The sequence below is a fragment of the Cricetulus griseus genome, chromosome 7 (genome assembly GCF_003668045.3).
Source record: "Cricetulus griseus strain 17A/GY chromosome 7, alternate assembly CriGri-PICRH-1.0, whole genome shotgun sequence".
Lineage (NCBI taxonomy): Eukaryota > Metazoa > Chordata > Mammalia > Rodentia > Cricetidae > Cricetulus > Cricetulus griseus.
The window spans coordinates 12,095,901-12,240,079 of record NC_048600.1 but is presented as its reverse complement, the minus strand read 5'-3'; the positions used below and the strand labels follow the sequence as shown (position 1 = coordinate 12,240,079).

Below are 144,179 nucleotides of genomic sequence, written 5' to 3'. Positions count from 1 at the left end.
CTGTGGCCAGAGAGAAATGAGGGACGCTGACCCAGTGTATCTCTGCCTCAGAAGCAAAGAAGAAAGTGAATAGGAAATAGAAGTGTCCATGATTCTCACAAGGAGCACACTGAAAGTCCAGCCACCCCACAGAGAAGCATGTCCCTGCATGTTCTTGTTCCCACATGCCCTTAAGAGGCCCCCAAATATCAATTGAGTGTCAGACCCAAAGGAACAAACATGAGGAAGTATCTGTCTCAGGTTAAAATAATGGTCTTTGGAGCAGAAACAAAAAAATAAAATAAAATAAAATAAAGAACGACCCAGCTTGAAGGCTGGGTATAGTAGCCTACAATTGTACTCTCAGTACCAGGGAGCCCTAGGCAGAAAGATCTTACATTCAAGACTAATCTGCAATTCATCGAAAGACTGTATCTCAAAACAGATACAAATAAAATAAAATTTGCTTTTACCACCCATTCTCAGGAAGGTTTCTAAACTTTCTGTAGATTTAAAGACAGTGTGATGGTACAAGCCTGAAACCCTAGCACTGGTGTGGTAGAGACAGGAGGGTCCTTGAGGCTCACTGACTATCAACTCTAGCCTCCTCAGCAAGTTCCTGGACAAAAAGAGCCTCTCTCTCAAGATAAAAGTGCATAATTCCAGATGAACAACACCTAAGGTTGTTCTCACACAGGTACACATGAACACCCACACACAAATACACAGACACACACAGCATACATATACCACACAGAGACATATGTACAACACACATACACACACAACATACACGCATACACAATACATACACAACACACACACACACACACACACACACACACACACACACACACACACTGCAGTCTATTTTCAGAAATAGTCTGAAAATAATCTTAGAATAGAAAAGACATAGATCTTGGGAATTCACTTTTCTGCAAAGAACAAGTCCTTCCTTCTGCATCTTTAAAGACAGGACAGGTGACAGGCCGATGTCAGAAGTGCCTGGAGGCAGTGGTGTATGGGAAGTTTCTCAGGAAACAGAACTTGAGGGAACAGCTCCTCAGTGAGCCACCCACCCCCAGCTTGGATGTCCTGATGACTGGGGCCCAGCTCAAGTCTGGCTGGCCCCAGGGAACAGCAGGCCTTCTCTATCAAGACTTCTTCCACTCTCCTCCAAGCTCTCTCCCCAGGTGGTACCATCCAAAGTAAACAGGCAGACAGGCCTGTGCATCATTGCCAAGGCCATTAACACCCACAGCTGCTTTGGTGTCCTGGGTGTTTGGCAGCCCAGCCCTTGACCAAGCTGACTACATAAAGTTCAGCAATCCCCTGCCCCACAACCAAAGGCTCAGAGGGCTCTTTCTGTATCTGCTATGACTTGTGATTAGAGGGACTTCCCAGCTGGCCAACTGCCTCAGTCAATCAGCAGGAACTGTTACCACTATTAAGAGACATTCAGATGCAAGAGCTGGTACTCTTCACTCCTGCCCCCTCTCTAACCCAAGACTGGGGGATATTTTTTGGGCAGGTGCCTGTTGTGAATGCAGGCCTGAGAGGCAAGTGGGATCAGCATGGGATGCTGGGGTTGTGGAGTCCAGGGCCTTCTCGGCATGGTAGCAAGCACTGAGGTACCCAGGGAAACACTGGAGGGCTTGCTTATTTCCTTTGGACTTGAAGGACAGATGACAGACAGCTCCTGCAGGCAGTGAGGCAATGGTGAGCTTCATGGGCAGGGCATCAAATTTCATGTCATCTGGATCCCTAGTCTCATTCTGTGGAGCCATGGATGCCACATATAGCATCTCAGTTCTGGGAAATCTAGGAAAGATCTTCCCACACTAGCCTTTTCCCAGGGACTGCATGCTAGAACAAAAGTGGGAAGGTATGGACATTAGGCTTTATGTTGGTGTCATTTAGCACAGGTATGTGTGTTTGTTTGTTTGTTTGTTTGTTTGTTTGAGACAGGGTTTCTCTGTGTACCCCTGGCTGTTCTGGAACTCTCTCTGTAGCCCAGGGTGGCCTTGAATTCAGAGATCTGCCTGCTTCTGCCTCTCGATTGCTGGGATTAATGGTGTGTATGCCACCACCACCCAACTTAGTGAAGGTTTTGTATTGAGTCTCCATAGTTTGAACTTGGCCGCTGCTGGCTGTGAAAGACAGCCAAATGTTCTGGGATCTACCCTTAGTAGCCAAGCAACCTTGAGCTAGTTACTAATCCTTTGTGAGTTTTAAATTTCTTATTGATAAAACTGGACTAAACACACCTATTGCTGCCATGGTCACAATGATTTAGCCTTGAGCAATTAGTGGGAAACTGTTGAACTTGGACCAGAGAATCTGCCCCCCAGTGATGCTCTTACTCATGACCAAGCTTCATAAAAGCTTCTTTCTCTGCCCCAGTTTTCTTCTGTGTACAGTAGGGGTGAAGAAAGCCTGGTCCGGGGAACTGCCAGGGACCAAGTGCTTTCTGAACTGTTTTTATGGTATCCTAATTGTTCTAGGGGAGGGGAGGAGAACAGATGGAGCTGATGTCAACCTTTCTGGGATGGGCTGTAGAATGCTGTTAAGCTCTCTGGTCCTTCTGCGATAGTGCCAGAGAAGTTCTCTAGTGTCGGGAAAAGGGGCGCCATACCTTCAGGCTCATCAGCACCTTAGTTTTCAGATTTGGCATCCAGGAAAGAAGAAACACACTGGTAAGTCCTCTGTCAAATTTGGTATAAGAGCCAAAGGCCACCCTCCCACCCTTTACTTCCCTCTTGAAGGAGGCTGAGGCATTGCACTGGTTGATCTCCCAGTAACACTGGAGAGAAATGAATGGGGAAGAGACTTAGATCAGAGTCCCCATTTACACTTACTAATCAGGTGACCTTTGACTTGATTTTTTTTTAACCCCCTGAAGGATCCCACTAGTATGAAATAAAATATTTATGAACTTGAATTGCAAGAGGCCTGCTACTTAGTAGGCCCTCAACTACTACTAAGTAGGTGTTCAATGAATGCCATTTAAATCTGAGCCTGGGTATGGGTGCATTAGTGGGCCCTAGGTGGGCAATGTGTATGTCTTGTCTAGACTTAAGGGAGGGTACTGGGTTGGGCTGTTTAAAATACATGACTGATTATCTCAAGCTCCTTGCCATACAAACATCTTCATTTTCTGTGTGCTTGGAGGAATACAAACTAGGAAAGCATGGCTCCAATAAATGTTTCCATCTATGCTACCAGGATATGGGAGTCTAGAGGGCCCTCAGAGTCTGAAGGCAGTAAAGTGTAGAGGTGGGGGAGGGCCCAAAATTGGAGTGTCCATGTGATTTGCAGAGTACCAGGGCTCATGCTGTGGAGACTCATTCACTCCCACTTGTACATGGTGGTCAGCCAGCCCTAGGACATTCTCTGCATTAATGCCTGGTGTAGAAAGAGGGTACCCTGCAGGTATGAAGTGGGGTGTGTCAGCTCACCCCTCCTTCAAACGCCATGGATGTGTCTGTGTGCCCACTGCAAAATGAAATCCATGCTGTCAAGTATCATAGCATATGAGGAAGAGAAAGAGACTTCAAGTGACAACAGGCATCACAACTGACCTGGAACTCTAGCTTACACATCCTGGTCACAGACACCGGGGCTTTTCCAGGCCCCAGAGTTCAGCCCTTTTTCCATCTAACCTGTGACCTCTGAGAAGTAAGGCCAGAATCTTGTCAGACTGTGTGTGCCAATGAATTTCCTCTCTAGAGGTCAGCCTGTTTTGCCAGCTGTTAATAGCCTATTCTCTTGTCAGGTGGACTTTTGACTTGTCTGATGCAAATCAGAGTCATATTTGTTCCTCAGCTGGCTTCTTGGTAATTCCTTGGGATTCCAGAAGGTAGCCAGGATTGCGAACGACCATGAAGATGAATAATGGGATGGCCTTAGAAAGAAGCCATGATTCACCAACTGTGTTCCTTTGTGCTTTGTGGCACTAGGGAGACATTCTCTTTGTCCTTAGCTCTCTGTCCTCAGTCACCATTTGTATTCCTTCCATCTTTTCTAGTCTGTTCTGTGAGTCAATCTTTTCAATTGTTTTCTTGGTCTCTGCTTCATTCCAATTTTCATTTATTTATTTATACATCCAACACTTAACGAATGCCTGCTAAAGCAGCCTTTGGCTAGCTTCTGTGGATGTTGCAGAGATCAAAGTAGACCAGGTGTCCCCTCTCAGGGAGGATCTGTCTATTCTGCAGGGATTTATCACATCAGTCTTTCTCTACTTCTTAGAAAGAATGAGATATTTCAAAAGTGTGGGTTTTCTCCAGAACTATATTGTCGATCCCCTCTTTTTTCCCTAGTGAAGTCCATGTCTTCAGTATCTTGATCCTAATCAGTCCCTGTTCATGGGCAGCTGAAGAAGTTCATATCCTAGCGATGGACAGTGTTTTGTTCACATGGCCTGAGTCTTGTACTGGAGAATAGATACCCGTAGATCTCTATCAGGCCCTTCGTATCATTGTCCCAGGTCACTCACGAGAACCTGGTCTTTCTTATTGAAAAAGTAGGACAGTTTACTTCAGTCTCTGCTCACAAACATCAAAGAGCTTGACCTCACTCTTCTTGCCAAGGCCCAGAACCAACCATAGGCATTGCTTCTAGCTACTCTGTAGCACAGAGGAATTGTGGCTCACTGTACCATCAGCCAGAGGACAAAACAGACCTCTACGCTTTCTGCTAAGATAGTGGTTTTCAGATATTGTCTGTGAACCACATTAAGAAACACACACTTCACAACATGTAGCTGAAACAAATTCCCCAGGCACCATACTTACCAATGTTATATTCAATACCCTCGGATTGTACTATGGTCTATTTTTTAAAATGGGACATTCATTCATCAAATTAAATTCATCACTTATATCCTTTAGTTTGAAAACTACACTTCTAAGGCCAGTGATGTTTTAGTTTTAATCTGTGTGGGCCTTGAGCCTGAAATTTGGTCTAGCACCTCCTAGTGGGGCCTTGGGAAACAACAACTATTTTGCTTTGTCTACAAGATGCCTTCTGAGCGGGGAATGCTGTCTAACCCTGAAGATATGAATACATGGGCTTGTTTCTTTCTCAAAGGGCACACCTGAAGACTTTTGCTAAAGCAGGCAATGGAGTGCATTCCCTCTTTTTTTTTTTTTTTTTTTTTTTTTTTTTTTTTTTTTTTTTTTGAGACAGGGTTTCTCTGTGGCTTTGGAGGCTGTCCTGGAACTAGCTCTTGTAGACCAGGCTGGTCTCGAACTCACAGAGATCCACCTGCCTCTGGCACACACCTTTAATCCCAGCACATTCCCTCTTTTAGGACCTGTCTTCTTCCCATATTTCATAGCAAAAGCAAATCAAGAGAACCAAAGTTTATGAAGAAGTGATGAAGTGGACAGTTGTTTGCCTCTGGCTGTAGAGGATTGCTTTCCTCTTGTTTTCTCATTTGTAACAGACATCATAGATAGCAAGTGTCACTCAGACTAACAGATGCCTCCACAGTGTTGTCAAAAGTGCCCACACAATCTTACTTGCCAGTCTAGGGCTGATGGCTCACACTGGTAATCCTATAACCCAGGAGTCTGAGTAAAGTAGATCATTATGAGTTTGAGGACATTCTGGGATGCATTGCAAATTCTACGCAACATGGAATACAGTGTGAGGCCATGTTTTACTCCAGCCCCATCCCCCCCAAAAAAAAACAGAAGAAAGGAAGGAAAGGGGGAGGAAGGGAGGGAGGGAGAGAAGGAAGGAAGAAAGGAAGTAAATACATTTTGCTTTCCTTACCATCACACAGCTAGTGAGGGTTCCTTTGAGGCATTGTTGGGGCTCCAATATTTCCTTGATCTAAAAGGCAATTCAGACTGTCTTATGCTAAAATGCCTCTCATGTCAAAATGATTAAGTCATATCTCAATTTTCTGAATGTAAAAGAGGTTTTGGGATAGGTTATAGCCAGCAACACAGCAAAGAGGCAGGAGATAGGAGCAGGTGTTTCTGCCCTTGCCCCATCATGCTTCATGCCCTACCTCCTCCTGGCCTAAGCATGAGCAGAAGTTTGTGGATCCTCATTGCATTCAAGGAAGTTTGGCGATGCTCTTCCAGGCTGCTGGTGGCACAGAGTAGATGGTTCTTGCATCCTTAGTTGGGCAGCAGCTGTGAGTCTGAGGTTGCATTTGTGAGCAGTGTAGTGAGGGTGCCGGATGTCCAGGGAGCATCTGTGCTCAAACAGCCCTCGAAGACCTTGGTACTAGGTACAGTTTCTTCGTCCTCTTCTGAGCTTGTCACTTTCTCAGGTCCTAGGATTAGCAGGGCTTGTGTAGCAGTGTCTATACTCCACAACACGGCTCCACACCCATACAAAGTCCGAAGGCTGGGACTAAGCCTGAGGTCCATGGTCACCCATGTTACATTTTTCTGAGCAGATGAGAAGGGAACTTTATAAATGAGGAGCCACCCACCTCATTGTCACTTTAGACTCAACACAGTAAAGTTATATATGAAAAAAATAGCTAAGTTAGGGAGGAGATCGAGAGCTGAGTTGAGTCATGGGGACCAGTTCAGGGCTTCTAGCCAGACCCAAGGAGTAGAGGCCCTTGCCTGTATTTGTGCATATTAAACCAGGCAGTCATCCCTTAGTATTTTGGGGGAAAGGATGAAAGTGTCACCCTCAACAGTTTTTGTCACTCAGGCTTTATGCTCTAGCTCAGTCTGCCTGGCTTGGTCTCGGCCCAGCATCCCCCACTTCACGTGCCCAGTGGAAACTGCTGATGGTGTCAGAGTGAGTCCATGGCTCACCTCAGACTGTTGCTTCTCACGGTTCAACACACAAACAATGAGTGTGTTCTATGCTGCCTGCCACTTCTGGCAATCAGAGTGTTTGGTGGTCAGGTGGGGACAACAGAAACAAATCTCCCCTCAAGATCCAAACTAGAGAGCCCAGGCGCTTCTGAGACCCGGTGATGATATGTTTCAAACTAAGAAAGCTCTGGTTTAGAGCTGGTTTGATGGGTCTACAGCGGCCATGGAATACTTTTGTTCTCTTTTACTCCCTGTAAGCCAGGAAATAACAGCAGATGAGCTCAAATCCAGGGATGTGCCCAAGATAACAGTTTTGGCACACAGTGGAATCTTAGCTCTACACATAGGATGCTGAGGTTTATATTCTCCTCAGCAACTCACTCTCTGTTACCAGCCATCTCTGGACCCCTGACACCATGGAAGGTAGCAGGGGGCCACCATGTGGTCCTGATCTTTGGGTATCTATAACTAAGCATGCTACCCTGTTGTTAAGCTTCTGCCTAAATGTTAATATTTATCATTTACAGCCAGCCACTGCCCCCTTTCAAAGGTGAACACAGTAAAGTTTACGACAGATATACTATCAGATCCCAGAGGAGCATAAAAGCAGGAGGGCGAGTGGTAGCTCAACCATCTGTGGAAAGAAGCCATTTACTCAAAGGCCCCAGACACCTGTGACATTGCAGCATGGAGCTGCCACCAGGTGTTTCCCTCATGGGATTGCTGCTGCTGCTGCTGCTTGTGGGACAAGGTAGGTGTGACATAATTGTAAGAGTCACTGATACTCTGTTCTATTGGTGCAGGAGTGGAATGCTCCCTTCTGTGGAGACAAAGCTCCAAATGGAGAGTTCAAACTCAAGGAGGCTGGTTTGCGTCTTGTGGGTCAGGAGGCAGCTGATGCCTGGAGGACTGAGAGTTAGGGACCCTGAAGGCTGTGTGTGTGTGGACGGGTGTCTTGGGAGAGGTAAGATGAACAGGCGAGTTGCAGACTCTGGTGGGGGGATAAACTGTGAGTGTAGGATCACCAAGCCTTCTGTTACTGTAGGCTGTGGGGCCTTGGGAAAGTTCCATCTACCTGGACCTCATTTTACCCCCATATTTGAAATGAGGTGGTGATGGGTGGAGAAGTGGCTTCTTGGTAGAATGCTTGTTCATCAGTACAAAGCTCTGGGTTCAATCCCCCAAAAATGGAATAAAATGGGTATATAAATATTAAGTCATGGTTATGGCTATCTGTAGCCTTTGCTTTTTTTCTGTTGAGGACAGATGAAGACAAATGAGTGTGATAAATCCTAAAGATGCTCACAGGTTTTAGTTGTATAAAGTGCATAGCGAGCCTTGATTGGACCACATAGGTGATGAGTGGGGCTTTGTATTTCTTCCAATGCCATGATTGCGAACAGGTGTACTCCTGCTGCACCCTCTCTCTGTTCCATCCCCCTTGGTTTAGGAAGGCAGGATCCTCAAAGTTAAAAAGGGTCTTTACCATGACCTTGAGCCCTTTCTTCGTAAGAGGCCTGGGTCTGGAGCAGAAGTCATTTGTCCTGGAGCCACCCAAACAATGGAGGAGGTATAGCTGGGACAGAGGCCATACTGCCTGGGGCCCCAAAGTCTACTTGCTCATCTAGGGTAAGGGGATGGCCTCAGTGGACCGCTGGGGAGACAAGTAGTGTCCACTCAGCCTACCGTACAAGAAGATTGCACTTTTATGGTTTCTGGTGAGACTCATGGACAAGCCTGTCATCTTTATTGATCACTGGGTTCTTTTCCTGTGCCAGGCCAAGTCCTTCCATTTTTCTGTAGTTTTATCTTTCCCTTGGATTATTCGAGCTCCCCATGTGTGCTGGCTGTCTACTGGTTCTTTAGTGGGTGGACATATATGGCAACTGTCTTTTCCCATCCCAAAGCCGGTCATCTTTCTGCACTCTTCATGGAGAGAGGGGAAATTAATTTTGTGGAAGCAGGCGATGAGCACCCAGAGGGGATGGACCTACAGGCTGGTTACTCAGAGTTTGCTGGAAGAAGCCATAATTTGCATTTTATAGAGACTCAGAAGGAGTGGAAAATGTAATGGTGGTGAAGAGGAGGCTTCAGGTTTGCCGTAATTGTGGGCTGCTGGCTGGGGGCATGCTAAGCAGTAAGGCATCTTCAACAATTGCCTTGAGCATATTTGGTTTTCTTTAGTGCAGCGGTTCTCAACCTGTGGATCACAACCCTTTGGCAAACCTCAGTCTCCAAAGATAATTATGTTACGACTAATTCCAGCAACAAAAATTACAGTTATGAAGTAGCAATGAAAATCATTTTATGGTTGGGGGTCACCACAGCATGAGGAACTGTATTAAAGGGTCACAGCTTAGGAAGGTTAAGGATCACGGCTCTACTTGATCCTGAGTTGGAAGCTGTTACAGAACAATAGAGACAGAAAAGGATGAGGTTTGGTGGCAGTAGATTGCTGTCAGAGTCCTAATGTCTTTGTATTTTCTGTCTGGGTGCAGAAGGCAATAATTGTAAGTCTGTTCTACACATTTGTTACTCTGTGTTTCTTGTGTAAGAACACCTACCTGGAGGTCATGAAGACTATCTCACATTTCCTTCTGTATTTGCTGCTCCGTTTAGGTTAATCTTGGTACATCTAGCATTGATTTTTGTTGTGCCTAGTGTATGAGAGGAACCCAGTGTTATGTTTTGTTATTTTTTTCCTTCATGCGGATATCCAGCTGTCTCAGCACCATTTATTGAAAAGTCAATTGTTTCCCATTGCTCCAATGAGCCATTTGTTTCACAGGTCAGGGGACTGTTTCTCTGCCTGTAATGTATCTCCATGGTAAGATCTATAATTTGACAAAATAAGTGCCTACTTCTCCTTCTTTGAAGTGTCTTAGCCTTGAATTCTCCTGTAAATCTATCAGCTTGTCCATTTTCACCTCACAAAGCCTGTTGGAATTTTGATAAAGATTACCTTTGAGTCTATGGATTAAGTTGGGAGAAATAAACACCCTTGTCAGTGGTGATGTGGCACGCCTTTCATCCCAGCACTCAGCGGGTAGAAGAAGGCAGATCTCTTGAGTTTGAGGCCAGCTTGGTCTACAGAGTGAGTTCCAGGACAGCCAGTTCTACACAGAGAAACTCTGTCTTGAAAAACAGCAACAAAAACCCCAAACACCCTTAAAGCATGGAGTTGTGAAAATCATGACTACATATTTAAATTTTTGTTCATAGTTCAGTAAGTTTTCTTGTTGAGGTCTTGCATGTGTTTTGATCAATTTATTCCCAGGTATATGATATTTATGTTGTATGGAAAATGGATTTGCTTTTTATTTTAAAATTGTTTACTGTAGGCATAAAGAAGTAAAATTGGTTTTTACATATTGCATTTTGAGCACACATACATTCTCATATAGCCTATCTGCTTCTTTGTGCTTCTTTGTTGGAATTCTCTTTAATCGTAATCTGGTTGGTCCTGTCATTTCTGTCTTCCTTCCTTCCTTCTGTGTGTTTCTAGGGTCTCTGAAACCTTGTTTACAATTTCTCACAGAAGTGATGGTTAGAGGCACTGTTATTTTACAAGTTCCATTGGGAAGTGTTCCCTTTTCCTTTTTAATTTTGTAAACTGCATTTAAAAAATCTTGCAAATAAACAAGAATACCCCAATCAACTAGACCCAAAGTCTATACAACTCTGTGAACTTCTATACAGTTCCATCAGCAAGTGTGATGCTTGCTATAGGCTTTTTTGTGCGAACATTTTGAATATCTCTAATCTGGACATTGAAAGTCTGAAATGTACCCAAATGAAGGGTGGGATTTTTTAGGGGGGGGGGGGTATAGGATTCCGAAGCAGTGCTTCTGAGACCAGCAACCCAGCAACTGAACTACTTCTGACTCCAGGCATTTTAAGGACAGCTTAACCTGCACTTCCCATGAGACTAAGAAACTTCTATCTTGCTCCTAATTTAAAAAGAAAACAAAACAAAAACCAAAAATCTTAAAAATTATAAGTACATGTTCTCTCTCTCTCTCTCTCTCTCTCTCTCTCTCTCTCTCTCTCTTTCTGTGTGTGTGTGTGTGTGTGTGTGTGTGTGTGTGTGTGTGTGTGGTACATGTCTAGGGGCATGAGCACACATGTGTTGAGGACAAAGGTCTATGTTGGGTGTCTTCCTCAATTGTTTCTCCACCTGAATTTCTGAGACAGTGCCTAGCACTGAAGAAGCTCATCATTTCAGCTGGACTGTCTGACAAATGAACTCCAGGCCCTTCTGTTTTAGCACCCTCCTTCCCCACCTGAGGTTACACATATGTGCTATACACCCAGCTTTTACATGGGTGTTGGGACCTAGACGCAGATCCTCATGATTACATGGAAGGCCCTTTACCAACGGACCCACCTTCCCCATCCACAAATGATGGCCACATTTAAATCATTTTTAAAGTCAGATTTTTTGCTTTCATCTTTTTGGTTTGTTTTTGTATCTTAAGACTTTGTTTCTCTGTGTAGTCCTGGCTGTCCTAAAACTCACTATGTAGACCAGCTGGCCTCAGACTCAGAGGTCTGCCTATCTCTGTCTTCCAAGTGCTGAAATTAAAGCTGTGTACCCTGGCCCCAACTATCTTCACATTTCAAATATCTACAGCTTCTATACCCATGACCCCCCCCCTTTTAAAATGTCTGGTTATTATTATCATGAGTATTGTGTATATGTAGTGAGACAGAGGCAGACAGACACACAGAGACAGAGACACAGAGAAAGAACACATGGGTGTACACTTGCCAGGGTATATGTATGGAGGTCAAAGAACAAACTTTTGAAAACCAGTTGTCTCTCCTCCCATCTTGCATTTGAGGCAAGGTCTCTCCTTCCATTTCTGCAGTGCTGTGTACTCTGGGGTAGCTGGCCTGGGAGCTTCTAGGAAAATCTTCAGTCCCTTCCTCCTGTCTTACCTTTGGAGTGCTAGCATTTTAGATGCATGTCTATATCATCTTTTCATGTGGACTCTGAGGAGTAAACTCCAATGTCAGGCTTGCATGCCTCTTTTTTTCCAGTGGGGACATTGATATTGGTTATTTGAAACTTAATCCATGTCCTTTTCCCTGTCTATTGGCAGTGCTGAGGATTGAACTTGTGTATGCTTAGCATGTACTACTTTACCACTGAGCTGAATTCCCTTTTCTTTGATTTGTCTTATCAGAAATTTGTCCATTTGAATATTTTTGAAGAACTAATTTTTGGCTAAGCAATCTTCTATGTAATAGTTGCATAGCAAATTGTACCACATTTCAGTGACTTAGAGGAGCCCCCACTGTATTTTCTCACAGTTCTGTGGATCTGCAATTTGGGAAACTCTCATCAAGGACATCCCATTTCTATTCTCATGGTACCATCTGAAATTGATCTTCAGGGTCTAAAATGACATGTCTGGGTACTTGACATCCTTGGTACATTTCCACATTGCCTGTATTTCTAATGTGCAGCCTATACTTTACCTAATGACCCAAGACCCTTCCCATAGAACACAAATAAAATTCACCACACACAAACGGTATACATACTAAGCCCAGTTTATTAATTTCATACATTTATCTTGCTTGGTCTTCCTGGTATGTCCCAAAGTTGTGGCATGATTGTTTTCATCTGTTGTAAGAATTCTCAACCTTTGTTCCAAAACCACCATCCTTTTAGATACTACCATTAAGTAATTTATCTTCACACATGTAGTTTTTCCATTCTCTTTCAGTTGCGTCTAATAGCTTGTTAGAGCTATTACTACTGATTTTATTTTCAAATTTAATTCATATTTAGTTCTTCATAAATTGATTTGGCTTAATACATAGTTATATATTATATATTACTATATTATTACATGTTATACACATATCACATTATATATATACATTTATATATTGCATGTATACATTACATATTACATATTATAGAGTACTATATACATATTATACATGCACACTATTACATATACCATTATAAATTATTACACATTATATGTTAGTATATTCATATTATATCTTATATATACATATAAACTTTTTACATATATATTTTTATATATTATTACATATTATCACATGTTATATACTTATTTGTGTTGTATTATATGTGTTGTGTTATGTTATGTATATATATATATAGTATGTTATATATGTTATATACTATACTACATATAGTATAATTAGCTGTATTTTAATTATTACATCAATATAACTTGGCAATTTTGGCTTCCTATAAAAACCTTAGGCATGTGCTGTTTTCCGAAAAAATAGCTGTGTAATTTTATCTGGTAGTTTCAGCATACAAAACTTTACAATATCTTGGCTCTATTTTCTCCATGCTAATTGTCACTCACAGGCACTGTGTGTCTCTATGATTAATTTGGTTATGTTTCCTGTGCCCTGTAACAGCCTCCTTGAACAATCTACCCATGATATTCTTTGGGGCCTAGACTGAAAGTGATCAATTTCAAAGAAAATTTAAATATAAGGGTTCATGCTTATGAACACTGAGACCATTTCCAATTAGGAATCACTTTAACTAAACTCACTGTGTGAGGTTCCCTAGAAAAGGTAAAACCCATGTCAAGCATTTACACACAGCTTCTCCCCGGTCCTAGCAGGGAGTATGTTTCTAGACCCCACTCCTCTGAGGATGCTCGCAACTGAGGAAGCTTAAACTTCAAACTACAAGCCGTGTGTAGATTGATGTGTATAAACACATGGATAAGCTGCAGTGATTTGGATCATAGCTAGGTAGATTTCAATACAAAATGAATTCTAAGTGCTCTGCAAATAGTTGATCCACCTGCACGTGTTCAGTTCAGATACAGCTTGTCAAATGTTTTCAACCCGAAGTGGTTGGGTCCATGGATGCAGGACATACAGCTGCAACTCTAGTTTAAGGTGGTCTGTGTTGTGCATTGTTCCCGCATTGTTCCCATTGTGGAGATGAGAACTCTGTGGCTTAACAAGAGTTAATCAACTAGTAAATAAAGGAACCTGAGCCAGTCCCAAGTCAAAGTCCCTTTGCCACTCATTCATGCAATGCTAGAACCCAGTGGAGAGCAGGACCTAAATAGACTTCTATTTAAACTGGAAAATAATCTCAACAAACCTACACATATAAACACAGATCCCTGTTTAAGAGCTTTAACTTCTAAAACAGAAATAGCATTACCTCAAAACTGCTCTCAGCCCCAGCCGGCTGCCAGGAAGGCACTGTAGATAAGAAAATAAACATTTTGCTAGAGTTTCATTTTCCTCAAATGGTCACAGGTTCCCAGGAGGCTGTCCGAACTGTGAATAAAAACTCATCGCCATGGTGATGCATTCACAATACTGTCAATGCAAAGCCAAGGTAGGAGCTGAGTGAACTGATCAGGGATGTTCACCCCCCCCCCCAGTCAACATGCATCTGCAAGAAGCCAGAGTCCTGCGGGAGTTTGGTTTCCCTTTCCCTTCCACCCTTCTCTAGAAATATGATCATTACAAATAAGAGTGGAAGGGCTGGAGAGATGGCTCAGTGGTTAAGAGCACTGACTGATCTTCCAGAGGACCTGGGTTCAATTCCCAGCACCCACATGGCAGCTCACAACTGTCTGTAACTCCAGTTCCAGGGGACCCAACACCCTCACATGGACATACATGCAGGTAAAACACCAATGAACATAAAATAAAATAAAAAGGAAGAGATTAAGAAAATACAAGTGGAAACAGATCTTAGAGAAATTCTGGTGACCTGACTCCTTCAAATTATTGATGCAAGTGGAAAGGGACTGGCTTGAGTCCCTCATCTGGATGTCAGCAAAGCCATTCCTAAGACCCTGGGGCCAGACACTCCCCTCTGCCTCAGCTGTTGCAGTCCCTGTCCACCCCTGCCATCACACTCATTCCTTCTCTGAACAGCCAGCAAGGGTGTGGGAGTGGCTTTCAGGGCTTTCAGAGTCTACTTTCCTGGGATGTCACCTGCATCTAGAAGATTTTTAGGACTCACTGTCAATCATCATTTTTTTCAAGTTGCAGTTTTTGCTGCTGTCAATTAACTGTCTGAACACCCCTGGGAGAACCCAAATCAGATGGAGCCTGGCTGGGCTGGTGGATACTAAACGATGTGAGGAGCCCCCTGGGGAGAGAGAATGGATTTCACAGGATCACTTGGGGGGAAATTAGGCACCAACACAGGTGCAAAGAGCTATGATAGCTGCAGTAGAGTTCTGAGAACTGAAGGTCGGCTGTGAGCAGGAGAAGTCTTGAGTGGGGTGTGCTACAGAGCTAGCAACTGGGTTGAGATAAACCTAGAAGAACAGACAAGGGCACAAAGGAAGGGAGGCGTACATGTCCACTCTGGGGCAAGGCTCACTGCCCACCTCAAGCAGGCTGGTTGGATTAGAGCCTGGTGTCCTAAGAGGAAGTGAAAGACAAGCACACCGAGTGCTCTACCACAGAGCTAAGTCCCAGCCTGAGCAGGATTGGTGGACTCTGGAAAAGGACAGTGCAGCTCTGGCTACCATTGGCTCTTGATGTGAGATTTTTTTTTTTTTTCCTTTTGTACCTTATCCGGGGAAGAGACCTTCCTGATGGAGAGACCCTAACGCCCCTCCCCCATGCTTCCTTACGATTCCTCTTCTCTTGGAGCTCCCTGATTGTCATCCTTTCCTCACATCCAGCTTTGAGAGACCTCCAGGGCCTTTTTGTTCTGCCTCAGTGCCTGCTCTCCGCCACAAAAAACAAAGTCAAGAAAAAAAAAAAAAAAAAAAAAAAAGATTGGCCAAGGGCAAAACTGCAAGTCAACTACATACATGCCCTGTCCTGTGAGTGGAGCTGCCATCCCTTGGAGCTCAGGGTGTGTGATGTTGGAAGGGGTAGGGGGTAGGCAGAAGATGGAGGGTGGTGTCTTCTTTGGCCATTGGCATTGGACACTGAATATTTAGACAATGTTGGTTTAGGACTTTTCAAGTCATCTCTGATGACTTTGATGGCCCATCAGACTAAGTATCTCCCCAAAGGGACTATATTGTTCATGGTCAGTCATTTCTTTGGCAGCCCTGGTGGCAAACCTAAGCTGGCTGTGAGGGCAGCTGAAAATTGTGGTCTTGTAGGCATAGCCACAGGACACATTTCCATATAGGGACAATTCAGGGACGGTATTGTTAGTGTTCTTGTTGAGGTGACAAAATACCTCCAAGAAGCAATTTATTTGGCCTCAGAGTTTGAGATGGTGCATCTATCATGGGGAGGAGGGCATGGCAGAGTTATAGCATTTGCAGCATGTGGCTTGATCTCCTCACAGTTCCGTGCACGGCGAAGTAGAGAGCTCCCTCTGGGAGCAAGGTAGGCTCTAACTATCCTTCCCACAGGCCACCTACTTCCTCCAACTAGGTCCCCACTTCCAAAGGTTCCCAAACTTCTTTTAACAGTACTACCAGCTGAGGACCCAGTATTCACACACAGCCCTATGGGGCACCATTTCCATCCAAATCGTAACACACACACAACAAACTTCTTATGATGTCCACTCAACAAGTCTGTGACTCAGAGCAAGCACCCCAGACTCACAAAGAACTGAATGCCACACGATACTCCGAGAGTGACTTATTGAGTGTCCTGAGCACGTTAGCTAATCCGTTAGAGCATGGTTTCCTGAGGCAGCAAACAAGGTAATTGGAGTAGCTTTCCCCTTCCACTATCCTAGCATTCAGAGACAAATATTCAAAAGCCAGCCCCATCAGTCTCTCTGGACTTCAATGTCACCTTCTACTGACTGGCATGTGACTGCTCATGTACTGTGCTGACAAAAAGAGGCCTGTGCCTCCCAGCATGCCTGGAATTCTGAGGTGGAAGCTGCAGACAGGTATGACTCATAGTTGTCTGACCCAGTAGGCACAGCTGCTCACAGGCCACCATAGCATCCTGTAAGGCCCGTGTATGAATGAGATCTTGCCAGTCACCCTAAGGAGCTTAGAGTCACCCAAAAGATCTGTGTACAGCCAAGGAGTCCACAAGGGAGACATTGGATGACTTTGACCCACCCTTTTCCAGATCCTGGCAGAGCACAATGCTTAGTGATTGCAGCACAGCTCAAGCCTGCACTTCCTTTACTGGTCTGGTCTCTGAGCCTATTTAAAAAAAAAAAAAAAAAGGCTAGAGCAATGGTTCTCCTTTTTATATATAATTTATTTTATTTGCATTGGTGTTTTGCCTGCATGTATGTCTGTGTGAAGGTGTCAGATCTTGGAGTTACAGTCAGTTTTTAGTTGCCTCGTGGGTGCTGGGAATTGAACTCAGGTCATCTGGAAGAGCAGTCGATGCTCTTAACCACTGAGCTATCTCTCCTGTCTAGAGCAATGGTTCTCAACATGTGAGTCATGACCCCTTTCACAGGGGCCACATATCAGATATCCTGTATTTCAGATATTTACATTATAATTCATAACAGTAGCAAAAATATGGTTATGACATAGCAACAAAATAATTTTATGGCTGGGGTTACCACAGCATGACGAACTATCTATATTAAAGGGTCGCAGCGTCAGGAAGGTTGAGAACCCCTGCTCTAGAGGATGGTAAATCCCGCCTCTAATGTTGCTGTGGGGACCTTACACTTTACAAAGAACCCAAGAATTTAATGCACCCCAAAGCATGACCTCAGTTTACTTCTGTTGCCCTGGGTATTCCTCCCTGCTGCCCAGGGAGGCCCCTTCCTTGCATCCCAGAAGGTGATCATTGTCCATGTGCACAGCAGTTACCCACACAGCACTTTCCTGCTCTTTGATCCCCATGGCAACTGCAGGAGGAAAAAGCAAGGAAGCCAGGCGCATTCCCATTATATAGATGAGGAAGTTCACAGACAGAAAGATTGAGTGCATGACCCGGGTCGCCACATGGGGCTGGTTTTCCTCAAGGAAGGGATGGATTGTGGAAAATTATGCTCCGGATACATTCTAAGTGGACAGACATCAAGGAGATCTGTAAATTAGAGTGTGAGTCCTGCTGTATTTTGGCTAGTAAAACCATCCTACCCACCTGTGGCCACTGCTGGACTGGCTCTAGTTGGTTGTCTAATAGAGTCAGATTCTGAACTTGGAAATACATGAGCACCACCAAGGGCCTTCTGTGATTTCTGACACCTACCATTTCCAGGCCCCATGCAGTCTAAAGAAACCTGGAGGGGCGGGGCCAGTGTGTTACTAGTGGAGGATCAATAGATAGCTGCTGCATTAAAGGGGACCTCTGAGGCAGAAGCCTCTGCCTTGTACCCCCGGCCTGGTGCTACAATGGACCTTTCTGGTTCCCAACCCCAAAGGTTGCAGCTGTAATTTGGATGACTGATCTCTACCATTCCTGTCCCTCAGAGCACACACAGGTGGTTTTCTTTCATTCCCAGCAGGGTGGAAAAATACATGTTTTTTTCCCTGACTGACCTTACCAAGGTGGGAGTTTTTCAGGGAGCCAAGAGCCCTTTATGGATCCGAGAGCCTGGCGATGAAACAACCTTCCAGAAGTGAAGCATTCCCCTGGGATCCCATGACTGGGGGTCAGTGATGTCACAAGTGCCTTGATGCAGGGAACACTGAGAGAATTTTCTTTCCACTTACCTGATAGAAAGCAAAAGATGAGGTCTCTGTCCCTCCAAGATCAATGGGGACAGAACAGAGGGTTGTAACTTTCCACCAGGACTGAGAGGTTGGGACTTACTGTCTCAATTCAAGACACAGCTTCTCTGACAGCCCAGGGCAGTTATACGGGAGACTCTGCCATCAAGTTGAAAGTGGCAGCTCTAGAGTTACATGGATAATCTCAGGCTACAGAGTCTGGAAGAATTTGAAGGATTATCTATGTGAACAGCCAAAACAGCTACCCATTATTGTACCTCTGCCATCTGTCATATACATCTTTTTGTTTGTTTTGTTTTCCGAGACAGGGTTTCTCTCTATTGTTTTGGAGGTTGTCCTGGAACTCACTCTGTAGACCAGGCTGGCCTTGAACTCACAGAAATCTGCCTGCCTCTGCCTCCCGAGTGCTGGGATTAAAGGCATGCACTCCCAACGCCTGGCCATATACATCTTTAAAAGTATATTTATTTAGGGGGCCAGACAGATGGCTCAGTGGATAAGAGTACTGGTTATTTTTCCAGAGGACCTTGTTTTGATTCCTAGCACCCACAAGGTGGTTCCCAACCATGTGTCACTCCAGTTCCAGGGCATCTGATGCCCTCTCCTGGCCCCTGTGGGTTGCAGGCATATGTGTGGTGTACAGGCATACACACAGGCAAAACACCCATACATACAATAAAAATAAACATAAAAACCATTTAAATCTATTTTGTTCCTTGACAATTTCACATATGTACACTATGTATTTTGGTCATTTTCATCCTGTTACCCTCTCTCATTCCCCCTCCTGCGCCCACTAAACCCCGTTTTACCAACAGCCTTCTTTCTGCTCTCATGTCTGTTTTGGTTGTGTGACCCACTGACTTTAAATAGAGTTTTGTTTTGTTTTGTTTTGTTTTTTGATGAGCAGGAATGGGGAGGCTATTTAAAAGAGCATGGGTGGGTATCTTACCAATGTCGACACTACTGAAGAGAATCACTCACCTTCCCAAACAACCATTAACCATTAACCAATGTCTTTTGGGGGAGTGAAGCCTCAAGTGTCCCTACCCCTTTAAAACTTATTACTGCTATACAAGGCAGATATTCCCCTGTCCATCTTATAGATAAGGAAACTGAGGCTTGGGGAGGGTGGCGAGACTCAGGATGTCTCTCTATTTTTATGGAACTGATGAGATAAAAGTCGCTTCTACATTTTGGGGGAGTGTATCTATGTCCAGAAAGTTCAACATTGTTTTTGAAAAAAACTAATTTCTCTACCATATTGCCTCTGTTTCTTTGTCAAAGCTTTGGGCGACTCTGTTTTCCTGGGCCTCTCTGGCCTCCGCTCTGTCTCATGGGTCTTTGTCTATTCTTTTGGTAGTACCACACTGTCTCCATTACTGTACTCTACAGTAAGTTTTGATATTGGGTTGTATTGGTCCTCGGTGTTGTCTTATCTATTTGAGCTGTTTTTCCTCTCCACAGAAACCTTAGAATCAGTTTGCCGTATCCACAGAGATTTCTATGCTTTTATATGGCTCTGAAGACTAAAATGGAGAACAGTATCTTATGACAGGTGAAAATTATATGGGCTATAAACTGTAGCCTCTGCAGATGAAGTTAACATGTGTGCATTATGCTTGTGGCCACTTTCACAACACTGAAATCATGAAGAGAATGGAACGGTCATGCCAGAAAAGAGACTTTAGGGTCTAAGAAGCTAAAATATGGACTATTGGCTGCTATAGAAAACATTTGCTAGACCTAGTCTCAGGCATGTGGTTTATACTCACTTGGTTGCTTCCGAACACTACCCATGTAGCTAAGTGAGCTAGGCTGGGTTGTTTTTTGGTTTGGTTTGGTTTGGTTTTGGGTTTGTTTGTTTTGTTTTGTTTTGTTTTATTTGTTGTTTTGTTTTTAGTCTCTCTGTCACCGGTTCCTGACTATGTCAACTTTACTGTAAGTTGAGTTTTCTGGATCTCACATTACTACATATAAGATGAGATTGTGGCATTTGTCTCATAGAATTGTCACAAGCATTAATGCAGTTATGTTATGTAAGGGCTCTAACAGGGGTATATAGAAACTCTGTGGGAGTGGGAGCTATATGGAGCAGTAGCTACCACTTAGTTTATATTTGCGATCTTGGCCTAGGAAGAACATTACCCAAATGGTCACAACTCCCTGCCCTGCTAACTCATCTCTCCACTACTGTAGTGACTGCGTCTTAAAAATCCATCTGGTCAAGGTTGGCCAGGTTAGCCTGGAATTTGTGACTTCGAAGTCCATCTCCTTCTGTCTCTCTGTGACCCACTCCTTCCTTGCGCTTCAGTCACAGACCCCACGTCCTAGCTTTTTTCCAGCCCTCCATGCTTGTCCGCACCTCACTGATTTCCCATCCTGTGGGCCTTTTCTCTCAGAAAACTGGCTTCTGGGAATTTCCAAAGAGTCAGTGAGATTTGGATGTGGGTCATAGCCATCGCTTGTGGAAACTGGTGTCCGGTCCCTTGGTGGGTAGGAACTGGAAATGTACTGCTTCTCCTTCATGTGACTCTAGATAAATTATTTTGGGGGTCAAAAGGTAAAGCTGCAGATGAAGGCTGGGGAGGGAGATTAGTCAAGCTCCACCTCCTGGGTCAGGGTTGCCTTTCACAGTGTCCCTGTGCACACTTCCCTGGAACTGTGCACACTGTGCAGAAAGCTGGGAGGAGAAAAATCAGAGGAAGCAAAGGATATAAATCCAGGCTCAAGCACTTTTGAGACAGATATCAAGATTATGTTACAACAGGAACATTTTGCAGAGGCTGGCATATTGGCACGTGGCTTTAATCTCGGCATTTAGGAGGCAGAGGCAGGCAGATCTCTATGAGTTGGAGGCCAGCTGGGGCTATATATTCAGAAGTATGCTGGGATGAGGAGTATGACTGTGTCTCCCTGCCTGTGTTGTCTCCTCCCTTCCCTCAATTCAGAAAGACCCCTTAAGAATTAACAGTGGTGCCTAGGTACATAGCACTGTCATGGCTGCCTTGAACTCTGTGATTAGCTCTTAACAGTTATCTCACTACCCTTCAGACAATTCTGGGATGCCTTTTGCTATTCCTGCCTTTTCCTATACCCCCAAACAATGGCAACTATCTGTCCATCATTAAGATCCTAGAAGGTTCTGATCCTTGGCAAGGAAGCGATATGGCAATCTAATAATGTGTCATGCAGGATATAGGGTGACGACTGCCCCTCTCAGACAACACTCCACCTTGATCTGGGGGTTCTACCCTAATGGAATATATTAATGGAATCATGGTGTCCCAAACTATGATGGCTAGAAAAAAGGAATCTGTGCTTTTTCTAAGATAAAGGATATTACTAATGTGGGCACATAGGGCTTGAACGATGGGTATAAAGCATACAAGTTTGGGCAAGAGTTAATTTTAACTTTTAAAAACCATCTCATACACAGATACACATACATAAAATTGAACTATTTCTGCTTGCTTTCTTACTTGTGCATTTCTTTTTATTCATTTTAGGGCCCTCCAAAATTCATAGCGCTTCCATAGAGAACAAACTGACACAGCAGCCCCAGGAAGTGGTAAGGATTTTGCCCCTGGTAGGGGGTGTATGTGTATAGTGGAGTGGGGGGGTGGGGGTGATCTCCCTTCTAGTGGAAAAAAAGTCCAAATTTCTGAGCAGGTTGGTAACACCTCATTAAGGCCCTAACTGAGTTGGTCAAAGGAGCTGCTTCCCCAGGCCATCCAGGATGCCTGGCAGAACATTACCATGGCTCCTGGTATTTGGGGCTCATCATCCTTGCAGACCAAGCGGGTAGTTCCCAGAAGTGTCCTGCAAGCATTATAAATGGGCATGTTATCACTGTGAACCTTGAAGCAGATGTTGTAAGTTATCCAAAGGCATCTGGGTAAGGTCTTCCTGGAAGGTCCACAAGATAAGAGATGAGAGTAAATGCTGTGCGTCTCTTACTGTAATCAGTAATTCGGGAGAAATTAACTTAGGTTTGTGAGATACAATGAGGGCTTCCTGTGCTTGCTGCTTTTCCTGCCAGTGTCCCTCCCCTAGCATTTCTCATGTCCCAAAGAAGCCACTCTGGATTCCTGGCACCAGGACCCTGAGAGGCCCATGCTGCCCTGAAGACTCACATACTGTCACTGTGTCCCTCATCTGCTCTCGGTGATCCATTTGGACTCAGGACACTCCAATCTGGAAGAGGCCCAGGAAGTTCCTGGGTGTTTGCAGCAGCAAATATGCACAATGCCTCAAGTTCTTTCTTGTGTTAAAATAAGAGAGGAACAATATACAATAAGAATAAGAGGCATTGAATTAATTTTTACACATAGTCTCAGTAAACTAGGTCCTTTGATTGTTTCTGCTTTTAAAATTGGAATAAAAAATCCATAACAAACATTAATATTTATACTATGTTTGTACAACATTGGGAACACCACTGTTATGTATCCGTGGCTATCCACCTCCAGAATGCTACATCATCCCAAGAGTTCACTTCCTGTGTTTGTTTGTTTGTTTCCCCAAGAGTTCCTTTTTTTCTCCTTCATCATCTGCTTTCCCTCTCCACCACACTGTTGCAAGCCATACACATGCCACTTGCTAAAATCCTCATCAAGAGACACATGTGCTTTCTCATCAGGGGAACTGGGTGGAAAACGTGCCCATAGGCAAGTGTTGCTTCTGGATTTTGAGCCTACATAGCCAAGGGCAGAAACATTTCTATGCAAAGTGCTTCGCTACATAGAAATTGATATTTTGGGTGTTTGCTTTCAGTTGCAGGCCCTGAAGAATTTTGCATTTCCGTGCAAGCCAAAGAAGTTAGGACTGAGTAAGCCTTCAAAGTCAGGTGTGTGTCCACTGGCTGTGAGCAGAGAGGCTCAGTGGTCAACAGAGGCTCTGCCTCCATTCCTCTTCTACCCCTTGGTCATTCTCCTGCAGCCCCATTTCAGTGATTCTCAACTTGTGGGTGTGACATGTTGGAGAGCGGCATATCAGACATCCTGCATATCAGATGTCTACACTACAATTCATAACAGTAGCAACATTACAGTTCTGAAGTAGCAATGAAGTAATTTTTGGTGTATGGGGGGGGGGTCCACAGCATGAGGAACCGTATTAAAGGGTTCTCAGCATTTGAGAACCATTGCTCTACTTGTGCCTCTGTTATTCCCGTGGAGGAACAGAGACAGCACAACACTTAAAGGATAAAACCAACGTGGGGACAGCCTCTAGTATCTTGACTCCCTTGAGGGGTAAAGTGTCCTGGGAATTGTAGGTTGGAGGCTGTCTCTCATGTGGCTTCCCCATTCCATGTAGTCACAGTGGCCATTCTAGCTGTTCCCCTTATTATGGGCTAGGTTTCTCTAAGACCTGAATGCCATAAAGCAGCTTTACATGTTAAATGGCTGGCTGGGTTTAATGGATGTGTATGCTGAAGTGTGTGTGTGTGTGTGTGTGTGTGTGTGTGTGTGTGTGTGTGTGTGTGTTCTGTTGTAAGGACTTTATTGGTGTTCCCACTTATTTTAAGAAAAATAAACTGACACACATTTTAGAAAATGGGATCTTTTAGAAGTTTATTTATTTGGGTTTTTTGAGACAGCGTTCCTCTTTGTAGCCCTGGCTATCTTGGAACTCGATCTATAGACCAGGCTGGCCTCCAGCTCCCTGAGATCCAACTGCCTCTGCCTCCTGTGTGCTGAGATTAGAGGCATGCACTACCACTGCCTGTCTCAAAGTTTACATTTAAATCCCCCTTAACACAGCCAGGAAGTTTGGCCAGTGGTTTCGAGGGAGATACCACTGTGAGTCAAGGAGATGTGTATCATTTGCATATAATTTGCATCCAGTGTTTCTATGTGGTCACTGAGTTTGAGTGCTATTCTCCAGTAATCGTCTAACTACAGTTAAACAATGGGTACCCAGGTGGCCCTAATTTTAGTCTCTTGGCCCTGTTGCTTATTAATGGTAGCTCAGAAACGCAGGGTGATGAGTTAGTGGGAGGTGAGAGGCAGGCAGAGGGCCAAGTGAGAAGATGCTATGAGAGCCATGGGACATGGCTTGGAGAGGCCCAGTTCAGGTTAATAGTGTGTTCTCCAGAGGGCAGGGAGCCTTGAATATGGGTGGTGGTGGTGGTGGGGTTCCAGTTAGTACAGGATCTTGAATTTGCCGGCAGACCTGGCCTTAGTGGTTATGTTGGGACTTTGGAGTGTGGGTCTACTCTCTGTACCCACATAGGCCATTCTCTGCTGACCTTGTCACACTGTTCTTATCTTCACAGTCCACTCTCTGACACCATCAGACATTAAACTCGTGGCAGCCATTGGCAACCTGGGAACTGTAAGTATTTCATATAGCTTGGCCTCGGGGACCATTTGGTACCAGTGACACCATGAATAAGCTCCTGATGATGTCTTGGCAGAATGTTCTGTTTGAGGCTAGGTGTGGTGGCACAAGGCTGTAATCTGAGCACTTGGGGGATAAAGGCAGAAGAACCAGAAGTTCCAGGTCATCTTCAACTACAAAATAATTTGGAGGCTAGCTGGGCAGTGGTAGCACATGCCTTTAATCCCAGCACTCAGGAGACACAGGCAGGTGGATCTCTGTGAGTTTGAGGCCAGCCTGGTCTCTGTCTCAGATAGCGCTCCATTTGGGAGCGAGCCTTGTATGAGTCAAAGATGTCCTAAACTCTTAGAGGGAGGACCTAATTTAAGAAAAAAAAAATCAAATGAATTGCCACAATCATCTCAGGGAATACCTGAGTTCCTCATTAGTAAGTTAAATCCACTGGTAAGTATTACATTGCTTCAGTTTTCTACAAGTACTTATTTTGATATATATTGCTCATCTCTTTATATTATCTCTTTGTATTTCTCACCTCTGTTCTTGCCATTAGTCACCTTTGGCCCCCTACTTTCCCTTTTGCTTTCTCTTTCATTTCACATATTCATTCATAATTTCGTGTATCTATGTAAGATATGGGAACTACAACAAGAGAAAATGTTTGATATTTGTCTTTCTGAAATTGGCTTAATTCCCATAACATGATTGTCTCCAGTTTCATCCCTTTTTCTTTCAACAATATGACTTGATTCTGTATGACTGAGAAAATTCCACTATGTATATAAACCACATTTTCTTTACCCACTCCTCTGGGTAAAGTTGGATAAGTAGGTTGGTGTAATAATTTGTTATGAATAGTGCTGCAACAGACGATGATGTGTAAGTATTTTGGATGTGTTGACTTGGAATCCTTTGGGAGTGGTGTGGGTGGGTCATACAGAAAACCTATCTTTAGTTTTCAAGATGCCTCCATACTGAATTCCACAGTCAAGGCACAGGGTTGATAAGGCAATTTTTAAGCTTTTGCATTTATAAGAGAAAGGAAATTCCATGTTTGCTCTGAATGTTTTTCTTAAAAAACAAAACATGGAGGGTCTGGAGAGTTGGTTCAGTGCTTAAGACACTTGTTGGACCCAGAAGACCAAGGTTCAATTCCCAGCACCTATGGGGCAGCTCACAACCATCTCTAATTTCAGTCCTAGGAAACTGGACACCCTCTTCTGACCTTCTGACCTTGATGGGCACTTGGGTCCCCCATGTGGTTGCACAGATACACATGCAGCAAAATACTCATAAAATAATTTTAAATATACTGATATTAATCAACATGTGTAATTGTGATAAACATGAATTTATAAATTTTACTATCTTAGCTACTTAAATACTTATTTATGATACTTAATACAATGCAAACATAGGAAGTAGTGACAAGAAAATGACATTCAGCAGAGGCACGGCCCTTGGCCCTTCCTGGCTTCCCTGTGTCCTTCCTCACTATACCCACTGCCCTCTAGTAACACTCCCTTCCCCCTTCTATCTCGTGTGTTCTCATGCTTTCCCACCCCTTTCTGAAAGCCTCTTTCTCCCTCTCTAGTTTTCTTGCTGCTCCCCACACTCTCCTTGGCATAAGGAACCTGCATTCTGCCACAGAAACACGGGCACATCCATGTTGAAGCAGCCCTTCACACAGTGGGGAAATGAATGGATGATGGACATGTGGTACACATACACAGTGGAACCTTACTTGGCCACAAAGAAAAATAAAGATTTGAAATTTGCAGGAAAATGGATGGAATTGAGATAACCCAGGTCCAGCAAGACAAATACTACAGTTCCTTTGTATACGTAGACCCAAGCTTCCATATGAGTCGTTTTATAAGTGTGCAGCTGAGTAGTATAAAGTATATTTTCACTGGATAGCCAGTCTCCAGAACATTCTTCACCTTACAAAACCGAAACTCTTCACACATTAAATAATAATTCATCTTGCATTTTCCCAGCCCCACCCCACATACACACATTTCCACTTTTGGTTTCCATGAGTTTGATTAGAGACTTCACATCCTTGAAATCATGTAGTAGTATCCTTCTTTATATAAACAACTTATTTTGATGAACATAATTTCCTCCTGTGCCAGATGCTTCCTTTTTGAGGGTGACTAATATTCCCTTGTATGCATGGACATACCATGTTTGTTTATCTGTTCATGCATGGACATGAGGCTGAGTCATCTTCTGGCTATTGCCAATCCTGCTAAAAAAAACAAAACTGTGTACAAATAATCTCCCCAAGATCCTACTTTTCATTCTTTTGGAAAGATGCCTTTAAATATGACACTAGATTACAAGATAAGTATACTTTTAATTATTTTTTGAGGAAGTTGAAAGTGATGGTGCATGTTTATAATTCCAATGTAGGGAAACTGTGGCAGGATCAAAGCAGATCTGAGGCCAGCCTGGGTTAGACAGCAAGTTCCATGCCAGGCTGAGATATATAGTGCTATTTTGTCTTTTAAAAAGAATTACTTTTCTGAGGAATTGTTGTACTGGTTTTCATAGAGGCTACTCAATTTACATTCCCACCAGTAATGCACAGAATCCCAGTTCTTTCATATTCTCAACTCATATTTTCTTTTTGTTTGGTTGGTATTTATTTATTTATTTTGGTTTTTCAAGACAGGGTTTCTCTGTGGCTTTGGAGGCTGTCCTGGAACTAGTTCTTGTAGACCAGGCTGGTCTTGAACTCATAGAGATCTGCCTGCCTCTGCCTCCTGAGTGCTGGGACTAAAGGTGTATACTATCACCAAACGGCTTGTTTGGTTGGTTTTTTAGACTTTATTATATGAGATGTGTCTGATGTCAGCTGACCTCTGCTGAGCCTGTGCTGTAGACACTGAAGCAGCTATTCAGGGTTCCTGCAGGTGTGACCCACTCCCTAGGGGGACTCTCTGGTTCCTCTGCTCTGGATAGAGAAGTCTCTGTGGAGTCCTGTTCTAAATCTAAAACTCTCGTGTGTGGGCTTGGACCTTCCAGCTTCACTTTGAGACAGCATTCCCTGCTCATGTATGGTGAGGTTGTCTGTTCTCATTCCCTCCTCTTGTTATTGGGCAAGAGTCAGGACCTACAGAGACGGAATGAAGCTTGGGCCAGAATGACCTCTGACCTCACCAGTCCATAGCCAGGCCCTCTACCTTGGATGAAACTTGAAGGCCCAGCTCCTTGTAGGCCACCCTTTTCTGTCTGTCCTGAGAGCCAGATGTGCCATGTATTAAAATGCAAACATACACACACACACACACACACACACACACACACACACACACACACACACACAGAGAATACTAGTGGCAGACTTTAAAGTCCTTAATGTTAACACTTTTGCTTTGAGTTTCTGAAGTGTCTGAAATGAAGAAATGCTCTCTTACTTGGGAGTCTCTAAAACCTGTTAATTGTTTTAGATTTGTATTTCCTCTCAAACATTTTAAAATAAGATCTGCAAATATTTTCACAATTTATATTCAATAACACCTGTGAAACATGTTCCATACAAGAAAAATCCAGATGTACAGCACAAGAAAAATTCTTTTAAAAGATCTGTTCACATCCTGTGCCTTGGCCTCCTTTAACATGTATGTTCACTTATATGTACATACACAATCCAGTACATTTGAGGCGGTGAATATAGGGACATACATGACATATGAAACCTAAATGGTATCATAACACAGTAGTACATCTGAAAATCTTTTTTTTTCATATTTAACTATCAAAGACATCTCCATGCCAAACAGTGAGAGCTTATGATCTTATTTGGCTTAGGACCTTGAGGTCATAGCATTGGCCAGGCATTCATCTAATGAAATTGAGGAGAAAGAACGCTGGCCATTGTCGTGGTTTCTGGGCCATCTCAACTGAGCTTCTCCACATCCTGGCCTTGTCATTTTCTTTCTTCCTCCCTTCTTCCTTCTCTTGAGCACCTACTCCCCTTCTGCAATTCAAATAATTGCAAAAGAAGCAAATTTGTGGTCCTGAAACGCTGTGTCTTTAATCCAATCAGCTGTCAGCATTGAAATCGGGAGGTTTTCAAATATCTGTGTTTCCTTTGTCTGCAATATGAGATCTGGCAGCCACAGGTTCCCTGCCTCTCAGGCAGCTATATGCTCAAGCTGGCAGACAGCGCCCCCTGTGGTCTGACCCAGTCTGTCCAGCTTGCAGGGCCCAGGAGGTCCACTCCCTTGACTGCCCAACTCATAGCTCTGTTTCACAGCCCCTGACTTGCATAGTCCAGGGATTTTTGTTCAGCTTGTTCCCTCTCCCTGGAAGGTGACCTCCCCAAGTCCCTCTTACTGACAAGTGAGAGACATGACCCCAGGGAGAGGGATTTGTTCTTAGATCGCTTTAAAGACATGACCCAATTCCATGGGCTGGCCAGGTTGAAGCTGGTGGCTGGGACAATGAGGACAACTGTCTACCTGTGGCCACTGTACCCTGTCCTAGGCCCCAGGAATACAGTCAAGTACAAACAGATGGAAACACCTATCTTTAGTGGCTCTTACATTCTAGTCAAAGTGGGAGAGATGAAAAAGTCACCCTTAGATTGTGGAGGACTAAGGAAAATCGGTCTTTTGGCTCTGTGTAGACTATAGTATGAATATAGTGTGACTCATGATGTATTTAAATCTATACTCTGGGGAAAGCTCTCAGCCATTCTGTTGTGAGGGTCTGACAGACAAGCTGAGGGGGAGCAGGGTGTGTCTTCCTCCCCATAAAGTGAGCAAGGTGGACTTGGTCCTCCTGTGAACTTGTAGCTTCCCTGCATCGTTCTGGCTTCCCCTGGCTGACTAGTCACACCTGTGTCTCTTCCAGCCTCCAGCCTCTGGCAAGGTCACCGTGAAGAAAACTCAAAGGTACCCATCCTGGAACACAGCTAGCAGGGATGCCCCACCCGTATTCTCCTCTAACTTCTTGCTCAATTGATGGGGGTGGGACACCAAGGACCAGAGAGTTGAAAGACATTGCTTCAGGCTTAGGGACAGGGGAGCAACCAGAACCAGTTTCCAGCTTTCCAGCACCCTTGCAGAACCTGTGACTCCCCATGGCTCCTCTGGGTGAATGAGAAGTGGGAGAGGCCAGAAAAAGGGAATTCCTGTGTCTGTTACAGGCCTCCTCCCTCTGCTCTTGGGTGACCTTACAGGGTTTGGACCAGAGTCATTTTATACTGGACTCAGTGTTCCCCTCAGCTTTGAGCAGGACTAGAGGGGAAGAGGGTCCCAAGGGAGCTGTTTGCCCATGACTAACCCCAGAGCCAGGGTGAGCTAAAGCTTGTTAGGACTGGTCTATGCCGGCCAAAGAGAGGGCTCCATGGGTGACAAAAGTAGTCTTATCCTTTTGTGTTCGCCTCTTACAGCATCAAGAATGAACCACAACACGTGTGCATGGAAGCCATGACAGGTGAGTCCTGGCTTTCTAGCCAGATTCCAGATTGTCCCCAACCCTGTGACGCAGCAGACATTTTGTTAATAAAGAAGATGTACTTGACTTTATCACCAGTGCCTGCGAAAGGGGGAAGGCATGATAGGATAAGGGAGGCGGGGAATGGAAGGTCACATGTCCTGAATAGAAAGCATGAGAGATGGGATATGAAAGAAGGACTGGGATGACAGACAAAGCCTTAAGGGTTCTGGCTCCTCTAGGACCTCAGAGGTGGATTCATGACACTTACCTGAAAAGACGTCCTGGACCCTTCTTCCTGCCCAAGGGGAAGACCCTAGTCTACCTTTCCATTTATTTGCAAAATAAAACCTCATCCTATATTCAATATTCTCTCTCCCCCCTCTCTCCCTCCCTCCCTCCCCCCCTCCCTCCCACCCTTCCTCCCTCCCTCCCTCCATAAAGACATGTCCTAGGTTCTAGAAAATGAAATGAAGGAAACGAAAAGAAGTAATTGTGATTAACATGTTGACATTTATTTGCATACAAGTGTGCAGCTGAAGCCACTCACTGTGAGCTGAGCTTCTTCATCTGATGCCAGAGGACCTTTGTGATTCTATTAAGTTATCCTAAAATGGCGAGTCCCTTGACGCTACTGAGCTAGACTGGGTAGTGTCCCATGCTTGCTGCTTGTGAGATGAATTGACCATACAGATGTTAGGCTGGGCTGTCATGCTGCTGCAGTGATGGGCAAGGGATAACTGGTCCCCTGTCAGCTGAGCCTGGGCATTGATACAAAGGGTTTGTGATGTATTAGGTTCTTAGGACAGGGATGAGGATCCTGTCCCTCCTTTGTTCATGTCCCAACAAGGAAGGCTGAGGCCACTGTCCTCTTGTCACCTGATTAGCAGGTGAGGTGTTAGGGTTAGAGTGGTAGGAAGGTCTCCTAGGCAGGAGTCAGAGTGCTCACTGATTTGTGGCTGTCACAGCTGTGCCAACACCTAGATATCTTTCCATTCAAAAGCTATGAGAGAAAAGAAGTGGTCGATTTGGGAATGCCTAGGGATACACTTTGGACCCCAGAAACCCCAGTACCTCTCTGCTGATTTGCCTGGTTTCTCATTTGCCTCCATCTCTCCCCCTCCCCCTGCCAAGCCAAATCACCCCTTTGAGGCACACAGTGATTAGGAATCCCAGCTGGGCAGAGGGCAGCAGAGGAAACTGGAAAGGCAGAGCTTGCTCTGAAACCATCAGCATCAGATGTCAAAAGCTGGTGGTACCCTGAGTAGGGAAGGGCAATGCCATGGCTGAAACAACACTGACAGCCATGGCAGGAGTTCCACAGAGAAAGTGGTCCAGGGATATCCAGACCCATTCAGTGTATGAGGCCATTGGTCCAGGCTCAACCCTCTTATCCTCTGGCCCCAGAATTTTAGAGCACTTTAGTGACCTCCAAATCAAGCCATGCCCTGGGCTGTCATGGGAGCATTTTGAAGATGGAAAAACTGAATGTTAGGCAGATAAATAGACTTTTCCAAGGTTGCTTGTTCAGTAAATAGTATGGTCTCTGTAAACCAAGGGCATCTATCCCCTTAGCCTTGCCTTTTGCTCTTCACCCTACCATCATAGAACCCCAAAAGAAAGATTAAATAACAATAGTCTAGAAACCAAAAGACGAGAATGATAGACACAAGTTTTGTGAAAAGTTTTAAAGTCTAATTGGTCACTTTTACTTTGGAAAGCTGTTATTTCCAATGATTTATTACCGTGACTTAGTGTTCATGTGTTTCCATCTGTCTTTAGCATCTATCCTCCCACACGGAATGGAGCGGTTCCCATGTGCACACATGCATGCCATTCTTATCATACTGAACTGAGTTCAAAGCTTTGTATTTCCTACCCATGGCTCTGGGATCCTATAAGCTTGTCACAGCTGAGAAAAACAGACTCATGTGTCTGGGTTAAGGATGCCAATGCCAACTTGCATATGAGTTAGGTAGTCACCTGGGGTCATGAAGCCAAGCAACTAGTCCTCTGACCTTCAGCCCAGTTTTCCTTTCTCAATGCCTGTCATCTGCAGAGCGTGTTCCCCTGTATAGAACTCTCCAACTGGCCCCTGGATCCTGCTTCCAAAGACCCTGAGGCTCTTGGGATCAGGCACAAAGAAAGGAGTGGAGAATGGCATTTCCCTCTGCCACCCACCCTCCCTACTCTGCCCCCTCCTCTCTGAAGAGCAAGACACAACTTAAGTGCTCATGACAACACTATTTTTAGCAGTTTTCTGGCTGTCAGCTTGGCGACATGTTCTCTGTGTGTTCCCTGGAGCTTTCCTACCCTGCTGTCACTCACAGGGAGCAGCCCAGAGCTCTAGTTCTAATCCCAGTAGCTCCTGTCAGCTGGGAGACCTGACACAGCTTGCTTGATGTCTCTATCTCAGTTTCCCCAGGAGTAAATGAGAGAATGCCTGGAGAGCACTCAACCCTGGGCCTGGCCCAGCTAGGCAGATGCTCAATTTAGCTCCCTTCACTTTCCAGGGTCGGCCTGGGGGTGGGGGGTGACCTCCCAACATGGTGTAAAGGCTGTTCCTTTCGATGGGGGCAGCTATTCTGTCTTGTCTCTCTAGGGAACCACAGTTCATCTTTAGATGATCCCTGGCTCTCTCTTTAGCCCTTTCAGATATCATCAGACATTTCAACCCTTCTGTTCTGATGCCCACGTGCTCTCCTGGGAAGAGCGGTGCAGCCCACAATATGGTTGAGTAAGTCACGTTCTTGTTCCTCTCTGGTGTCATGCACTCTTGCTAGCCTTGCGTTTGTAGGGACAGTCAGAGAGGTTTAAAATAGAGGACTTTATTAAATACCTTCCCCCTGCTGATTTCAGTTGGCTTTAAAAGACAGGGCAAGTCTGCTCTCAGAAGCCTGGGTGATTCAGGGGAGCCTCAGGCTCAGAGACTGACAGCTGTGCTGGGGTGTGGGGCTCAGCTTCCTGGCCCTCAGAAATATATTTTATTGGTTGTTCTTTCTATCTCCCTCCACCCCCGCCTCTGCACAGAGACTTGTGGATGCAGGCTAAACAGCTGGTGAGACATTTGAAAGAGAATCCGGTAAGAGGCTTTCTAACTCTGGTGTGGGTGGGCTGTCCAGGTTTGCTGCAAGGCAATGACACAGAGTGGCAATGACACTGGTACCAATTTGCCATGAGCACAACTCAGGTCCTGGCCTCTTAGGAAGTGTCCCTCCACTGTAGTACTCTGAAGGTCACTAGGGAGAAGAGTGAGTAGCTCTATTTAGAATGATTTTCTGTGTGAAACTACAGAGAGTTAGCAGCTGGACTAAATGACCTTTCACATAAGGAGGTGATTGGCTTCTGGAGAAAGGAGGAAAGGAAGGGAGAGAAAAGCTTGAATGTGACCTGTGACCTGGACTTTTTCTGCTTATCACTGTGTGATTCTTTCTGAGTAAGGCATCCAGCCTCCCCTAAACTTGGCTTTCCTATTTAAGAAATGGAGTAGTGAGAGAGCCTGACACGCAGGTTTATAGAGGATCGGATGAGATATTGAATGTGCCTGGCTCAGGTGATGCTCAATAAAAGCCGATAGTTATCATTGTCATTGTAGCAATAATTGCTGCGATGAATAATCACCACAGTGCTGGAGAGATGGCTCAGTCAGCAAAATGCTTGTTGTGCAAGCGTGAGGACCCGTGTTCCATTCCCAGCACCCACGTAATAACTAGGCAGAATGGTATGTGCCTGCAGTCCCAGCACTGGGGAGGGAGGAGACAGGAGGATCCCTGGGTCACACTGACCAGCCAGTCTAGCCAAATTCAAGAGCACTGGGTTCAGCAAGAGACACTGTCTCAGAAACAGAGTGGTTGACAAAGATACCTAACACACACACACACACACACACACACACACACACACACACACACACACACACACACACACACGGACCAAAATACCTGACAAGAAACAACTCAGGGAGGAAGAACTTACTTTGGTTCACGGTTTGTGGGGATGCAATCCACCATGCAGGGAAGGCAGGGCAGTCAGGGCATGAGTCATCTGGTTATAATGTATCCCTCAGTTAGGAGGCAAAGAGATGAATGCATGCCCCTCTGGCTTTCCCTTCCTTCCTCTTTGATTCAGCCTAGGCCCCTAGCCCACAGGATAGGGCTAACCATATTTAGGGTGGCTCTTCCCTTCTCTAGCCTTTCTGAAGCTGCCCTCACAAGCAAGCAGAGAGGTGTGTCTCCTAGGTGATTCTGAATCCTGTCCAAACCAGGGGTGGTGGCTTATAATCTGTATTCCCATCACTCAGGGGGCCAAGGAAGCAAATCTTAGGCAATTTGGGACCAGCCTGCTCTACAGAGTTAGACTTTATCTCAAAAACAAAACAAAAGCCATAAATAAATCAACCCAGTCTCGCTGGCAATGGTTAGCTATCATAATGATAATAAGAATGTAATTGTTCTCCATAATAGCTGGGCGGTACTGGATCCAACCCTGTAATTTTAAACATGAAGAAACTAGAATTCCAAGAAGTCATATGACAAGGCCAAGTTCATGCAGTCTGTTAGAGCTAAACCCTAAAGAGCAGAGCTCCCAGTGTTACCAGTGCTGTCTCAGAAAACAAGTTTGCTTTGTATCTAAGTGATATATGTTCACTAGAGAAAAATCAGAAAACAAGTGAGCAAATGTAATATTAAAGCCACCCTTAGGCCTAATGCCCAATGATAATTACTAACAGTGACTTTGTGTGTATTCCCTTCTACATTTTTCTAATTATGTGTCTCTGTATAAAATGCGGTGTTACTGAATAGATATGCTTTTTGCAATCTACTTTTCTCAGTTTTTCTGATATTAATTAGTTTCTATTATCATTTTAACAGCCACATACTGGTTCACTTACATAAATGTGGCAGAGCTTACACAAGAATATACTTCTTCAGATATTTATGCTGTTTGCTAGTTTTCATTCCTATGAACAATGTATCTTTGTAGCTAGATCTTGTATGGTCCTTCTTTCTTTAAAATACACTTCGGGAGCTGGGCCTGGTGGTACAGGCCTGTAATCATAGCTACTTAGGAGACTGAGGCAGGAGGATTGCAGGTTCAAAGCCCTCCTGGTTACAGAGTGAGTTTAAGGCCAGCCTGGGAAATTTAGTGAAACTCTATGTTAAAATAAAAAGAGGGCATTGTAGCTCAGTGATACTTACTTAGCATACACAAGACACTAGGTTCAATCTGATATTGAAGAAAAAGAAAACTTTTTAACAAGGTAGTCCCTTAGTACAACAAGGTCCAAATTGCCTTCAGAACAGTTATTCCACATTAGTCTACCAAGTATTACTTTTGACAGAGAGAGAGAGAGAGAGAGAGAGAGAGAGAGAGAGAGAGAATGATGAACACCCAAGCCAATGGTAGCTCATGCCTATAATCCTAGCTCTCAAGAGGCAAGAGGATCAGATGTTTGAGGCTAACAGAAACAAACCCATAACAGTGACTTAAGGTAGCTGGTGTGTGAGATTGAGAAACATGGGCAGACAGACTCCTGGCCCAAGCTCTTACCACCATCTCTTTGCTGTGTGTTCCAGCAACTTGACTTTAAGAAGGACTGGAAACTCATCACCGTGTTCTTCAGTAACACAAGCCAGTGTCACCTGTGTCCCTCTACCCAGCAGGTAAGCTGCAGGCTGGGAGGCTGAGGGGCAGCTGGTGTAGAGCAGACAGGCTAACCCTGTCTGAGCACTGTCTACTGAGCTAATGGTGAGGCTCCTAGTTCAAAATCAGGACAGGTGGATAAGTGAGTCAGGTGAGTGAGTAGATGGATGGACAGATGGAAGATGGATGGATGGATGGATTCTCAAGAAAACAGATGAAATAATACGTATTTGCTTTTCTCCCTGCAGTATTTTAGTATGATAACATGTGCAGAACATAAAATTCACCATCTTAGCCATTTCTGTGGGTTGTTCTGAGTTGGGTGGGATTAAATGCTGTCACAAGTGCATGCCCACAGTTGTACATCTATAACTATCACAGGAGCCAGGAATGCTTTTAAATTTTTGTATTTTAAATTTGTAAAAGAAAATTTATTTTATATTTATTGTTCAAAATAATGTGTCTTGTGTATACATTGTGTATATGTATACATGCATATAATGTACTTTCATTATATCCCCACACACCCATTACCCTCTCTCCTCCCCCTCCCCTGCTTGCCAAACAGTTCTTGCTCAAGTGTTTACCTAATTATTCTTTATCAATAAAAACTCAGGAGTCAGATATGGAAGTAAGAACCTGAGTGATCAGAGAAGCAGCTGCAAAGTGACCAGTGACCTCCTATCTCTTTCGTTCCTCCATCCAAAAAGGCCGAGACCCTTTCTAAGCCCCACCCTACCACTCTCTGTCTCTCTATCTGTCTTCAGTCCTCCAAAACCTCTATGGTTAATTTTGGTCAGCTAGTAGCTAGTTCTACTCTCTGATTCAAAGCAAACTTTATTGTCAGAATGTGATTACCCTTCTAGGTTTGTAGGCCCTTTCTTCACCCTGATGTATCCTTTGCTGTGCAGGAGATTTTAGATTTAATGTGATCTTACTAGGGATTTTAATACCCACCAATCTCTCATATGAGGAAAAGAAATTCAGGCTTAAATAAATGGTGTTTAATGATCTTTCTACACCTGAGGAGGATCAACTTCCTAGTTAGTTAAGAACTGTTTTGCCTTTCTTGATCTGCCTTCAGTGAGTGCTTTCTTTAGAGAATACTGTAGGATGCATACATTTGCCTCACCCTAAACCTATCAGTTCCAGCTTGGGTGAGAAGGCTAGTGTTTACCAAAAGCAAGCAACCTGTGGATTTTACTGTTCAAGCTCATTGGCTTTCCTGGGAACAAAATGCAGAGTTCTGTTTGATATTTGCATAGGTGATTATATTGCAGATTGTGACTTCAGTATTTATGGAAGGCCATGTCCAATTAGCTAAAAGTGTAAGTGATGGCGGGGGAACATAGGCTCTGGCATTATAAATGACATACAGACTCTTCTTCAGGAGTCTAAAGTCAAGCTGCCACCAAGCAACCTCTGTCAATTATCATGGCTTGCCTACTGACCCCTCAGCTTAGCTCCCAGGACCTCAGTCAGGCCATGGCTTGGGCATGGTGAAGTATCTTGATATGCCCTTCCCTTTGCACAACTTGCCTTCTTCCAAATGCTGTGTACTTCCGCCAATCCCTGGGACACTGTCAAAGTTTCCTTTCCTTAGTCCTGTAGAACCCTAGGAGAATCGTGGTAAAGAATCCCCCACTCCCGTAGCTAGCTCTCTGAGTTCTGAGTATATCATGTACACATGATGAAACTTTCTGCCCACCTCTGCCAAGTGAAATTTACATGCTCTGTTTGTTCTCTCTGGGGTCGTTGTGCATTTTAACATTAACTCATGAATTATGTATCCCTGCATTGAAATATTCAAGCATGCATTTAGACATGACTGCATTCCTCTACATAGCCACTCATTGCTCTTCAGCCACTCACCCATTATCATACCCATATGTAAATTAACCCTCTTACATGCAGATTCAGACACATGCTGTCATAGCTGCAATGAGTTTGCTCAGGCTGGCACTGATTTATTTTTTATGTGTGAGTGTGCATTCACGGATACTTATACTCATTCACGATTTCTTCTCTGCATGCTAACTTGCAGTCAAGCAAATGTACATGATTTCTTGCCTTTAATGTATTTATCCCTTCAAGCATTATTGAATACATGATGCATTCTAAGTATATGGGTCCCATTTATGTGACTTTTTAAAAATTATATTTTAGTCCCACAAGTAGTACACAAGTCTTTTTTTTTTACTTTTAAAATTCTTTGTTTTTTATTAAAATGTATCCAGTATGCATATTAATGGATTTGGTGTGACATTTCCACATAGGTGTGCACTGTGTGTCTTTCATCAACCACATATTTTCAAGACCCTGTCATGTTGACACCTACAGACTAGACCGAGTCTTGCTGACTGATTCGCTCCACAGTGCGAATTTGCCACCTCTTGTTTCAGTATTGGCTTACTGACAGCCATTTATCTTCTTTGAGTTTTTTAGTATTTTAAACACATAAAAGTGTTTTGCTAAGTTTTGAGGTCACGGTGGTGCTGGTATTAGTGAGTCCTCACAAATTAGTCAGAAATGTTGCAACAAAACTGTAAAATGAAGGAAGAAGGAAATGGAATAGAATGAACTGTAAAGTGTTCTAGTTTATTGCATGAAGTAAGGGGGCTATGGATTCACACACACACTGAGTCATGGTCCAAGTAGTCTGAAAACAAGTGTCTAGAATAGACATTATAGGCATATAATGTCTTCTACTTGGAAGCAGTGACAGTTGGTGAGTCAAGTGACAACCATTCCATGTCTGGGATGACTGGATGAGCCTAGATGCCCCAAATAGCTAGAGACAAAGCCTTGACCCACGGGTTTCTAAAGCAAGATTCACACTTGGGGGAGGCACCATGCTCCTCCACATCCCCTAGGGAGGGTGGATGCCCTGAATGTAAGGCAGATAGGCAGCAGAGACTTTTCTGGACCCACTTCCTAAGGCTCTCAGGGGGAAAGTGATGCTCAGAAGAATCCAGATTGAATGCTTATCACTGGTCATTGCAACAGAAGGGCAGGGCTGGCCTCTGCCAGCCTCCCACCAAAGCAGGGCAGAGGAGACACAGGGATGGACTTATTCCAAGGCTGTGGGTGGCAGGCAGCCCTCCCTGCAACCCCATCTGGTGATTGGCAGCTGTCTCTAGAGTCCCTGTCCTTGTCTCCCCAGGTAATAGCATAGATTCTTGCCCTTTCTTGTCTTGCTGTCTAAGCCACATCGCTTCAGGGGACAGCCAGTCTGCAGCCAGCTGAGGAGTTCCTCTTCTTGTGACTTTTATTTATTTTTCACACTGAAATGATAACCAGAGGTCACATTTAGAGGTGCTCTCATTTGCCTGTTTTCTCCCCTGCAAAGAGAGGGAGAGGGTTGCACTGACAAGCGGGGTGGGGGCAGGGCACAGACAGGTTTATACATTCCAGCAATGGGGCCATCTCAACCCTGTCTCTGGGACCCTTTCTCTTACTCACTCAAATGTGGCACAGGGAAAAAACAGGGTGGGGCATGAGAAGAGGGATCTGGCAAACAGCCAAGCTTGGATTTCTGGCCAGGAATCCAAAAGCTTTTGAGCATTTCATATTTGGGATTTTCAGACAATAAATGTTCAGTTGCATAAAAGCTATACAAATATCCCCACATCTAAAAGACTCCAAAGTCAGAAACATTTCTGGTCCCAAACATCTCCAGGAAGGGATATTTGGCCTGTGCCCTGTGGAAGTTTGGAGTTTTATATTTTTTATTGTGGTGTGTGTATATGCACACAAGATGATTACATGCATGTGAAGATCAGAGGACCTGTCAGTGTTCTCTTTCCATCATGAGGGTCCAGGGAATTGAACTTGTGTCTTCAGGGTTGGCAGCAAGTGCCTTTACCCAAGTTAACCATCTTACTGGCCTTTTCTTTCTTTCTTTCTTTCTTTCTTTCTTTCTTTCTTTCTTTCTTTCTTTCCCCCCTTCCTTCCTTCCTTCCTTCCTTTTAATGTTGTTGTTTACATTGTGTGTGTGTGTGTGTGTGTGTGTGTGTGTGATACTGTGATGTGTGGAGGTTGAAGAACAATCTAACTGGCCACCGGCTTACTGGCAGATGCCTTTACTCACTGAGCAATCTTGCCAGGTCTCCTTCTGAGGTTTTGAGATCTGTCTAGGTCTTAAATCCAGGTTGATCATGTTTCCTCTTCAGTATGGATTTTCTTCAGATAAAAGCAACTCCCTCAGCCTTTGGGAATGTGTCCCACCCTTCACTGGGAGAATCAGAGCCACAGCAGTGTTTCTCATCGTGTTTCAACCTTGGGCTTAGTCTCTGATGTGGAATGCCTCCCTACTGAGAGATTGATGGTTTTTCTGGTGGAGGATGGGTTAGAGAAACAGAGACTGGACCCAAAGCCCAAACCAAGATGAAGCAGCTTGGGGATTCTACACTTGTGGGGAAGCACGGTCTCCATTAAGCACTGGCCCATAGTCCCTTTGGGGTCATCTAAGTCTGGGTCCCTGGGCCTCATGTCCTCCCTATTTCCACATTTGCTCACCCCAGTTCTTCTCTCACAGAAAAGACATTTGATAAGGAGCATGGAAAAGATGTGTGAGATACTGGATTACCTGCACCAGGAGGTGAGTCAGGGGCTCCCCAGCCCCTGGGGCCTTGGGACATGGACCATGAGGCAAGCATCATTTTGGGTGCTTCCCAAAGCCCTTCTCAAGGGAAGCTGAGGTGGGATTTGATTGAGGAGGGAAAATGGATGTCTATGAGAGAACACGATCCTGAGGCACGGAAAACTTGAAGGACTGGTCTTGTCTCCATCATAAAAAGGGGCGCTTCTGAGAGGGGCTTGGCAGTTCTTAGAGGACTCAGTGCCCTCACTTTCTGACTGAGGCTGGCCTCTCTAGAAGCTGGAGGTTCTGAGCCCCCACGAGCAGGGCTGCACTGACCACCAGAGACAGGGACAGTTGCATTTCTAAGATGCACAGCTGGCAGCGGGGGGTTGTGGGGTGTGACGGTGACGGTGACAGTTTGGGACTAACCTCATCCAAACCCTCCAAAGGGTGGCCTCCAAACGAAGCCCATGGGGTTGAGAGAGCCCAGAGGCAGCCGTGGCAGCCATGGCAGCTTGGCAAATACCTGTGTCCCTTCCTGTCTCTTACGTCTCTTCATATCCCCTAGGTTCCCAAAGCATTTGTGAATTTGGTGGATCTCTCTGAGGTTTTGGCCATGTCTCATCAGCATCAGACTGGGCTCAGGTAAAAGAGAGAGAGAGACAGAGAGAGAGAGAGAGAGAGAGAGAGAGAGAGAGAGAGAGAGAGAGAGAGATGAATAGGCATCATCTGTTACGTGGTTGTGATTGTTAAATGCGGTACTGCACAGGCTTCCCACATAACGCTGATACCCTGGGGAGACCCATGCACGGAGGCTAGCCAGTCAAGCAGCTGTTAAACTCACATCCTAGTGAGTGGCAGAGTCAGTGGGATGTTGCAATAATTAATTTGGTTGATGCAATGGTAGAGCCCCACCCCCAACCTTGCAAATGATTTGAGAGTTTAAACCACAGTTGGTAGAGTGCTTGGCTAGCATGCAGAAATGGGGTTCAGTCTCTAGTACAGCATAAAACTAGGCATGGTGATACACATCTGTAGTCACAGCACTTGATGATAGATAGAAAGGAGGGTCAGAAGGGCAAAGCTGCATGCAACAGGTTGGAGGCAAGCCTGAGCCACTACATGAGACAGTCTTAAACAAAACAACCACAAACCCATTCTAGTTTGGCAAAATATCTCTGCGACAAGAAGCATTAGTGACTATGAAAAGGAAAAAAAAAACAGAACTAAATGTATTTTAATGTCTCAGAACTTGGTTCCTGTGTATTTCTGAACTTTCTCAGAGGATTTTCACTTTATCTTCAGAATCTGGTATTTGATGCTGAAAAAGAAGCTCATATGAAAAAAGTCAGAACAAGGACTGCTGAGAAAGGAAAGGGTTCTGAAGGGGAAGGAGGGTAAAAGGGGAATAGGAGAAAAATGATGGGATGTGGGTTTCTGAGGTGCAGAGAGGAAGAGGAAGGGAGAGGAAGAGCATCATAGCATGTCCTGGCCCTGTGGACAAGGAGTGCTTTCCACTCTGAACTGGCGATTTGTGTCAATTTGACACAAGCTAGAGTCAATCTGACAGGAGGGATCCCTAATTGAGAAAATGTCTCCATAAGATTAGGCTGTAACCAGGCGTTGGTGGCATATGCCTTTAATCCCAGCACTCCGGAGGCAGAGGCAGGCAGATCTCTGTGAGTTCGAGACCAGCCTGGTCTACAGAGCGAGTTCCTGGACAGTTTCCAAAACAATACAGAGAAACCCTGTCTAGAAAAACAAAAAAATTTAGGCTGTAGGTAAACCTGTAGAGCATTTTCTTAATTAGTGATCGATGGGGGATGGCCCAGTCTATTGTGGGTGAGGCCATCCCTGGGCTGGTGGTCCTGGGTTCTGTAATTAAGCAGACTGTGAAAACCATGAGAAGCTAGCCAGTAAGCAGCACCCCTCCATGGCCTCTGCACAGGCTCCTGCCTCTAGGTTCCTGCCATGTTTGAGTTGCTTCCCTGACTTCCCTCGGTGGACTGATTCAGGATTTGTAAGCCAAAGAAAATTATTTTCAAGTTGCTTTTAGTCTTGGTGTTTCCACAGCAACAGCATCCCTGAGAGAATTTGGTACCAGGTTTGTGGGGTGGTCCTGTGATAGACCTGATCCTGTTGTTTTGGGCTGGAGAATTGTGGGAACACTTTGGAACTTTGGACTGGAACAGCCACTGAGTGTTCAAAGGTTGACACATTGTTGTGAGAACTGGGAAGATGAACCTGAGAGTGGGGCAGATGACAGAGGTCTGGCTTGTGAAGTTTCCAAAGGAAGTTTGAGAAACACTTAAAGACATTGCATATTTTGAGTTAAGAATCTGTGATTCTGGTCAGCTGGGACTGGGGAATCAGCTGTAATTAACAAGATAACAGAAGTGAAGTCAAACAAAAGTGGTATTTTTGCTTTGCTTGGGCAATTGATACTGGCCGGCTGGAGCTGAGAAGTTAGTGGTGATTAAGAAAGAGGTGAAGTCTTCTAGGAAGTGTTACTATAGAGGAGACAGAAACGTGTGTTCCAGAGGTGGCCAAGGTTGTATCTTGTGCTGGCAGCCAAACTTGGTAGAATAAGAGTTACTCATGTGGTAATGGTTTTAAAGGCATGAAGACGTCATGGAGAGCAGCTGAGGGTTGGCACTGTATGAAGCACCCAAAGAAGAGCCTAGAAGAGGGAGAGGCTGGTGGTAAAAGTGCAGCCCGGTTGCAACAAGAGATCCTAAAAGTTTAGAGACACATGGGCAGCAGGATTTGGAGTGGTCGGAGCTTAGGAGATGACCCATATGTACTGCAGAGGATGGGGCTGGGTAAATGACACAGGCCCTTTGGAGGACACCAGCGAGTGGGTCCCAGACACTGAGTTATTTACACAGTTGGAATATGGTTTTGCTTTGTTCGGGGTGTAACTGTGCCCTGGTTCATCCCACTTGAAGTAAGAAAGTATTTAACTTACTTTTATTTTACAGGAGCCCACAGTTGAGAGACTGTGAATTTTTAAAGAGGTCTTGGAGTTTTATGGAGACTTTGTATTTTAAAGGAGACTTTGGATTTTTTTTTAAAGAGACTGGGTTTTGAAGTGTTTGAATTTGTAAAGATTGTGAGACTTTTAACTTCATAATGTTTTATGATGTGATGTTTATTAATATGAGATGTAAGAGATGAACAAGAAAGTAAAGGTTAACAGTCATGCGATTGTGTGTCAAGTTGACAGGGGTCTCTTGTGCTAACTAGTTTAATGTCATCTTGACACAAACTAGAGTCATCTGAAAGAAGGGAACCTGAATTGAGAAAAATGCCTCTATAATATGGGGCTTTAGCCAAAGCTGTATTTTCTTAGTGATTGATGGGGGAGGGCCCAGCCCATTGTGGGTGGGGATATCCCTGAGCTAGTGGTCCTGGGTGCTATAAGAAAGCAGGCTGAGCAAACCATGAGGTTTAAGACCCCTCCATGGCCTCTGCATCAGATCCTGTCTCCAAGTTTGAATTCCTGCCCTGACTTCCCTCACTAGACTGTGATTCAAAATATACCAGCCCTTTCCTACCCAAGCTGCTTTCATCACAGCACAAGTGACCCTAACTAAAATAGACCCCCCAACCTTCATCGCCACCACTTGCCTCTTCTGTGCCCTCTAAGGCTGCAACTTCCCCTCCAGTCTTCCTAAGCAGCTTGCTGCACCCCAGTCACTCTCTCTGTTGGAGGCCCTCTGGATAGCCCCACCCCACCAGGATAGTCCATCATGCTTGGCTTGTTTTGATCTGCAGCCCTGCACCAGAGCTTTGCAATTGCTCAGAGGAGACAACCAAGTTGTCCAAGGCTGTCATGCAGTGGTCCTATCAGGTGAGCCCCACTTGGAACCTGGGCTGCTGGCTCACGGGGGCATGGGAGTGCAGAGGAGGAAAACAGGGATGCATCCACACTTAAGCCTGCACGTGTTTGTAGTTCATCACCCTTGGCCTGAGAGGCAGCCAAGGGCTGGAGAGGGGAGGACTGTCCTCTCAGAGGCTTTCCCCAGCAGGTGCCCCATCCTGAGGGACAACTAGCTAACTAGCTCTAGTAAGACTTGGCTGAATTCAGGGCTGCCGGGGGTCAAGGAGAGGTACCCCCCATTCATTCTGAAATGTGTTTTTGCTGCCATTGTTGCTGGCAATGCTACATGTGTGGTTCTCTAGCCTTTCTTCTATGTGATAAGCCCACCCTTGGTGATTGAGCTCTGTGAGGCATCAAAAGTATGGACAGTAGATAGTGAAGAAGCCTGAGCTACAACCCTGCCCCCCCTCCTCCTGCCCCCCCCCCCACACACCATACAGATGGTGCCTGAATGGGGGCAAGTCATGATTCCTGAAGCCATACATTTTGGTTGATCAAAGAAGCCAAGTAGGGTGTAGTGGGCTCAGTGAAAGCCACTATTCTTGCTGGTAAACAGCTCAAAATTTAGTGCTCACTGACATTATTTATACTCAACCAAAGTTGTGAGTACAGTTGTATGGCACTGTCTACTCTGGATATGATAGCTTGGTTGGGGTAGGGGGAATAATGGCACGTGCCTTTGCAGACCTAGCCCCCAAGGAGAACATGTCTCCTCTGTAGCATGCAGGGCTACCTTGTACTTCTTGAGTTTCCAGAGAAGAGTCTCCAGCTCTGTCTGGTAGGCCCTAGTGCTAGAGCTTCAGAGACAAGGGAAAACTTGATTCCAATCTTCAAGAGCCCCAAAGTGCATGGCAGGGGTGAGCTTCCAAGCAGCACACAGTTGTCCATCATGTGTCGAGGTGGTTGGGTGAGGGGTCCTGGAGTGTTAAACACTCTGGCTGGCTTGGGCTCTTGAGCATGCACTCTCTTCTCCCTTCTCAGGAAGCCTGGGAAGGTCTCCTGGCCTCCATCAAGTTCAACAAGCATGAGTCCTTCACAGTGGTTTTCCAGCCTTTCTTCTATGAGGTAGAACCACCTTCGGTGAGTGAGCTACGTGAGACACCAAGAGTATGGACAGTGCATAGTGAGGAAGCCTGGGCCACACACCTGCCCCTCCTCTTCCTCCTTCTCCTCTCCCCTCCTTCTCTCCCCTCCTCTCTCCTCCATAGAATCCCCAACATTTACTGAATACTGGATATATAGTCTCAGAGACAATACCACAGTAGTCTCTCACCCTTTCCCATGCAGCTCCCTCACAGGGTTGCATAGCCCAGTGAGGCAGACCCTGAAAGGCAGAGACTCAGGGCTAATAGCCTGGCCTAAAGCTTTGCTTTTAGAATGGGCCAACTTTGTGACCTGAGGCAAAGGGTTTGACTCCTCTGTGCCTTGGTTTCACATCTGTAAAATGAGGACTGTTATTAATATCCTATCCATCTGGAGTGGATGTCAGGATCCCATGAGCTAACACATGGGAAGAACTCAGGGCCTGAGGCTTGCAAAGCCCTGGATACCTCCCACCTTTTTGACTACAGAGGACAGCATTTTCAAGACCACTGCCTCTAGCTTTTCCCTCTGTGTGCTCCTCTACCTCCATCCCTGGAGAGAGGCATTTGCATCTTCCTCCCCAGGGACTACCCGGAGTGTGTAGCACTGAGGGAGGGACAGCCTGCTTAACCAGGTCTCTGTAGCTCCTGATCCTTCAGGGCTATGTCTGGGAATGGCTCCCAGCTCCTACCTGGTGGCCTCACTGTGCTACCTTCAAGACTTACTTGCCGTTTAAAGTCATGGTTCATAGGAGGAAAGGACCCCTGCCCATGCCTCAACTGAGTCACCTCCCTGTCACCTGCTCCTGATCTGAGTTCAGTTTTGGAGGCTGGAGAACAAAACAGAGCAAACAGAGACTGGCCCTGTTCCTGCCAGCCCTGACCTCCAAACCCTGACCCCAGACAGCATTCCTAAAGTGTACTACTCATTGAGGAAGGGCTAGGGGACACAGCTGGATGGGCCATGGTCCTGCCTACATGGGTCAGCCAGTATGTAGAGGCCATCATATTCTGGGTGTGGGGGTGGGGTGACACAGAGTTCTTTCCAACCTCATTCTCTTCCAGGAGAGGTCCACACCCCAGGATCCCAGAACACTTGCCCTCGGGATCTGGAACAACATGGTGAGTGTGGAGATGTGAGGCTCGTGCCAGCCTGAGGGCTGACTCACAGAGGGGCAGCCACGGCCATTGCCTCTCCCTGCCCATTGCTCCAAGGACACTAGTGCAGGACACTAGTGGAGATGCTGGCCAGGCTCAATGCCAGAATCTTGATCCTCCAATGTGGGGATCTAGTGGGGAGCTCCACCCTGCTTTCCCCAGAGACAGAGCATTGTCCCTAGAGGTTGGGTGGTTGACTGGCTTCACGTTTCATTTCAGGGCACAGGGTCCCCTGCAGTTCCCACTCACTATCCTCACCTAAGTGACACAACACAGGTTTAAAGGTGTAGGTGGCACCCAGAGCCATCATGGTCTTCAGAGAGATGACCTGAGCTCGAATTAGATCCTGCCTCTCATGCCTGCATCAATTTGGGGTATCAACTCCCCACACAAAACAACTAACCCCGGCCCCACACATTCAGTATATCTCACCCTTGATGTCAGAGATTGTGTTGCTCTCCATAAGGTGACAGTGATGGGCTTTCCTAGGTCCCCAGAGATTCCCTGGGGCCTTTGGGGTTATTAATGGATGTAAGGGACTCCAAAGCTTGATGCCCTTTCGGTGCCAGGGGGCTTCTTTTGCCACTGTTTCCCCCATCCATGCTGCCCTATCTTATAATCCCAGCAATATAAATTGGTTTTTCTGCTTCCTTGGATTAGCAACATTTCATTCTTTCTCTCCAACTGGTGAGCTGTGTGGAATTTATTGAGTTCCCATTAGCCCAAGGTGACCTGTGGAGATCAGAGCAGGGAGGCTAGGGAAGGGTGGTAGTGACCCCATATATGAAACACTTTGCCCGTTGTCATTGAAACCCAAGGTGTTTTCCAAAGGCATTTGCTGGTGGGGCAGGCGCTTGGATGGAATAACCCCCTACCAGTGGTTCTGAGCCCTCCTAATGCTGTGACCCTTTAATACAGTTCCCCATCTGTGGTGACCCCAACCATAAAATTATTTTCATTGCTGCTTCACAACTGTAACTTTGCAACTGTTAGGAATTGTAATGTGAATTTGTTTTTTGGAGATAGAGTTTTACTAAAAAGGGTTGTGACTCACAGGTTGAGAACCTCTGCTAGACTTTCTTCCATGAAGGGCAGAGAACAGACCTTAGACTTTCTGTCCTCCTATCACCCTCTTTCAAGGACAGAGGGTTGACTGTGCCAGCTCAGGCAAACCTCAGGCCTCTACCACACCATGCTTCCTCAGGCAACAAGTATATGACTTTACTCTGCCCTGCCTGGTGCTAGAGGGGAAAGGAGACACCAAGTATGGCCTCTGTATTTGTGGAGCTCAAGATATAGCTGGGAAGGGACCAGTAACTAGAACAGGGTACATGAGACTTGGCCAGCAAGGATGTGCTGGCAGTTCCTCCAAACTCGGTATAGACCATGAGGTCAGGAGGGGCCCTGAAGACGGGATTTAAAGTGAATTTGAAGTGGTGTATTGGCAAGAGGGCCTCTGTGAGGAAAGGGTGTGGGAATGACTGGCAGGAGAGAGGCTGGCTGAGAGAAAGTGTGGAGACATGGGACCCAGAGCACAGATAAGCCCTGGAACTCAGGAACAGCTGAAGAGAGCACAGCAGGGTGGCATCCTTTTCTTTTTCTCCTCCTCTCCTGCCATTGACTGTCCTTGGTGTTTGCAGCAATAATGGTGATAACCGCTTTTATCAGGTGGCCAAGTGACATTCCCATGCTACTGACCCAGTTTCCTCTAATCTGCTCAAGGGTCACAAGGAGGGAGCGCCCAGAGGTCTCTCCTTTAAGGTCAAGGATGTGGGGTACAGCAAGTGCCAGGAGGACTTCATGGAGGAAGTGACAGTTGTCCTAGGTGGGCAGTCACAGTCTCTCTCCAGACCTGTCCAAACACCCACAAGCCCACAGTTTCCTACAAAGTCTCTCAAGATGCCAGCAGCCCAGAAAGGGGGAGAGGAACCGCCCCCCAAGTGTTTCAGTTCCCCGGTTTCCTTACTGGCAGGATACCAGGCCACCCACCTCTCTGCTAGAACCCACCCACAGCTCGGGCAGGCTTGAATCTGCCCACGAATGATATGGAATGTGACGGGTTAGGGCGAGGCGAAGGGTGTCAGAAAGTGGTTGAAAGTGGTTCTGGCTCCAGTCCCGCTTCTGGCTGTTTCTTTACAGAATCTCTTTTCTCTCCTCTGCTGAGAGCATAATGACCTTCAGCTAGCCTGGGGTGGGGGTGAGGCTTATGAAAGAAAGGGAGCCTGTGGGTTCCCTTCACATTTTTCAGTTCTGTGGCCCCTTAGAGTGTGCAGAAGCTGGAGCCCCTGGTTTGTGTTTCTCTTACCCCAAAGCATTGAGGCTAATCCCAGGAACATATGTCATATACCACATTCAGACACAGCCTCAGGGGAGGCCTTTCTTCCTAGATAAGTGGTGACAGGGGTGGGGAAGGGTGTCAGGAGAACTGCTGTAATCTCGGGGACCCTCATCTGCATTTTCCTGACCACATGTCCAAGGCACACCTGTGTGGAAAGGAATCTGCCCTGCAGCCCATAGAGCCATGTGTGGCTATGCACGGGCTGTATCAATGTCTGCCTCCTGTACCCTCAAACGGCAGGTGTGAGCTCTAAGCACCACACACATACAGAGGTGGTGAGTGGCTTTGTCTGCACACACCTGGACTAGAACGCTCCCAGGTGCATGACCTGCCTAGTCCCAGCCCTGGCTGCAGCTTGCATGCCCTATACAAAGCTGAAGAGGATTGGGCAGAACTCATTCTCTCTGGGCCCTTTCTGCTGCTTCCTCGGCAGATTCGGGAAATTCTTGTATAGTGGACACACCCTTGGGGACATTCAATCCCAGGGTCTTCTAGCAATTATAACACCCTACATTAAGTCTCACAGCATGATGCTAGCACCACCAGGCAGGAGAGAGAATGTGAGAAGTGTTCATACTTCAGAAGAACTCTTTCTAGATCTGATTTTTAATAATTTACTGCATTTATTTATTAAGGGGAGGGGAGCACTGAGCTATGGTGTGTGTATGGATGCCAGAGGACCACCAGACTCGAATCAGGCTTGGTGGCCAGTGCCTTTACCTACTGAGCCATTTCACCAACCCCCAGAGACGATTTTTCTTAAGATCACCTCCATCCATCCCCATGTACTAGCTAATTTCACTGTGGCAGAGCAGAGTGGAGGAGACATAGCAATTAAGGGACTGGAAGATGGAGCAAAAGCAATGATGAGACCAGGGACAAATGTCCCCAAAGAAAAATAGTGCCTTCTTGTGCAGCCCTGGGTGACAGAGGAAGAGAGGCTATTTGAAGAAATGGGGTTTTCTATCTTCTCTTAGGATTCAGGGTTAGAACTGGTGTCAGAAAACTGGGTGACTGATACAGGAACATTTAACTTAAGGCTTGCTGTAGCCTTAGCCTTGAGAAAGGACCCCACTCTATATATAACTAGGTTGTCCTCATGCTTCAGCCTCCCCAATGTTGAGATTATGGGTGTGTGGCCATCATGCCTATTTTAAGTTAGGGTTCCAAACAGAAGCAGGTTTATTGGGCAAACTTATAAACACTCGTTCTCTTGGGTCCTTGGGGTATTTTGTCAGGGTTCTATTGAATTCATTCCATTAGGATAGATGTGGTTTCTTTCTGGATTCTTTTGTGGGTTTTGAAAGATTGAGGAGAAAAATGCAGTTGCCCACCTGACCCTGGCCATAGCCAGGCCCCAGGGGCCCTCCCTTTGTGAGCCACTTGTCTCGGATTTCTAGGAGTGGCCACCATCAAAATAAAACCGAAAGGAGTTTGAGAGCCCAGTTCTCCCCCCCCCCACACACACACACCCCTACCACCACCACCACCCTGGGCCTGGAGCCACAGGCTGCCACTCCTTCACCAGAAGTGACTGTAATTATACCCCCTTATCTGACTCTCCTCCCACTGGATCAGAACAAGCCACAAGTCCTGAACATTCCTTCTAGCTCCCAGGTATCTGGGGCACAGACACAGACTTACTAGACCTTGGGGGAAATCCAAATCTCCATGGTTTGTATGTGTGACAGCTAGACAGGGGTGTCCAAGCCAGTAAGCAACCACAACCCTGTCAAAGTCCTTGTAAGGGGAGGTGAGGGACAGAGCTGCCACCAGAGCCTAGCACTTTGGGTGTGGCAGAGCTGAGAGCAAAGCATAAGGCTCCCAAAAGGAGGGAAAAGACATGTGCAAAAGACGCTTTGATTCCTCCAAGCCACTGCAGATCTGTTTAAGTTTCCTCCCTCCCTCCCTCCTACTCTTCCTCCATATTTCTCTCCCTGTCTCTCTTTCTCTCTGTCTCTTATCCATCTCTATCTCTCATCTCTCTCTTCCTCATATGCAAGATCTCATGTAGCCCAAGCTGGCTTTGAATTTTCTACTTAAGTGAGAATGACCTGGAGTTTCTGATCCTCCTACCTCTACCTCCAAAGTGCTGGGATTACAGGCATGTACGACCACACTAGCTAGGTCTTTATTCAGCACTAGGGAGCAAACCCAGGGCTTCAAACATGCTAGGCAAACACTCTGCTAGGACACATCCCCAGTCCATAGAAAGAGGTTTCAGAAACATCCTCCCTTGGGCTGGGGATGTGCCTAGCATGTCCTCTTGATCCGAAGGATTGAAGAAATACAAAAACCCCTTCGTCTAATTCTTCAGTTGCCTCCACCCCCGTTTCACAGAGCTTTCAACGAAGTTCTAACTTGCTGGTTCCACCTGCTGTTGCTCTCAGCACCATCTGTCTCTGGTTAGGTGGCCTTTGTGGTTATGATATCATACCATTCTTTCTCAAGTTGCTAGCCAGCCTATTGTCTGTGAGTGTGGGGGCCAAGCTGCATTCCCTGCCACTCTATCTCTGTGGTCCAGTTAAAGACTGGGACCTGTTTGGCTTCATGTGCAGCTGTGTAAATTTCAATCCAGAGGTGGGTTTTCGTTTGTTTGGTTTTGCTTTTTCGAAACAGGGTTTCTCTGTGGCTTTGAAGGCTGTCCTGGAACTAGCTCTTGTAGACCAGGCTGGCCTCGAACTCACAGAGATCTGCCTGCCTCTGCCTCCCAAGTGCTGGGATGAAAGGGGTGTTTTTTTTTTTTTTTTAATTTGACCTGGTTTATGTGCATGTAGATTGGTGTGGGTTGCAATCCCTTTGGGGGGGTGGGGGGGTGGGGTGGGGGGGTGGGGGGGGGTGGGGGGGGTGGGCTGGTCACATGTCAGATATCCTGCATATCTGATATTTACATTATGAATCATAACAGTAGCAAAAATTAGTAATGAAGTAGCAATGGAAATAATTTTATGCTTAGGGGTCAACATGAGGAGCTGTATTAAAGGGTCACAGAATTAGGAAGGTTGAAAACCACTGATGTAGATTATAACTGCAGGAAGGAGGAAGCCAGGGCAAAGGATACATACATGCTTCTCACATGCTACTAGGGCTTATCCTTCTTCCTTGTCTCTACTGTCCTTGCTATGAAAATCTTCATCTGTGTCCAACAGATGGACACTGAGGTGGATTCAGAACACCAATGCCAGTCTGCCTTGGATACCTACTCCAAACCATGTCTAGTTTCTCCTCCTGCACTCCTGAGGAGAGGTGGACTAAGAAGTCCTGTCAATGAAGAAACAAAACCAAAAAAACAAAAACAAAAACAAAAAACAAAAACCCACTAATCCCCACACAGTGATCTTCAGTGATCTTCAAATGAGAGTGCTACGGAATCCCCAGGAAGATTTAGGCTGCTCTCCTCTACGGTTGAGCTTCTAGCTTCTAGGACAGAACTAGGAATGTCCACAAGGGGCTAGTAATCCAAGAGCCAACTGAGAGACTCCCTGATGGAGGAGGCCATCTCAGGAGGCTTTTGTTTCAGATGTCACCTTCTTTTCTAGATGAAACCAGTGGGCCACAAAGATGAGCTAATTGATGCAGTGGAGAGGAAGACGAACTGCCCGTCTCAGGTAGGAGACACCAGACTGGGAGACAAGGGTGGCCACATGGACTTAACTGAAAAGTGGAGTCTTACTGAGACATTATCCCTGAGAGTCTTAGCTCTGTTGTTCTGGACCTGAGCACAGGTTGTACATGTAGCTGTCATAAAACTTATTCCTGTGGACTGTGAGAGCAGTACTAGCAGAGCAAAGGCCCTCCATACCTGTGGGAGTCAGGAACAAAGCCACAGCTCACCTGGCCTTCAGCTATGGCCCCACTAACATTCTTGGGGGGCCCTGGTGCCACTTCAAGGCCTTCTTCTACCACAAGAGGCAGAGTTGATGAGTTCCTAATGAATCTTGAAGCCTATATCCTAAATATGTGCCCAACATGTAATAGATATATAGGTAATCTTTCCAAATACATGGATGAGGAAATAACAAAACATCAACGGGTGGGGGGGGGGGAATTCCTTCTCTTGAGGAATGCAGGTTGATGGGGGTGGGCACTTTCTTGATGAGTTAATAAGATTGTTGTGACTAGGCAGACCTCTTTGCTATGACTTCCAAGAAGCCCAAAATGAGATCTTCTTCTGACTGAGGTACCTATGTTTAGCCTGTGATAGACCGCTGAGATGAGGGAGAGGGAGAGGAAGAGAGCACATCAGGGATGGCTGGCTTGTGAATGGGCCATTTCAAAGCCCCAGGGACCTTCAGGGGCAGGGTAAGGTTTGGCTTCATGGAGAAGATGGTATGTGTAAGAATGAAGTGTTAGAGTCCAGCCACTGCCCAGGCCACAACACACGCAGCAGCCTTTTCCCTATCACAGAAACTGGCAGGCACCTGCTGAGTCCCTAGCTAATAGACCTCTAGGGCCAGGGTCTCTTACCTTGGAAGTGAATTTATAGCCAAGGGGGTAGTGATCACACACCCTCTTCTCCAGCCCTTTCCCTGGCTCCTGTCTGGCTTGCAGGCTTATACTGTGACATCTCTCCCCAACCTCATCTTGCCACTTGGGCTCAGTACCTCGCTTCAAAGATCCCCACCATGCTGGTGCTGGGCTCTAAACTGTCCTCAGAACCCTGCCATGAATGTTGTCTCTGTCTCCTTATCTGTGGCACTCCTAACTTTAATAAACTCTATACTCTCCACACTCCTTCTCAGTATCTCTCGTGAATCCCACCCCCACCCTGCTGCCACCTGAAATCTTTCAACATGAATGTTCCAGTTAACCATATCGGTGATGACTGGCTCTATTATTATGATATGGGGAGCTCTGGGTCATGGCTTCATGTTACCTTTCTCTGCAGGAGAGCCCCTATCTGTTCACCTACAGAAATAGCAACTACCAGACCAAACAGCTGAAACCCGTTGCAAAGCTTCAGGTAAGGGAAGGACAACTGGAATCTTTGTAACCTTCTACTTGGTTCTCTGTCCTGAAAACTCCATTTGCCTCTGGGAATGCTGAAAGCTTCAGAGTTAATGGAAACTGCAGCAGGTACCTGGAATTCAGACAGGTCAGACCTTGGGAGTCGGTAAAGGGCCTCAAGTGTATGTGTAACTTTCTTTGGTGGCCTGAATCCACGCCCTAGACCTGTCTCCATGTGTCTCTCATGGCATCATGCAGTCTTGGGATCCCATGGTACTGTGACAAGATACCTCAGACCTCAGAAATCTCTGGCTAGTCTTTGAACCTTTAATCTGAAGAGAAAGAAAATAAAATTGTCAGGGAAGGGGGAGAAGTGGATTGAGGTCTGGATCCAGGTGGTTTGGGGACTAGAAAGCCTTAAAGTCTACCTGTACCCACACTGTTCACCTTTCATCGAGTCTTGGTTATGGTTTATCTCAGAGTCGCCTGGATTCTTCCTGCTGAGATTAGATAGGACACTTTGCACTCCTCAGGAGATACAAACACCAAAAGCGTGACGTCTTTGTTCTCAGGGAACCAGGGCAAAGGTAGATAAAGATGACTTGACCCTTCCTTCTCATGGGAGCATTCACTCCAAGCGGTAGCATGAACCTCTACTCTTAAAGAAACCCAATGTGAAAGATTTCTGAGTTACCAATAGGCCCATGTTTTCTTAAAAGTTTTTTGTTGTTGTTGTTTTGGATTTTGGTTTTTTGGAGACAGGGTTTCTCTGTATAACAGCCTTGGCTATCCTGGAACTAGCTCTGTAGACCAGGCTGGCTTTGAACTCACTGAGATAAGCCTGCCTCTGCCTCCTGACCACTAGGATTAAAGGTGTGCGCACCACCACTGCCTGGCTGGGCCCCATATTTTCTAATATCATAGATGCACCTAGAAGAAAGCAGACACAGTGAGAGGAAGCCACTATTCTATGTTCAAATCCATGGTCTTCCATATCCTGGCTCTGTGTCAATAAGCAAGGTCCTTAGCCTCTCTGTGCCTTTGGTTTTTCATTGGGGAAGCAGTGAGATAACAGTCTTACTGCATAGCGTTTTAAAGTGCATTAAGAAAGAGAAGCACTTATTCCAGGGTCTGGAATGCAGTGAATCCTATTGAAGTGTTGATATTGCTTTCTATGTATTGCTAATTTCCCTCAGGTTACATTATTAAGTCTTTCCTGCACTTCTAGAATGCAAGCTCAGAGAGGCCAGGACTCAAGGTCACTGTTGAGGTGTGACCTGTTAGGTGACTAAGTAGATGGATAGAGGGATTCTAGACACGAGACTTTAAAACACAAATAAAATAATACTGCTGGTCCAAAAGGACACAGTTTGGTAGAGAGACACATACACCAGCCAGCAATTACATTCACTGTAATAACAACTGCAATTAAAAAATTTGTGTTGGGTCTTCTGGGAATACAGAGGAAGAAAAACTAACTCAGAAAGTTAAAGATAACTTTCCTAAAGGTACCCATGGTCTTGGTTTTGAAGAATGACTAGGGATGAGTCTAGTGGATAGAAGGGTAGGAAAATGGAAGAGAATAAAAAGAGTAGGGCGATGGCTTAGGCAAAGGCTCAGGGGTGTGGGAGAGTATCAAGACCTTGGGCAAGGACAGACTAGAGCGGGGAGATGTTATGATCAATGGATTTTATGCTGAGGTTGGTACACAGTTGCTATTTGTTTGTTTAATAAATCATATTGTTTTCTATAATGCTTGGCACACAATAATAAACAGCATAGACAGAATGATCTGACTCCACTGAGAATTTATGCAGGGGAGGGTCACAGTTACATCTTCCTGAGAGAGGGGCCACTGTGAATGGAGAGGAAGTGACAGTGTTGAGGACCACAACATTCTGAGCAAGAGTATTAAAGGCTCGAGCTCAGGTGAAGGAGGAGGAGGAGACAGATCAGAGCAATGTGTTGTAGACAGTGAGCTCTGAGGTTGAAAGAGCGAGATCTTAACAGACATGATAGTTCCATTCTGTTTTAATTGTAAGTGGTCAATTCCACCTCCACCCTCTACTCCCAGGCTCTACTCCAGATGTTTGTGTGTGTGTCATTTCAGGTGAGAGAAGGTACAGAATTCAGCTGTTCTGACAAGAAGCCCTCGAACACAGTCCCCACAACAGGTACATGGTTATTATGTTCAGTGAGTTTTCAATTTACTTGAGGGCTGAAATCCAAGTCACAGCAACTTTAAGATGGCAAGGATTCCAAAGCTCTAAGTCAAGATGGGTGAGAAGGTCCAAGACAGTGTTTATGGCCCTGTGTGGTGCCATAAGGTCATGTTTATGCCTGGTTATTCTTTAACTAAACTAATAGCATCATTATCAGAAAGCATTTATTGAGCATTGACCCCATGTCAGGCCATGTTGTACAAGAAGCCTAAGAGGAGTTGTTCCTATCTTAAAACCTTGATGGGTGGATTTGTTCACTTAAAAAAATTACTTTTAAACAGAAAGCAAAATTAGCCAATCCCATACTTCTTACCCAAGGAATGTGCAGAATGTGTTTAAAGGCTACACAGAACAGGGAGGCCCAGCAGAATAAAAATGTCATTTCTCACGTGGTTCTTCCCTTTCCCTTCCTTCTGCCTTCACTCCTTTCTCTTTTTTTCCTACCTTCCTTCCCCCTCTCTCTCTCTTTCTCTTTCTCTCTCTTCCTCCCTCCTTCCCTCCCTTCCTTTCTACTTTCCTTCACTTTCTCTCAAGTCAGGGTTTTATCTATGTGGTTCTGGCTATCTTGGAACTCACTCTGTAGACCAGGCTGGCCTCAAACTCACGGAGATCCACCTGCCTCTGCCTCCCAAATGCTGGGCTCTGGATATGAGACTCATGGAATGTTCTAGGTAGTCATTAACTATCTTCCTAAAGAGGAAGCTTCTTAAGTACTGCAGTTTTCTTTGCAGGTGAAGTAGCTTGGGGAATGATGTCTGTACAGATGGGAAGTCACACGAAGGTCTTAGTGGGACCCAGGTGACTCAGAACCTTAGCTAAGACATTAGTGCTATAGGCTCTCATGCTGAGCACTGGGGGTTAATTAAATATGCTCATTTCTCAGTTTGCTTGCTTGTTCATTTGTTGGCAAATTGTTGAATATCTCCTGTGAAGCCATTCAGGAGTGTCTGTCCTAGCTGATCTAATTTAGTTTCTGACCTGGATTACTGAAAAGAAAGTTGAATTTGGAGAAGTCACAATAACTATAAGGATTCTTGCATTTGTTGTGATATGTCTCCTTGTGTTGTGAGCAGGGCAAATTAAGTACCATAGCTTGACTTGCCTTTCCCAAGCATCTTGCCTTTGCACACGGAGATTAAGACATATGATTGTCAAGTGAGTTAAAGAATCTTCTCAGCAGAGCCTGGATGCAAAATTTCTTCTTCTTCAAAGTTGTAACAGAATAGGCAATTGGATTTAATCTGTTACCTCTTACTGTAAAAAAATAACTGAAGCTGGGACCTTAAAAGAAATCTACTTAACCCACAGTTTTGAAACCTGAATATCCAACATTAGATAGCCTGTCTCTTTGGCGATGCCCCCTGTGGCAAAGTTAAAACATGGTAGAGAAATGGGAAGAGCATTGACAAAACAAGTAATGTGTTGGGGTTACCACCCACTCTCATAAGAACTAATTCACTTTGCACAGCCAGCATTAACCCTGTCCAAGGGTAGCTCCCAGCTCCCAGCTCCCAGCTCCCAGTGACTTTGCAATAGGCCCAGCTCTTTAGTCTGTACCTCTTCTACACCACCGTATTGAGGACCAAACCTCTAGAATTGAGTATTTGGAGGACCACATCCAAGCCCCACAGAAGTGGTACAGATCTTATACAAAGATGAATTTAGTCTTTAGACTCCTTGCTCCTATGTTTGATGACACTGCATTCCTATTGAATTATTTACTAGTCGGACTTTAACAGCAGAAAGAAATGATCATCTTTATACATGTGTCCTCCCATAGTAAAAACCCTTATTTTAAAACATGATAGAGGTGTATGTATAGAGATATGCATATATCTAAATGGAGATATAATATCAGCTTGGAGGTTTTAATAGTCTATTTTAATCTTATCATTCTGAAAGGATGCCATGTAAAGTATTTTGCAATCTCCCTAAACTGTTCCTGTCATGGCAACCATCCATTAGAACCTATCTCCACATCTAGAACCAGATAAAGTACAGTCTTTCCCTTACTCACTGACCCTGGTGACCATTATGTTTATGAGTTCTTGAAGGATTCAAGAACTGGAGATCTCAAGACTTTGCAATCTGAGATACCTCAGTGATAGGCACTGTTTAAGTAAACAGATAGTTGATCCAAGCCTCCACTGAGCTACCCAAAGGGCATAGGACTGAACCACGAATGTTTGTCCAGTGAAATTGACACTCATTTAAGAGTATTGGGCTAGACCTCTGAGTCCCCTGGAAGGTATCCATCAGGAAAATAGCCACAGATAAGTGGGCAAGAAGGAAAACACACTTCATTTTTGTACCACTGATCTATGAGTATTCTAACCATATTTACAACTGAAGTATTTCCACATTTAAAGAACAAAAAAGGGCTGGGCATTGGTGGTGCACACCTTTAATCCCAGCACTTGGAAGGCAGAAGCAGGTGGATCTTTGTGAGTTCAAGGCCAGCCTGGTCTCCAGAGTGAGTGCCAGGATAGGCTCCAAAGCTACACAGAGAAACCCTGTCTTGAAAAACCAAAAAAAAATAAAAATAAAAAAAAGGAACCCTCAGTAAAAGACACATTACTGTTTGATTGTTACCATTTTCTGGTCAGTTCTTCTCCTCTTCTGGAGACCATGATTGCTAATTGAAATGAGATCAAATGAGACTATATCCTGTTAGAGTTGTCCATTTCTTACACCTCCACTGGCTTAGCAAATGGGAGGAGCCACTAAATACTTACAGAGCATCTCTGACTTACTGAGAATTTTAAATTCGTCCAGTGAATTTTCAGAGTTGATATGTCAACTAGGCTACAGTATCACCACCCAAATATTGTCACTAAGACTATGGTGTAAAGCAACTATTTTGCCTTGCCAATTATTTCAAGCCCCTTTTTGTAGTCCTCTCCTAGTATATCCCCTCAATCCACAGATGCACAGATCAAAATATTACAAAATGGGTAACTGCCTGTCATCAGAGGCTTGGTCCCTGGTGGCCTAGGTGCCTGTTCTCACACACCAGAGCTTATGGGTGGTAGACCACATCAGCTGATCCATGGGACTTTGGGGATGAGCTGTAGAAAGTTGGTGTGAGTCATTTTTTATGGCCCATTAGCATTTGGAATTCAATAAAGGTAAAAGGCTTGCCTGTATACCTGGAGAGTTTGCAAAGTGCTTTATGGCTTTATAAACACTGATATCGATATTAGCTGTCCCTTCCTCTCATATAGCTGGATGACTTAAATATCTACTTGGGGGTTTACTGCTGACTTAAGTTTTTTCCAAAAGTAAGTAGCATTGAGGACTGAGAGGAGGCGTGGCTCATTGGCTCTCCATTGAAGATAATCTGCTAATTTTAATTCCATGCAGTGGGAATAACCTGTAGCTTTCGACACTAGGAGGCACCCGACATTATGTGTATGTGGCTATCACCAGCAGTATGAAACAAAAAAGTACACTCGCTTAAGCCACTGATTCTTTCTAAACTCCCAATACTGTTTGTTTACCCTGGGTGAGTAAATTGAGCTCTCCCAAAGCTACAGTGAGAAATGACCATGTTCCAGCAGTAGGCAGTCGCTTGCCAGACCTTTTACCTCTTGTGACCCAATAGCTAGTGCTCAGTGGAGGTTGTGGCTTGGTGTAGCCTGCCATCAGCAAGAAATGTTGCCTCATGGGGACTAAGAGTCTGCCTGTCCCTCAATACAACCAGCCTACTGAGCAAATTCAGATTCTTCCCCAAGAGGCTCACTAAGCTAAGTGTTTTCCTATCCCAATGTTATTTTAAAAATACATGTAGTATGCTTAAACAAATAAAAACAAATTGAGGATTTGATGAAGGAACCACCAAAATGCTAAAGAATCTTGTGTAACTTTGAAATATGAAAATAGGATTGTGAAAATTGGTACCCTAATTAAAAGGGGAAATAGTTCTTGAAAACAGGATCCCTGTTGATACGTTAAACAACATAGACAAAAGAGTAGAAATGAAATTGGTGAACTGGAGGGTAGATATGAGGACATTGTTTGGAAGTCAGCATCCATCGAGGTTTAAAATTGTAGAAATGAGAAGGTCCAATAGATAAGTCAGTGGAGTTAGCCTTCTACATCCATAGTTTCCACATCAGCCCATTTAAACAATAGTGGCTCAGAAATGCTTAGACAAAAATTGTCCCATTTATTGTGAAGTTACAGGCTTTGTTTTTATTATTCCCTAAACAATCCATTATCATGTTTTCTTTTTTGAGATATAATTACATCATTTCTTCTTTCTCTTTTCTTCCCTTCAAACCCTCCCTTATATCTTCCTTGAACCCCAAGTTTCTTATTTAAACCTTGAGATCTGTAAAATTGCTATCACATAATCTTTCACTCAAGGTAATGTTTTATCAATATTTTATAGCAAATACAGAGTAATCATTGATATTTTGGGGGTGCAATGTGGTCTTTCAATACATGAATACAATGTATAACAGTCAAATCTGGGAAACTGGCATATATATCACCTAAGGCCTGTGTCATTTCTTAGTGAAATTAGTGACTTTCTTGCACTCCTACTATGTGCAAGGTGCTCATTTATCCATATACACTTAGATTAAAATCTCCAAAGGAATGGAGTTTTATTCTAATGTCAGTAAATTACCATCATTGTGGAAATATTTTCATAAAATCCTTAAAATTGCAGAACAAATGGATTGGGAAGCCCTAGCTAAAAAAGAAAGCAAATTGACTTTTTAGATTACAGCACTGGATGATTCAAGTTGTTGGGCTATTCAAGAATAAAACACCAAACTGCTAATTGTTGACTACTCCTGAGTATGGCTTTTCATGGGCAGAGGCCATTTCCCCATCTTTACTCTGATGTAAGCTGTTCACTGTCCATAATACCACACCAAAGCTTGGATGGCCTTCTGATAAAGACTCTGTAGGAATGTCCATGAGTAACATGAGTTAATGATGAGTATCAAACTTCTTTCAAGGTAGTGAACAGTTCATTCCAGATAACATTTATCTAATCAGGTCACATAAATTTAATCTTATCTCAAAATAGTTGCCTTTCCAAAGAGAGCAATTGCTAAAGTATTTTACTAAATTTTCTGAGTCTTTATCATATGTGATGGTGTTAATAAACCTCAAACCAGTGTCTACAGAATATTAAACCAAAGAAATACATGGCCTGTATCCTAACAATCAAATGCCAGATAAGCCAACTCCTTCTACCAAACCTCGCTTCATATGGCCTATAGTCTCTCTGGCTGAGAATACAGAGTGGCCAATTAAAGAAGCCACTCAGAAACAAGCTGTACACACACACACACACACACACACACACACACACACACACACAGTAGGGGGAACAGAGAAGATCTGTATATGTGTGCATATATGTGTGCAAATTTAAGAGGTAACTATAATCTGTTTGAGCTGCTTTTTATATTTGTAAATTTTATTTTGCATGCACATGTATAAATGTGTGTGGTCATGCTTGTGCGGTGGAGCATGTGTGGAGGTCGGAGGTCCACTGACAGGAGTTCTCTTTCCACTCTGTGGATCCTGGGGGCAAAATTTGGGTCTTTAGGCATGGTGGCAGGAGTGTTTTACCCACTAAGCCATCTGGGCCTTTTTTTCTCAGCCTAAAAAAAACGTTGGAGCTGTGGAGGCAAATCTGCCCATTGCCTTCACGTTTTACCAACTCCAAAGACTTGTCCTAGCCTTTGCATACAAGTCGGCATTCAGAGAATTCACTATTATGGCCCTGAGAATATAGTAATTGACTGTCGTCAACACAAGCTAAAATAACCCACTTTAGAGTTGAGGGGATGGATCTTATTTTCTGGTGTGCTTTTCCCCCTTCCCACCATAGCCTGATTTCTTTGGAAAGAGGTCATTTTAAAGTTTCCACGCTTAGCCCTGTAGGCGTGTGTTAATGTGTGCAGCTGGGTTTGTGATTTGATATTGTTCTGCTAACCACACAGAGTAGCTGTGGAAAGCTGGGAAAGGCCACGTAGGCTGTAATCACGTAATAGAGAATGTGCGTGTGCGTGCACGTGTATGCGGTGAATTCAAGACGTGATGATGGGGGAAGGAAGACTCTAAAGATACTTAGTGACTGTAGAATCTCAAAACAAGATGTCAAAAGCCACCATCAGGCTTTGCAATGGCAGCCAGTTGTGTGAGCAAATTTGTACCTAGACCTTGAAGGAAACAGTTACTGTCCCTTCTACAAATGCAGAAATGGACCACTGCCCATGGCTTCAAAATGAAAAAGCATTTCTCCATAGTTCTCAAAATGTGGTGCCCAGACAGCACTGGATGCAGCCACAGGGTCTAAGGGATTAGTTAAACGAGCAAATTCTTAGACTCACTGAAGACCTAGTGAATCTAAAGCTCTTGGGAGTGGGGGAGGGGGGTCATGTGTGATTTAACAAGCTCTCCAGGTGACTCAGAAGACTGCTAATCTATAGTCTCACAGGCATGCATTGTTAGTTAATACCGTGTCCTCAGAAACCTCAGGGGCTTTTTCCAATGAAAATCTTCAGTGGGGGTGGCAGTTGCTACTCTGCAAGAAGCATGAACGTGGTAGAGGTTTTTCCATGGAAAGACAGCTGAGATGTATATGATCACCCGTCCTCTGGAGTGCGATGCCACCTGAAATTACTCATGCCTGAGTTGGCTGCTGGTGGGAGTAAGGAATGCCACTGTGAAAGCTAAGTTTCTTAACTACTTTCCTGAGATACAGGGAAAGTAAGTCCAGAGTCTCCCCCAAACCCTCATTTTCAATTTACCCCAGATTTGCTTTTTAGTTCACAGGCTGAGGCCGGCTGACATCAAGGTGATTGCAGCAATGGGTGACTCTCTTACGGTAGGTGGCTTCAACTGTAGAAGGAGTAGGAGATTTTGTTTACACTTTTGAGACTGGGTTTATGTACCTCAGGCTGGCCTCAAATTCACTACGAAGCTGAGTCTGGCCTTGAACTCCTGATCTTCCTGTATCTACCTCCCAAATGCTGGGGTTATAGTTGTGGGCTACTGTGTCTAGCTGGGAGAGGAGATTTTAGTGAACATGAAAACGTAGGACTGAAAGTTGAGGTTTTAACCCTAGCCTGTTTCTGGTCCTGATCTCCAAAGCCTCCCTCCAAGCCCAGCCACCATGCCTTGCATAGTGTGATTTCCATTCCAGCCTCTACATTCCCTCTCCCAATGCTTCAGAAGTTGAAGGGACTTTGAGGGAACATGAGTGACAAAATGACATTACACAGCCCACGTCTGTAGTAGGACAGCATCTCCTGCCATGAGTGTCCCCAAAGGCCCAGCCAGTCCTGTTTGTCCATGTAGAAAAGCTAAGAGACTACTGCTCAAACAGGAAGAGGGATGATGAGCTAGGAGCAAGTGCTGATGGCTATGGAGGTGGGGGTGAGAAATGAGGGTCAGAGGAAGGAGAAGTTCCAGGGATGAACAAAACCCACCTCTGGAGCTGCCCTGTGGTGATACCCAAACAAAGCACACATTTAAAAAATCAACCCCCAAAGAATGGATAGAGAAATTGTGGTACATTTACACAATGGAGTACTACTCAGCAGAAAAAAAAATGGAATCTTGAAATTTGCAGGAAAATGGATGGAACTCGAAGAAACCATTCTGAGCGAGGTAACCCGATCACAAAAAGACAAACATGATATGTACTCACTCATATGTGGACCTGCTTTATGATACATAGTAGTGACCATGCTTTATCAGAGCTGTTTTTAATGTTGTTGCTCAGAATGGTTTCCCCCACCCCATACCTTCCTCCATTGTCTCCTAGAAGATGTTCTCAGGACAGAGAGCTGTAGAGAATCACACAGGCACTCAGGACTTCCTGGGGGAGGCAGCAAATATGGCATGGTGGCGGGTAGAAAAGGGAATTAGGACCAAACTGTAGTGAGCATAACCTGGAGATTTCTCCTAGAGTTCAGAAATATGTGCTTCAGGGGAGGAGATGCCCTGAAGTACAGCTTACTGCTGTTTCTCACCTGTTCATGCGTAGGATGTGATGCAGAAAAGTATAGCTCATGCATCCTTTGATTATATGTTTCACAACTTTCAAAAATGGATACAGCACCTTCACACATGTGCTTTTGAAAACTACATGCTATAAGCTGTGTAGCCCTCAATTGCTATCTAGACAGGGTTTCCCAGAAAGAGGTATAGCTATAGATGGCACCTTTCCCAGCGGGATTGCGCTCTCATCCCAGAAAAGGCAGGAGATGTATCCATAGGAGGTTCCATCTGGATTCGAGAACTTTCCTAGGCGCCCTGCCCAGACTAAGGGCATGGACAGCTAGCTGAGGGTCCTGAGCAAAAGCAGGGACACCCATCCACTATTTGCTTTCTCTTTCAGGCAGGCAATGGGGCCGGGTCCAAGCCTGGGAACGTCGTGGACGTCCTAACTCAATACCGAGGCCTGTCCTGGAGGTGAGCGAGGCACAGAAGGCCCTTGAGCCTTCTAGAAAACAGTACATCGAATGGGGGATGGGCTATAACAAACTTCTAAACTCTACTTACTGGCCTCCCCAAAAGACTACAGCCCCTATAACAGGAGGGAGGATGGGAATTTTGGGGAGTGAAGGTGCACAAGTGTTCCTAGAAACCAGTGCTGTCTCCTTTGGACTGACAAGGGGCTCTTTCAAAAAGGGCTTTTCCAAGCTAAGCAGGAACAGAAAGACCAGGGTAAGCTAGTGACAGTGATGGAGAAGCTAAGTGGCACCAGGCTGGCCACAATAGAAACCCTCTGGATCCGGAAAGGCAGTGGGAGTGGAGCTCAAAGCTAAAACTACAAGAGAAGCAGCAGTGGGGGTTTAAGGTCTTTGTCTATTTGCTACGGCGCCCAGGGAGAGAGGGAAGGAGTTGTGGTCTGATTTGGGTTTTCAGTTCTCGTGAAGAAATGATGGGTAAAGGACCCGGAGCTGTGATTCAGGAGGGAAATCTGTTTTGTTTAGGCTTGGCTGGCATTTTCAACATTCATTTTCTTTCCTCCTCCTCACCAACAGCGTCGGAGGAGATGAGAACATCAGGACCGTGACCACCCTGGCCAGTGAGTAATTGGTGCTTTGGGGCAGGCAGGGTGGCTACTCCTGAGCCCACTGCGCCCCCTACTGGCCGCCACCAGCCTCACAAGCCAGCAGGACGCAGCTGAGTGCAGTAGGGGGCGCTGCTTGCCCGTGGCTGCCATCCCTGCTTGGCTCTTCATTCAGCTAATTAGTGTTTTTCAACGGGAAATCATCTTTATCCAAAAAATGAATTGAGTGAGACAAGAAAAGAGAACGTAGACCAAATCTTAGAGCAACCATTTAAAAGTGGTCCAATAAAGGATTGGCCTGCCATTCTGGACACAGAGTCTATCTGGGAAATTTTCCACCTAGGCCTGGGAGGTTTGGGCATCTGTTCACAAGGACCTTGCTGTAGCAATTGCAGCAGCAAGAGACAAAGTTACCTTGCTCATGCTGTGTAAATACAGCCGTATTGGGGTTTTCAACATTTTCCTTAATGCTTTGCCAACAACCCACTCGGATGATTTTTTTTAAAGCCTGACTACAGTTTTCAGAGGGGGGGTCTCTCTGCCTTTAATCTTTTTGGCTATGGATGCTAGCAATGATTTCCATAATGTTGTTTGATTCATTATCATTAGTACTGCCCATCCCGGTGTTTATTCTTATTGTTTTGTTTTTGTTTTTGTTTTTCTGAGACAGAGTTTCTCTGTGTAGCTATGTAGGCCAGTCTGGACTCGAACTCACAGAGATCCGCCTGCCTCTGTCTCCTGAGTGCTGGGATTAAAGGTGTGCATCACCACTGCACCCAGTGTTCAGAGTTTATTTTTAAGGCACACTTTCTTTTAATAAGGTGTTGGACAATATTTACCATGAATTTTTTTCTTCTTAGAAACTCCTAAGGATTTTGCCTGCGGGGGAGGGGACTAGTTGGTTTTATTCTTACTGCTTTTTTGGGTACATATCCCTTTGGTACATATTTTGGGCCAAGACATTAGTTGAGTTTTAAGCCAGCAAGGTTAGACAGTAGGGATGGATGCTTAACTTACCCATTAGCACACCTGATCCGACTTCATGTCTATTTTAGTTCTTAGAAAACTGTGAATTTAAATAGGTACAGTTCCGTGTCGTGAGTATACCTGTCCCCTGTTGCTAAGAGGTGACTTGGGCTGCTTCTGTGAGTGTGGTGATCTTGGTTTTGAGATGCCCTGGCAAGATGGCTGGATATCATACTGTTCAAGATCATTCACAAATGACGGAGGTGGCGTCACCCCCAGGTGGCCTCCCCTGACACACTTAGCCTTTCAACCTTCGGTCCTAGTGGGAGGGAGTGGCCTGTAGAGCTGCTTGGTTCAGGGTAAAACAACTGTGTAGAAATGTGCTGTGACAGTGCAAGGTCAGGACAGAACTTCTGCCCAGTGTCCTGCTTGGTTTAACCTGGCAGATGCTCCAGCATAAGGGGTGTGGGAGACAGAACTCTGCCCTGATGGTATCAGCCAATCTCCAGGGCAGGGCGTGCCACCCTAAAGACAAACGCACAAACTGATGATCAGCAAGTGTGGGTGAAAAGGTCTGCAAAGGGGAAAATAGTCGGCAAGGAAATCGAGATTTACGGGGAATAGAAATGTCAGAAATGAAAATCTCAGTGAAATCAAATGATAGTGGAAAGTATTGCCAATATCTATAACCCTCAAAAAGAAAAAATATCGAGGATGGAGGACAAGATTAATGAAATCTTTGATTGAGTATCAATAAAAAATAAATGAGTATGGCCATAATGTCTAAGAACTCTGGGATATGATCAAGAGGCCAAACCTGAGTGGATCACATAGAAGATGAGATAAATACTAAAGCAATGCAGAATTATCCAGTATAATTTATAGCATAAGGTTTCTCAAGTTTAGAGAAAAATATTCAAAGACATGAGATATTTAGAATCCAAAACCAACATGACCAGTGAACCACAATGTATTATAGACAGTATATCAAAAGTTAAAAAGCAAAGAAATATTAATAGCTGTAAGGGGGAATGCCAACTCACACACAAAGGCAAGTCCAGCAGAACAACAACAGGTCTCATTAGCCACCATAAAAGTCAGGAAAGTGTGGAATTGTATATTCAAGCCCTGAAGGTAAAGAACTGCCAATCAAAATTGCTGAATCCAGCAAAACTATCTTTAAAAATCGATGAAAATAACATTTCAAGAAGAAAATGAAGAAACTAACTTTTCGATGAATAAAAGTCCTAAACCAGACAGATTCACTAATGAATTCTACCATACCTTTGGAGAAGAGCTAACAGCAGTCCTAACCATCCCAAAAAGCAGAGGGGACAAGAATACCACCTACCTGGAGCTACACGGCAAGCATCATCCTCACACCAACCCTGCTGAACACAGGGTAGCATAAAAAAGACCCATTTCCTTTGTGATTACAGATGCAAAAAATTTCAACAAAATACTTGCAAATGAAATTCAAGAACACATTGAAACCATATGCAAGTCTGTTTCATTCCAGAGATACAAGGTGCATTGACATATACAAACTAGTACAGACACACAATCATCTCAGTAGACAATAAAAATCCTTACAGAAACAAGTGCCTGAAGGGGAAAACCTCAGTGTGTAAATTACTATGTGCTGTGCCTAATGTAAAGCAGAGGTTCTCAACCTATGGGTTGTGACCCCTATGGGGGTTGAAGGACTCTTCACAGGGGTCACCTAAGACCATCCTGCATGTCAGGTATTTAAATTACAATTCATAACAGTGGCAAAATTACAGTTATGAAGTAGCAAAGAGAATAACATTATGGTTGGGGGTCACCACGACATGAGGACTATATTCAAGGATCGCAGCATCAGAGAGGTTGAGGACCTCTGCTGTAAAGTCTGAGGCACCCAGCATTCTGTTCCATGCTGGGCTGTGCTTTGTTCTCCACACCCAATGGTCAAAGGGACTTGACAGTTGGCTATGTAATTCCAGCACTCAAGAGGCTTAGGTAGGAAGATCACCAGTTCAAGGATAGCCTGGGCTATACACAGGTGACCCTGTCACAAAACAATGAAAGAAAGGGGCTTGGGAAGATTGCTTTGGGGCCATTGGTAAACATGTCCCTTGTATTTCCAGATATCCTCCGAGAATTCAACCCCTCTTTGAAAGGCTTCTCTGTTGGCATAGGGAAAGAAAACACTGCTGAAGCATCCTTCAACCAGGCTGTAGCAGGAGCCAAAGCTGAGTGAGCCTGAGTGTCCTGGGGGGGTGCAAGTTGGGGAGGACAGAAGTGGGGGTGTCTGGGAGAGTGTGCCTTGGCTGGTTGAAAATCTTGGTCTGGGTGAAGAGTCAGGGTGAGAGGCTGGAGTGGGCACTCTTGGGGATGTCCTTTGAGGTCAGACACACAAGTCAGGCAGAGTACACTCAGCCCTACACTAGCAACTAATCAAATTCTTCTGATGCCCTGTATACACTTCAAGTACATCACCTGGTCTCATCTCTAATCCTTATTTCCTCATGAAGCAGTGTCTGTGAGTGGACTCATGAGGAGTCCCCATGATTAGCTGGCTGCTATAGGTTTTGAGTCTTTTGGGGAGTGGGGTTGAGACAGGGTTTCTCTGTGTAGCTTTGTAGACCAGGCTGGCCTTGAACTCACAGAGATCCACCTGCCTCTGCTTCCAAGTGCTGGAGTTAAAGGCATGCACCACCACCACGAGGCTGTTTTTGAGACTTACACTCCATGCCTTCCTTACACTCCAGTTTGGGCTCTGCACTCACTCTGAGTGCTTTCTGTGCCATAGGAAGAACACTAGCATGGGAAGCAAAGCCCTGAATGTCAGCTATTTCTTCCTTGGCCTCTTCAAGCCTCTGAAGCAAAGAGACAAGGCTGGTGCAAGCCTCTCTCCACAAACCATGGAGATTGTGAGGTTGACACCATCTTGGATTCGAAAGCTCTCAGGAGCTGTAACCTTGCATGGATTGGCTGAGGAGGGTGCCCAGCACCTAATTCAGCCAGGCTGCAAGGCTCCCCTGAGGAAATGTCTAGTGACTCAGAGATCATGCTCCATGGTGTGACTGACCAGATGGTCTCTAAAAACTAGCAGGTCAACCTTCCTGCCCCCCTCCCCACTGCTTGCATACTATTCATGGACGTTCAGAGTCAAGGGCCTATGAGTAATGACAGAAAGTGTGGCTCATGAGGCCTCGAATCTGTGACCATACTTTTCCCTAGGCCTTAGGAAAGACATCCAGATGGCAGAGAAAAGTAGGGGCAGGGGGCGTGTTCTCATATTACACTTGAAACTATAGCACATAGAAGATATATAGCCTGAACAGATACAGCAAGCTGACCCCAGGGTCTGGCCTTGGGTCTTATAGACTTTATTCCCTTCATATTCACACAGCAGTTAGAGAATACCTTCATGGCTGTCATCCTTGTGTTCCACACAGTAATTCTGTGAGGTGGACAACACAGAGGGGTTATTGCCTGTGTTTTTTTTTTTTTTTAATCAGTGATTAAAAACTAAGCCTGAGATCATGGAATGCCCATTCCAAACTCAAAGTCAGAGGGGCTGCCCTGATGATGTCACATCCACTGATGAGAAACAGGTTAAGTGACTGACTCAAAGACCCCATCCCAGGTGTCTGATACCCAGTGTTCAGAGCAATTGGGTTAGTAGTTAAGACAGGGAGGACCTCGGATGTTGCCTGCTGGACACGGAGCTGGAGGAACTTTGCAGATGGTGACAGTGCTAGTGACAATGGAAACCATTCTAAGGAGGCTTGCCTTGTGTCAGGCACTAAGTTCTTTATGTCACCCTCAACTGAGTCAACTCCATGAAGAACGCAAGGCCACTGTTTTATTTACAAAGGAAAGCATTGTGTTTGTAAGGTAAAGATTTCAGAAGTTGGTCATGGGGAGACCTGGGATTGAAACCCATGCTATCCAGCAGAGTAGTAGCTCTGATTCCAAGGGTCTGCTTGAGTCTTATTCACACCCTCAATGACTTTCCATAAGCAGGTTGATCTCTGTGTTACAGTTTTTGTTTGACAGTGTGGAGACTGAGCCTATGACCTTGTCCAGGCTAAGCAAACACTCTGCCACTGCACTTATCCTCGGCTCTGTAGTCATTTTAAACTGAGATCACCTTGTCTGGTAAGGGGGGCCATGGCATCTGTTAATATGGGCATGAGTTGAGTGGCACATGACATAAAACATGTATGTGAGACTTATGCCTTGAGCAAGCCTGGCTTGGAATAGAGACCAGAAATACATCATTAAATACACCCACCAATCTGAAAATAAACCCACTGAGAGTCAACCCTCAAATGCACAAACTTCTGCCCTTCTCAGAGAGTCAGTCCTCCCCAGTAGAGAAGAGCCTGGGTAGAGAAGAAGCTCTGTGTGGTGGGGCTTTAGTCCTGCCCCCTCCCACCCCCAAAGTCAATTGCCAGTCAATACTGTCTGTCGTTGATCCTCATGCATCTTCTTACTGTGTGTTCCCACAGAGGCTTGGTTACCCAGGCCCAAAGGCTGGTGAGTCTGATGAAGGCAGACCCGGTAAGTCAGGCACATCAAGGTGGGACTCCCTAGAATGGAAGATGAATTCATAGACACAGAGAAGTCAGTAGTAGGGCAGGAGGTGCAGAGGATCCAGGCCAGGTTTCTAGCAGATCTGAGCCCTGTGCCTCTCTGTTCCTTTGCAAATAGAGTTCCCATCACTGTATTAGTCAGCTGTACAGAGTAACCATGAATTATCAGTCAAGGCTGGGGCTGTAGATACATGAGGACAATACAACAAGGTCCCATCCACCAAGAGTTTATAAGAGGAGACCAATATCGAAGGATCAAGATTATGAAACAGTTGACTCATGCTTTGTAAAGAGAGTTATGCATAGAGCAGAGGAGGGCACAACAGGGATAGGGCCCCTGCTTGGGAGGGTTCAGGAGGGAGATAGAGTTGTTTGAGCTGGGTTCTACAGATGAATGTAAGATTGTCTCTCAGATAAGAGAGAGGTGCAGGCTCAGTGCAGACCTGGTTTGGGAGGTGGTCTCAGGTGGATAAAATAGCAAAAGGTGGTTAAGATTGATTATTTTTATGTAATACAATGCACCCACAAAATATCCATTATCAAGAGAGTTTCAGAATGTGTCTGTGTCTACTGCCAAACTTTCCTGCATCTTCTTTCTCCCCTCCTATAATTCTTTTTCCATTTCATTTGGAAGCAGAAGCCAGAGAAGTGAAGCTTATGTGGGCCAAAGACAATGTAAGATACTGTGAGAGCCACAGCCACCCTTGGGCCATGGTGTGTGGAGTATATATATATATGCCCACATCTCTTCCATGCAACCCGATGACTTCAAACACTTCTCTAACTCTCTCGCATAGAAGAGTAGAATCCAGAGGTGGCAAACTATTCCCTCCATATTCTTGGAACTGCCATGTTGCTCTGACCATCTGGAACTTTATTTTTTCTTTTCTATTTTGGTATTTTTTTAAAAATACTTTGGATTTTTAAAGATTTATTTATTTATTTATTTATTATGTATACAACATTCTGCTTCCATATATATCTGCACACCAGAAGAGGGCACCAGATCTCATAACGGATGGTTGTGAGCCACCATGTGGTTGCTGGGAATTGAACTCAGGACCTCTGGAAGAGTAGTCGGTGCTCTTAACCACTGAGCCATCTCTCCAGCCCACTATTTTCATCTTTCGAGACAGGATTTCTCTGTATACCTCTGGCTGTCCTGGAACTCTCTGTAGACCAGGTTGTCCTTGAACTCAGAGATCCACCTGCCTCTGCCTCCCTAGCACTGGGACTAAAGGTGTGTGTCACTATGCCTAGCTCCAGCTGGGATTTTTCACAGGTGCCTTTAACTCATGTGAATATCTGAGTTAGGGACATTCCTTCTTAATGGAAGATGATCTGTCTTCTGTCAAGCTAATTGATTTCTAGAAGATTCTATCTCCCACCCACTTCTTTGCCATGCTAAAACCTGAGAGCAAAAGTCAGAGAGTTCCTGCTAGGTTGGCTGGAGACAGACCTATGCCCTACTGTGCCAAAAAATTTTGAACTCTCTGCTGTGTGGGAGACTGCCCCTTTGAGAGTTTTCTACTTGACCCTGTTGGTTTTCTATTCATTTCAGACAATAAACTTTCAGGAGGACTGGAAGATAATCACTGTGTTTATAGGAGGCAATGACCTCTGTGCTTCTTGCAATGACCTGGTAAGCTGTCGTTCCCACCCTCCCTCTCTCCCCGCCTTGCCCTGCCCCAGGAAGGATTGTAGTTGGCCATTGGCTCTTGGAACAGCATAGCTAGCTAGGTCAGGACTCTGTCCATGGCTTGGCATGGATCCAACTGAGGATCCATTAACCCTAAGACCCAGAGGACATTCACCTGGAAGACCAGGGGAGCCTAATCATATCATTCTAGAAAACAAGATAACCTTGTGTTGTTTGGGAAACTCTCACTTGTTTTCATAGCTAATTATAGGTTGGCTCCTCTCTGAAGCTCTTCCTGGCCTTGCCATCGCCACCTTTGTGCTGTCCCTAGAAAAAACGATTTCCCACAGAAGTGGTGAGGCAAGGCTCAGGTCTATACCTCTTGGGGCTGATGGGAAACCCACAATGGAGGCTGTTGATCCATGACTCCCAAGGCCCTCTGAAGGAAACCCCTCAAAACATACCACCTGTGAGTCTCTCTCTCTTTCTCTCTCTCTCTCTCTCTCTCTCTCTCTCTCTCTCTCTCTCTCTCTCTCACACACACACACACACACACACACACACACACACACACACACACACCTGAGCCACACGCTATGCCAGTGGAGAAACACAACCTCTGTCCTTGGGGTTTTCCTCAGTCAGGGGCCAAAAACAAGCAACTCTTCATAACACAGGACACATCACCATGGGGTTCTGATGGTTCATAAATAAGAGTCCACAGAGGAGGCTTGGTGTACAGACAGCATGGAGGTTCTCAGCATACAATGCAGCAGACCTGCCAATGGGGACTCAAGGCACATGTGTTGGGCAGGGAGTGAGGGACCTCAGGTAGCAGAGATGAGCTCATACCCAAAGGATAACCTGTCCCCAGCATCTTACAATGCACTTTCCTGGCATCAGAGTCACCAGAGGCTAGCAACTTTAAAGCTAAGATTTAAAGGGCCCTCAGGAGAACCGACAGGCTGCTGGGGACAGGTAAGGCTTTGGGACCTGGGCACTCCTCCCAACTTCCTGATAGACACAGATTTACCCTGTTGTAAAGTGGGGTTCTCAGGTAGATTTCATTTAGAAAAGGGGTTTCACTCCCATGCTCTGAAAATGGAACTGGGGAGATGGTCCAACAAGAAAAATGTCACCATGCAAGCATGAAGGCCTGAGGGAGAACTCTAGCACCCACAGAAGAAGCCAGTTGTGTCAGTGCATGCCTGGAACCCCAGTGTGCTTGTGTCTGTGCACTTCTGTAACCCCAGTGTGCTCATGTCTGTGCACACCTGTAACCCCAGTGTGCTCATGTCCGTGCACACCTGTAACCCCAGTGTGCTCGTGTCCATGCACACCTGTAACCCCAGTGTGCTCGTGTCCATGCACACCTGTAACCCCAGTGTGCTCGTGTCCATGCACACCTGTAACCCCAGTGTGCTTGTATTCATGCACATCTGTAGCCCCAGTGTGCTCCTGTCAGGGTGCACCTGTAACCCCAGTGCTCAGGAGAGACAGAGGTATTCCTGTCTCTGGAGCTTGCTAGCCAACCAGTCTAGCTGAACAGTAAAGCTCAAATTCAGTGGAAGACCCTGTCCCAAAAGATGAGGCATGGAGAGCCACTAAGATAGGTACCTGCTGCCAGCCTCTGGCCTACATGTGCACATACATATCTCTCTCTCTCTCTCTCTCTCTCTCTCTCTCACACACACACACACACACACACACACACACACACACACACACACACACACAGAATTCTAAAACCACTGATATAAAAATCAAAGTGTATTTATGTTTTGGGTCTCCACAAACCCCTCCTTTTCCCTCATTACATCCTTGAAGCATTTGCTTAGATGCGATCGATGCTAGGCACATGAGGCTCAGGCCAGACTCTGTGACCACACAAGAAGAGGGCAGATGATAGAACCAGAGACTGTTTACACTGCAGCACTTGAGGTCATCATCTGCTCCAACACCCCAACGTTTAGAGAGAAGTGATACGGCATAGCCAAGGCCCTACACCTAGTCAATACAAAGTCCATTCAAGTTTTCTCTGGCTCTAGGCAAAAGAAAGGACCCTTTCCTGACAGCCATAATGCGTTCAGGCATTGTAGCTAAGGCCCCCAAAGACAAATCATATGTTTCAATATTGCCAACTCTGAAATACAGAAAGAGGAGAAGCCACAGTGGGAAACAATGCTGCTTAATAGGGAGGAGATGGGTGACTCAAGGACCTCAGGAGCCTCTTCCTCTGCCTGCAGGTTCACTATTCTCCCCAGAACTTCACAGACAACATCAGGAAGGCCCTGGACATCCTCCATGCAGAGGTACGGAGCTTAGACCACACGGGCTGAGTAGCTGCATCACAGCCCTCTTATGTGGCCTCAGGCCTAGACACAGCTCTGGCTTCATTCTGAGACCACCTTGGCCATCGTCTGCCTGCAATGGCATCCTTGGAGAGCCAAGATGAGAGAAAGGAAGTGGGTGGGGCCAGGAAGAAGTCACATGATCTGAGCTCCAGCCCCCATGTGAGAAGCTGATGCTATGTCACCATGTCGTCTTGGTGACCGATTCTGTGTTTCTGCAGGTTCCCCGGGCCTTTGTGAACATGGTGGAAGTGATTGAGATCATCGGCCTGAGGGAATTGTACAAAGAAACTCAAGTCAACTGTCCACGGTTGATCCTCAGGTCTGCTGGAAACTTCTCCTGTGTTTCTGGAAGGGTTGTGGGCTTTAGCAGAATCCCCAGGGCAGAGTGTGGGGATTGTCAGGGTCACCCCACATTATCATCTGACAGGGAACATCTCAGGATTAAAAAAAAAGAAAATCAGTATAGGCTTCAGCAATCTCCCTGAGGGAGCACATATGGCATATCTTCCTGTTTCCATTGCCAAGGCAGCCACAGGACTTAGAGGATGTTAGGAATGGGGTCAGGTCATAGGTAAGACTTGGGGAGCACTCAGACCACTGCTAAGACCCATTTCCAGCACATCCAGAGCAGAGTGACCACCTCCCAGAGGCCTTTCCCCAGAACAGTGTCTCTGACCAGCATGTGTGCACTCCAGGTGGACAAACACAGGGCTACTGTCACTCCTTAGAAGAAAAAAGAGAGAGATCAGAGTCAGCGGGGTCCAGAGGACAGTCTTCTCCTCAGAAGGATGCTCTTGAGAGGCTGGCCTCAGCCTCCAGAACCAACCAAAGATGGCCTTCCTCTAGCACCATTATAAGTGTGTGTGACCTTAAGAAGGAAGCTGCTCTTCTAACCGAAGCATGACTATTTCCCACAAATTCTGCCCTGAAAGGCCTCCCCTGCACCATTTGCCCAGGTTACAGGGGCTGTGCAAACCTTTCTCCCCTGCCCTCTAGCTCTGTGCAAGGCCCCACCACGTTCCTAAGCATACCACGTGGTCATTAGTCACCACCATGTGGTGATTATCCCCCACAGCCTGTGAGCACTGAGTCACTGCAGTACAGAAGAGGGGCTCAGGGGCTGTTTGCTGAATTACTGAATGAATAATTCACAAGGGCCAGCCTTGTTCTTGGAAATTAAGGGGGTACACTGATCCCTGGAGAACTCTGCCAACCCTTGCCTCCCTCGGGGAGTATGGGCAGACAGCACAGGTTCCCTAGAGAAGGCTTCAGGGGACCTCGGAGCAGAACAGGCTGCCTGCCAGTGACGAGTGTCTATTAACACAGCTAGTGTCAGGCACACTATTTTCAACTGCTGACTCATGGGCTAGCTCCCACTTTCTCCAGTCACTGGGACATGCAGGGGATTCAGTATGTATATTCTTTCCACTTCAGAGCAGATTCCCAAGAAGCAACCCCGCCTCGCCACCCACCGTGTGCTACTGGTCATTGCAAAGACTTGTACCCCACTAAAACTCAAAGTTCACAATAGGCATTTGCCAAGTCCATTTGAAGATGAGAGTGTCAATGTTGACGAAATCAAGGGCGTCCTTGTCATGTTACCATGCTCTCCACCTCTCTGCTGTTCTCAGTGGCCAGGCTTCCTCTGTGGTATCCCCGAGGCCAAAAGTCCAGATTTACCAGATGGAACTGCAGACTGGCAGAAACAGTTTAATTCAGAGACTGAGTTCAAAGTCCCCACTGCAATCACATCTATGGCTGTGTGACCTTGAGAACGTTATTTAAGCACTGAGCCTTGGTCATCTCCTCTCCCCCACCCACTTTGTAAATGCAGGGCCATGGTTGTACTAGGGAAGTCTGCTACCACTGAACTATATCCCTAGCCCTTTCTACTTTTATTATATTTATTTATTTACTTACTTACTTATTTTTGGGCAGCATATCTTGCATATCTTGCATATCCCAGGCTGGGTTCAAATTTTCTCTATAGCTGAGAAAGGCCTTAAACTTGTGATTCTCCTGTCTCTACCTCCCAGAGTGCTAGGATTACAGGCAGGGACCACCACACCCAGTTTTGGGGTGTTTGGGACAGAATCCAAAGTTTTATGCATGCTAGACAGACGCCCTCCCCCCTGTGCCACATCCCCCTTGTCATTTTTCTGTTGAGAATAGTATCTTGTTAAGCTGCCCAGGCTGGCTCCAAACTTGTGATCATCTTTCTTAGCCAATGAAATAGCTAGGATGACAGGCTGTGCCAGCTTCAGATTTTTCACCTGTAAAATAAGGTCAATAATAATTTCTGGAATGGCTGAGAGGTTTAAAAATATTAATACATAGTGCTTGGCGTCGTTCATATGTGATGTGTACTAGCAATTATTGCTATTGTTGTCAGTATTTCTGTTTAGGAGGGGGTGTGTGTCTGCACATCTTCACACAACCATCGGATGACTCAGCTCCATAAAATCACTCCTCCAGACATCAGGAGGAAGGTCTTGTTTCCAAGAGCAAGTTTGTGGATGTTTTCTGTGGCTTCCCTTGACCCAGGCTTAGGTTCCTGATGCCTCCAACTTAAAAATTAAATCGAGGCTCAGGCCAAAGCTTTGCATCACTCATTTGGGATGATGACCTTGGGCTGGGGGCATCTCTTTGGTTTTGTTGGCAGGAACCTGTGTCCTTGTGTCCTGAAGTTTGAGGATGACTCGGCAGAATTTGCCGCCCTGGTTGAAAGGAACAGGGAGTATCAGGTAAGCCTGTGTTGACTGAGTGAGTGGTGACTAGGAGGACTGTGCCAATGGAAGCACATTCAAGGATGCTAGCGGCCACACTGCGGCTTCTTTGAAGCTACAGAATGAAGTCACAGAACACACTTCACCAGGCCCCATGGCCCCATCTCCTCCTCCCTTAGGAAGGAATTCAAGTGTTGGTTGAAAGTAGATGGTAAGACATGAGCCTGGTTTCATTGTGTTTCTCCAGCTGTTCCAACCCCTGTGTCTTATCTCCTCCTGCAGAAAAGAACTGAAGAGCTGATCAACAGCCGGCGATATGACACTAGGGATGATTTCACTGTGGTTCTCCAGCCATTCTTTGAAAATGTGGCCGTGCCGCGGACCCCGGTAAAGAAATGATGCGTTGAGGATGAGGCGAGCCCCCAGAGGGTACACAGCTGCATTTTTGCCATCTGTAACTGATCCTCCCTTTCTGCTTGATGACTAGGAGGGCCTGCCTGACAACTCCTTCTTTGCCCCTGACTGTTTCCACTTCAGTGGCAAGACTCATGCCCGCTCAGCTGTTGCCCTCTGGAGGAACATGGTAAGAACTGTGTGGTGTAAGAACCCTCCCTCCCAGTCCAGTTGCCTGCCTCTCCCCTCATCCTGCCCTCCACCCCCACCCCACATCTTCACCAGTCTACCTGGTCCACCTGGTCCACATTCCCCATCTCCTTGCTTCTCTGTTTAGCTGGAACCTGTTGGCCACAAGACAAGACAATATGATTTTGAAAACAAGATCCCTATCCTGTGTCCGAACCAGGTATAGTGGGCTGTCTGGGCAATAAATACCCTCTGACTATATAGACAGGAGAGTAGTGAAGGGTAGGGAGTTAAAATGGAAGCTGGAGCTAGAACAGCAGATCTTAGCCAGTGAGAAAAAGCAGGATAGGACCCCAGGTTCCACTCACAAATTGTCAGATTCTTGGAGTTTGTCCCTTGGCCCTGTGAATTCCTCTGGGTCCCCCAAAAGGGTCTCTGGCTTCTCATTGGGAGCTACTGGGCCAGGGCTTGCATGGGAAGGGAGTTACAAATGGAGAGATCTTGCTTACCCAGGAAAGACTCTGAGCAAAGTGAGTGTCGGGTGGCAAGGCACACTGTTGGGAAGGGGCAGGGTGGAGAAAGGAGACCCAACACCGGCAGCTGATAGTCTGAGTGTGGGAACGAGTACATAGGCATTCCTGGGAGCTACTTAGGAGTTCAGTCTGAGTCTTGGGGCTGGGTTCGGGTTGTGCAGAAGGCCCTGCTGCATCTTGGATGGCAGCACATGGCGGTCAGCCTTTCTGGAAGGGTCTAAGTGCTAATTGTGGCCTGGGAAGGCTGGGAAAGGGCATGACAAGGCTGGTGTGAACCTGCCATTGTTCACTCCTCTCTTCCCACAGACCTTGCAATTTCTGAGCACCTACAAGAACAGCAACCAGGTATCTACCTAAGTCTCCCTTTGGTTCACCAGGCAATGGGGTGGGCAGCCCCTGCTGATGGGAAGATGGGGAGAACTCCTGATAGAAAGTACAAGATGGTTCGTACCCTTTCATGAAATCATCTCTCCACCCACATCTTCCAGTGGGTGGGGAGCAGTATAAACTCCATGTCAATCAAACTGCAGCCCCACCAAGACAGAATGAAGCTAGCCACCCCTTTCACTGAGAAAGGAATGGGCAGAGGGTGGGGTGGGTCATTTTTGATGGCCCCAAGTCTTTGCCCTGGATGAAAGAGAGGTAGAGTTAGATGAACAGATCCCAGCTTGGCTGATATTCGGAATCACCTCAGGTGGCATCTTCCAGTGCCCCTGGAGGCCCCTCCCGATGTACAGGACCCAGGGCTCTGTTTTTTTCAAGCCTGCTGAGTGAGCCTGATGCCTACCCCACTTCTCTGGTCACTGCCCCCTTAACCCTAAGAGTCTGGGATTGGCTCTTTGCATTTAGGATTATGGAACCTGGACATTATGCAAGGACAGAGCCCCTTCTGCCTCACCACCAACCTCAGGTAAGCTCCTGTGACCACTGGGATCCAAGACCCCTGCACAAAGGCTCACATACCTGTGAGTAATCTCTAAAGCTGCTCATGGTAACCACTCAACACAGTTCTGACCAATGCTTTCTTCCTAGCCAGGGGAAGGGACTCCCTGCCCAGCTCTGGCCTTTGGCAGTTTCATGCTGGGCAAGCCCCAATGCATTCTGGGCCAGGAGCTGTTTCCCATCCTGCTTTCTTGATCTAATCAGGGACACACAGAAGACACAGGAGCTTGCCTTCAGTTAACCTAGCCCTGCATGGTGCTGAAGTCCAGAGGTAGATGATGCCAGGGAGTCCCATTAAACAGAAAGCTCTGTGGAAATGTGTCCTCAAGCTCTGCCTGAGGAAGGGTCTAGAAAGTTCTCTGGGCTCCTCAGAAAGGACTTGAGGCTAGGGGAAGGTCTGTCATGACTATTTGTTAGATTCTTGTGGAAATCTAGAACCCAGTTCTGAACAGGCTATCTTGGGCCATGTCTGTCTGGTTGGACACTAACGTGGATTCTGCCTCATCTTCCCCTCCATTCCTGTGTGGTGCCTTGCAGTATCCCTTTCATCTGTTTCTCCATCTTCTAGCCCAATGAAAGCCTGAAAACTGTTTGTCTCTTATGAGGAAGCACTTGTATGGAACTTCTGCCAACAGTTTGGGCTCCCCAGCTCTACATGGCCTAAGCACACGTGGGGTCTTGTTCTGAGTGTTGGCATGAAACAGAAGCCCTAGAGTGTGTGTGCAGCTCCCTTCCTGGACTCAACCATGTCCACTCATTTTTTTCAGTGCATGCCCTGAGGCCTGCAGACATCAAAGTTGTGGCAGCTCTGGGAGACTCTCTGACTGTAAGGACTTTTGAGCCCTGGGAGTGGGAATGGGCATGGCATGGGAGGGCGGTGAGAGTGGGCAATGGGTGTGGTGAGGCCATTCCAAGTCCTTGCCCTCCTAACTCTAAAGCCTGCACTCCCATCTTCTACAATCTCTTGCTCTTCTGCCCTGGCTCTATCTGCCCAGGAGAATGGCAACAATTTTATTTTTATAACTGCTTTATCAAGTAGGTGTGCAGGGGGAAAAAAAACAACTTTTTTTCAGGAATGAACTGAATATATTCTCAGTTGTCAGAGGTTTTGAACACCTAAAACCACTTTTTGACATATGCAAAAAATATGTCATTTGTACTCAAAATTCTCCAACTGATGCCTGTGTGGGTGCTATCCTCCCTCCCTTTTGAGCAGCCCAGACTCCCCACCCCCATCTGTTTCCTCCGCATCGACACAGAAGGCAACTCTATCCTTCAGTGGTGGATGAAGCCCTGCTCCTCACTTTCTACACTGGGCTGTGCTGCCATCCCAGGACACCACCTTCTGACAGCACAGCTAGGGCTTTAGAAATGCCTTCCTGGGGGTTCTAAAGGAAAAAAAGGAGAAATGAGGGATTTTTACTGGAAATCTCCCCGTCACAGTGGCTCTACCCTAAGCACTATGCCACGTCCGTAAAGACGTGTGTGGTTTTTGCTGGTAATATTATTGACATCACTCCCATTTGTAAAGCACTTGTAAGTTTTCCAGTCTTTACAGCTGTGATCCCAATTGGGCCCCAAACCTGTTGTGTGGAAAGGCATGCCATAGTGAAAGAAGGTATAGCTGGGAAGGAGGGTCACAGGGTGTATCCCTTCACTTCCAATCTTTGTGCCTTTCTTGCTTCCATGAGTGCACTGGGGGCCACGTCTTCAGAACCCTTGTCCACAGATCCCTTTTCTCTGTGACTCATTTATTTTCTTGTGGAATTTGATGTTCTCAAAGGCTGGCAATGGAATCGGCTCCCAAGAAGGTGACCTCTCCGATATCAGCACACAGTATCGAGGACTGTCATACGGGTAATGTTAATCTTTGACCTCCTCTTCCCCAGAGCTCAGCCTGATTGCTGTTTTGTTACCTTTTTGGTTTTGTGCATTTTTCTTTTGTTGCAAGAGCCTCAGGGAATCTGGATTGGGCTTGAACTAATTATGTAAGGGGAGATGACCTGGGCTTCTAGCCCTCCTCTCTCTACCTCCCAGCTGCTGGAATTGCCGGTGTGCACTGGCTGGGATATGGGCTCAGCTCCTATAAATGCACAAATCTCAAAAAGCAAGGACCAGGTCTAGAAGGGGCTTTCAGAGGAACAGCTATATATTTCTGCAAAGTATGAACATTGACTGAATGGAGAGCATAATTTTGCTGTTAATGATCCTTTTATTTTTAAATTATGCAGAAAAAGTAAATCAAGGTTCTTTCCAAACTCCTGAGTCAGCAAATCCAACATGAAATGTTCCCGAAAAGCACCAAATCCTTGAGTCTCCACCTGCCAATTTGCATGTCTGTGTTCGTACGTTGATGCTACTGTGTTTGTGTCTTCACTTCATGTATGTATTCGTGTCATTTTGTCATCACACCTCTCCATATATATGTACGCATCTATACAGAAAACTGCCAAGAACCAATACTCACTTCCGGAGGAAATAATGGATGCAAGTTGCAATCAGTGGGCATTCCTGAGCAACTCCTGTGTGCTGGCACAGGATTAAGAGCTGAATGGATGTCTGAGTGTCAGCTGCATAATCACCTGGTAGTGTTCTTTAGAAATTAAAGCTTCCTGAGTGCCACAGGGTGGGAAAGGCTTCCCAGAGATAGTGGTACCCAGCATGTCACAAGTGAAGGGGTGAGAAAGGGCACCCAGATTCAGATGTAGAGAGGAGCTCAGGCTCGGGATGTCAGGTGAGCAATTGAGTGTCGGCTGTGTTACATTTCTTTCCTAATAAAGTCTGAGGTTGGGCATATTTCAAAGTAATCAGTGAGCAGTTACGGGCTCAGCTGGGAAACCAAAGCCTGCCACAAGAGGGCAGAGCATTAATGAGCAGTTGGCTGCTCAGAAACAAAATACTTCCTTTTTTGGGGTGCATTCATTTCAAGGATCCTGTCTAAGAAAGTGATAGGAGATGAGGTGGGGTGATCATAGCCTAGGAAAGCCCCAGAGAGACCTGTTTCACAAGGTAACAGAGAGAGGCGGGATCCCAGAGCTGCTAATCACCCACCGAGAAGTTCCAATGCACCCTCAACATGAGAGCAATCTCCCCTCTCAGAACTGGGCAACAGCCTTTCAGCTCAGAGCCCCCATGTAGCTACATGTCTTCAGCCAGGTCAGTGGTCTCTAGTGGGCTACCTGGAACAAAACAGAGCCTTCTTACTCAGCACTCTTCTCGATTGCTACTGAAGCTATGAGGGAAAAGAAAAGGAGAGGGGGCGGGACAGGACTTACTGCCATTCAGAAGAGGCCTGGTTTGCAGCAACTGCTCTCCATCTCAGCTAAAGGAGGCAGTGACGTCATCATTATGTGAGGGAAAGCACACACAAGTGTCCATGTCCGATCCAGAGGAATACCCCTTGGGAACAGAAGTGACTGGTGAAGCCTGGCAGGTAGTTGAGATAGTGGAGCTCCCAATCCAGATCCGTAAGGCTTCTTGCAAAGAGACTTCTTGCACAGCTGTGCAAGTGTTCAGCCACTCTCTGTTCTTTCCTGTGAATAAAATGCCTAAACTTTCGAGTTCTAATCCTAATGACCCATGGCCAATGACTGTTGTCACTTTGAGTAGAAACCCTGTTTCTGTCAAATATCTCCTCCCAAGGGCACCTGTGTTAAGAATGGAAGCTGTAGGTTAATGTCTAAGTGACAGTGATAAGCCACCAGACAGATGTTTCTTGGTATTGTTCCATGGAATATAAGCTGTCCAAAAGGGGAGTTCCTTTGTATTTGTGGTAAAACACTGCCTACTATTTCCTTCATGCGCATGCCAACATAGTAAAGGCTCTGAGAAGGGCTGCATTGAAGACCTCTTTATGTCTTATGTTTGATTCAGGGTTTCCCTTAATTCTAGAATATTCTTTCTTTGAAATATCTTGTTAACCTCTGGGAAATGTCCATGAAGTAGACTGATCAGAGAAAAACAATTTTCTGGAGCCCTCTATATTGGAAATACTAGGCAATGAGATGATTGCAGGAAATTAAGAAAGCACCTAGGACCTTTTCCTCCAAGGAAACAGTGGGAAAACCAGACCTTGTAGAGACAGGGAAGAAGGGGCCCCAGGATTCTTTGGGGATGGGTGGTTGTAACAGGACCTATAGATGTTTCCAAGGTCCCTTACTTAGCCTATGAGACTGTGCACATATGGATGCCATTGTCAGCTAGCTTACCGGTAAGTCAACCTGAAAGCTTTCTTTAGAATATAGCTTTTTCTTTGGTAGAAATACATTGGCTTGTTTGGGATTATTCTATGGACCAAAATAAAATTTACTTGAACCAAAGCAAAATACATCTTAGTTTTGTTTTTGTTAGGACTTTAACCTCACATTTCTGACACTTTCAACACACATCACTAAGCATCTCCTGTACATTTCTGCACACTGGTGGCAACAGATGAAGGAAGTCTAGCCATTGAGTTGATGTGTCATAGATTACATTTCCTGAAGAGTCTGATGCAGACCACTTTTGACATGAGTGTTTCCTTCCATGTTTTTGTAGTTCTGACCAAAATGGTGACTGAAATATTTGACTTGTCTGTGTTTATTTGTGTGCTTGTCTTTTCTCCTCCTGGTGCCATTCTAAAATGGCACCGGGAATGTCTGTTGGTCTTGCTCTGCCACCACCACCCCCTTTTTTTAAGTACCAAGATACCTTTAAGAAATGCAAGTAGAAGATACATGATATGTATGTGGTTATATCTGTTTTCTTGTTTATTGAGGGAAATATGCAGAACACAACAGATGGGACAGTATATGGATTTCTGATTTCCTTCCAAATGTAAGATGCTCCAATTTAGTAACTTTGGCTCAGAGAAGAAAGGATTCAGAAGCAGCACCTTCATGTAAAGCTAGAAAAGACTTTAGTGGTGACAAAAGCCCAACCATTATCCCAGCCCCAGACATTGATGGGCCATGGGGGAGAAAACTGAGTGATGTAGAGGGAAGATCCTAGTGACTTTGACTTATGGCCATCCTTGAAAGGTTGCTACCAGAGGGCTAGCTGCTAAGCGTGTATTCTCAAACTCCCCTGGCCTGGAATGACATCCTGGAACTGAGAAAAAGGGCACAGAAGAAAACCAGACAGTTTTTGTTTTTGTTTTTTGAGACAGGATTTCTCTGTAACAGTCCTGGCTGCCCTGGACCAGGTTGATCTCAAATTCAAAAACATCTGCCTGCCTCTGTCTCCTGATTAAAGGAGTGTGCCACCATGCCTGGCTAGACTTTTTTTTAAGATAGAAATAAGTATCTCCTTTAAGCCTGTGGAAGGAAATGACCTCTCATACAGTGTGTTTTGAGGTTAGTCCAGATAAAATGAGATGGGGCATTGGAAGGCAGCAAGCTCCCAGCCTCGGAATCTTCCATTGGAATCTACCTGATACTGGGCAAACAAAGCGTATCTGTGTTCTCAAGGTTTCCAGCTCAAGCTTGGTCTTAGTTACCCTTAGCCACTAACCTCCCAGCCCCTCTGCTTTCTACTCTGTCACAGTGAGATGGCCACAGCTAACTCCTAAGCTTTGGACAGGAGAAAGAACCATGATCTACAGTACAGTGCATGCTGGGCACTCAGTGTCCTCAGCTAAGTGCTGTCCACTCAAGTGGGTAAAGAGGGAAAGTCTTTTACCTTCAAATCCTAGACTGAGGGGAAACAGTCCACTGGTGAATCTCGAATGTTATCAGGATCCTTCAAAATTCTAAGGACAGTTGAGGATTGCTCTTTGGTGAAGTTTTTAAACTAACTTGGTTTTTCTCCTTCCCTGCCTTGCTCACTCCTTACAGTGCTGGTGGAGATGAGTCCCTGGGGAATGTGACCACCTTGCCCAGTAAGTAGCTACCAAGGGCTTGAGTAGGACTGGCTGCTCAAGGAAACAGCACATCCTTAGGGACTAGCCCTGAAGCGGAAGAGGCCCCAGAAGTCAGCCTCAGGGGGTGAAATGGGCATTGGACATGGAGCCTGCAGAACTGGGTTCAATTCCTGCTGTTTCTGTATTCTTGTGAGGTGACCTAGGGCAAACCACCAAATGCCCTAGGCCTTGAGCTTTTTCAACTTGGCCCGAAAAATGCCAAGACAAATCTATTTGGGTCCTTCACCAAGTTGTAAGTCAAGTAGAGAAAAATACTTCTGCAACAAACTCCGACCTTACCTCGTCTCGCTTCTCATCACATCATTCCAAGCGAGAGGCCCTAGTTTCTGTCAGTCTTATGTTCCCAGGGTTGCAAAAGAATGATGTTACAGCCCATGGTGAACCTTAGAACCTTTTTTAGTACTGAAGAAGATACCCTAGTCTTCTGTCTTGAGTTCTGTGCCTAGAGTCTACCTTTCCTCTTGCAGATATCCTACGGGAATTTAATGGAAACCTCACAGGCTACGCATTAGGCATCGGTGACGTCAATTCTACAAGTGCATTCCTTAACCAGGCTGTTCCTAGGGCGAAAGCTGAGTATGACATTTGGGGGTCTACAGAGAGGGAAACAGAAGCATGCAGTCAGTCCCTCAGAGATCCCCATAGAGACCCACAAAGGGGCAATTCACCCATCTGCAGCAATGATTTTGAGGGTGCTCTGTCCTGTCCCCCTGTAACCAAAGTTAACACATGGAGTTTAGGGTGGCCTTGGATGTGGGAAGGAGTCGTGTCCCTCCAGTTAATTGCCACCCAGATCCTTGGTTGGGCTTTCGCACACTTTGACATCTAAGAGTTGAACTAACTGAGCAATATTGCCAATTTTTGAAGCTCACTCTAACATAATGCTGCTAGAAAAATTCTATCTCCCCAGAGGATCATGGGTAGCACTTACCCTATATGATCAGGTAAGGCCTACTGTGTGGAAGTCAAGATTTCCAGCCTAAGGGAGCCTCTCTTTGTCTCCCTAGTCCTGGAATGGACCTAACAAAAAAAACAAACTGGATATATCCAGGGGGCTGCTGAGGCAGAGCTGCCTAGCCTCCTGGGATGGTCTCTCAAGGAGGTGTACTAATTCTTCTAGAGACCCCAGAAGCCTGGAGCTCCTGCTCCCCACAGTTCTTGGCCCATCCATTGTTTCAGCCCATAGCTCTAGTTGGTGGGCATGCCCCAACACCTGTTTACTGAGCTCTATAGTTGCAGTAGCCTGTGACATACAATTTTACTATCCTACCCAAGGACACCATTGTGCTATGATGCCATCGCTCAGGCTTCTACCAGCACCTCAGAGTGTTATAAAAGCCTGTAGTATGTAGGCCCTATAGGGTAAGAGGACAAATACAGACATTTCAACAGAAAGACTGACTATCTCTCCTCAGGAACCTTGCAAGCCAAGTCCAGACTCTGGTTCAGAAGATGAAGAATGATCAGGTGAGTCAGACTGGTGTTTGCTGATAGTGTTAGTTATCTAACCCACTGGAACTTTCCCCAGATGGGATGCTCTGCTGTGAAAAGCAGTGAGTGCCCTTCTGCTTGAAGCATTCAGAGGTAGGAAAGCCCCCTTGTCTGAGACCTTCTAGAGGATGTTATATCAGTAGTGGAAAGGTGACAGCTGGTCCCTCCTGTTGCTAAGATTCTGGTCTATAAATAAAGCCTTTAAAATGCTACCAGCTGCAAGGTTCTGATTGTGTTATTTCAAGTGGACAAGGAAGTCACAAGGAGATGACTGGATTTCCTAGAGCTGTGACAGTTTGTCGGAAATGGTGAGCATTTTCTTCCCTCCTAATGTAGAGAGTGAACTTCTTCCACGACTGGAAGGTCATCACCATCATGATCGGGGCCAGTGACTTGTGTGACTTCTGCACGGATTCGGTAATTGCATAGGGTCTGGGCCTGATCCAGACCCTGACCATTAGGCATTGGAGACTGAGGTCCCTACAGTTCACCCCAGGGGGCATTTAACTCCAATCACATTGCACATGTGTACATATAACTCAGGCACCCCACACATTCATGCACGTGAGCTCCTTATGGTCAACTTTGTGGTTGACTGCATGTCCCAAGTGGTGAGGGGCCAGGTAGCACATGCATGTAGAGAGTTCTTTACAACTCTCTAAAGAAACCCCCAAGCATTTTGGGAAAGCATTCTTCATTTTCCACTCTGGTCAGTGGTTCCAATCTTCTAATCAGCTTGCCCCTGACAACAATGAGTCATCGGGCATTCAGCTCAGATTCTAACATGCTGATGTATTCACAGATGGTGGTGGCAGGGTTACAAGTCCTTGGGGCTGGACCAGAAGGGTATCCCATGCCTGCCCCTCTGCCCTCTCACTGGAACCAACCCTTTCCTTCCCCTTCCCCTTCCCTTTGTCTTTCCAGAATCGGTACTCTGCAGCCAACTTTTTTGACCATCTCCGCAATGCACTGGACATACTGCATAGGGAGGTGGGTAAGGGCTTCTGTAACTTGGTTACAGCTCTAGTATAGTGGAGGTATAGTTGAGAGAGGAGAGGCATGGGCTCTGTCTCTTTCCAGAGTCTCCAGTCTTATTCCCAAGTCCTTCCATTCTATTTGGAAGGCGCTCCGGAGATCTCAGGTATCAAGAAAGGAAGGCACTGTATACTAGCATCTTTCCAGGACATTCCTTGGTGTTAGCAGCTGGCCAGTGCCCAGGCTTGGCATTGCATTTTGAACACAGAGTGTGTCTTGATTAAGCCTCTATATATACCCAGCCTCACTTCTTCCAACCCACTGATAACTTGTGGGCAGCAACAAGCTGCCTCTGCTATGCCATGGAAACAACACTGTAACCATCAGATGCTCTGCTGGGTAACTGAGTCCCCATGTCTACTCAGAAGAAGTTGATCCAAGTCAAGCTGGCAGAAACTGGCCAGGAGCCAGTGGCCTGGCAAACAAGTTGCCTACCACATGAAGCTTTGGCTCACTGAATGATGGCTGGAGAGAGCTGAGCTCTTGGTATTTATTGACCCATCCTTGAGGCCCTGTCTATTCTGTAGCTGTGCAGGGCACATCCCACCTGCTGGTATCCTTGTATCTTGCATGGCCTGCAGCACTCCATGATGTAGTCCCGTGTAGACTCCTCTTTTAAACTCAAGAGATGGGCCCAAAGTCTAAAAAGGGAGCCTCTATCCAAACCCTAGGAGCCCCTGTCTTACCTGCAGCCTTCTCTTTAGGTACCCAGAGCCCTGGTCAACCTCTTGGACTTCATGAACCCCAGTATCATACGGCAAGTGTTCCTGAAGAACCCAGACAAGTGCCCAGTGCATCAGGCCAGGTAGGCAGGCACTGGTCATTCCATCCAAGAGATCTAAGCCTTGGTCTGGCCTGCCCATTCAGCAGTGACTCCCCAGGGTCTCTGCAACTTAGTCCTTCGATGTTTATAAGCAAGGACTTGTGCTAGCACCATCCTCTCCTGGGAGGTTGAGAGCTTTGATCCTGTCCCTTACCCTATCCCAGGTGCCAGACAGGAACTTCTACAACAGCAAGAACCATAGGGGCTACTATTGGAGAAACTGAGTAGCCGAAACTGAAAAGGGAGACCCAGAATGGTATTTTTGTGTGGCTAAACTACAATGGAGAGCAAGAGCCAGAACACCCAACCCAGGCACCTTGTCTGGAAGAGAGGAGTTGGGGGAAGGGAAAGGATGACTGTTAGCATTTCTGTAACTGGGTGGTCGGTATCCAGGTGTGTGATTCCCCATTCTTCACACCTCTTCATGTACCTATTGACTTAACAAATCTCACAGGGACTGGAGAGCAGCTGACTGCTCTTCCAGAGGTCCTGAGTTCAATTCTCAGCAACCACATGGTGACTCACAACCATCTATAATGAGATCTGGTGCCCTCTTCTGATATGCAGGTTCACATGTAGGCAGAACACTGTGTAGAATAAATAAATATCACAGAATTTACTGTGCCCCAGGCACCGTCCTGAAGGCATTAGAAATACAGATGACATTGCCTTAGGATTCTGACCTTTATAATGCTACAAAAGCCACATGCACTCAAGAGAAAACAGAGTACAACCTTTTCCTGGCCTGGGTATATATATAGTCCCATGCTCTCTTGGAAGCCCCAAGAAATACCTCAAGAAAGGGCCCCCACCCCAAAGGAGAAACAGTCAGCTCACTGCAGTATGTGGGGCTAACATGATGCAATATTTAGTAGGTATGTATAACAAATGATTGGTTTTCTTTTTCCATTTTCTGAGGGTGTGTGGTCACATGTGTATATGCATGTTTGTATGGGGGACGCACGTGTGTGGGTGCGTTTGCATGTGCCTGTGAAGGCCTGAAGCTGATGCCAGGACCCATCCTTGGCTGCTCTTCCACCTCATTAAACGAGGCAGGTTGTCTCAGTCAAACCCAGAGCTCACTGATGTGGCTCGTCTCACTAGCCAGTTTGCTCTGGGAATCCCCTGCTCCCATTTCCCTAGGCTATAATTGCAGGTGGGATGCTGCACCCCACCCCTGGAATTTCTGGGGGTTCTGGGAATCCAAACTCTGGCCCTCCCACTTACAGCAAGCACTTTAACCCTTGAGTCACCCCCAGCCCAGAAAATGAATTTCATCGGATAGTATGATAAACTTTACAGGAGCTCATTGGAACTGACCTCTATCGTATGTCAGAGGCCGTCTTTAACTTTCCTCTTAATGCTAAGTGTATATGAATAAAGCTAACTCATAATCAGAGAAAAGGCATTAGAATGGCATTAGAGGAGGTGTCTCAGCGTATGAATATCAGAGTCCTGGTGTACCTGCTTCAATACCAGCATGCATTGCTAATTTTTTTTCTAGTTAAACATTGCATTCTCATTGCCTAAATTCATTTACTCTACAGAATGGGACAGGCCTAACCTCTGAAGTCCAACTCTAGTACTTGATAAAGTAGACTCAAACTGCAGATTCCCCCACCCCACCCCTGTCACATTTTCAAGACAGAGGACAGGTGCCTCAGAACCCCCAGGCACTTGTGCTCCCTATCCAAGGCTTGAGTGAGCCTTGCTACCTGCCCCAGTTCTGTGTGGCCAGAAGCAGTCCCTGAATGGAGCTTCACCTATGAATCTTCTTGCCACTCCCCTTTCTTTGTACAGTGTTCTGTGCAACTGTGTTCTGACCCCTGGAGAGAATTCCCCTGAGCTGGCCAGGTTGGAGACCTTCACCAAGTCCTACCAGGTAAGGTAGAGGAGAGCCCATGTCCTCCTCCCCTGATCTTCCTATGACAGCCCAGAGGAGGCATGAAGGATTTATGGAGCAAGATATCAACCATCCTGGGCCCCTCCCTCTGCCCCACCTGACTGAGGGTCTCAGTTTCCTTGGCTAGAAAAATCCCAGTGGTATCCAGGTGATACTGGTATGGCTGAGGCACCTTTGGGAGGGGGGTTGTTAAACCTCATTGTTAGTCAGGAGGTTTGGGGTGCTCCATGAAGCCACACTAGAGACTAGCTTCTTCTCATTTCCCTGGCCCCCATTCTCACACCAGTCCCCACAGACAGAACACAAGGGATTACAGGCTAGGAGCCTGGCATAATCTGGAGTGTATTCTCTGGGTTTTGCTTATTTGTTTGTGGCACTTTCTGCCAGCCCTTTAGAGATGGCAGGTTTAAACCAACAACTAAAACAATACACCCATTTCCAAACTCTGAATGGGATTTGCTATCGAAAACATTTGCATCAGGCTGAGTCAGCTCCCTTGTCTAAGGGGATGGGGACAGGGATGCTGTGTGCCAGCTGTCCTTACCCTACCCTGTGCTAAAGGCTGCCGTTTGTGTGTGTGTGTTCCCAGAGTAGCATGCTCCAGCTGGTTGAGTCAGGCCGCTACGATACCCGGGAGGACTTTACTGTGGTGTTGCAGCCCCTTTTCCTCAACATCAGGCTCCCTATCCTAGAGGTACGCTCCCCCACCTTAGGCTCTGGAGGAAGAACTGCTATGGGTATCTGGCAAGAGAGCCATCAAGGCAGGAATGAATGAGAATGGGAAGGACACAGAGAACTCTGCAGATGCTACGCTAGCGGGCACAGTGTCATTTAACACCCGAACCCAGGTATTATGCATCCCACAGATAAGATTGCCACAACTGTCTTTGGGGATACTGTGAGCCCCACAGAACAGAACTGTAGAGATGTGTTGTATCCTTCCTAAAATCAGAAAGGAAATAAAAGGTGGTCAAGACTCACAGGGTATCCAAGTCTACATTAATGGCTTGCTGCCACGCATGTAGTCTCTCTTACATGTGGCCCTGTGGTTATAAAAGAGTTCTTGTGCTATGTTCCCACCCCTTGGCACTCTGCCTGGCACTTCCTCTCAGTGTGGAAGAGCTCTGTGGGCAGAGCAGGTAAGGCCTCTATCCCAAGACCTCAGACAACTTGGGGGAAAGCTGGAAGGAGAACAGAGTGGTGTATGCAGATCCTGCAGCGAGAAGAGCTGGAGTCAGGCGACCTCCCGGCCTGCTGTCAGCTCTGGCCAGGCCCACCTGGTGTGTGCTTTAATCCTCTCTGACTAATTGTGGAGGCTGCGGATTAGGAAGGAAGTGCCCCTACCCCCATCCCTACCCCCCACCCCACCCTAGCTAGTTTAGCATTAGTTACTTTTCATTTGTGACAAAATACCTCTCAAAGCATCTGAAGGAAGGAAAGGGTTTGTTTTGGCCATCCTTTTAGTTTAAGAAGGGACACAGTGTATCCTGGCAGGGATGGCATGGTCAGGAGCATGAGAGGCAGCTGGTTACATAGTGTCTACTGTCCCTACTGTCCAGAAGCAGAACCCCAGGAATGCTTGTCCTCAGTTAGCTTTCTCTCCCTGTGTAGTCCAGTATCCCCAGTCCATTCAGTGTGGGCCTCCCAACCCCCAATTCACCCGCTCTCAGTCAGGTTGATGCCAATATTAACCAATACACTACCAAGACTCCATGGAGAACCAAGAAGGTAGCTTGCTTCACTTACAGCATGAGTTAGGCATTGTACAAAAGTTCCCAAACAAAGCACTCTTTAAATAAAACACAGAGAATGTGGAGGCCAGAGAAGGTACGGCTTGAGATCACCCAAAGCTATCTGTGGGGATGCTTTTATGTCCCTGCCTTGTTCCCAAAGGGAAGAGGGTATTTTGTGGTCATTCTTAAGGATCACATGGCCTGTGGCTCTCTCACCCCACAGGACCTGGAGGAAGTGTGCTTGTCTCTTTCAGGATGGGCATCCAGATACCTCCTTCTTTGCCCCAGACTGCATCCTCCCTAACCAGAAGTTCCACTCTCAGCTCTCGAGAGCCCTTTGGGCCAATATGGTAAGATAGAGGACTGCTTCTGGCAGTGCAGTCTAGTGCAGAGCACCAACCCTACAAAAGGTGGGGTAGACCCAGAGGAACATCAGCGGGCACATCTGTCCAAGTCTACAGCATGGCCGTGGAGAAGCCTGGAAATTGACTTAATCGGGTTGCACTGCCAGCTGTCCTCTGTGTTTGTCAGATATCATGAGGACATGAGGGATGCTATCTGTATAACCTATCAGAGGGCCAGGGATATGGCTCAATGGGTAAATGGAGTTCTGATCCTTAGGGCTCATGAAAAATCAGGTATAGGGGATACACCTCTATAGCCCCAGTGCTCAGGACAGAGATCCCAGGAACTTGCTGGCCAACCAGTCTAACTGAAGCAACACACTCCCAAGTTTAGTCAGAGTCCCTAACTCAAAAAATAAGATAGAAAACAGTAGATAAAGATGCTTGACACACTGAACTCTGACCTCCATACAAGCTTGGGCACCAACTCATGTGCACGCACGCGCGCGGGTGCACACACACACACACACACACACACACACACACACACACACCAGCAGAAACCCCTCATTTATTCACCCTATTCTGTACACCACTACATACACTAGGCAGTTGAAACTGTGTAATCTCCTTTTAGCCCCTCCACAGTCCCACAGGAAGTGTTTCGAGTTTTCAGAGACGCTAACTGACTTGCTCTGGATCCTACTTGCCAGCGCCTGACAGACCTCAGGTCAAAGCCACGCCCCCAAAATGCAGTTCTTCTGTTCGCTTCAGCAGACACAAACAAACTTGGTGTGTTTCTCTTTTCTTCCCTGATCAGCTTGAACCTCTGGGAAAGAAAACAGATACTTTGGACCTGGGAGCATTCATAGCCATGGCCTGTCCGACACAGGTACTTAAGGAGGAACTGCTTACTCTGTCCTCAGAAACTGGCCAGACCCTGCCCCTCTTCCTCCTCTTTCTCCTCCTCTTCCTTCTCTTCCTCTTCTTCCTTCTTCTCTCCTTCCTCCTTCTCCCCTTCTCTTCGTTCCTCTGTCCCTCCTCCTCTCCCTCCTCCTTTTCCTTCTCGTCTCCCTCCTCTTCCTCTTCCTCTTCCTCTTCCTCCTCCTCCTCCTCCAACTGAACTCGCTCAGCCCCTAGGCTGAGAAATGGGCTTGGAGGAGAGGGGGAAAGGAAAATTTGGCTGAGCTGCTTCCTTGAAGAGGAGTGATGAAGTTGGGTCCACACAAAGAAAGAGAAGCCTGGGCAGCGAAAGGCAGGAAGGCAGGAAAGTGAGGAGCAGATGGGAATGTCTCGATGTGGGTAGAAGGACCAAGAGAGGGACCCAGGAGCCCAGAGCCTGCACTGGGTGTTCCCCCCATGAGGAGGGCCGACAACTGGAGCCACAAAGGGAGGGCTCCAGAGAACCAGCCTGAATCTGTATAAGGAACAGCTCAGGGCTCCTTTTAAGGAGGAATATGTTAAACGTGATTTCAGGCCTGGAGTGGGGGCAGGTTCACGTTCCCATTGCCTTCAGCTCCTGTTTCTGGTCTTGTCTTACGACTTTTTAACCAAATAAGGCCAAGGCTAGAGAGCCCTTGGTGGCCATAAAAGCAGAGTATCTGACCTAATGTGGGAGGCTGGGGTTTCCAGTCTGGGTCAGGCTACAACCAGCACCCCCCCACACACAGCAGGCAGAGCCTCAGCTGAGGCATGAAGCTCCCTTGGGATATCTGCTGGGTATCCCAGGAAAGGGGGAGGCCCTATCCTGCTCCATGCTCCCTGTCAGCTGTCTTTTCCATCTGTCTTTGGTAGTTTGCTTAATCTGATACACCGTGAGCAAGAGTGGCAGGAAGGAGACATAAGAGCAATGGAAGCAGAGGGTTCAGTGGCTGCATCTAGTGCCTCAGATACAGGACAAAGTCAAGTCATGTGGTTATCAGTGTGCATGGGTAGCTCCAGTGCCAACGATAATCAGATGCTGGGTAAAAGGGCTTAGGTGTGGCCCCTCTATGCCATGTGTGAACATATTCACTGCCACTTCCCGAGGCTGCATTGAGGGGGAGGGGCCTGGGCAACTTGGGCAGTAAGGGGCATTTGAGGACTTACAGTAGTGATCATACCATAAGAATGTCATTTTCCTTCTATTTGTGTGCCCTTGTGTGTATGGGTGTGCATGCATGCATACAGATGTTGGATATTTCCAGCTGTTTTAAGACGGGCTCTCCTAATGACCCTGGAGCTAACAACTTGGCTAGACTGGCTGACTAGTAAGTCCCATGAATCCCCCTGTTTCCACCTCCCTGGGTCTAGGATTACAGGCTCAAACCTCTATATCTGGCTTCTTATTTGGGCTCTGGGTCCAAATCCAGATCCCCATACCTGTGTGACACACACTTTACCAACTGAGCCACCTTCTCAGCCAATAACTGGGTTTTCAGTACGTTAATAATCTATGACCACATTGAATATCAACCATAAGAGTCCCCTCCAAAGTGTCAAACTCAGCCATCATGAGCTCTTCCTCCCCACAAACATATGCCAAACTGAGGTCCCATCTCTGAGTTAGGGAGAATCCCTTCACTGTGAGCCCCAGGGCAAGTTATGCCCCCTCTCTGTTCCAGTGCAGGCACAGAGTCCCAAAGAGGTGAAGCTCTACCTGGAATCTCAAGCTTACCTCTTCCATTAGGACAGAACCTGACCTAACTATTGATGGGGTGAGGAGAGATCCAGCCTCCTAGAGCCTGTAAAAGCCCAGCCCAGGAGAAGCTGTTGCTAAGCAACCCTGGAGCCCATTCCAAAAGGGTCCATCTGTTGGCCAGCCCAGCTTCACTGCACAGTGTCTCAGGTGCCATCTGCTCTCTGCCATGTGCCTCAGAGCCATACAAAGTCCACCCATATCTCAGTGTGAGCTGATGGGGGGCCAGGCAGTGTGTATTTTCATCCAGGCTGTGTCTAAACATAGAAGCAACAAGCGGGACCAGGGGGATGAGAGTCGGGTGGAGGCAGCAAGTTGGGAGTGGGACTTGTAGAAGTGCCCTTCTCCTCCTCCATCCCCAGCCTCCCTGCTGCCACGTTTGCTGTGCCAGGTAGGGGGACTTCGCAGTACACCATGGTTTTAGGATGTATTTATTTGCAGGTTGGGTGAATTTTGTACAACTGAGTCCTGACATTTGCTCTGTGGACCATTCTCCCCTTCCCCCCTTAACTGTCTCCTTGCCTCTTCTTCTTTCCCTAACTCCAGAGCTGAGCCACCTGGAAAATAGGGTCTGTCCTTTTTCAGCTTTTATTCTTCTTGACCTCTGTCGCAGTTAAGTTCTCCTTCCTCGGAATCTTTTCCTCCCTGGCTTGAGAAGAAGGGCACTTTTTATTTTCCTGGTTGCCTCCCTTCTTACCTCTTAATAGCATTCCTGTTTCTAGCCCTGAAAATGGATCCCCTCTCAGACTTTCCTGTCTCCATCTTATTGTCTTCTCTCTGTGTGTGTGCATCCTCACTCTGCAGCTGATCTATTTCTAGAGTCCCCCCCCCCCCGAACTTCATAGCACCAGCTTCCTCAGTCTCTCACTCTACCACTGTTTTTTTCTTTCCCAGACACCAATCCTATATTTCCTAACCCTTAAAACACATTTCCTCCTGGAAGCTGCATATGGCATAAAATTACTGCTCCCATCAAAGAAGGAGGAGGGGACAAATGTATACAAATCCCATCAGAAAAGTTCCCTTCCCTCTCTGCAGGCCAGCTATGCAGCCAGCCCAGGTCACCAGCCACTGACTGAACTACTGGCTCTTGCCTGGACTCTGCCTCTTTGGCAGCCCACAGAAACCACCAGGCAGGCATCCCTTCTACCTGCCAGGAATCTCTCACATAGTCAGCTCCACCCCAGGCCTTTAAACCAGCCTGACTCATGTGCAATAAGCAACCAAGAGCCAGTAAGAGAAGAATTCCAAGATTCCCTTGTCTCCTGATCCCTTCAGCATCTTCTCCTCTCCCATAGCTCATGGTTCCTATAGTCAGATAAATAGTTATGAGACTCCCAGCTCTTGCAGAAAGGTAAAATTGGACTGTGCCTTCTGCTCCCTCTTGTGCTGGCCACACCTGGATCAGCTCCAGCCAGGACTTCTCTGTGAAAGGAAAATGATATTTAGCATCCACACCTAGTCTTCTCCTGAGAGATGTATATCCCCACATCTTTCGTCAGTTCCCTCAACAAATTCCACACTTCTAGGTCTGCTGGTCTTCACTGCCTAGGAACGTCTCATGTCCTTCTTCCTCATGCCTAGGGGACAAGTCTCCCCCTGCCTCCTCTCAGTATTGCTCTGGGTACAGGGACCGAACACAGGTATAGGTAAATCTTTTGTAGAAGGCACCCAGACTGCTCTCCTGGGGTGACTGTTGAGGGGGAAGATGACGACACTGGTTTGAGACAGCCTAATTAACTGTGGTGCATGCCACCACAAGCCTCTCTGTCTTGCACTGGTGACTCCGTCTGAGTGCCACTGGTCTCTGTTTCAAGTTGGAGTGCTGAGACTGAGAAGAAAAGGGGAGACAGGCCTCAGCATTGGGGTGGGGTTCAAGACAGGATTTCTCTGTGTAACAGCTCTAAGTGTTGTGGAACTCGCTTTGTAGGCCAAGCTTGACTCAAACTCACACCTTCCTCTGCCTCCTGAGTGCTGAGATTAAAGGTGTGCACCATCACTGGGCTAGTCCCAACATTTTAACCCTCCTCCTCCTCCTCCTCCTCTTCCGCCCCATTTCTTATTCCTCCTCCTCTTCCTCCTGCCACCCTCCTTGAGCCAAAATAAAACGTCTCCTAGCTGAGTTTACAATGGAGAGTTAGCTTACAATACCTGGAACTGATCTCTAAAGACATCTTTTCCAAAAACCCAGCTTCCCCCTCACATCTCCCCACACCTCTTCCTATTTGGGTCCCATTTTTTCCAGCCCTGGTATTTCCATTCCACAAGAATGTCCCCCAAGTGTCCCTAGCCCTGGGTCTACCTCACTATTTCCTGGTCCAGATCTTGGATTGACCTTACTTCACTCGGGTTTGTTTTCTCCTGCTTCTCCTTTGCGGCTGCAGCCTCCTCCCTGCTTTGATTAACCCATCACCTTCAACTGGGTGGACTGGGAGTGTTGGCAGGGATTGTATCAGCACTGATTGAGCAACAGATAGGTGAGGAGGGCCTGCCTGGAGAGCAGGTTAGTCAAGGTGGGAAAAAATGACTGAAAATGAAGGAAGCCAACTTAAAGTGGATAACACACAGGGAACAAGGGAGAGAGAGGAAAAAATGACAGGTAGTAAAATACATTGGTAATCATAACTCTTCTTCAAAAAGAAAAGTGCTGAAATGTGAGTTTTTTGCCAGAAAAACAATAAGAAAATAGGTAAGGCTGGGGACCATGGAGATGTATAATTGCTACAGTCTACATGAGGTCATGGAGCCCAGACCGCAGGATGTGCAGGACTTTTGCTAAGCCTTTTATTTGTGCCTCCCTGGTTAATAAGGGTTTACAAAAACCCTTCTGGGAATGGCTGAAATTTTGTCTACGCAGCTCTTTCCACTTCAATGCAGAACCCTGTTTAATAAACCTAGAAGTCAGTGTGGTTAGTTCATGCACAGCCTTCATGTTGTTAGATAACCTCTCAGTGTGATTTTTTTTTTCCTCCTAGGATGAGCCCTTCCTGAGAACCTTCCGGAACAGTAACTACACGTACCCTACCAAGCCAATCATTGAGGTAACCTCTGACTCATGTCTGTGTCTCTCAGACGCAAGCCAGTCCCACCTGCCAGAGACCCGGGGTGTGGTGCAGATTTCACTATTAGTTTAAGCACAAATATACCCTTCTTACATACTGGGAATTGGAATGTCCAAAAGAGGGTCCGGAACTGTGGCCCTGGGATGGTCCTGACATGCTCTCAAGTTGCCTACCTGACGTCAGCGGCCAAGCAGAGGAAGTGCCAGGGATCAGCATGCATTGACCTTTGCAGTCCCAGGCTCAGCGACACTGCTGTTAATTAAGCATCTCAGTGTTGAGGGGTGGACAGTTGAGGGTGGGGGTGGTATTGGGGGTGGGGCAGGGGGCATGAAGTGCCATCAACTTCCTGAAGGTGGAACCCTAAACTGAGAAGGAAGGCATCTTTGTGCCAGGGGTGGGGCCCGACAGGAAGCTGACGAATATCCAACAAAAACTTCAGCCTTAAACTGGATGCAAGTTACTCAGCCCCACACTGAGCTTTCAGAGCCTGTGGCTTTAAGAATCGATGCTCCAAAGTTGGCTTGCCAGATCCTGCACTGCACCACACCCCACTCCACCATACCACACTTTGAAGGACCTAGGCCTGGTCCACGGGGACAGAGACTCAAGCATTTCACATTCATGCTGAGGGCTGGTGGGGATTTAGAGAAGCATGTGATACCTGACCTGGGTAGTTAGAGCCCACTAGAGAGGTCACACTGTCCTATTAAGCATCTACTGTGTGTCATACACTGTTTCAGGGAGTTAGAAACTGATGAGACTCCACTCTTCAAAGAGTCCCATTTGCTGGGTTGAGATGCCTAGGACATAGCTGAAGTGATTGTTTCAGACAGGGACAGTCGTTGCTCAGATGAGGGAGATGAGACAAAGAATGATGGGCCAGGGGAAGGGTGGCCATTTCTGATGCATCCAAGATGCTGAGTCTGTCTGAGAATGGGGAGATTTGAACTGAGACATGCAAGTCAAAAAGATGCTAGCTGCCTGGAGGACCAGAAAAGGCCAAACAGAAGGGCCAGAAAGTGTGGAGGCTGGGGCAGGAGGTGAAGTTGAGTATAGTTGAGGAAGAGAAGGAAGGTCAGAATGGCTGGAGTCAGGGCATGTGTGTGGTGAGTGTGGGACATGAGATCATGTGTTCAGGACCAGATCACACGGCCTGCATGCCTGGCAGTGAAGGTTAGGTTTCAGATGGAGGGCGAAAGGGAAGCCATGGGAGGTTTGAGGATTTGGTATACGCCTTTAAGAGACTCCTCTGGCTTACAGCATGGAGACTATATCAGACATCAGTAACTGGGGGAGATAGAGTAGCTTGTAGCCAAGGCTGTCCTAAAATGTGTCATGTAGCCAAGGATGACCTTGAGCCTCGATTCTCTTACCCCCACCTCCCAAATCCTGGGATTATGGGTGTGCCCACTACACCTAGCCTTTGTTTAAATCTTTGTCTGGTTTTTGAAATATGATCTCACTCTACAGCCCAGATGGGCTTCTAATGCACAATGATCCTCCTGCCTCAGCCTCCTAAATGCTGGGATTATAGGTGAGAACTGCCACACCTAGAAGAAACATCTTTATAAACCATCCAAAGCGCTGAGAATAGCCTATGAGCCAAAAAACTGTCAAGGGTGACGTCCTGTTACAGTAGTGTGGCTGGGAGCAGTGTCATCTCCAGGCTCTCTGAACTCTGACTCACCTTAACCCAAGGGAGTCAAGTCCTGTTTGAACCAGTGACAAATTCCTGTGTGACTCAAAAGCCTGGGCAACCAGGCATTCCTTTGTTCATTTTCCACTTCCTGATCAGTTACTAAGAGGAGCAACCACTATGCTAAGTGCTGGGTGGATGGACAGTAGTGGACAAAGGGGGCTCTGCCTGTTCTGGACCTTTATTCTCAAGGATCTTTTCTTTCACTGTTGGAAGACTTTAAAGCTCAGGCCAGAAGGGTATGTGCTAGCTTTAGTAGATTACCGCTTAAAGTAGGTAGCATCAACAGGACCTTTGTTACAAAGGCAGAGTCTCGAGTGGTATCCTGACTTATTTGGTGTGCAAGATGGCAGGGCCCTGGGAAGTCCTGGTTGAGGTCACAGCATGCTGTCCTCTTCCTTTGTGACAGATGTATATACACACTCGGATCTCATCTGTGTGCATCACGTAAAACATGCTCAACTCTGAGAGATCGGTTTGATGTGGTAGCTCTAGAACTCTCTTTTGTAGTTGCACTTTGCCCATGAATTTGTCATCTGACTGTTCTTGATTTCTGTAAAACATCTAAACAGATGAGTGAAATCACTTGGTCTGTTGAGGAGGCCCTTGGGATAAATGGATCTACTGGATTAAAGCAAATGTTTAAGAAACAGTTTGGTGAAGTCCTCCCCCTCCCCCTCCCCCACCCCATGAAAGCCACACTTATGTCAAAGAGTCTTCAAGGCTGATTGATCAGAATTTCATGCATGCAGAGATTGGAATGTTACAGATACAGGACCAAGTTGTCTTGTGCCATCTTCAGTTCCCTTAGTAGCTGTTGATTGTCCAACTCTGTGCCTAACCTAAGTCCTGTGACTATCATGGGAAACTTTTTAAAAATATATTAACAGACCAACCACTAGCTTCCATCATCCCAAAAGCTAAAAATGTCATCAGATAGCATCTAAGAGAATATTTTCCTTCTTTACTGTAACCCAGACACCCGATGTCTCCATCAATGTATTTCTTTTGTTCTGTGACTATAAAAACTTCACAGAACCATTTCTACATTGGAACATGTTATTTGGGGCAACCTAAATCTATGTTCCTGGGCCATGGTCACTCTTTTTTTTTTTTAACTGAAAAAATCAACCTTTATTCTCTCCCTTTTAAGGAGGAATTGACGGTTTATCCTCCCTCCCTCTGAGGTGAAAGCTGTGTTTTGATTGACAGTTCTTTCTTGCTCTCACTCAGGAGGAATGTGAGAAGACTTGTCTTCAGATGACCTTTCCAAGGCTCTGGCAGGCACTCACACTTGGGGAAAATCAGTCAAACCATTGTGGGGAGGCGTTACTGTACACCCAGTGTGCTCATATTTGGGGAAAGTTAGTTCCTTAATAGCTCCCTTGGATTGTCATTCCTGTGCCTTCTACCTCACACCTTCCCTGACTCTCCCTGGCACCTGGAAAATCCACCCTTTATTAGAGACAAGGACAGCTGACCAAAGGTGTTCAATGTGGCAGGTATTTGTTTCTGCACATGGAGGGATTGATGGCACCGGGTTAAATCGGCAAAACAGGAAAGATGTGCAGGAGCTAGGGACTTTGTGATTATAAAACTTAGGGATTTTCATAAAAATATTTTAATGGATGGTCGTTTAGTCTCCAGCATCATAATTATTGTCAATCAGCTTGGTGTTAATACACACCAAAGCATGTCTATAATCACCCATGTTAGCCATGTAAACCTGTGTCCTTTGCAGAACTAGCTGTAAGATTCACTGTTTTCTGCCTTATTTTGTGGCTGTTGGTTCCATTCAAATGTGGATGAGTCAGGAAGAGAAAAGCTCTCTCTCTCTCTCTCTCTCTCTCTCTCTCTCTCTCTCTGTGTGTGTGTGTGTGTGTGTGTGTGTGTGTGTGTGTGTGTGTGTGTGTAAGCAGAAGCCCACTTCTCTGTAATTTCCCTTTTTCACATCTACAGTAACTATGCCTACTCTTCTGAGTCCCTCCAGTGATGTATTTCTAGGTTCCTTGGCTGACTCTTCCTAAGTGCACCTTGTCTGCATGTGAATGATGGTCCTCTGTCTTTCTTCCTCCTGACTCAGAACTGGGGCAGTGACTTCCTATGCACAGAGCAGAATCCTTCCAGCAGCGTACCCAGGTCAGGTAAGTGAAATCATCACACCCCCTTGGCAAAATACCACATCGGGTGAGAGACCTATATTCTAGAGCATTGATTAAATGGACCTTGCTGATTCCATTGCAAGGCAGAGCAAGATGCTTGGAGTCCCTGGAAAGCTGGTTGGCAACTACTGCTGGGCTCCCATGTGGAGGGGCTCAGACCTCTCCCCCAGTAGTACTTTTGTCTCTTTGAAGTTTCAATACAGCTTCTCAGGCCTCCCTGATTGGTGAAGTAGATGCAACCAGGGATGTGGCCTGAGCTGCCTATTTCCCTGTGGCCCACACTGGAACTCTGTGGGACCACCTGTAGGGTGCTGCGTGGTGGCCATCAAGCCCACACACTTCAGCGTTTTTAATGAATGCAAGAGGCAGCACCAGTGAAGTTCTAGGCTGGAAACAGCATAGGGGGTGGGATAGGGCAGACTCACTGGCCTTGTTTAACTCGTACTGTAAAAGGCTAACACTCGTTTACTTTCCTTTTGCCTGTTTTTCCTAGTCCATGAGCTCCGACCAGCAGACATCAAGGTGGTGGCAGCACTGGGTGACTCTCTGACTGTGAGTACTAAGCCATGAGCCAGGGTGGGTGCCACAGAGTTTAGCCTGGCTTTGCAGAATGGGCTCTTCCTCAGCATCAACATTCATCAGGGAGTCCCCTTCAGGCATGAAGCAAGGATCCCAACCCCCCACCTTCCTAAGCCCTACTTAAACTTTGCCTGTGCACCCCTCCACCCCACCCTGCTCCCTAACATCTCATCAGTACTCTGTACATGTCCAAAGTTGCCTGAACTCAACTCCATCAACACAGTCCTAAAGAGTGATAGGCCTTATCTGCACATTGCCTGGACCTCCTCACTCCACTGAAGAGCATGTTCCTTAGGGACAGAGGGAAACCCAATCAGTCCGGGCACAGTTGCAATGGTCCACTGTGTAGCTACTGCTCTGTGTACCACGCTCTCTCAGCAATTCTAAAAAGACGAGTGAAACAGTCATAGCCCTCTGGCTAAGACAGCAAGAAACATAAGGGGGAGGAGAATCATGAGTGAATAGGTGACATATAGGACTTTCAAAATGCATGTCCATTCCTGTGGGAACAAAACCACCCCATGTGGAGGTGTAGACATGAGAAAGTGGTGAAGAATACACACCAGGCCCCAACAACCATACCTTCACCCTGGTGGGGTGCATGCATATGTTCAGGGGAAGGAGTAGACAGTGGGGGCCATGATTCTTTCAGTTTTGCTTTGTGTGTTGGGATCTCAATAAATAGTCATGACTAGCTCCAACTTGCTCTGTAGTCCAGGCTGGCCTCAAACTCCCAGCAAGCCTTAGTTTTTCAGCTGCTGGTATTATATAGGCACTAGCTACCAGGCCCTGTTGAAGCAATATTGATTTTTTTTTTAATTTGACAGATCTCAAGTAGCCCTGACTAGATCAGACTTCTTGAGGATGACCTTAAACTCCTAATCCTCTTGGCCTCTGTCTCTGCAGTTCTGGGATTATGGGTGTACACCACTGAGTCCAGTTTATGCGGTACTGAGAACTGAACCCAAGTTTCCATGCATGCCAGGCAAGCACCCTACAGGCTGAGTTGTACCCTCGGCCTTGGGGCAAGATTCCTGTGATGAGATTAAATTGTTTATTTTTTAAAGTCTTTGTTTAATTTACTGATTATGGCAAACATGTTACTTTGCTAAATTTCAAAGATAGATTGCTTCTTTTTTATTATTAAGAAAAATAAAAGATGGCAGCTTCAGAATCTTCATAGAAAAGAAACTTAAAAAAAAAGGAAGCATGGGAGACAGAGGCAGGTGGATTTCTGTGAGTTTGAGGTCAGCCTGATCTATAGAGCAAGTTTCAGGACAGGCTCCAAAGCTACTGAAAAAAACCTGTCACGAAAAACCAAAATAAATAAATAAATAAATAAATAAATAAATAAATAAATAAGAAAAAGAAGAAAGGAAGCAAGAAGGAGAGGTGAACTGCAGGTTATGATGTCCCCATAGGATAGGGGTTTGGCTTTGACCCTGTGTTGGAGGGGATAACAGGGAGAGATGTGGTCAGAAATGGGAGTGAACCTAGGGTTTCTGGGCTGAGGAGGAGGAAGTTCAACAGTCCCGGAAGGGGAAAGGAGGAGAGGACAAGAACAGAGCAGAGCAGCTCTAGGCCCTCGGGCTTTGGAAATAGTGACAGGTCAACAAGCTTCCATCCAAGGCCTTGTGCAGTGAGAAATGCAGGAAGCAAGCACTGGGGTCAGAAAGTGGACGCTGGATTACAGTGTCCCACACTGGGAACAGTGTTTATGCTTTATACCCTGAAGGGAAGATAGACACATGGAAGCGTCAGTGTCAGAGGCAAATGGCAGAAGGAGATGTAGAGAGTTGTGGCACACAAGTGCCTCCAAGAATATGAATGGCAGCGGAAAAGAAAGGACTGGGGAAAGGGAGATGTCAGAAAGAAAGGATCAGTGGGACCAAGTGAAGTCTTCGAGAAGGACTCAAACCTTAGACATATAGAAAAAGAAGGATGGGTACCTTCCCTAGAAAAGGCCAAGCTGAGTACTGGCTGCTACACAAGGGCCAGAGGGCCTGCCTGAAGGCCCTCTAACTCATCATCAAGTGACAGCCTTTGAAAGATTCTCTTTGCCTTTCACAGACAGCCTTAGGAGCTCGACCAAGTGAGTCCAGCAATTTAACCACTCCCTGGAGGGGACTGTCCTGGAGGTAAGAGTGTTCTTGGCTCACTCTCTATAGATAATATCCCTCTAAATAGGTATAAGAAGTACAATCCCCCACTTGCTCAGGGGTAGGCCTAGATCCCCATGGCCCAACCCTGATATCCATGGACACTCTGTGATGCTTGTGTTAGCCTTGAGGGTGGTAGGGGCTATGCCCCAAGGGCAGAATCTTTCTGGCCTGACTCCTACCTGTGACAACTCAGGAGGCAGCAAGTTGGTGTGACTTTGACAAAGTTACTTTCTCTTCCCCAGCATTGGAGGAGATGGAACGTTGGAGACCCATACCACACTGCCCAGTAAGTAGCCCACACTAAGAGGTCCCGGTACCACAACCATCATAGCCTTCACAGAGGCCAAGACCTTTTGCCTAGAATTGGAGAAACAGGAAGCGATCTGCAAGGAAGAGAGCCAGCTAGCCCCAGAAAGATAAGGATACTCCTGCCACACACCAGTGACCCCAACCTATAGGCCCACCTCAGTTCCTTTCACCTGTGTTCTCTGTTTTGTCCCTCTTTAAAGACATACTGAAGAAGTTCAACCCCTCCATCCTTGGATTCTCTACTGGTACCTTGGAAGCGACGGCAGGATTGAATGTGGCCCAAGAAGGGGCCAGAGCTCAGTGAGTTGACATGGGGATCAGCAAAGAGACCAAGGTGGGAAACAGGATGTGGCAAGAGGCATGGTGCCTAGGACCAAGTTTGGACTCAGATGGGTCATAGCCTCCTTGAATGCTGGGCCTGTATCAAACCTTCCATGTGGGTTATCCTGTGTAATCCTCACATCCTTGGACACAGAAACTATAATGTGGACTTTGTGGCTAGAGAGTTTCTTAAATAGCAGAGATCACCTAGCAAGTCATCAGGGAGGACCTAGATCAGACCATTCCTGAACGTAGTGCTGACCACTGCACTGTTAAAGAAGCCAGAGGAGCCCGTCTACTTTGACATAAGCAGGCTCTGTCCCTGCTGACTCCAGTTCCACCTCCTGTCTATCAGGGACATTAGTCACCTGTGCAGAGTGGTTCTCAGCATCATGAACAGCTCAGTTCTCTTGCTTTTCTGTTTTGCCTCATATCCTTGCATCTAAAGGAAGAAGGGGGAAAAAAGCTGTTTTGACACTAGAGTTAGATGTCAGGGCCCCTCAAATGGCATGGCAGTGGTTTGTTTTCCCTGGGCTCTCTGTTGTTGACAGCAACCCAGGTAATTAAAGCTGAAATGCCTGACTGGGTTCATTGATTTCCTGCACGGAGCAGAGCAGAGCCTGCTGGGTATTTACTTTACAGAGGGTTGCTGGGTTCTTGTCACCAGGGAGACAGCACAGGCTTGACTCACATGCCGCTTCCAGAGAACATTCCTTTTGGAAGCCTAACCCAGGCCCAGGCTCAGCTTGAATCTTGGTGCTGCAGAAGTGTTGGTACTCAGTGTCAAAAAATTTGTCTACAAACACTCGGCCCTGTGGGTGATAATTCCAGCACTTAGTCACTAGAGCCCAGGCATTGTTCACCCAGGCTGGCTCCTCACTCTCCTCCTTCCCCATCCCTTTATGGGGGAGAAGGGGTGGTATGGACATGTATGTGAGTGTGTGTATTCAGGTACATGTGAACACACGAGCTCCTACAAAGCAGAGGCCAGAGGACAAGGTCACCTCTTTCTGGTTAACTCACCACCTTAAGTTTAGTTTTTAAAGATTTACCTTGTGTATGTGCACGCATGTGTGCATGCGCCCATGCCAATAGAGGCCAGAAGAGAGGACTGGAATCCCTGGAGCTGGAGCTACAGGTTGTTGTGAGCTGCCTGGCATAGGAACTGGATGCTTGTCCTGTGAAAGCAAGCATTTTTAACTCTCAAGCCACCTCTCCAGTCTTGTCATTTTAGTGTGTGTGTGTGTGTGTGTGTGTGTGTGTGTGTGTGTGTGTGTGTATGAGAGAGAGAGAGAGAGAGAGAGAGAGAGAGAGAGAGAGAAGAGAGAGAGAGAGATGTGGAGTACACATGGGGAAGAGGATAGGTAGAGGTCAGAAGCTATCTTTAAGAAGTCAGCTCTCTCCTTCCATCATGGTTTCCAGGACTTGGACTCCAGTTGTCCAACTCATGTATAGCAAGCACTTCCACCCACCCTTGTTGCCCTCTCCACCTTGTATTTTGAGACATGGACTCTCTCTAAACCTGGAGCTCACTGATACGGCTACATTAACTGTCCAGTGAACTCCAGGGTTGCACAGCCTGGACCTCGGCACTGAGGTTACAGGTATATGCTGTTGGACCTGGACTTACATAGGCTCTGAGGATTCAAACTGGGCTCCTCATGCTTGGATAGCAAGCACTTTACCCACCGAGACATCTCCCTGGTCTCCCACCTTTCCCTTTTCTTACTACCTTACTAGCATCTCTGCCTGAGCAGAGGCACTGTAGGAGATACAGCTGACATCCACAGGTATCCCTGTGTCCAGTGTTGAGAAGGAAGCAAGGGGCATTGGCTTAAGTAAGGTTCTAGAATTGTTCTCTCTCTTTTCCTTATTTCTACCCTGTCATTTATCAATGACTAAGTGTAAGTTCATCTAAAGAGAAAGATAACACATGAACGACCAGAGTTTGAATCCCCAGTCCCCATGTAATTGTCAGGTCCACAGAGATCAGATCTTCTGTGTTCAAATTACCACTCAGAAACTTGCTGGCTTTGTGACCTTGGCCAAGTTACTTCGTATCTATGAGTCTTAAGTTTTCTCCTCTCTAATGAGGTTAATCACAGTACCTGTCTCTCAGGGCTGTCATAGGATTAAAGGAGATAAATAAGCCTTGGAAAGATTGAGTATAGCGCTGGGGCATTGGTGGCGCACGCCTTTAATCCCAGACTCAGGAGGCAGAGGCAGGTGGATCTCTGTGAGTTCGAGGCCAGCCTGGTCTACAGAGCGAGTGCCAGGATAGGCTCCAAAGCTACACGGAGGAAAAAAAAAAAAAGATTGAGTATGGCATATAGTCCACATTCATACAAAAGTTTGCCATTCTTAGGATATTTCGTTTCAAAGTCTTAATCAACAACTAATTTCCCTTCCATTAATCATGCAGCAAAAATGCATTCAGCATCTGCTTTACTTGATTGATCCCATATACTCAAAGGGTGAAGTCCTTGCTCTGAGTTAGTCCAGCCAAGGAACTAGACAAAGAACAGCTAGCTTTTGGAGAAAGGAAGTTTTGTATGGCAACACTGCAGACTGGGAACTATCTGCTTCTCAGATGGTACTTAGGAAGGCAGGATAATGTCAAGACCTGCTGTCTCAGGCCTGGGACCTTTGTAAATTCACAGAGCTGTGGAAACAGCTGCAAGGAAAGACCCTGGGCCCTGGAGGGAACGGGGAGACTAGATGGAGGACCCGTGGATAAGGATGCATGAAAAGAAGAGCATGGTGAGGGCCTGAGGAGTAGGAAGAAGTTGGCTGGGGATAGGGGCCTCACCACAGAACCTTAAGGCCTCATCACTATGAATTCTCTTGAGCCTGACTGGGTCCTATTAGAAGTTACAGTGTATCTGTGGTTGCCTTTACTTTATAACTTCTGTCCCTGTCACTATAATCCTGGGTGCATAAGTTCTCTCTTCTCTGAGAGAAGGGCAAGGATTGAACCATGAGTGCTGGCAAGTGTCTGCCCAGTGTCCATGAACAGCCTGTAACCATCATGTCTTAGCTCTTTATGTTGGCTATGTGTCCTTTGCTCATCTAACTTCTCAGATCAATTTTGTTGTTTTGTAACAGGGTCTCAGGTAGCCCGGGCTGATCTCCTATTCATCATGTAGCCAAGGCTGGCCATCAACTCCCAATTCTCCTGCATCTGCATCCCAAATGCTGGGGTTGCAGGTATACTCTACTACACCTGGCTCAATACGTATCTCTTTTTAAGGAAACAGTTTCATTGAGGTGTATTGACCCACAATAAAGCACACACATTCAAAGGCATACAATTTGCTAAGTCTTGACGCCTGTGTACCTGTGTGACAGTCACCACTCTCTTAACCACTGAGTCATCTCTCCAGCCCCCAGACAATCACCACTCTCATGCAGTGAGCATGCCTGTCACTTAGAGTTATCCACACTGCTGAGTACAGAAATACTTCATTCCTTTTCATTGCTGTGTACCATTCCACTACCACACATAACTGAGTGTCTAGAACCTAACAGTGTATCTTTATTGGCCACTGAGGCTCAGACACAGCAGTGAAAGGAGCCATCAAGCCTGGGAAGGAGAAATCTTGGGATTAATTTAGGAATGTGACTTTTTTCAAAAATAAAAAATTATTTTTAAAACAGGCAATGGAGTAAGAATCAAATAGGCTCAGCTTGTTTTGAGAAGATTTGATAAAAGAGGGGGGAAATCTGAGGATGTTGTCCAAATCCTAGATAAGAGGTCAGTGAGACCCTGGCCCCATCCCAGGAGCAGCAGGGTCTGGAGCAGTGTAGCCCCCAGGTCCCTGGTGAGAACTAACCGGCAGCTTCTGCAGGACAGAAACTCAAAGGCTGGCTGGGAAGAATGGCATTCTTGGAGTTAGTCTTCCTGGAGTCCAGCCTAAGGCCTGCATCCTGAGCAACTCTGATAGTGACTTCTCTCCCTTCTCCCTAGGGACATGCCAGCCCAGGCCCAAGCTCTGGTAGAGAGAATGAGAAACACACCTGTGAGTACAGACCCCAAAAGATGCTCTTTAACTGGGAAGAAGTAGGGCCGCAGAACTCCATGGTTGCCCCCTCAGCACATCTTCCAGGGAGCTCACAGGAGCTCTGCCTGGCACCCTGCCCCAGGCCTGGCTGCAGGAGGACAAGGTGGCTCGGGGAGTTGGCCAAGATCACAGGCCTCAGGCTCTTTATCCCAGAGTTGGCTTCCCAGAGCCCTCTTATATAAACACAAAGTGCTAAAAATAAGCTGCCCATTCCAATCCTTCCCTGTCCCCAGCCCCTCAGAATCTCACTTGGCACTTTTTTCTACTGCTCCGGCTCTACTCTTGTGCCACGGACTGCAGCTCCTGGAGGGACTCCTTTTATGGTGGAGGCTGAGTGGGAAGTCACAGCTCTTGGGCCTTCCTGGTCTTCCCACCATCCTGACCCTGCTGGGTTCTCCCTCCATGAACCCAGGCCCTAAGAGCCCTGACTTCACCCTCAAGCTCCATCATCTGACACAAACTCCTTTGAACGACTCAGATCACATTTGAGGAACACGATAACCCAGGAGGCCTTTCAAAAGCTTGGGGAATGTGAGATACATCCATTCTGGCACTTTAAGAAGATTTGGGGGTAGAAAGTAGCCTATGTGGGAGAAAATAGCACCCCCCCAATGTACTTCTTATGGGGGAGCTCCCATCATCTCAGGGTACCATGGCAATGAAGGAGTTACCACCTCATACTCCACATGATTCAAACAAAGATGAAGGCACTTGAGAATCAGCAGACTCCATAGCATGGCTAGTAATCACCAGCAATTGGCCCCAAGTCTTAACCTCAGGCTCTGTCCCCTCAGACGATCAACCTGGAGGAAGACTGGAAGCTGGTTACTCTCTTCATCGGGGTCAATGACCTGTGTCATTACTGTGAGAACCCGGTAAGCTGGTGGGTCATGAGAACAGAATGGCTGACCCCCATCCTCCTCCTCACCGAGGGCTGTGACATGTGCCCATCCCTTTCAAGTGTCATACTAGCCTGGGGCTCCAGGCACTTGATTCTACCCCGGAAGCCTCTGGTCCACACAGAGCAAGCAGGCTTAGCTTTTTCTAAGTGGTTCTCCACTCAGAAGAAAGGTCTAGAAGGACACAATCTTCACGAGCTGGGGGCATGGCCTCCTTGGGGCAAACAGATGGCACAACCTGGTAGATAGGTGGCCAGTGATTCTCTGTCTCATGCCTATTTGGAGTCTGCCTTCCCTTGGAAGGGGAGGTAATACTATCTTCTAAATGGAATTAGGAAAAAGTAGAACCAAACTTGAGAGTGTCCTTGCTGCCCTTCAGGACCATGGTAAGTTAACAAGGCAACCCCAGCCAGCTGGCCTGGGAGCTGACCCCATTCCTGATATGTCTCTATGGGGAAACATGTCCAGACTTACAAGCCTTTGGAAATGTCCCCTCTAGAATACATCTTGTTCTAAGTTAGGGACATTCATATTTTATTTGGCCAGGAAAACAGCTGCCAGGACTCTGAAGATATGGTAGAATGTTTGACAGTCACTGTTGGGAGTGGGCAGGAAGCTCTTAGCTCCTGGAGGATCACAGAGAGCAACTATTCGAGCCTGCTGTGATTATCTTCCCTTACAGGCTCTTCCCTCAGTCCTTTCTCTTACTGCCCAGAACTGGGGATCTGGGGTACACAAGAAGGACCTAACTTCTGGGACTTTGTAATCATATTTTTCATCAGGATCTCCAGCGTGCAAATAATGACACTGAGACTTATTAATTCTGAAAGCTTGGCCTATAGCTTAGGTTTGTTCCTAACTAGCACTGATAACTTAAATTAACCTATTTATATTAATCTACATCTGTCTTGTACCTCCTGTTTCTTCTCCATTGGGCTGTTGACTCCACCCTTCTTCTTCCGAGAGTCCCTTCTGCCTTCCTAACTTCTTCCTAGCTATTGACCATTCTGCTTTTCAGTACACCAATCACAGCAATACATTTCCGCATAGTGTACAAATGTCCCACAACAGGGATTTCAATATTACTGGGTCCTGGATTGTAGGGCTCACTGGAAACCAGAGGATGCCAGAGCTGCCTGTGGACACATGGTATGGGGAATGCCCATCATTTAAACAACTTCATATCTGTTCCTTAGAGCATATATTTATGACAAAGGACACCACCAGGTCTCTGGGGAATGCAAAGAGGCAGGGCTCTTGAGGATAGGAGTCTCTTAGTTCACACTCTGATTCTGCCTCCCGAATAGAAAGCTACAGCAACCTCCTTTTCCCTTTACAGGAAAATCACTTGGCCGATGAATATGTCAAGCACATCCAGCGGGCCTTGGACATCCTCTATGAGGAGGTAGGAGTGGGTAGTGAGCAGTCCGTTTCCTCGTCTTGCAAGCAACCCTGCTTTCCCACTACTGCCATGTGTGGAGACACCCCCCCACCCCCCCACCGCCCGTGCATCTAGGCAAGTTACAGGACAGTTTCTAGCTGGCTTGGAAGCTGAACAGTGGCATAGCAAAAAGCTCCCACTGGAGCCAGCTGGCCTGGGTTTGAAGGCTGGCACTGTGGTTTTCATTAGCACTGGGATTTCTCTGGGTCTCAGCTTTTCTACCTGAGGAAGTGAGGCACTGGAGAGTCAGTGTGATCACATAGTCCCCTTCCCGCAGTCCGTTTCTTCCATGGTTAATATCAGGCAGGGCAAGGTTAGATTGAAGACTGTTCTCCAGGCTTCCTACCCCCAACTCATAAAACCCACGTCTCTGCTTCCTGCAGCTTCCCAGGGTTTTCATCAATGTGGTGGAGGTCATGGATCTGGCTGGCCTGCACCAGGGCCAGGATGGGCAATGTGTCATGCCACTCGCAGTTCAGTAAGTGTTCGGGGCATAGTTGCCTGGGGTGGGCAGGGCCAGGAGTCAGGGACTTAGAAAACACTTGGAACTGACTATAGAACCAAATGCCTACTCCATTCCCTGGGTAGTGGTTTGCTTTTCTATAAAGTGACACACATATCAAAAACCCATAAGACTCCCAGAACTTCTAATTCCAAATTCCACCCTGAACGTCTACTCCCTGCAAGGGACAGTGAGCTTCAAGGACATCTCCAGTGTCCTTAAAGTCTTGCTATGGGGGAACAATTGGACCTGAACCTACAGTCTCTCTGAACCTCTGAGTACTTGCCTATAAAATAGGGGTAACTTCTTCCCCAAAAGAAACACCAACAGAAAATACATGCATGGTCTAGAACAGGCTCTCAGGAGATAGCCTTTATCCCTTCTCAAAAGCAGAGCTTGGAGGCCAGCTAGGAATGGGCATTTGGGGCATCAAAGTTCAAAGGATCGCTGTGGAACTCAGACAGGCATCTGACTTCTTTCAAGGCCTCGGGGACACATTTTCTACAGCTGTGGCTGAGGGGGTCTACCTGAAAGCAAATAGATGTCCTCTAAAGGTGGCTAAGGAATCAGGTCCCCAGGTGAAATGTCTGTGATTACTAAGAAAAGTCCCTCTCATGCCTTAGGTCCTGATATTGCATCCCACTTTGTCAAAGGTGTTTCAGGCCTTCCAATAGCCTTCACATACTAGACCTGATGAGTCTCATAACTGTGGAGATGAGGCCAGAGCCATCCTTCCCAAAACTCTATCCCTTCTCCACCCAGGCCTTCTCTGACAATTGAGAAACAGTCAGCTTAGAGAATGGAGAGCCTATACTAGAAGAGACCTGGCCTTAGCTGCCAACCCTTCCAACTGTAAACAAGTACCTTGTGTTGATCCAAATACCTCAAAATACTTCAATCTATGAGAATAGTGTTTTCTTGGTTCTTGGCTTCAGAGTTTTCAGTCCATGGTTTCTTGGCTCTGTGGCTAGACACGTTCTTGTGGGAATATATGAGGGAGCATGACTGCTCGTGGAGGCTAGAAGGCAAAGTGGGTGGGAGAGCAAAGGACATGACTGCTGTGACTTCTCCCTTCAAGTAGGCTCCACATCTTAACGGTTCTACCACCATCCAACAGTACCAAAAACTGGGACCAAGCCTTCATTCTGCACTTGAGATTTTAGGGAATATTGACAGTCCCAACTGTGGCACACCTTTTTCACCTCATTCCTGAATTAGGGTTCTGTGACTGAGGCCTAAGTGTTGTAGGGATACTTGTGTGTCAAGCCCCAGCCCCACCCCACATCCATTGGGTAGAAACTCCTGGGCCACCCCAAGGAATCCTCAATGCAAGATGCTTTATGTCATAGGAACTGCAGTTGCTTTAAACACACTCAAAGTCCCATGGTGATGCAGGAGCTAAAGAAAGTGAACTGGAACCTCCAGGTGAGTCTTAACGCTCTCTTCCTCCTGTCTGGGATGGGAGCCCAGGCTGTGCTCTCTGAAGGGGACTCAGCACTTGTTTATTAACTAGGGGTCGGCAGAGAGCCAGTGACTCCCTGAAATGCAGGTCCTAGATCTCAAAGTATTTATCCAGGAAATCTGGATGCCAAGGTCAGGGAAAGATGGAGTGGAGATTCCAAAGAGACAGATGGAAGAAACCCATAGTAGCAGCATAGGCCACTTTCCTTATCTATGACCTTTATGAGGGGAACAGTTAGTGTACCTGGCTCCCACTTCCTTCTACTCCCCCTCCCCACAAGCAGAAAACTTAGCCCCACTGACATCTACTTCCCTAACACTGCTATACCCCTGTGCTACCTGTTTGGGATCAGCCTACCCAAAGCCTTGTTGCAAACTAATCCCTCTTCATGAGGCAAGTAATATTCCTCTCCAAAGTCCCCATGACTCCCTCTTCACCTCTGCAGCCTCTCCAGATCAAATTAGGTCTGCACGGGGTGGGCCTTTGAGCTATATCTATGCTTCTCATGTCTTCCCCTTTTACCTCCATTTACCAGATGAACTGTGAAGTCCTTATTATATATGCAGCTAATTCAATCCTCTTAATATTCCATGTTTTCGTACTTCAGTCCAAAACCCATGGGCTCTCTACCCCTGTCATCCTAAATTCTTAGGCATTTTTGGAGAGCTGACGAGATACTCCCCATGCAGTGGGGGCAGCCAGACCCATGTCCAATGCAATGTCATCAGCAGCTCAGATGTAGCCTCTTGGGGTAAAACTAACAGAGCCTGTTAATGGAGACCTTTTCTAGCCAGGGTCCCTTGACCCTGATCCTAAGATGCAGATGGTCACTACAACCAGGATGAATCCATGTGTGGGCCAGATAGTCCCTTTAAGTTCCTATTGCCTAGGGTGGGTCCACTCCTGTCACAACAAACCCATGGCATCCAAAGCCTTACCTCTTTATTCACAGAGTGGCATCTCCAGGCTCTCCTATGGGCACCAGTACATGCAGCGTGAGGACTTTGCAGTCGTCGTACAGCCTTTCTTCCGGCAAACTCTCATCCCACTGAATGAGGTAAGCTGCAGCTGTTTCTAGGAAGCTTTTGAATGCAGCCCTCGTTTTTTTTATTGTCTTGCTCTAGGAAGACTCCTAGAGAGGAATTGTTTTTCAGCTGTGTGTGGGTATGATTGGAACTTAGACATTCTTAGAAACGATCAAGTGCACAGTGACCAAGCACACCCCCACTTCCCGCCCCAGAATGGAAAATCATTACATCTTCATTTCCAGGACAGGGATGAACTAGGAAAGCTATAATTCATGTTTGCCAAAAACAAAATCCAGGAGGCTTTCCATCCGTGTCTGAAGCAGGTGGAAGGGGAATGCTGTGTCACCTGTTGGGTGGGGAAGCAGGCAGGCAGGTTCAGATGGTAACCTCCTTTTCTCCGGTCACAGCAAGGGGACATGGACCTCACCTTCTTCTCTGAAGACTGTCTCCACTTCTCAGAACGTGGACATGCTGAGATGGCCATTGCTCTCTGGAACAACATGGTATGCAGCTGAGGGAGCAACCTAAGGCTATTGGCTCCTTCCTACAAAAGGGCAAACTACTGATATGGTTTGGTTTTCCCTAACTATTGCTCCTGGTGTGTTTTTGAAGTGTTTATGTAAGCAGGTGCACAGGTAGAATGTTGGATATCCTGCTCTGTCATTCTCTGCCTATCACCCACAGTGCTGGTGTTAGAGGCACCCACAACCATGCCTGGTTTTTACTTGGATTCTGGGAATTTGAATTCAGTTATTCATGTTTTAGCATGAGTTAGTAGCAAGTTCTTACTCTTCTGCCCTCTGATCAGTCCCTAATATATTTAGGTGTGGAAATATGTGGAGATCCGAGGACAAATTTGGGTGTTAGTTCTCTCCTTCCACTGCAGGTTCCAGAGATCAAATTCAGGTCATCAGACTTGGAGGGCAAGTCTTTTTTTTTTTTTTTTTTTTTTTTTTTTTTTGCTGAGCTATCTCACTGGAGAAAAAAATGTTTTATTTATTGTGTGTATTCATATACAACAGTGTATATGTGGAGGTCAAAGCAACTTGTAGAAGTCAGCTCTCTTCTTCTACCATGTGGTTTCCAGGCCTCAAACTCAGGTCATTAGGCTTTCCAGTAAGTAGCTCTACTTAAATGCATACACCTTTTTAAAGAGTGTATGTGTGTGTATATGTATACACACATTAGTACACTTACAACAGTTCTTAGGCATTGCTAAGAGAATAGCTTTGCAATCAGATTGAGACTGGATGAGAGAACCATGCACATCCTTGAGCAAATGATCTCTCTGTTCTCCTGTATCCACATCTGGAAAACGATAGAGTCAGCACAATAATCAGTTTAGACAAATGTCAGCCCCATTACCATTCAGTACCCAGTCTTCAACATCCCCAACAAGTATTTCTATAGATACTGAAAGGGCAACGTACACACAATCTGCTCTCCCAGGTGGAGACTTAGTCCTTTCCACTGAACAAGGAGAGAACCTTATGAAATGAACATGCCGTCCTGGGCCCACAGGTGTCCTTGTGTGTCACCCATCACCTCTGATGCCTTCATGATCTGGCTCAGAGAAAATGAGGTGCTTTCTTGGCCTTTAATCTAGGCTCCACTATACCTCAAAACCCACCTGGCCTGCATGTTTCCCATGGTGACTGAACCATGCTCTTTATGGCAGTTTCAAGCCTAGCGTAACTGTGCCAACCACTTCTGGGAAAATATTCCCACCCCTGGGAAAATATTCTCACCCCTGTCAGCAACTCCACGTTGCCTAGTACCTTCCTCAGCTGGCTCACAATAGTGATTTCTTCTTAGCTGCATCACCTCCTCCTCTCCAGCAACCAAAGCAGCATGTAAGCCTAATTAACTGCAGACTCAGCTTTCTTCCTCTCCTGTTGTCTTGGGGTTTTCCTCCCACTGACATCATCTGTCTGCCCAGTTCCAGAACTTCCCATCATACTCTTTTTCAGCACAAGATTCTAAATTGCCATCAAAAATATCTTTGAAGTTTCCCTCCACCTGCCTTCTTAATTTATCTTTTCTTTGTTCTTGTAGCCCAGGCTGGCCTGATGCTCTCAAGTCTGCCTCCCAAATGCCAGAATTATAGCTGTATCTGGCTTTGGGAATGTGGATGTGGGTGTATGTGTTTCATTGTTTTCTTACTGGGTATTGAACTGAGGGCATCACACACACACACACACACACACACACACACACACACACACACACACACACTATCTGCTACTGAGCTATATCCCCAGGACTCATCTTTTATTTTAAAAACAATGTCTCACTAGGTTGCTATGGAATCTATTTCCTGTCTATGTTCCCCTAAAGATCTGAGGGGAAAGCAAAGTTCCCTTCCCAGCTTTTCCATCAAGCCACATTGCTTACATCTGGGATTCTTGGGGGATGGGGGACCTCCTGAGGCTCAATAGTCAGACTGATGCTCACACACAATCAAATCCATTGGTCTCTACTGTGAGGATTCACAGCATGGTTCACACCTTTTTGTTCCATGAAGGCAAGAGGAAAGGTTTAAAAGCACTGGTGATTCAAGATAGTCTTATACCCCAAAATTAAAAAAAAAAAAAAAAGCTAGACTAAAACTACCCCAGAGTCCCTCGTCCTGTATAATTTGGAGGAATAATTACAGAGTCCCATGTTTTCATCCCAAACCATCTCAGACACATGGCTCTAGCATCCTGCCAACTCTCCAGTCGTCTTACTGGAATATCACCCTTAGAGTCACAGCTGATAAATTGGCTGTTAGAGCTGGAACAGGTCTGAGAGGTCATCCAGCCAGAACACTCTGTAACTAAGATCTACAGACATGAGCCAGTTTGCTTAGCCTCACACAGCCGGTTAGGGGCACAACAGAAACAAGAGTCCATGTCTTCCCCTGGTGGCCCAGCCATAACACCAACCTTCCTCCCTCCTGCTCCCAAGCCTGATAAGCACATATATAGCTGGTGAATTCATGTCTCATAATTAAGAGTCCTATGACATAGTGTCTGCACTTTGGCTGATGTTCCCAGGGCACCAAACGTACTTTAAGTCATGACATCTCTTGCCTCTCCTCCTTCCTCTAGAGATCTCTTCCACCACTGCTACACAATACCCCTTATCTACAAACCCTATGTCGATAGTCCTTGCATCTCCTCCTACTTAGCATCCATCTCTGGACTCACAGCCCCTGAACAACAGTGCTTAGCCCTGATGCATATGAGAATCCTCCAGAGCCTTTAATGGCTGAGCCATCTCCCCAGACCAACCTCTGGTGATTTTTAAATATAAAGTGGTTTACAACCACTTTAGCAAGCTCTTGTGTATCTAACAATGCTGAACCTATGTATTTCCTGAGACCAAACAATTTTATCCTGGAGAGAAGAGTATACAAATGTCCACTAAAAAGATACATAGTTTTTATTGCAGCACTACACACAAACCCAAGTGTTCATCAACAAACTGTTGTACATCCATAAACTGGAGTATTTTCACACACCAAGAGTAAGCAAACTTCAACAGCAGATGCTCACACACACACACATACCCATCTACCTCAAAGGCAAGCTGCGAACTGTAAGGCATTAAGTCAGTGTTGTCTTTCCTGATGGCCTCTCTTTAGGTGAATAGGATTAGGGGAAGGTGTAGGAGAAGCCTTTGAGTCCGGGTCATGTTCTCTTTCTCCAAATAATCAGCTGCTGATTTGCAATGTATTTGTTTCTCTCTTGGTTAACTTCCAGAAATGGTCCTTTTAAAATATAGCAATGGGGCTGGACACATCTTGTCATCTATCATAAAAGTGCATATTGCTCTTGGAGAGAACCCAGCTGTGTCGGACAGTGTCTTAGTTAGGTTTCTATTGCTGCTATAAAACACTGTCCCCCAAGTGAACTTGAGGAGAAAACGGTTTATTTCAGCTTACAGTTCCACAGCACAGTTCATCAATGAAGGAAGCCAGGGCATGAACTCAGGCAGGAACTTGGAGGAACACTGCTTACTGGCTTGCTCGGCCTGCTTTCTTATGGCATCCAGGGGAATGCCCACATCAGTCACTCATTAAGAAAATGTGCCATAGATGGACCTATAGTCTAATATTATGGAGGTATTTTCTCAGTTGTGGTTCCCTCTTCTCAGATAAGTATCTCATGTGTCAAGTTGACAAAAACCTACCCAGCACAGGGAGTTTACAATTGCCTATAGACTGTAGAGGATTTGATGCCCTTCTGGTCCTCAAGGGCAACTGCCCTCCTGTGCACATACATATACATAGATATATATTTGATAAATAATTTGTCTGGAGTAGGCCTTAGACATGATATTTTTTTTCTTTCTTCCCTCATTTTGGGATAGGGTCTCACTATATATCCCTGACCAGCCATATAAATCAAGCTGATCTATAACTGACATCTGCCTGACTTCTAGGATTAAAGTCACATGCCACTATGACAGAAAAGAAGGAAACAGGTTAGACCCCTTTGGCATAGCACACAAGGCATTGGGGGACTTGGCCCCAATCCCTTTCTCTGGCTAGGGAGCCCCTGCCTCTACTTTATAGTTTTACCTTGGGTTTTCTTTCTCACTTCCTTGCCTACTCTAAACACTCAAGGAAAAGATACCCCTGGGACCTCTTTTTACCTCCCCAGGCCAGGCCAGTGGCTGCCAGTAACATTGCACCTTACCAAGTCCAGAGATTGGTACCTCACAGTGCCTGTGTTAGGAAAGGTGGTTTCTAGAAAAACAACTCCACTTCCTGGAGCTGCACCAAGGCTTTTTCCCTTGTTAGTATTTCCATTCAAGTCCCTCAGATTTCCATTTCTATGTCCATTCACCAACCAACTATCCAGCACTATTATGTGGTAGGTATTGTTCCAGTTGCCAAAAATGTAACAGAGTAAAGAATACCCCTGGCTCTCATGGACTGTGAATAGTGTGGCCAGGAAAAGACAGATGAGAATCAAATTAGACAGGTCATATAAAACTGACTACATTGAGCTTTACAAGAAATAAAGCAGGGAGATAGAGACGTAGGATAGTGGTGAGGGCGCACTAATGACATGTGAATTGAATGTCAAGAGGTTGCCCAGGCAGGCAGAGGTCTGGGCCATGGTGTTCCAGGGAGAAGAAACAGGACCCATGTGGCATGGAGTCAGGAATGGGCTTGAAGCTTCTGACGAATACACAAGCCAGTGTGATGCTCCAGAGGTCAGGAACCAGGGTCAGAAAGACAGGCAAGGGCAGCCACATCCTCAGCTGTTTTAAACAAGGGGCTGACGTGTTCCTGTTTGCCCTCCAGTCACTGTGCAGACATGGGCTGGGATCAAAGATACAAGTGGAAATTTAGCATGAGAGGAATGTGGCTGGGCCCAGGGTGACAGCCATGATCATCTTAGGGTGTATTTAAAACTGGCTGAGGGAAGTTTGGGGTCTAGAGCACTGAGCAAATGGTCAAATAGCAAAAGAGACATCTACTTAGAAATTGTGTTCTGTTTCGGACATGGGAAGTGGGAGCTGTTTCCTATATAACCACACAGAGGCATCAGGGCCTGCTACAGGCTAGAGCTCAAATGGGAAAGTCCAGGTGAGATTTGACAACCACAACAGAAAAGTGACATTGATACATCAACGTAGTATTTAGAACCACAGAATTAACTGAGAAATGCCCTAGGGTAGGAGTAAGTAGTTGGGATCATAGAGCCAGTTATCAAGGGACACGTTAAGGAGGGACTTGGCATGAATATAATAAAATTGACTGCAAAAAAAGTTATAAAGAACAACAGCCCAGGTGGTGACGGAGGGTTGAGGATGGAGTAGATGCACTCTGGTGAGAATCAACAGGAAGAGGAAATAGAGGCTTATTAAACCCACAGGGTCACAGCTGTCCTCTATGCCAGCAAGCTTTCAGAACAGTCCTGGGAATCAGCCAACCAGACCTTTAGCCTTCATTCTATCCCTAGCATTTCTGTTTGCTAGAGCACAATTGTGTTTCCTTGGCTCTAAGAAAGTAGAAATAGATCTACATCCATAGCCCATGCCAGTTCATACACATTTCCATGTCATCATTTCTCTGGAAGCCCTAAAATAAATGTCCTAAAAATTCCACCAGTTAGTACCAGCCACCCTGCTGCCTTGGAGAAGGCAACTGGTCGGCCCTGCATGGTTATTGTTGGCTGAGCCGGGGTTCAGACATGTGCTTGTGGTTTGTGGCATCTCTCCCAAGCCCAGAGCCATTCCCTATCCTCTGAGTTCCTAAGAAATGGGTGTGGAAGGCATTCAGACAGCAGACAGTGAGATCAGGGCCCAGGTCTGTCACCGGCGTGGACAGAGTATTTACTTCCTGCATGGTCAGGGCTTGATGGCCAAGAACAGACTTGAAGCAAATTACACAGTGGATGAAGGCAAGACCAGTTCAAAGTACTGATCTTTTCCTCCCCTTAGGACACAAGTCCAGAACAGACTACTACCCACATTTGCCTGGGTTGGGGGTATATTATATTCCTGCTACTTCTTCCAGAGTCTGATATGGAAGCATTTAACAGCACCCCACCGAAGCACAGCTGCTCCCTGGGATATTTCAAGTAAATGTTTTCATCTGTGTGACAACCCATAAAGCAGCTCCAGTGAGATTCCAGTTTAAGGCTGGCAAGCCAAGTGTAGTAAGGATGTCATGGTAACCAATATGCTTTCAAAGTTCTCCTGAAACTGACTAGCCATGCACACACTTGGACAAGTTGGTAAATATGATCACTATTTCATAAAATTGAAGATACAGTGTCTGCAATCACTGCCACCCACGGGTGGAGAGGCAGTGGGCATTCTGGTCCCAGATCTTTGAGAGATTCACTATGGCCTCATCACTCTTTCCTGGAGCCCTGGTGTCCTTCTGGGTAAGTCTTGAGGCATCAACTCAGGGGTCCTGCCTCGTTCACTCAGACTTGTTCTCCCTGTGAGCCAGCTAGGGCCGGAGCTGCTGTGCTGGGCAGCAGATTTTACTAAGTTGCTGCTTTGAATCCACCCTTCCAAAAGAGTACCCATGAAAGCCAGATCCCAACTTTCTACACAATCAAGGTATGCTTTTTCTCTTTCCAGCTGGAACCAGTGGGCCGTAAGACGACCTCCAATAACTTCACATACAGCCGAACCAAACTCAAGTGTCCTTCACCTGTGAGTGAACCTGCCTGTCCCAAGTAGACTGAATGTGTGGGGGCAGGACTTAGACATACTGTCACTCATGGCATCACAACTTTGCCTTCTGGCTGCCACAAAATAGAGGAAGCAGGAGCCAACAACCCCATTAGCAGAGAGGAGTAATGCTAGTCAGTGCTGGCTAGATGCCTTAAACTACTTTACCTTCAGAAGGATTTGTGGATCTTGTAGTGCCCAGCCTGACGCTAGGAGCTGGGGAATGGGAGGTGACAATGAAGACACTGTCTGTTCCCACCTGTCCCTTCAACTCTCCAGCATCCTTCTCTTGTTTCTGGACACTGAATGGCTGTCCTGGAAAGTAACTCCATTCTTATCAAGGATGTTGGACTCCTTATCTGGTCACCACTGCCCAGAGGGGAGACCTGCTTCCCACTATTATACACTTCACGCCCCAGGCAAATGGACCCACTTCCCAGAGGAGTCCCACTAGTGGGCATGTGTGTTTTTACTTGTTTGCTACTGACTTTGCCTGTGAAAAGGTCCACCTCCTTCTGACCCCATCCATTGGTCTGTTATCCCCTGGGCTACTCTCCACCTTGTCTTACTCTACTGCTCCTGCCTCCAAACATTCCCCTGTGTGGTGCTCTCACTCCTTTTTAATGCAACTGTTTCTTCACATCGTCCTCCTGGACAATGAGAGGCCATATATCCTCAGTCCTCAGTTGCTCATCAGAGCGCCCGCCCAACCTGGGGCCATACAACAGTGCCTGAGGTTTGTTTACTAAGAGAGCAGTAGACCCACAGAGGCAGATGCCTGTCCTCCCGTTCACTTCTTCCTCGGGTACTTGAATCCACTACAAGACCAGGGCTCCTCTTGCCCTGACTTTTCCTGAGCCCTGGGCACTCCTGGAATGGGAAACTATCAGAAGGACCCAGAGGCAGCAGAGCAGCCAGTACCCCAAGACTCTTCTAACAGTAGCTTACCAACTCCCCATCTTTCAAAATTACATTTGATGAGAAACCAAAGAGAGGTTATAACTGGGTGTTGTCCACTTGACAGACCCATCCTCACAGGGAAGGTTCAGGTACAGTGTGAAGGAAGGAGATTTACAATAAGGACATGCAACGGTGAGGTCATCACTCTCTTTTAGAGATGGGATTTGGGCAGATGGATGGATGGATAGAGCCCTTTAACCCCTGATCCTCCTGCCTCCTTCCCCAGGAAAGCCCTCTCCTCTATACCCTTCGGAATACTCAGCTCTTCCCAGACCAGGCGACTGAAGTATCATCCTCCAAGGTGCTGTACTGGGCAGTGCCAGTGGCGGCAATAGGTGGCTTGGTAGTTGGCATCCTTGGGGTGATGCTGTGGAGAGCCCTGAGACGCTCCTAAAAGGAGGTTCTTTCTGCAAGTCCAAATGCTGCCAGTTTCTAGGACACTGAATGGATCTTCACCCAAATTCCCAGCTACACTCCTCATCTGGCCTTCAACTGCAGCAGCCCTGGACACTGTGGCCAACCTTGCTTCTGTACCTGGTGCCCTCAGAAGCCAAAGGGACTGTCACGACTTCTTGGGAACTTGGCTGCTCCCAGGTTTATAGAGGGTCAGAGCTCTTAATGAAAGACTGCTTTTATTCTTAGCTTAGCCTGGTCCTTGCCCTCACCCTCTATCTGATGCATATACAGGTATGGGAGCCAGAGTGTCTTTAACCCTATACCAGGTAGGGTTGGGGGTGGAGGTATAAGACCAGAGTCCAAACTGGCCCTGTCCAGCTCCATTACAGCCCTATGACAAGCATATCTTGTCACTCACCAAACCCATAATTTCAAAAGAAATGAAAGCACTGATTACCTGATGGTAGCTGGAATCTGGGGCTGACTGATCATTGTTCTATTGCACTCAGCACCTGTCATGCCTTGTGTCCAATGGGAGTCTTGTGATGGCTTCTGAGCTAGGCATGTCACAGCCTGGCTGGTAAGACATACATCTTCCAACAAAGAGGAGGCTCTTTGATAATGTAGTTGATCACTGGTAGATGTGTCTGGTTGCTCAGGGAGTTTCCCTGGAAGAGAGTATGCCATTTTGGAAGAAAATGAGATAGGGATGTGAATTATGCCATGTCCCTTTAACCTGATTTTCAAATGGTGCTAATTTTAGGTAGGTAATTTCTAGTTCTACATTAACTGATGTCTGAGATAATCTGGATTAAATCTGAAAACACAGACCATTGGTTCGGGGCAAGGCCAGAGCTGCAAACCTCATATACATTCTCCCTTTTATCTGTACAAAACCCCCAGGGTTTGAAAAATGGCAGTGGTGATCATCACTGCAAATGCACTAAATGCCAATGAGTTCTTTTAAAAAATTATTGTATGCTGTGTTAATTTCACCTCAAAGAATCCAGAAAACCTGCATGATCATCTTCATGTTAAGCATCTCTATAATTCCAAAGCATGGGATGATGGCACAAGTTAGAACCCCATCTATTCAAATTCTGTTCTCATGCTTAACTTCTCAGATTTGATATCAATAAAACTGGAATGCAAGCACTCATTTTTCTTGCCTCACAGCACTTTTGAAAAGCAGATTATACAAAGGTACTTGTTATCCCAAAACACTGCACAAATGAAAACATGTCATTTTTATAAAAGGCTGAGGCAAAACCCTGAGGATGAGCCCTTGGTACTGGGCAATACTCTCAAGGGATGGAGACTGACTGAATTTCTCTCCTGGGAGTTCAACATCTCTTTTTGGGAAGATAAACAAGAGGGGCCATGCTCAGTGTCTGTGTTCTCCTGGGCTTCCGTTTCTGACACTATTAATAGTGTATTGCACCCTGTTCATTCCCTGAGCTGTATCAACACATCCCTAGGTGCTTCTCATTTGAGATGATCTCACAACAACCTATTAAATCTATGAGTTCCGAACCATGTGCCTTCCTTTTCTCCCAGTCCCCATTCCTCTTTCCACCCCAACCCCAGAGAACACCTGACTCAAAAACCTAACACACTAAACACCAACATGGCAGTACAAGTGGAAAATTCCATGCCTGGCCCTATATGTCAGGTGCGTTGAAACACTGTGTGGAGTTACCTGCATACTACTTGTAATTGGTTTGTCTGAAACAAAAGTGGGTCTCATCTTTATACTTCAGTTGTATCCTTAAGGTATCAACTACATACATACAAACACTCAAAAAATACAGAATCCAAAACACTCAGATATCACACATTTTGGATGAGGGACTCAGGATCTGTGTCATTGAAGGTGTGCCATGTTCTTTTAGGTAAACAATCTAGGACTACACCCAAAGCCACACCATGAACAAAGCCAATAATTTCCAGGGATATTATCCTTTGTTGTAAGCCCCATAGAAGCTTTTAAATTCATAAAGGAAAGATTAAAGTGGATTAAACCTAGTCAGAATACTTCAGCAAGGCTTTTGGAACATTAATTGAGCTCTGAAAGATGGAGTGATGATCTTGTTAGAGGCCTAAGGGGAATAATTGAACCATTAAGACTGGTAATTCTGCATAGGTAGAGAAAGGGATGTGCCTGGTCTTTATCAGAGGTGATGTCCGGGCAACCAGGATAAATGATGAGTCAGCCACTCCGAGGACCAACGTGGAAAAGGCAAAGGGCTAGCAGTGACTTGTGGTTATGATTTGTGGCAGTATCAGGATGCCTCTCACTGGGAACTGTGAGTAATAGTGAAAAAGATTCATTCAAAGCAAAGTGTTCTCAAGAAGGTTGAGGGCTGGGGCAGTCGTTCAGGTGACAGCGTGCTTACTGGAGCAAATGAAGTCCTAGGTTGAATCTCCTGCACCAGATAAGCCAGAAGTGATGGCACTAAGAAGTACAGGCAGGGGACTCAGAAGTCCAAGGCCATCCTTGGCTACATAGTGATTTCAAAACAAGCCTGGACTACATGAGACCTGAAGAGAGTCTTACTCTCATGGGAGAGTAAGAAAGAGGACAAAAGAAAATTGACATCCTTGTAGCACTTGGATCAGGCCAGACAGGCACCCTACCCCTTCTGGTCATCACCTTCTTTGTACAGAGAATAAAACCAAGATTCAGAGAAGAGGGACTTGATTCAGTTATGTTTTCATTACACACAATGGAAGATTATTCCATGGTAGAATAATAACCTCCAAATAGAAAATGACCACCAAGTCCAGCCATGAGTTGAACCCAGCTGCAAATGAATCGTCTATAAAATCAAATAAAAACTTAGAAACATAGGACATGACTAGCATAGTGACAGTTCTATCATTCCCCTAAACAGTATAGGGCAACCAGGAAATGCAGAAGAGCTCACCTAGTTAATAATCTGTGATTTTAAGAATTAACTTCAAGCCAGGCAGTGGTGGCACACACCTTTAATCCCAGCACTTGGTAGGCAGAGGCAGAAGCAGGTGGATCTCTGAGTTCAAGGCCAGCCTGGTCTACAGAGCAGAAAGGCAACATGGAGAGAAACCCTGTTTTGAAAAAACAAGAAAAAGAAACCCCACCCACCCAAAATTAACTTCAAAGTTAAGATTTGTAGCCAGTCTTTTCATAAGCAAAACCAAACAATCCCAGAGAGTGAGAATCAGATGTCACAATTAGACCCATGGCATTTTACCTGATGCAGCACTAAAGAGGGATCACAGCTTTGTTACCTAATGACAGCCAGGTTCTGAGATTTCTGTAGTCAGATGATTGTGCCACCATGAGATCATGGAGTGTGCTTACACAAGCCTAAACAGTATGGGCCAACCAAGAAATGCAACAGAGCTGGCCATAGTGGTGTACAACTCCGGTCCCAACCCTGGGGAGGCTGAGGTAGGAGGGCCCAAGTTCCATGCCAGCTTGGGCAACCCTATATAATGAGATGTTTTCTCAAAGAGAGGCAGAGAGAGATGTGGGGAGTTGGGGAGCCACAATGTATGAGGTTCTTCATTGTGTATCATGGCATACTGTTTTATAACAACTGTTTTGTTTATAAATATAAAGAATACACTCTATAATAATAAATAGTATAGTGTATAACTAGTACCATCATATGTTTATTTCTGAGTGTTGTACATGCTATACTTGTGTACACCATTGTTAGAATCATGTGTGTTTGCACCAATAGCACTAAGAACATGTGAGTAATGAGTTGCATCAGGCCTGGGGGCTGGAGAGATGATCAGCTGGTAAGTGACTGCTGTGTACGCATGTGGACCTGAGTCTGGATCCTCAAGCACCCACAAAGAAAGCTGGGTATGGTTGTGAGCTTCTATAACCCCAGTGCTGGGAGGAAGTGGGCAGAGACACAAGGGCCTGTTAGCCTATCAGAATTGATGAATGCTAGGTTCAATGAGAGAGCCTGTCTCAAAACTAGAGAGCAGTTGAGGAAGACACCCAAAGTTGGCCTGTGCCTCCACATGCACATGCATACATACATGTGCAGCCACATTCCTATGTACACACACTGTGATGACGTGAGTGTCCTCCATAGGCTCTGGTGTTTGACGGTGCTGTTTGGAAGGGTTAGGAGATCTGGCCTTGCTGGAGGAAGTATGTTACCAAGCAGAAGTATCGAGGTTTCAAAGCCTCAAACCAGTCCCAGTTCACTCTCTCTGCTTCCTGCTCACACTTTAAGATGTGAGCTCTCTGTGAGGACAGGAGGGAAGAGGGAACTGGGCTTGGAATATAAAACAATTAAATAAATAAAAATTTAAAATAAACAAAAGATGTGAGCTCTCAGCCATTGCTCCAGCCACCGTGCCTGTCGTGCTACCACACTTCCCAATGAGGAAGGACTCTTACTCCTCGGGAACCATAAGCACAAATACATTTTCCTTCTTATTAACTTATTCTTTTTTTTTTCTTTTGGCTTTTCAAGACAGGGTTTCCTCTGTGTATCCCTGGCTTGGCCTCCCTGGAACTCATTCTGGAGACCAGGCTGGCCTCGAACTCACAGAGATCTGCCTGCCTCTGCCTCTGCCTCCCGAGTGCTGGGATTAAAGGCATGCGCCACCAACACCTGGCTACATTTTCCTTCTTTAAGTTGCTCTCTTAGCTTGGGTTACTACTGCTGTATGAAACACCATGACCAAAGCAACTTGGAGAAGAAAGGGTTTATTTCAGCTTACACTTCCAGATAACAGTCCATTACTAATGGAAGTCAGGACAGGAACTCAAACAGGACAGGAACCTGGAGGCAGGAGCTGATACAGAGGCCATGAAGGGGTGCTGCTTACTCGCTTGCTCCTCATGGCTTGCTCAACCTGCTTTCTTATAGAGCCCAGGGTCACCAGCCCAGGGGTGCCCCCACCCACAGTGGGCTGGGTCCTCCCTCATCAGAAAATGCCCTCCAGGCTTGTCTGCTGCCCCATCTTCTGGATGCATTTTCTTAATTGAGTCTCCCTTCTCTCTGATTATTCTAGCTTGTATCAAGTTAACATAAAACTAGCCTTGGCCACAATGCCTTATCATAGCAATGGAAAAGTCACACACACACACACACACACACACACACACACACACACACGGACAGTTATGACAACACTACATGATAAAAACCTTCAACTCTATTATAAACTTATAGAAGCACCATACTATATGTGGTCCTTTGGCAAAAAAAAAAAATAATGTCATCACACAGTAACACATGAGCATATCAACATTTTTTTTTTAATTAAGGAGTGGCTCAGTAGTTAAGACACTTGTTCCAGAGGACCTAGGTTTGGTTCTGAGCATCCTCATGGGGTGCTCATAGCCACCTATTATTCTAGTTCCTGTGTGCCCCTTTCTGATCTTTGAAGGCACGTGGTATACATGTATACACTGAGGCACATAACACATAAAATATTAAGTATTTTTAGAGATAAAAGTTTAAGATGTAAGAGTAAGGCAGTATATTTACAAAAGAACTGAGAACCAAATAGAACTTCCAGAAATGAAATATTGCATCACTAGAGAAAAATAAGTCAGTTAACTGTTCAGACAGCAAGAGGGGTAACTCAGTGACTGGTGTGTCTCATGTGGATTGTACAGCAGTAAACCTGAGCTGCTGTGACTGAGCCTGAGACTATGACATTATGGTGACTTGTGGATTTCTATTTTTTAAAATATCAGATATAGTGTCACACATCCAGCATGTAGGAGGCAGAGACAAGCAAATCTCTGAGTTAAAGTCCAGTCTGATCTAAGTAAGTTTCAGGCCAGCCAAGACTAAATAGTGAAACACTGTCTCAAAAATAAATAAAAAATAATTTTTTAAGTAATAAAAACCAGGTAGTGGTGGCACATGCCTTCAATCCCAGGACTCAGGAGGCAGAGGCAGGTGGATCTCTGAGTTCAAAGCCACCCTGGTCTACAGAGCGAGTTCCAGGACAGCCAAGGTTACTAGAGAAACCCTGTCTTGCCAAAAAACAAAACAACAACGACAACAAAAAAACCCAAAACTTACTTTTAAAAAGGGGGCTAGAGGGATGGCTCAGTGGTTAAGAGCACTGACTATTCCTCCAGAGGACCTGGGTTCAAATCACAGCACCCGCATGGTGGCTCACAACCATCTGTAACTCCAGTTCCAGGGGTTCAGACACCTTCTTCTGGCCAGGCATATACAGACATATATGCAGACAAAACATCCATACACATAAATAAATTAAAAATAAAAAAATGACTTGAAAGCAATAATAATAATAATAGTAATATAACCTCATGGTGACCATGATCATTGTGATGGGTGATCAGTGCCCACAGAACACCAACATCTGTTAGCACCCATCAGTCAGTTTACAACTGTTGGCAAAAACCTTGCCAGAGTTCAGCAAAGAGATGTGCCCCACCTCCGCTTTCTAACAATGCCCAGGAGACTCATCACTAGAAGCTTGTTCCACTGTTCTGACCCCAAGCTCTGCCTCCTGCCCAGGGCCTCTCTATTCTCTTGGAAAGGAAGACCTGGAATTCACTCCTCAGATCTCTGCCTACTGCATCCCCCAGCAACAAAGATGCTTCCAGAGCATGAGATTCAAGGAACTGAGAGACAAAGAAATGCAAGTGTCTCTAAAAGTATTCCACACACGTGTATTTGAGTCATTTGGATTTTATCCCTGATCAAGTCAAACCTCAAGCACAGTCAGGCTTGATGACTGAATAATCCTCGCTTCCCTGGACTTAGGGATTAGATGAGGTGAAAGGGGGACTCTAATCCTGAGTTATAAGGAATGACCCTATTTTTTCTTTTGCTTTTTTAGAGATTTATTTATTTATTATGTATACAGTGTTCTGCCTGCATGTATCCCTGAACACCAGAAGAGGGACCAATAGCTCATTATAGATGGTTGTGAGCCATGATGTGGGTGCTGGGAATTGAACTCAGGTCCTCTGCAAGAGCAGCAGCCAGTGCTCTTAACCTCTGAGCCATCTCTCCCGCCTGACCCTATTTTTTTTCAACTGTAATAAAAAACAAGAAGTCTGCCCCGGCCCCCCAAAAAAACTGATGTTTGGGGGTTAAATGAGAAGCTGTATGAAAGGGTGTAGTGGAGAACACGCTTGATCAATAAGAGCTATAGTTATTCTCCTATGTGCATGCCTAGGGAAAAAACATAACCACCAACCAGCTCTCAGCAGTCTTTGCGCCATTGGCTATATTCTCTATGTGTCTCCACCTAGAATAGAACTATGGGCCCTTAATATGGCTAGCAAAGGTTCAGTCTTGCACTGATGCCTCCAGGGAGGCCCCTCTGGATCGGAATGACTAAGGCAGCAGCTTGCTCCCCACACACTGGGTGGGCAGGGCAGTTACATGGCAGGCCTCTCTGGGCACTGTTAAAATTCCTTTGGCTGGTCTGCCTTTGTCCCAGAAGGCTGATGAAAGAGAGAGGTGGTACGATTCTAGGTGTAGTGTGGTGGGTGACCAAACTCAGGGCCCAGGAACTGAGAACCCAGGAGACTGGGTTCTCACTCCCTAGTCCCCAAACCTCCCCTGGGACTCAGCTGCCTTATCGGCCCACCTTGCCAAGGGACTTTGTAACACAACCATTCCAAGTCTGGTTTGAGGCTGAGTTTACTTTTAGACTTGATTTCCAAGGAATAACAGGCTTTGGAGTTGGCTGCCAGCTCAGTCAAGTGCTCCAAGCTGCCCCATACGGACTACTCCATCCTGGCCTAGACCTAAAACCAACCATATAGTCTATAAGACTTAGAGCAATGGACCCATGGGGAAGGGCCTAGGCCTGGCCCAGGATGATGTGGTAGACTTTGGGGAGCCTCTTTTGAGGTCCTTACCCTGCCTGGGGAGTGGAGGGGAGATGGCTAGGGGCAGGTGGGATGTTGGGTGGGAGGGGAGGGAGAGGGAGAAGGGATTGACATGTGAAGCAAGCTTGTTCCTAATTTGAACTAATAAAAGAATAAAATTAAAAAAAATAAAGAAAGACTTAGGGCAAAACTAAAATACAGGGCCCTTTGAGAAATCTGATAGAGAATCTTTTGTTTTTGTTCGTTTGTTTGTTTGTTTTTTGAGACAGGGTTTCTCTCTGTAGTTCTGTAGACCAGGCTGGTTTCGAACTCACAGAGGTCCGCTAGCCTCTGCCTCCTGAGTGCTGGGATTAAAGGTGTGCGCCAACATGATGGCCTGATGAAGAATTTTTAAACATCTGCAGTATTCAGCCAAGGAGGCTCCTTTGAACTGACTCACGGGCCACACACCACAAAACTGACCATGCCTACCCCATTTAGCACCAGACTGACAAGCCATCACTGCGCCTCTGTCCCCTTTGTATAGTCAGGACAATTGCCAGCTGAAAGGTGTCAATCTTCTAGAGAGGAAGGTGCCCAGCCTAGGGCAGAGCCCAGGGGACATGCCTGCAGGGCAGCTAGGATTTTGTTCCCACTTGCTGGAAAAACAGCTCAGAGCACATCTCTGGGGACTGGTAAGGATCAGTGATGACGCCATTACATATGGAGACTCGGTGTTTGACCTTTCTTCTCCAGTTCTATTTTTACATTTTACACAACAGGGCACAGGACCAGGCTCTCTATGGAACTGAAATTCCCTTGACACACAAGGAAACATAAGCAGCTTCCTAAATTGTCCAAAAGGGCAGCCCCCTACTTCCAGAAGGTGGGTGCAGTGAAACCAACCCTGTGGGCATTCCTACCATGACTCAGACTTGTATGGCTGTGGTGGGTGTGTAGGACAGTCTGAGAGAAGGCATGGGGCATTTCTTGGCACACAGAGCTGCTCACTTAGGAGATTTAGCTATTGTTAGTACTATTCATGGGAAACATTTCAATTTCCTATTTTATTTGATTGCCTTTATTGCTCTGCTAATGTTCATTGATTCAGTGATGCTGTCCTCAAGTTGATACTGATGCTATTTCCATGACAGAAGTACCTGGACCAGTCTGTATCCTATCACTTCCTCCAGACAGGCACAGACCTACCATCAAAGGGACAGAAATCTGATTTGGGGATCCTAACTTTCCACTATGTACCACTCAGGAAATACTCCTAACACATACACCCCAATATAAAATTTGTAAGTATCAGAGCTGGAGAGATAGTTCAGCAGTTAAGAGCACTGGCTGCTCTTCCAGAGAATCGGGGTTCAATTCCTAGCACCCACATAGTAGCTCCAGTTCCAGGGGATCTGACACCAATGCACATAAAATAAAATTAAATAAATTATTTAAAAATTTGTAAGTATCTTTATATCTATGCAGATTATTTTGTGACAAAACTAGGATTGGGGCTGATTAAATGTCCCAGTGGACCTGAATTAAATCCCAGGAACTCACATTGTAGGGGAAAACTAACTCCTACAAGTTGCCATCTGACCCCTGACATATGCTGTGTCACAGGTGTACCCATATATGCACACACACTCAAATAAGTACACATAAATACGTATACATATGTGCACAATAAGTATAATTTTAAAAGAAAAATGCATTTAAAGTTATAATTATAATAATGACATAATAATTATGTTATAATTAAAGTTACAGATAAAATAAGCATTTGGCTCTTGCCAAAATAGTAATCTTGTGGGGGCAGAGCATTTTGATGGAATAGATTTCACTATGTTTTAAAATCACCTATTCTTTCTAAATTTAATTTCAAAGATTATTGTAGCTGGAAAGATTCCTTACAAAGAGGTAGCCACAATTGTTCCTTGGTTAGCAGAATTTCATGCAATTCTCCAAAGGTGTGTTATTAGCTCTGTGAACTATTAGCCTACTGTCCAGTGCCCACTTGTTTGGGAGGAGGGGTAAGTGATCCAGTTGGAAGATTTCTCATTCCTACTAAAGCTTCTACCCTACAGTTATTTTTCCTTTTCAGTTTTTTGTTATTTTTGTACTGGGGATTGAACTGAGGGCCTTAAACTTGCCAAAAAAAAAAAAAAAAAAAAAAAAAAAAAAAAACCTCTCTACCACTGAGCGATATGACTAGCCAGTTGTTTTCCCCCTTACTTTTTTTTTTTTTTTTTGACAGTCTCTGTTGCACAGACAGGCCTTGACCTGGCTCTGTGGCCCAGACAGACTACCTTTATGATCCTCCTGCCTTAGTCTCCCGAGCATCTGGGGTTACAGGTCTGTGGTGCCAGACCCCGGTGCAGAGCTGTCTCAGAACACTCCCTTCTAAGTTGGTTTGAATGTGCACAGATGGCATTACTCTACACAGACCCCAAGGCGCCTGCTGTTGCGTTATGTAACAGTAGCATTTCCAAACACCTGCCTCAACTTTTCTTTTAAAAAAATTACCTCCAGGAGCTGAGAATATGGCTCAGTGGGAAAAGCACTGGCCATGCAAGCATGAGGACCAGCATCTGAATGTCCACAGCTCCTGTAAAAACCATCACATATATATCGTCCTAGCATACCTGTGTCGAGATGGGAGGCAGAGATGGAAGTTATGGAAGTCACAGGCCAGCTAGACTATCTTACGAAAGGGGAGCCTGCCTATAACAAGGGGGAGTAAGAGGACAGATGCCCAAGGATGTCATCTATTCATGACATATGTGCATGACAAGCATGTGTCCATATATACATATTAAATACACACTAACATGCACACACAAATCACCTTCAGGGCTGGGCTTGTCACTTGGGTGGGAGGCGGGGTGTCTGTCTTAACATCTCTGAAGCCCTAGATTTGGTCCTTGGCACTACATAACACTGGGTGTGGTGGTACACGCCTGACACGCCTGTAATATAGCATTTGGCAGGTAGAAGCCGGAGGATCCAGAGACTAAGGTCATCCTTGGCTACTCAGTGTGTTCAAAATCACCCTGGGACATATGAGACCCTGTCTCAACAATAACAACCCCCTAAATAAATAAAAATAAATGGGTGTCATATTTTAAAAGGATTGTATTTATACTTGTCAGCAACTTTAAGATTGCCCTACACTTTGGCGCATGTTGGTGGCGCACGTTGGTGGCGCACGCCGCAGAGGCAGGCAGATAGATCTCTGTGAGTTTGAGGCCAGCCTGGCCTACAGAGCTAGTTCCAGAACAGCCTCCAAAACAATACAGAGAAACCCTGTCTCGGAAAAAAAAAATTGCCATATACTTCAACTTTCAAAAAGGAAGCATTTCTTCTCCTTTCCTATGAACCAAGTTTACTTTTTTGTAAAAAGTTCCTGTGTGCCATGCTACTGACATCCAGTTGTCAGTGGCACAAAGGGAAACAAATTTGGAACAAGCTACTAATTAAAATGCATAACTCATCTCCAAGCAGGATGGCTCTTACAAGCACCTGGCCAAAACACTTTGGAGGTGAGTCTTCCTCCAAAATGCTGTAAGAATTCTATTAAACTGCAAAGCCTGTGTTTGGCATTACCACATGGATGATGATAGCCTGAGATATTCTGCATGCTTCTGACTGTGCTGCAGTAGCCAGTAAATGATACAGCAGAATCATCTCATTGATGGAGATCTATTTGTCTTCTTACATAGGAATCTGCTTTTACACAAACAGCCACACTCACTCGTTCAGCACTATAGGAGAAAAACACTTAGAGCATTTATAAAAAGAAGTCACAGAGACCTAATCCAGGAATCTTTTATTACTACTACTACTACTACTACTACTATTATTATTATTATTATTATTATTATTATTATTATTGAATCTTACATCATGTGCCCGAATTCCGCTCACCTCTCAGTCTTCCCATGTCTGTACCCCACTGCTGTGACTCCCCAAAAAAGAAAAGATCCATTTTGTGTTGACCATATATTCACTGGAGCATGGTCAAATTCCTAGTGGCCAGCCCTGCTAAGGAAGGATGAGTCTGCCTGCATCTGCTCCAGAATCAACTCAGGAGAGCCAAGGGGGTGGGGAGGGGCTCTACCATGAGGGGCAGGACCAGCTTTCCAGTGCCCAAGGCACTGCAGGCAACCCTGTACATTGGCAGGAGTGGGGCCACTGACCCAGGAAAATTACTTTAGCTAAAGCAGAAACTTTAATTGTGAGGACACATCCTTGATTTTTCCCCAAAGCATTCTGTTTTAAGATTTCTTTTTATTTTACGTATATGGTTGTTTTGCCTGAATGTATGTTTGTGTACCACTTGATGTCTGGTGCCCACAGAGGTCAGAAGAGGGCATCAGATCACCTGAAACTGGAGTTACAAAATACTGGAAACTATTATATGGATTCTGGGAAATGAACCCAGGCCCCCTGCAAGAACAAGTGCTCTTAACTTCATCAAAACGTGTTATAAAACAGTATGCCATAATACATGAAGAGCCTCATATACTGTGGGGTTATTTTGTTTTTGTTTTCTGTCTTTTTATTTCTTTTTGAGAAAGTGTCTCATTATATAGGGTTAACCCAGGCTGGCATGGAACTTGGGATCCTCCTACCTCAGCCTCCCTGGGCTGGAACAACTGGGACTAGAACTATACACCACTACAGCCAGCTTTGTTGCATTTCTTGGTTGGCTCATACTGTAGAGGCTTGTGTAAGCACACTCCATGATCTTACGGTAACACAATCACCTAACTACATAAATCTCAGAACCTGACTGTCATCTCTCCATTCCCAAAGCATCATTTTGTTTTGACTTTGGGGGACTAAACTCAAGAGCTTCTCACATGTTAAACACATGAGCTACACTCCACTCCCAAAGCATAACTTGAATTAAAGAATATTCTACCTAGAATAAATTCACTGCTATATTTCTTTCTTCAGTGGGACACACAAATACATGCAGAGTCACTCTATATTTCATAGCTGACTCAAATAAATAAATATTGTAGGCTAAACATATGGGGTATTTTAGTGTATCATTTGTTCTAATATCTGATTGCGCTTTCCAGACATTTTCCACCAGTGTAAAAAGTGGGTATCTATTCTCTTGGCTGCTGTGTGATTTCCCTTATTTAAACATGATGACATGTGGGTACTTTCTATCACTACAAGAAGGAAACCTAAAGAAAGAGGAAGAGAAAAAATTTAAACTCCTAAATACCACATTTATGGCCAAGTGAAATTTTGATGTGGTATGGAGCTAAGAGCCCTGTAATTTCAAACACTGCTCTGTAAAGTATAGTGATTCATCAGCATGGACCCAGGCCGCCTCCTTCAATGTCTTCCTCCTCCATATGGCTTGATGTCGCTAGCTTATGTTGAAGGCACCAGTTGCACAGATAGGGAGGGGTTGGGCAGTATCAGGGAGGAGTACAGATCAATCCATATTTAGTCCAGACTTCTGGACTAGCCCAGCATTATGCCTTGATGTTGGCTCCAATTAGATCATCATAGCTTGGATTTCGTCATGTGGCTACAAGAATGCTCTGTCAGGCCAGCCAGCATTGCTGGTTTTCTTGGGATTTTAATTTATCTGACAACTTGTCATCAGACACCTTTCAAATTTTGGTGACAAAATTTCCAATTTCTGTGACCTTAGGGAACAATCACCACAGCACATCAAAAGAGGACACTGCCCCTAAGGAATGTGGCATATGACACTCAGTAAGTTCACCAGCATCCATCCACAAATAAGACCATAGAGAGGCAAAATTCTTCCTGCCTTATGAAAAAGGCATGTAAGCCATTAAGTTACTATTTGTTTCCTATATCCTACTGCATCCTCCCACATACTCCAAAATGGGGTTGACTTCTGCACCAAAAAGTGCTCTGTTGGGAAACAGTGCAAGCATGCATCAGTCCATCATTTTACACTGGCAACACACTGAGTTTCCAATGAAAGACAAAGTATGAAGTTAGAGCTCGTCTCCAAAGCCCATGTTCTCTGAACATGATGGTGGGAGTGTCTCAGGAGCATCCCCTGTTCAGGATGGCATTCATAAACAGAGGAGAGTATCTGGGCTGGCTGGAGAAACTGACATGCCATCAAAAGAGAAGCTGTAATGAAAACACATATGAGGAACCTTCTAAGACGAGGAAGGAAAAACCTTGTAGAAGAGAGACAGAGCAACTGGTTCATGTCTGCCTTTACCTGGACTTAAGGGGTAAACCAGGAACTGTTTGGGTGACATCATAATGTTCAGAGCCGATGAGGAGTGAAAACCATTTCTGCTAAGGACATGATATTGACCTCTTCCCACTAACCTTGCAGTGTTGTTTTCTTTGTAAGATTTATTTTTATTTTTTTATGTGGATAAGTATTTTGCCTGCGTGTATGTATGTGTATGCACCATGTGCATGCTTGGTGCCCATGGAGGCCAGAGGAGGACATAAGATACCCTGGAACTGGAGTTACAGATGGTTGTGAGCTGCCATGTGGGTTCTGGGAACAGGTCCTCTACAAGAGAGGCAAAATGCTCTAACTGCCGAGCCATCCCTTTAGCCCCAATACACAGCAATTTCTTAAGAGATGATAATATGGTTATATTTCCTTTGTGAGACAAGGAGATCTCCTTCTACGTTTTTTTCCTCCCTAGGATTTGGGTCTGAGAAACTATGAAGATGCCTGAAGAGCTGGCCTCCATCAAGGATGTTTGACTGTTATCTTCCCAGCAACAGGGGGGTCTCTAAAGCAGGGGTGTAGCATGGGGAACTATCTTCTGCAGCTATGTTCAAATATTGTCAAAGTTCCCCTGTCATCAGATTGCTTGGCAAGCTCTTTAAAACGGCAGATTGCTGGGCCCACCCCCGATCTTCAGAACCTTAATTTCCAAGGATGGATACAGACAACAATTTGTGTTTCAACAAACTCTCCAGCTTCTTCTCCCTCATTAACCATTCCACTGCTTCATCCCCAAATGACTTAGGAACATGTTAAAACTTGAGAACATAATCAGGTATAGTGATACACGCCTTTAATCCCAGGCAGGCAGATCTCTGTGAGTTCAAGGCCAATCTGATTTACAAATCAAGTTCCAGAACAGTTAGGGCTGTTACAGACAGAAACCCTGTCTTGAAAAACAAACAAACAAACAAACAAACAACATCTTGAGAACATTAAAGTCAAATTGATAGTGGGCTATAAGGACAGCCACCTCCAGGTGCATGTCTACTCACACGCGCACACACCCCACACATACATACCCCAACACACAACCTCCCAGTAGGAGTACAAGTCAAAAACAACAACATAGCAGTCACCCACCCTGCCTCTCCTGGTGGCCTGTAGACAGGCCTCTGGAGGATGAGGAAAGACATGTCTCTATTCTCTAGAATGCTACATTTCCACTCATTCAGATCCAAGTTCACATGACACCTTCTCTTTAATTAGCCTTTAACTGTTCCCAGCCAGGGTCCCTGCTTCTCTCTCCAGCCTTGAGATTCACTTATCTCCATGGCTTCTCGTTGAACAATGGCTGTATCCTATTTCACACACTGTCTTATTCTCTGACTGCTCTGTGTGATGCCCTGATGTCCGTGTGGACTGTTTCTACATCTCCAGTATCCCTAGGCAGTGGAGATGTAGTGGTGGGCTCGTTCAATCCTACATTTGCCTCTGAACCAACACCCACAGCAGGCTCTTGCTCTGTCCCTATAAAATTCTAGAGTTGTAAACTAAGCAACCACTCCCACTGACAGCTTCAAGCATTGCTTCCCACACCCCAAGTGGCTTATATGTGCTCTTGTGACCACAAAAAAAAATCTCTAAGGGAAAAGAAAGAGTTACTAGCTATCTTAGCAGATCGATTCATAGGAGATTCCTTTTCATGGAAGAGGGGCCTATCAGGGGAGAGCTAGGGGGAGTGAAAGGTTGATATGATCAAGAAACATTGTATACGTGTATGAAATTTTAAAAAAATGAATTAAAGTATTACTAAAAATATGTTTTAAAAGAAGCTTCCCTTTCCTTGGTAGCAGAACTATAATTGTATTGACATAAATTTAATTTATTTAAAGGGCTCTTCTTGCTCTTTGCCATCTAAGGATATATTCCTAAGTCCTTTTGTCAAGCATGCTCCTAAAGGCAGTCTAATCAATGAGATACCTATGTATAATTTCAACCCTAACAATGAACTTCGGCCCATTCTAGTAACTCACAGGCAGCATAAGGAAATTAGTGAATGAGTAAAAGCCCTGAGCTGATGTCTCTGGGGGACTGTTAGAAGTGGAAGGGTCTGGTGGGTTTGAATGTATTAAGCTTCAATCTTAGCCCCAACTGGGGTGGAAGGTTCTGATTGTACTATGCCTTAACCTTGGTCCCAGTTGAGAGTAGAAGCTTTTAATTGCTTAATTGATTTGGGTCCCAATTGAGAGAAGGCTCTGATGGCTTGACTATATTAGGCCTTGATCTTAGCCCCAACTGTGAGTGGAGATCTCTGAGGGCTTGGATATACTGGCCCGTGATGTTGGTGTGGCAAGTCATGGCGTGGCCACATGGGACAGGAGATGTACCCAGAACAAAGGTAACTTGGATTTGAGAAAAGACCACAGGTGTAAGTCTAGAGAACTGGCCAAGCAGGATGGTGAGATTCACAATGAGTGGATAGCAGGTGACAGGCAAACTAACTAGAGGTGAAGAGATAAAGGATGGGGTAGAGAATAAGGGAGATCAAGGACAAAGCCGAGAAGGTTCTGTCAAAACTGTCCTAACCAAAATGGTAGCATTCCAAGGGGCAGCTATATTTGTTAGGAGAAAATACAGGATGTTTCACTTCAAATAAATAATATTTATATGTGGGTACTTGTTTGTGTATGTGCATCTGTATATGGAGTATAAGTACATTAGTGTGTTCATGCATATAGAAACCAAAAGGCCAACCTTAAATGTCTTCCTCAGTCACTCATCAGTCACTCAAAATCTATTTTCTGAATCAGGGTATCTCCTTTTTATCTGGAGCTCTAAGATTCAGCTGGGCTAGTTGGCCAACAAGCCCCAAAGATCCTGTCTCCATCCCTCACTATTGGGATTTTACAAGCATGATTCACCATGTACAACTTTGTTTTGTCTGAGATAGTTGTCTCTCTGTGTGGCTACGTAGATCAGGCTGGACTTGAACTCAGAGATCCACCTGCCTCTCCCTCCCAAGTGCTGTGAGTAAAGGCATGTGCCACCACACCTGATGCCCAAACTTTGATGGCATCAACTCAGGTCCTCATGCCTGTATAGCAAACACTTAACCAAATCCCCAACCCCAAGTAACATTATTTTAATCAAGTGTGTCACAAGTACTAAGTAAGACACACACTGAAAACTTATTTAAAGCTGTAGGAGAGCACATACCTATAAACCCAGTACCCAGGGTTCCAAGGCTAACTGGGTCCACGTAAAGACTCTATTTCAAACCTTAACAACCCCCAAAATATTTGTTGTTTCTTCTGAATTTTACATTTCACTGGGCATCTTGCCATCCTAAATCAAAGAAAATGTTTGAGAGAGAATCAAAACTGACAGAAAGTTCCCACTCAGCAATAAGGTGTGAATGCACACAGAGGAAGCCAGGAAAGAAGCCAGAGACAGACTTTAAAGCAAGCAAATAGGAACATTCACAACCAGGAGAATGGAAAAGGTGGAAGAGCTGACCAGCCAGTCCTGGGCCAGGGCAAGGAAGGGAAGGGCAAGAAGAACCATGGCCTCTCAAGATTTCGATCCAGTAGGTCTGAGGTTAGTCCCCTAAATATACATAGCTATAGTCGTTAATATTGATTACTAGCTGAATAGGATCTTAGCTATGAGATAAGTCTATATATGGGCATACCTGGAAGGGATTATCTTATTTATATTCAATTGAGGTCAGAAGACCCACCTAAAAATGGGCATTGCCATTCCCTAGACCTGGGTCCTAGACTTAATTAAAAAAAAAAAAATTCAACTGAACAAGGAAGGGCAAGCAGGTGCAATGTGATCAGCATTCTTAAGCTCCAGCTTCTAGAACTTCTCTACCATAATGGACTGTACCCTCAAACTGTGAGCCCTCAAACTGTGAGCCCAAGGAGACCCTTTCTCTCATAAGTTGGGGGTTATTTTACTAAGACAAGTAACTAATATAACTTCTTACCACATTTCCCAATCCTCAGGCCAACAGTACTGGAATCTCACAGAACTTACTAGAAAGGCAATTCTAAGGTTCTATCCCAGGCTTCCTGATAATTCTGGTGGTTGCCTAAGTTTGCAACCCACTAGGAGGCCATAGCAGAGCAATGGCCATTAGGATCTTTCCATTACAGGAGGGATGAGGTCAGAGGAAAGGAGCAGAGTCCAGACAGAAAACTTAGCAGAGTTGCCAGGCAAGCCCAACTGGTCATGGGCACACACAAGAGACCAACAGATACAAAGGGACAGCAGAGCCTGGCAGAGTGTTCTCCAGACTATTCTGCTTCCAGCTCACCTGGGCAAACAAGGTGGCAAACAAGAGTACAGCCTGGTGGCCAGAGAAAGGTAGGGGATCGCCAGGCTTTGTTGACCTTTAGTTTGTCACATTAGTTGGAACAGGTGAGCAACCCCCCTGGGACAAAATGCTGGACATTAACTAGCAGCAAATTAGTCTGTGGCAGCAGCCAAGTTATAGCAATGTTTAGGGAAAGGTTCAACAGCAAAATAGAGTCAGGAGTGGGGCTAAAGTCATAACAGTGTCTTGTCTTATTTAGGTGCCCAACCCCCAACATGAGGTAAGAGGTCAGAGGCCAGGTACAGAAGGCACAAAGTATTGTGGGTATGGCCATTAGCCAAGCTGATAAAGCGTTGGATTGTGTTCCAGGAGATATTAACCTGTGCCAAGATCAAAAACGCTTGGGAAACTGCTCTCAATTCCTGTCACTTGGAATAGGTTGCATGTGTGCTTGTTCGAGGCATTGGGGAATCTTCATTAAAGGCACCTGTTGAGCTTCTTGTAACATCTCTACTGAACCGACCTTCCTATCTCCCTCCCCGAAGAGGCATCCTACAGAGTACTACTCCACCGAATGTCAGTTTCAGAAACAACTTTTTAAAATCATACTAGAGGCTGGGACGTGGCTCCATTGATGGAGTTCCTGGCTAGCATCCACAGGGACCTGGGTTCAATCCCCAGCACCACATAAATGGGGTATAGACACCTAGAATCACAACACTCAGGAGGTGGAGACAAAAGGATCAGATGTACAAGATCATACTCAACTACACAGGGAGTTCAAGTGACCCTTTGTTGCGGGATATTTGTTTACTGTGTGAATATATATTGCTGTGATTGGTTTAATAAAGAGCTGTACAGCCAATAGCTAGGCAGGAGGTATAGGCAGGACTTCCAGGCAGAGAGAGAGAGAGAGAGAGAGAGAGAGAGAGAGAGAGAGAGGAAGTAGATTAATCTAGGCATGTGAGAGACTCCAGAAAGACACTAAAGAGGTCAAATATATGGTACAGAGTAGAGGTAATCGAGCAATGTGGTAGAACATAGATTTAAAAAAAAGATTAATTTAAGTTATAAGGGCTATTGGGACCAGCCTAAGCTAATGGCCAAGCTTTTATAATTAATAAGATGTCTCCATGTCATTATTTGTGAGCTGGTAGCTGACAAAAAAAGCATAGTACAACCCTTTCTCTAAATAAACAAATCATGCCAAGAACATCCTTCGCCTCCCACCACCATACACTGACCAGTTTGCCTTCCTACACCTTCCCAGCCAATCTAAACATATGAACCTAGCTCTCTCTCATACAAGATGTCTAAAAGCATCTCTACTCTGATCAACCATTTTTCACATTCTTGTTCTTTTCTTTATGCCTCCCTCTTCTTTCTTGCCAGACATGAGTCCCTGACAATTTTTCCTCCAGAATTCTGGGCTTTGGTTGTTAAAGCCCAAACTCTGGATGTAGCCTGCCTCCTCCCCATCTCTAAATTTGACCCTGACCTACCAGCCAGCACACCTCTACCTTCCACTCCCTACACATAAGCTATTGCTGGGTGTGAACTCTGATCTGCCAACCTCCAACTCATGTGCTTTACCTGTACCTTTCCGGAGCAGAAACACTCCTGTCCCCTCCCCTGGGTGGACCATCTCCTGGCCTCAGTTCGAGGAAGCCAGCTCAGTTGGCTCTTGAGTCCTTGGTTGGGCAATTTTCAGGTGTTTTTCTAAAGGCTGGCTTTTCCCCCTCTTTGGTAATAAGCAAATGATAAATTGCTGGTAATAAATCTGTCAGAACTGTGACATTCTCTGTTGCATGGTGACAGGCAGGCAGCCAGGACACTGTGTCCAGCATGGTCTAAAGAACATCGGACCATTGTCTTCCGAATCTAGATCTATAAACTTAGCCAAGCCAACCTTCTTGTTGAGTCTTTGTTTCCCATCCGCAATATGAACATAATAATATCTGCCCTGACTACCTTAAAAGGAGGCCAGGAGGATGAAGATGAAAGGAAGCTTTGACAGTGCTTTGAACATCTACATCACCATAACAGAGCTAGGCATTTATTATCATTGCTTTATGGCCTAATATCTTTCTGACGCATCACAGACTTTGGGGGTAGGGGTGTAGCAAGGGGCTTTTTGCTCTGTTTATAGAGATACAAATAAATGCCTTTCAAAGGCTGACTCTACAAAAATTCAAGTTATAGAGTGGCAGCGACATCCCTGACCACATCCCCATGCATCGCAGTGAATTAAGAGTTTGTTTGAATGAAGAGGCCCATTCAGT

The 144,179-nt window shown here is 45.8% G+C and overlaps 1 protein-coding gene and 1 long non-coding RNA gene across 2 annotated transcripts; both read left to right on the top strand.

Annotated features, from left to right (window-relative positions):
• Positions 1–29,522: 29,522 nt before the first annotated feature.
• On the top strand, positions 29,523–32,921 carry LOC118239166. Its single transcript, XR_004770798.1, has 3 exons — positions 29,523–29,640; positions 30,141–30,184; positions 32,831–32,921. It is a non-coding gene; the product is annotated as an uncharacterized LOC118239166 (long non-coding RNA).
• A 291-nt stretch (positions 32,922–33,212) lies between these two features.
• On the top strand, positions 33,213–127,122 carry Plb1 (phospholipase B1). The gene is made up of 51 exons (XM_027424423.2): positions 33,213–33,266; positions 35,761–35,847; positions 40,365–40,427; positions 40,978–41,054; positions 44,187–44,262; positions 45,274–45,372; positions 46,440–46,496; positions 52,410–52,478; positions 53,759–53,833; positions 55,928–55,991; positions 62,834–62,892; positions 64,411–64,484; positions 65,060–65,103; positions 68,184–68,292; positions 70,557–70,608; positions 72,202–72,282; positions 74,526–74,591; positions 74,852–74,952; positions 77,296–77,377; positions 77,642–77,746; positions 77,847–77,942; positions 78,090–78,161; positions 78,781–78,819; positions 79,324–79,384; positions 80,184–80,242; positions 81,200–81,273; positions 85,230–85,273; positions 85,783–85,891; positions 86,731–86,782; positions 87,143–87,223; positions 87,731–87,796; positions 88,546–88,646; positions 90,465–90,546; positions 91,157–91,261; positions 92,555–92,650; positions 93,465–93,536; positions 98,297–98,362; positions 102,163–102,223; positions 102,735–102,793; positions 104,891–104,958; positions 105,225–105,268; positions 105,492–105,591; positions 109,580–109,631; positions 110,468–110,548; positions 111,912–111,977; positions 112,397–112,491; positions 113,865–113,940; positions 114,930–115,034; positions 115,413–115,508; positions 122,098–122,172; positions 123,377–127,122. Exons 1-51 carry the CDS (start codon positions 33,225–33,227, stop codon positions 123,542–123,544), a joined length of 3,903 nt encoding a protein of 1,300 aa, XP_027280224.2. The 5' UTR covers positions 33,213–33,224; the 3' UTR covers positions 123,545–127,122.
• The last annotated feature ends 17,057 nt before the right edge of the window (positions 127,123–144,179 follow it).

Coding starts and splice junctions, on each gene's coding strand:
- Plb1 (XM_027424423.2), top strand. CDS start 33,225: ATGCAGGCTAAACAGCTGGTGAGACATTTGAAAGAGAATCCG. Junction 77,378..77,641: donor AAAGGAACAGGGAGTATCAG/GTAAGCCTGTGT, acceptor CTCCTCCTGCAG/AAAAGAACTGAAGAGCTGAT. Junction 85,892..86,730: donor GTTCCTAGGGCGAAAGCTGA/GTATGACATTTG, acceptor ATCTCTCCTCAG/GAACCTTGCAAGCCAAGTCC.